The 144179-nt window shown below is 36.9% G+C and overlaps 1 protein-coding gene and 2 long non-coding RNA genes across 6 annotated transcripts in view; 1 reads left to right on the top strand and 2 right to left on the bottom strand.

Annotated features, from left to right (window-relative positions):
* The window catches only part of LOC121735441, a 17181-nt gene extending 9609 nt beyond the window's left edge, over positions 1 to 7572 (bottom strand). Inside the window, exon 1 of the long non-coding RNA XR_006036855.1 lies at positions 7558 to 7572. This is a non-coding gene — a long non-coding RNA (uncharacterized LOC121735441). The remainder of the gene's footprint in view (positions 1 to 7557) is intronic.
* A 14342-nt stretch (positions 7573 to 21914) lies between these two features.
* On the top strand, positions 21915 to 45535 carry LOC121735440. The gene is made up of 3 exons (XR_006036854.1): positions 21915 to 21927; positions 22252 to 22261; positions 45401 to 45535. It is a non-coding gene; the product is annotated as an uncharacterized LOC121735440 (long non-coding RNA).
* Positions 45536 to 50624: 5089 nt separating this feature from the next.
* Positions 50625 to 142043, bottom strand: LOC121735436 (potassium voltage-gated channel protein Shaw). Of its 4 annotated transcripts, none has more exons than XM_042126273.1 (10): positions 141881 to 142043; positions 80395 to 80529; positions 79771 to 79981; positions 71196 to 71313; positions 64517 to 64711; positions 62213 to 62893; positions 55248 to 55383; positions 54457 to 54582; positions 52803 to 52885; positions 51585 to 51715 (listed from the first exon to the last, which is right to left on the bottom strand). In XM_042126273.1, the coding sequence occupies exons 3-9, from the start codon at positions 79977 to 79979 to the stop codon at positions 52803 to 52805; spliced, it is 1548 nt and encodes a 515-aa protein (XP_041982207.1). In that variant the 5' UTR covers positions 79980 to 79981; positions 80395 to 80529; positions 141881 to 142043; the 3' UTR covers positions 51585 to 51715. The 4 variants fall into 4 exon arrangements, 2 of the variants coding, with proteins under 2 accessions (XP_041982205.1, XP_041982207.1); XR_006036852.1 differs by lacking the exon at positions 52803 to 52885 and adding an exon at positions 53234 to 53441 and having other exon boundaries at positions 51661 to 51715; XR_006036851.1 differs by lacking the exon at positions 51585 to 51715 and adding an exon at positions 53234 to 53441.
* Between the last annotated feature and the right edge of the window lie 2136 nt (positions 142044 to 144179).

Genomic DNA, 144179 nt, shown 5'->3' with positions numbered 1-144179 from the left:
ATGGCTAAATCTGCGGTTGGGCGCTTAGAAAAGATATGGAAGAATAAGAACAATCTATCGTAGCACAAAAATAACACTAATGCGTTCCCTAATCTTTTCAATATTTTTATATGCCTCCAAGACATGGACACTAAAAGCACGTACTCGAGCTAAGATTGACGCTTTTGAAATGTGGTGCTGGCGTAAAATGCTCGGCATCCCTTGGACCGCACACCGGACCAACACGTCTATACTTCAGCAACTCAAAATTACCACCCGCCTGTCCACGCTTTGTCTACAACGATCACTTGCCTTTTTTGGCCACATAGCCCGCCGGGAGCCTAATAATCTTGAGAGTCTCATACTAGCTGGGCAATTAGAGGGGAAAAGAGGCAGAGGCAGAGTGGCTACACGATGGACAGACGCGATTGTCAAGGCTGCTGACTGCACGTTCCAGGAGGCATTTCATCAGGCCAAAAATAGAGACAAGTGGAGAGCCCTATCCCAAAAACCAAATTTTGGTGGTCACGTCCCTCAGCCATGAGGATACGACTAGGAAGAAGAAGATACAATAAACAATACAAAAAACGATCGAAACGATCACAGCACAGAACGCAACGTCGCGTCGTGTTTGCTTACGCGCGCGCGTTAACCAACTACTTACGAAAAAATTTATTATTATTGTGAACTTGTATTATAATCAAATACCGTCCCCTTTTTGTACAAAACAAATAAACAGAAATAATAGGTACTATTATAGATAATAACCATAATTTAAATTTACAAACAAAGTATATATATTGTTGTGTAATTTTTGTGTAGTTGTGTAATTTTTTGAGATTTTGGACTGTTTTATCTTATTTTTGATAGGTACGTTAATAATTTTTTAAACGTTTTTATTTTTCTTTTCGACGCCTAAAGGGCCTTTTTTTGAGACTTTGTACTGATAGGTATGTCTGATATGTGATTCTTCAGGTTAATATTTTTCTAAGCATTTTTGTTTTATTTTTTTAACGCCTAAACGGCTACTAACGAATTTCAATTTGTTAAATTTTATCAACTTGTCACGTGGGCAGAGCCACGATTGAAAACTAGTATTGCTTACATACACAAGTTAACTATAGTCAATGTCACAGTAAATTAGCCTCTCAACTGGTCGTTCTTAAAATTGTTAATTTCTTAAATTACTTTTATGTTCCTATTTCGGTGTATTTGATTTGTCCGACACTTTGATAATTATGACTATGGGTTTATTATTGTACCTACTTGATTTTAAACAATAAAACTTAAAAATACCTACTACCGAAACAATTGTTTTATTTTGTGTTCATACTTAAGTTCAGAAGAAACACGCTCACATAAATAAAATGATCATATTTATCATAATTATTCTTAATATTTTTTAGTTAGCCTAGCGGACTTACCTAATTATAATTTAAAATTTAATTAATCTATGTAATATAGGGATAACTTGTTTTTAATGTCTGATAAGTACTCCAAGTTATAGAAATAAGTATTTCATTTTAATCGACTTCATAAAGAGGGATGATTCTCTATTTATACATACATATCGTCACTCCTGTCCCTCATTGGGGTAGACAGAGACCACATCACGCAATGAATTTATTGGGATCTATTATATAGGTACCTATGTATGTATCGATATAACATATAAGGTTAGGAGGAAGCAACAAACTCAACAGTTTATGGCGTACATAAAAAAATAATATACGGTACCGATATAATCTCAAATATAGTAAAGAGTCATTTAATTAGTAGAATGCATGGAATTAATATAGTACAATATACGGTATCAATATAACCATACATTTAAATGGATGTAGGAAAAACGATTAAATGCATGGAACGAATACAAAAATATACAATGTGTCACATGATTTCCATCGAGAACGGAAGCAAAAAACCAGCGAGAATTATTTGAAATTGAATATCTAATTTTCGTACGTAAACAAAATTTCTCGTCGACAATAGAATTCACATGACAGCAATGTAACTATATTCGCACGAATAACAATTAAAAAGTCATTGGAAATGGTAGACGCCATAGGGTTCGACTTTGAAAAGACGCAACAAGTCTTCGGCGATTTAAATATATATATATATATATATATATATATATATATATATATATATATATATATATATATATATATAAATTATAGTATGGATTCAATTCAATGTCAATAAAATAATATTAAGAAGTGTACAAATAGCGTGTAATATCAACTCAATACTAATTATTTTATAAGAGAAAAAACTTGACTATTGAATAAGTTCAGAAAATACAGTAGTCTGTACTGTTTTTGGTGAAAATTTGGCATAGACATAGGGAAAGAAAATATTAAACTTTTTATCATGGTAAAATGTACGATTACCACGTGGCACTGTTTTACGTAGACGTAGTCGGTCGCAAATTCTAGTCATTTAACTATACACCATACAGACTACGCAGTAATGTAATCCATTAGACTGAGGCTAGCTCGGCTTTGAGATCCAAGCACATCTTGATATTTATCAAAGAATATATTAAGTAGATTGCTATCATTGCTATCCATCAAACACATTAATAAACATTGAATACGATTCTCAAACGCTGCTTGTTGCTAAGGCTAACAGGATGAAAGATAGATTAAATAGAGATAATTTTTATTTTTATTTTTTTGAGTCGGTTAAATAGCATTATGAATTAAGGACGCATTGTAAATTTATTGTTTCTTACTTTTATATTTTCACTGTATATCGGTTGAGAAAGCTTTGGTAAAACTTAAAACCTTATAATATTGTAGTTGAAATCTGAAACCGTAAGAGCGTAGACATGCGGTTAAAGTTAGGGATAAGTGACTGCTAAAATTATGAACTTTAGACACAGAATAAATAGCACAGAGTAGATATTCTCTGAAAGAGTTATGACTATTTTCACCAATCGCCTCATAGGTGCCATTAAGGGTACATAATATTACTATTATCCTTTAAGATTTCGACGACCTCTGTGGTTCAGTTGGTAGGCTTTTGTAGCTCCAGCCGGGTTTGAATCCCGCCGAGGCCAGGGAACAAAAAGTTTTCAAGGTTCCTGGGTCATGGATGCGTATTAAATATGTGTATGATATAATAAAAATCTTGAATATATGTATAGTATAGAAGTATTATATATATTTCCGTTGTCTGGTACCCGTAACACTAGTCCTTCAGGTACTTAGCACGGGGTAGGACTGACGTGGTGTGAAGTGTCCATAGATATTAATTTTGTGTGTCATAGATTATGTCCTTCGGACGTAATAAATTTCGTGCAAAATATGTAATTTTATCAAAAACTTGTTTGTTTTAGAAGATACAGTCATGATCCAGACCGCTAGGACGTTGGAGGCGTTTTGGTTAAAACAGGTATATTATAAACATAATGTTTATTACATTGAGTAAATAACTCTACTGCAGACTATTGCTTACCTAACGACTTTTATTTTTACTATGATTTTGACGTTATATTGGATTGATTGTTACTCCTAGGTATCTCGAATCATGCCTATAATGTGCCTTTTTGGTAGATGCACGACAATGACGCATATTGTCGTGCATCTACCAAAATGGCACAGTATAGTAATAATAATAGCTCCCACGCCGGTTTCGATGACGGTGGCCGGTTTCATTGAAACCAGGCCAGCTACGCAGGAGTAATTCTATAGTGTCCAAGTGTGTGCGTAGTACACAAGAGCACTCTCTATTCCTTTAGTCTCATAACCTAGTGGGACGGACGACCGACACGACTGGCGAGAGATCAGGCGCAGGACCGACTTTTTACATGCCCATCCGACGCATGGATCATCTTACTTGTCAGACAATCAGGTGATCAGCCTGCATTGTCCTAACCAAACTTGGAAATATGTACGGTATGTAACATGTTTCTAACGCGGGAATCGAACCCACGATATCCGAGTCAAGAGTCATACATGTTTCAAGCAACCTTCTTCACGCTAACTAGAGATCGCCCAATGGTCGAAATTCGACCTTTATGTCAACGACATTAGGACTACTACCTATATTTAATATATTTTGTAAAAAAATTTTGACTTTATCATATTTTTTTCAACTCTTGTCTCTGGGACTCAGCAGATCTAAGATTGGCCTTGTAAGCATTGTCTAATAGTATCTAAGAATCAATTACAAAAAACTATAATCCATTTTCAATTTGTCACCTTGTTGTCAACAGACTTCATTCAACCTTATGGTTTTTTTTACATTTTTTTATTCTTTATTTATATAAAGAATAAAATTTGTATGTATAGGCTTGTCACTCAAAAATCTGTCATTTTTCCTAGTGTGTGTGTGTTGTAGTGTGTGTAACGTTTTATTTGTTAAAAAATGTATGATAAAAGCATAATTTCAAAATAATATTAGATCGATGCACTCTTTCACCATATAAACTATACCTGTGCAAAATTTCATTCACCTACGTTTCCCCATTTTTCGTTAAAAGGGATACAAAGTTTTTGGCTCACGTATTAATATATAGATAGCCTATAGCACCTTAAGTTCGAACCGCAGCGTGTCAACACGATCCAATTATTACGACACGTAACATTATCCGACACGCCACATTATCCGACACGGGACAATTATCCGACAAGATCTGTCCCGTCCCACATAATCTGGGACAGACCGTCCCGCTGTCCCACGTAATCCCGATAGCGGTAAACTACCCAAATACAAAATGGCGACAATTAGTAGATGACAGATAATAATGATTAATTAATAGTTTGTTAAGCTTCAGTCTTCACGATCATTGTGACAGGGCAGATGATATAATTCTTATGAAATGCAGCTTTCTGTCTCTTCCTTGTTACTTACAGGTTGAGGTTTATTTCCCGGAATATTGCTAAAAAATAATAATATATTAAATTTTTATTTTCACAAAGTAACGCCTGATTCTATTTCCTTGTTTTCTAGTGACTTACAATGTGATAATAAATATTCAAAGTTAAGAAATAAAAAAATACAACAGACGAATATTATATTTTCCTCCTTTATTGAAGTCATTTGAAGAGGAAAAAGTTGCTGCAGTGAGCGAGGTTTTGATGATGATTTATGGCTAAGAACCACCTCACACACAGACATACAAACACGTAAAACTTGTATCATCCCACTTTTTTCATCGGGGGTTAAAAAATAAAATCTGCATTACTGAAAAACACATAAAAAGAATTTCGAGAACGGAACGATAAATATTTTATTTCACCACTCCATGGCATTTATAAAACTACCCGCATTCGACTAATAAAATTTACAATTTTCAACAAATCGCCTGCATCTCGCCGCGTCGATTGAAAACGAGCTCTATTTGGATAACATTAAGGTAGATAATCATCTGAAATAAGGCTACGTCCATACATATTTCAGCGCTTGTAAAATCAACACCGCAAGCTTGCGGTGAAATGTCTTTCGCTGAGCACGTGAGAGCGTTTCTTGAAACGCGGGCTCCTTGACTATAACTCAGTTTTTCTGAGTACTGCGGGATCCTCGACTATAACTGAGTCTTTCGAGTACTACGTATCTAAATTAAAACATAATTACTTACAGTCAGTCCAGTAAGAGTACACGCTAAACTTTTTCTAAACGTTATCACGATCGAATATAGGTATTTTATCTCGTATTCTCACAAACAACTGTTTAAATCCATACTAATATTTTAAATGCGAAAGTGTGTGTCTGTTACCTCTTCATGCCCAAACCGCTGAACCTCAGAACAGGAAACTTCTAAAATCTGTGCGCTGAACCGATTATGCTGAAATTTGGTATGGAGATACTTTGAGTCTTGGGAAAGTGTACGGTACCCGTGCGATAAATTAGCGCAACGGTTTTGCGGGCGTCATCTGGTATTAATTATTATTATAAATTCAAGAGCGCATTTGTCTTTACGACTGTACCTCTGTACCTCTTCACGCTTGACTGATTTTGATGAAATTTTATATAACTTTGAGACAGGACATAGGAAAGTTTGGAAAAAATGTACGGTTACCGGGTGACAAACGAATTTCGACGCAACGGGATTGCTGGCGTTATCTAGCAAGCAATAGCTAGGCGCCAAGCAAAGTCACACGTTTTCCTAGTCCGTAATGCATTTCAAGTCATGCTCAATCATCAAATCGTACGTGACGAGCCTGAGCTATAACCAGGTGGAAAATCCTCGGAAAATATTGTTATGGAAATGACGACTTTCCCACTGTCAGGTAAAGGCTTTTGAATTCTATACTCAATGGAAGAAAATTTTCATGTCGTACTTTGAGAAAAGCGAAAAATGTTTTACAACAAATTCATACTTCCATACATACTAATATTGAAAATGTGAAGATTCAAGAGTATTTGTCTATGCGTCACTTTACGTGTAACGCGCTGAACAGATTTTGACGAAACTTGACTAGGGATATCATGAAAATTGATATAAAAAGGCGCGAAAAATGTCGTAGGATTAATTTTATTCCGGAAAAATGTACAATTCGTGCTTAGAAATAAATGAGTTTTGTATGAAAAAAGTTCAAAAGGAGACATCTAGTTATTTGTAAATTAAACAGTAAAAGAATTATATGTGATAATAATATTATGAACACCGTGTGAAATAACGAGGCGAGAGAGAACATTACGTAAATTAAAACGTTTCGAATAAATAAAATAAAATTTCCTAACAACTTTACTATTTTTAGGACAAATTATAAGAAATTAGAACAGTTATAATATGACGCTTTGTGCAAACGGGCCACAAGGGAATGCAACTGCTCGTAGGAGTTTGCTAAATCTTTGCAAATCGCATTCGGCATGAGGCTTCCATGGACAGTAATAATATACATTTTGTGTAGGTCTAATTTCAGGTAAGTAAAAAATATAAGTTTGACTACAAGTCTTACATTCTACTTGCTTGTCTCTACATAATTATGTTTCGTCATATTTAGAGGCAAATGAAAATTAACGTTGATAGAGAATAATATTATTATGATGAGGTTGAATAAATTATTATAATATTTTATAATTTATTCAATTTGGGTACACCCAAATATGTAATCATGTAGTATATGAAGGTTTGTCTCCAAGTTGGACCACGACAAAATATCCATAATGAAGCTGTCTTCATAAGCGCGCACATTCGACGTCAATTGACGATTTGTTGAATTGATGGACAATCATATATGAATAAGATTCTTACGCATAAAAGGAAAACGTGGAAATGGCCTTCTTACATTTAAATGACTAGTAATTACTTATACTATTCAGAATGAGACTTTTATTACATGTCTATCATAAGAACGCGTTTCAATCTGTCGCCAGCCACCAGTCGCGACCACAAACCGCTCGTCTGCACATCCCATTTTCAATGGTCAGTGTAAATGTTTAACATCCCTCCCGGGACCGCCACCGGTGGCCGACGCCTAGTTTCGGGAAATATTCATTTGTTACACTTTATATTCATTTAAATTCCAAATTACTTGTTATATTGCTTGAACTCATATTATGTTATGGCGTGAATCTTGAATTATTATCATTACGAAAGTCTGTCTGTTATGTAATCATTACTAAGCTAAATAAAAAGCTAGCTAGTTTAAATAAATACTAATATTATAAATGCGAAAGTATGTCTGTCTGTTTGTCCGTTTCTTCTTCAAGCCCAAACTGGTGAGCCGATTTTGCTGGAATTTGGTATGGAGATACTTTGAGGTCCCGGAAAGGACATAGGATACTTTTATCCCGAGAAAATGTACGGTTTCGCACGCAATAAACAAATTTTCGCGCAACGGAGTTGTGGGCGTCATCTATGTAGTATATAATATTGTAGGGTTGCCAACATAAATTAAAGAAACTGGTTTGAAGTTTCAAAAACCAGGACAATTTCGCACAAAACCAGGACACAAGACTCGCAATAGTAGAATTATCTAGTGACAAAAAAAGGTTTAAGAAATTAAAATAATAATGTCTTTTAATCAATAAAATAATATAGGTAGTTAAACGTGGGAGAGCCATGCTTCGGCACGAATGGGCCGGCTCGACCGGAGAAATACCACGACCTCAGAGAAAACCGGCGTGAAACAGCGCTTGCGCTGTGTTTCGCCGAGTGAGTGAGTTTACCGGAGGCCCAATCCCCTACCCTATTCCCTTCCCTTCCCTCCCTTATTCCGTTCCCTTTCCATCCCTACCTTCCCCTATTACCCTATTCCCTCTTAATAGGCCGGCAACGCACCTGCAGCTCTTCTGATGCTGCGAGTGTCCATGGGCGACGGAAGTTGCTTTCCATCAGGTGACCCGTTTGCTCGTTTGCCCCCTTATTGCATAAAAAAAAAAATTGGATGATTTGTAGTGAACCTAACTACCTAAATTTGTAGTGCTATCTAAAAACTATCCAGGACGTCCGACACTATGAAAACTAGGACATTGCCTGGGAATACAGGATGGTTGGCAAGACTATAATATTGGCATGTTATAGCTTTGGGTCCCGGTTATCATAATTCTTCTTTGGCCTCAGTACCCTCGATATAGTCACTCACTCTACGAAACTCAATGTTCTGAACTTGACATTGGAGATAGAGTGAGTGCTCTACAAAACAATGTTCTGAAAAATTCATTCATAGGCAGTTAGCGAACCAACGTAGTTTGGTCGGGTAATGTCAAGTCCTTTACATATTCTCACCAAAGAGAATAATCACTAAGTGTAATCTCACCAAAGAACGTAGGTCCATCTATTCTATTCATAATTAACTTCTCTAACGATATTTACACTCCGTTTTTATGTAGAGCCGTCTTTTTTTTTTTATGAAATAAGGGGGCAAACGAGCAAACGGGTCACCTGATGGAAAGCAACTTCCGTCGCCCATGGACACTCGCAGCATCAGAAGAGCTGCAGGTGCGTTGCCGGCCTTTGAAGAGGGAATAGGGTAATAGGGAAGGGTAGGGATGGGAAGGGAAGGGAATAGGGGAGGGTAGGAAAGGGAATAGGGTAGGGGATTGGGCCTCCGATAAACTCACTCACTCGGCGAAACACAGCGCAAGCGCTGTTTCACGCCGGTTTTCTGTGAGAACGTGGTATTTCTCCGGTCGAGCCGGCCCATTCGTGCCGAAGCATGGCTCTCCCACGTATAAAATGTCTATCCATAATTCATCCCTTGTGCTTGAAAGCTTAAAGTTTTAAATACTTTCGAGTTATAAACACTTTCAAAGTTTAAACTTTAAAGTATTAAATTACTTTCGAGTTGTACACATACACAATAGCGTCCAAATGAGACGAACTAGATTTAAATGTAAAATCTGGCAAGTTTTATCTGGAGATCTGCATAGGAATAATCAGACTTGCACTATATTGACGCTGCAGCGCTGAGAAGTTAATTAAACTGGAACAAACTTCTGCTTTCCTAGTCACCTTGGAGTTTACGCGAAAATAAATCTTAAGTGCGGGGAATAAAGGTGCTGAGGTGTATTAACTAAAGTTTACCTCCAACGCCATCAGCTCAACTTTGAGTCACACAAATTGCGTTAACGCGAAGATTTCAAACCAAGATAAGATTATTAGTTTATCTTCCAACGTTTGTGCGGTGAAAACTTTTCTAATATTATGGTCTTTGTATGCGCCATGATGGACAATATAAGTTTGAAGTAGTTATATAATTAAGGCCTTTGTGAAAATATCATACAAAAACAATTTTTTAATTATTTTTGCTTTACAATGGTACGGACTACGGAACCCTTCATGTCCGAACCGACTCGCACTTGGCCGATTTTTATAATATACGCGTTTGCGAACCGAGGCTTTTTCGTCTATAATTGCCCATGATCGGTGTATGTTTATAGAATCTACAGCTGCAAGGATTCCTAAACTAAGGTGGCAGCAATATAATTTATTTGTGTATGTTTAATTGTGTGTTGCTAGTTGCTACCACTGCTACTAACTTAGGAGTGAAATATTTTACACGATAAAAAATACCTAATCAGGGAAATCGCAGACGGCACACTTTTTGTGTGATCGAGTCTGCGGCGCACATACAGTTTGCATGGCCGCGCCATGCAAGCTGTATGTGCGGCTCTATCACACAAAAAGTATGCCGTCTGCGATTTCCCTCATAATTATTTATTAATATCCTTATCTGTTGATTGTATCCATCAAACTTGGCCTGCAGTTTCGGAGACAATTCAATGCAAATAAACCCTTAACCTACATAATATTTATATTCAAAGAAATCTACACTAGCACAAATTCGAATCCGTCAATGTATCTCTCTTTATAACATGAAGATACATCAAGTGTCAACATAAACCTATAAATAACAGTAACATTCCTCACGAGATAAAATCACGAAGTTTTCCTGTCGTGTGACACTCCGATAACGTGCTCGATAGAGTTATGCTCATATTTCTGTATGTCAAAAGGGTCGCGAAACTTGTGTAGTCTATTTTTGTAGGTCGAGTGTTGAGGTCATCGTGCCCGGAACTATGCAAGGAGTGGAGCATCATGGGGTTTTAGTGGATAAATAGCAGCCAGCAGGGGAGTCCCACATACGGCATATCCCCGGCCGAGGTCTAGTGTTTTAGCCTTTAGGTCGTAATGTCTTCAATCTTATTCAACATCTCTTCTCGTCTCAACTAATTGAAGATTTCCTTCTCAACATAAGTACAGAATATATATATTTAGAAAGAATATATATATAGAAAATCCATTGTTAATATAATATTATTCTTGTAGGTGATTAATATAAAGCCAAAACTTTACTAAAATTTTATAAATCAACAAAACCTATTTTTTACTTCTATCTACAGAAGTTTATTTAAGTAATACGAAATTCCTTTTAATCGAAGAGGCTTCAAAGTAATAAAGGTAAAGTTCGTCGCAGTACAATATAGTACGGACTACGGGGTATATTGGCTCGAGCCGGCTCCTGGACGCAATCTCAAAGAACATTTATGCATTACGTGCAAGCCTTGCAAGGATGTATAGAGTGGATTATAATTAGATACGCCAGCAAAATATGTTAATATAGTTTTGAACTTGTGGCGGTACCCACAATTCGCCTAACATTCCTGCATCGAGCTATCGAAGTTTTCTGAGCGCGTCGCTATATATATGACAGCTGAATCCGGCCTGACCGAGCACAACACCTCGCTCGGTTGGAAGATCTTCCTTGGTACAAAACAAAGTCACTTTCTTCTGTAATACAGGATGTAACAAAAGTTAGGGTGAAGCCAAAGTTAACGAGCGTAAATTTGTGAGCCGCAGAATTTCGGTCGCGTAAATATCTTTTCATATAAATCATGACTCACAAAATTACGCTCGTGTGAATCAAACAGGACTTTTGTATGAAACTGAATGCAGCAGAATTTCTGCCAGCCGAAATTCTGCGACTCATAACTCACAAATTACGCTCGTTTGGCTTCACCCTTAGGGTGTATAATGTGTATGTCCCTTAAGTATAAAGTTGCAGTGTTGAAAGACTTTCTTTTGACTTCTATATTTTTCTGAGAAATGCCCCGACGCCGGACGATGGACACCCGACGAATACGTAGGCTTGCACGTGGTGTTTCACTTTTGGCACTAAACCCAGTTAATACTGGGTACTATTTAGTACATAATGTTTGCTCGGTTCACGTATGCTCCTGCTTTTAAAATGACCAATTCCTGGAACAAGTACACCCTTCGAAGCAGGATTCTCCCGTTTTCATCTACGTTGCAACATGCAGCTGCATATTTATGACGGCCACTGGAGCCATTATCTAGCGGTCAAATGTTAAGGTTACCTTTTTATACTGTACTAGCTGTTTGACCGAGCTTTGCTCGGTATCCGATGAAAATGACATTTTTTAGAAATAATTCCTAGCTAGATCGATTTATCGCCCCCGAAACCCCCTATATACTAAATTTCATGAAAATCGTAGAAGCCGATTCCGAGATTCCAATTATATTATATATATATATATATATATATATATATATATATATATATATATATATATATATATATATATATATATATACAAGAATTGCTCGTTTAAAGATATAAGATTCCATTGCGCTGGTGCAGTGTAGAGCGTCCGTGGCCTAATGGGTAGAGTGGTTTCCCTTTGGTTCGCATTTGTAAAGGGTGCAGGTTCGGTCCCGGGTGGAGGCGTGTACCAATGAGACATTTTCTGATCTCAAGTACATAATTATACGGACGCTCGTACGGTGAAGGAAAACGTCGTAAGGAAACCCGCACATAGTTGATCCCAGACGTATTGACTACTTCTTTCCTCTGGACTAGGCCGACTATGTAGCGAGAATGCCGTATGCGCTTGGGCAACCATACGGACATTTGAATCTTGTTCCAGGCACTACAGTATTTGAGGAGTGGTTACCTCGCTCTGAAAATACTGTATAAATCATCCACAACGGATGTAAAGGCCTAGTTTTGGTGCAGTGCAAGTTTTAATTAGTTCGCAACACTTCCTGAGCACTGCCAACATGCGCGCTATCTGTACCTTCCTACCCCTATACTCATCTAATGTCAGCGACGTGGGTGATCCATCAGTTCGCTGCCAATTACTCCGCCTGATAGAATATTTAAACACCACCTTTATTACTCCACGGATATAACACTAAATAGGAATTCATCAGGCTTTAGTGATTTCTCAAGCTATATCTGGTTGGTTGAGAATCCTTAAACTTAATGTACAGTACAAAATTCTTAAGAATTGATTAGCTCCCAGATATTCGAAGTAAAGTTAGAAAATTTTTCAGATTAGACATTATAGATGGCGATTGTGACGATGTAAAATGACGACTGTAAAATGCAATAAACTAAAAGTCTTGACATGTCTTGACATGACATCCACGCGTAAGTGTATATTTTATTGTGTTACTGTTTGTCTGTCTATTACAACTTCATGCCATAAGCTATTTAATGAAGAAGACATTGAGCTACTTTAAAACTTTTTATCGTTGTACAAAACGCCCGCCTCGCCCGATATACGAATTTCAGCGCGGCCCAACTTACAAGCATAGTTTAATATCGCTCATAAAAAAGTGGCAGCTAATATGAACATGTTTAGAATACACGAGGCAGCTATGTGGTGAAATGACATTAATTTGGTATTTTCATAGACGGAAATTCCTTCCTCGATCAACGAAATTATTACATCGTTTGACGGCGTTTTTGCTTTCGCCATGTAAAGTATTTTACGTAAACTAGATTGGCTAAAATATCTAGTTTTTTTAATAAAGCAAGAAAAGCCGTGGCGTGTTGTGGACTTATAAAACCGCAATATAAAATAGTGTTAGATACAGTAAGAGGAGTCCACACCGCCCTTTTTTCCATACAAACGTTGTCCCCTGTTTCCTCCCTGGATAATGCTAGTAGAGTTATAATTTTTTTCCTGAATATCTACGACCACTAATACAATGTCCCTATGTTTTCTTTTTTTTCATAATTTAATTATTAAATAAGATATGAACGATCAGAAAACAGATTTGGCTAGATTATACAAAAAAAGCAAAACATAGGAACACAGCTCAAGCCTTTTTTTAATCTTTAATGAAAAAAGTACTTAGATCGGTTAAGTTTTGGAGAAGGAATCAGGGGACAACGAATCGTTGATTTTCTGGATTTTCTGCAGTTGTCTCTATCGCGTTCTGCGGTAGAGGCTCGAGGTAAGGGAGACAGCTATAGATATTACACGTACTTTTTTTTCATTTCTCTAGCCCCTGGTGTATCCTCTTAAGAACTGGACTAGTCCTACAGAGAAAAATAAGCATGCAGACCAGATCCGCGCGTGGGCAATAACACGCATGATAGAAAAAGGTGATACTTCAAATTCTCCTCACAAATTGGCAAACACTACTCGTGGCAAGTTATTGCCATAATCTAGAACTAAGTTGCCAAAACACAGCGCACGTACTCAGATAATCTGTTTGGATACTTTGACACTTTTAAAATTGTCCTAAAGGCTAAAACCAACCTAAAACACTGAAAACTAGTTTAAAAGTTTGGAGCGCTGCACGACCTTTGACATTTCAATCTAAATGTAGCCAGCTCGTATGCTATCCATACTAAGATTATAAATTTTAGACGTGGGAGAGCCATGCTTCGGCACGAATGGGCCGGCTCGATCGGAGAAATATCACGTTCTCACAGAAAACAGGCGTGAAACAGCGCTTGTGCTGTGTTTTGCCAAGTGAGTGAATTTACCGGAAGCCCAATCCCCTACTCTATCCCCTTCCCTATCCTCCCCTATTCCCTCTTAAAGAGCCGGCAACGCACCTGCAGCTCTTCTGATGCTCCGAGTGTCCATGGGTGACGGAAGTTGATTTCCATCAGGTGACCTGTTTGCTCGTTTGCCCCCTTATTTCATTAAAAAAAAACGAAAGTGTGTCTGTCTGTTTGTTTGTTAGGTTTTCACGCTCAAACCGCTAAATCGATTTTGATGAAATTTAGTATGGAGATACCTTGAATCCCGGGAAATTACTATGTAGTAACTTTTTATCATGGAAAAATGTTCTGTTTCTTCGAGATAAACAAATTTTGGTGCAACGTTGTCCAGTTTGTGATAAAGGACCCTTTTTCTTCCTTGGACCATGATACATAACCAAGATTGTGAAACTGGTTTCGAAGCTATTTTCGAAGACCTCAAATACATAATTCTCTCTCTCTCTCAAAAATACAATAGGAAATGTAACATTGAAGTATATTTTTTTTAAGTATTTTACAGGTTTTTTCGTGAAAATTTTCGTGTGTTTTGCCCATAACTACATAATAATGGGTGTGCATTTAATATTCAAAGGGCGTCGTAAAAATTCATCGCGGGTTATGGCGTATGTTGAGTGATATTTAGGCTGTTATGATAGCTAGGGAGATAATAATTGTATTACTGAAAATATTTGGTAAATATTATGGGACAAATGATTTCATTGTTTGTTTGGATATCATCCATATTAAAGAGATGAACCGTGAACTATCTATACTATACTTAGCTAAACTTAACTCCTAATTTTCTAACTATAATAAATAAAACTTGCCAATACTTAAACGAATAATACAAGTCAAAAATTTGGCAATTCGGTTCAGCCGTTCTCTAGATTTAGCGATACTACCATCTTTTCTTTATATATAAAACTCAAAGGTGACTGACTGACATGGTGATCTATCAACGCACAGCCCAAACCACTGGACGGATCGGGCTGAAATTTTGCATGCAGGTAGATGTTATGACGTAGGCATGCGCTAAGAAAGGATTTTGATAAATTTCAACCCCTAGGGGTTAAAATAGGGGATGAAAGTTTGTATATAATAATACTTCTTAACGCGAGCGAAGCCGCGGGCAAAAGCTTGTTATTATATAAATTCATTTTTATCGATAAAGACTAAAAAAGATGTCTATGTCTTTTTGTTATTCAAGCTTTCAACTGTATTTAGCTTTGTAAGTTTTTTTCAAACTCATAAGCAAAATAATAAGAAACAAAGGTACACTTTCCATTAGACGCTCGCTGCTCGTTGGACAAAGGCTCTCGTACTAATTACTTCAATTAACTAAGTTCATTTAGGGCCGTCTCAAAGCTTTGAGTGTTGTATCAAACGCGCCATTTTTCTAATTAAAATTTAATGTATTATGCTTACTTATGTTATTACAATGTAAAAGGTTTTACGCGACTTTACGCTTTGAAAAACTTGTATCGTATTTCTTTTTTCATAAGATTTTTTTTATTTTTTAACATCTCTCCCTCTTCTACAGGGTGTAACTGAGTGATAATACTTTAGGGTGTGTATGTGTTCCTTGTAGAGAGTTCACTGTGAAAGTAAAAGCGCTGAAAGACCCAATTTTTTTTCACTTTTGTATGGGAAAACTCGTGACGCTTGTCCATACAAATCATTAAAAAAAATTAGTCTTTCAGCACTGCTACTTTCACGGTGAACTCTTTTTAAGGGACACAAACACACCCTAAAGTATTATCACTCAGTATTGTTACACCTTGTATAGAGTCTGGTTATAATGTCAATCTCACAACATATGTTACAAAAACTTTGCTGCTTGTTAATGAAACAATATAAATTACTAAGGTTCACTCGGCGTAACTGGGCGGAAGCGGTCATTGACTCCCTGTCAAAACTTGTCATTTTCTATATAAACCGCGATTGACAATAAGGTGTCAGATGTTGTCAATCGCGGCTTTGTATAGAAAATGGCAAGTTTTTGACAGGGAGTCAATGACCGCTACCGCCAAGTTACGCCGAGTGATCTTTAGATGACCCGGCATTCTTTGTATCACTTCTGTCCTCATAAACCTTCCCTGGATTTCCACGAATATTTCAACACTAAAATTAGCCAAATCGGTTTAGCCGTCTTCGAGTTTATTGAGACTAACATAATTTAAAACCCATATAAATTTAGATAGAACTTTTTTACTTAATTTTTTTTTATGAAATAAGGGGACAAACGAGCAAACGTGTTTCACGCCGGTTTTCTGTGAGAACGAGGTATTCCTCCGGTCGAGCCGGCCCATTCGTGCCGAAGCATGGCTCACCGCGTCCTATTATTTCATGCGATTTCAAACATAATATTATCATATTATGTAGATGGCTGTTTACAAGTGCTACGAGTACTCGCGTGGAAAGCGTGGGACCGTACGTTTTTCCGCAATAAACAAGAGCCTGTGAACGAAGTTATTTACTTTTAAAATCTTTTATTTAACTTGCTCAGCCCCCGTAGACAAGTGGCAAAACGCTAACGCTAGCGCTAACGCTAACGCTACAAAATGTATGGATTTGACATTAGTATTCGCTAGCGAAGCGATGACTTATGTCAAATCGCATACATTTTATAGCGCTAGCGTTAGCGTTAGCGTTTTGCCACTTGTCTACAGGCCCTGTACATAATATGTATGTATGTAAGTTCGGGTAAAATTTTTGTAATCAATTTTGAAATAGATATATTTTCTATGAAGCTTTCCAAGAAGTCACGTTTGCAAGCTTTGACGTTTATTCCAGGACTGTAACGCATTTACTGCGCAAACTCCTGTAACTCGACTTACTTGGAACCTTTAAAAGGTTTCGCGTTGGTTTTATTTTAAGTGCTTGGGGTCGTATTAATGTATTTTGAAAATTGCAGGCTGTAGGCAGCTTAGGTAACTGAAATTATTTTTAAGTCTTTGTTTTAAAAGCCTGTTTGTGGTGATATAAAAATAAGACTGTTAAAAAGATTAAACATAATATTCGGATGCTGTTAAGCATTAATTATTGTGTACCAATCCACATAAAATTACGTATTGCGTTATGAATGCAGTTATGTTCTATAGATGAGTAAGGACAAGACTGCATTTTAAAAAAAAGTTGGTGTTTAATAGCGACCATTTCATATCCTACAAGAATGGTCCAAACATTCTCCGGTTGCGTCAATCAGAACTAACTAACAATGCCATAATATTTTAATGGGTCTTGACTTTCCCATATTCACCCTCCTGCCAATGTAGTATCCAAGTGACAGCTATCCCTGCCTTCATTTTGAATGACAGATCTTTGCAAAAAAACTCCTGTATGTGTAGTGTGTACAGGGTAAAATAAGGTATAGTAATCCGAAACGGAGTGACCTCCGTTTCGGATTAAAAGCTGTTGTAAAAAAATATTTTTCTTAGTAAAAGTCACTTGACCAACAAAGTTTCTATGGAGAATCAAATTTACTTACTATACCTTATTTGAAACACCCTGTATAATAATAATATTTATTTATTTATTATTCGGAACAACAACAGTCATCATTCTTATATCACTAACACTTGTATAGCTAATATTATTCTTTAAACTATTACATAAGCATATTATAAAGCTATACTAACAATAGGAAATAGGGCCAATAACAGTTGTTCACCTATTACAAACTTATAAAGATAATATTAAAATCTTAATATTACAATCTGAGTAGTACAAGTTTTACCTTTATATGTCAATATACTTCAATAAAGTATTGTATAATACGAAAATAATCCACGATGATCAGCTATGTTATAAGCAATAACTTTCTTCAATAACGTTTTATTTTCTACAGACAAAAGAAACGAACGTCGGTAGAATTCGTATGAATGGGGTTCATAACAATAACCGTACTTATTGTCAGCGAGGTGATGATGGATTAGCTATCGATCGCATTTGTTTTATAGAGTGTTTTTATTTGCTACATGTTTTCAACAACAGCGGTGCTAAAATGGTCACATTTAGTAATTGCTCTCAATCAATTCAGCAAATGAATTGTCAAAACTGACTGACTGAATTACTAGACACGAATTGCAAGCAGACTTGCATTTTTCGATTAAAAAAATGAATCATATTCATAATATGATTCTCCAAAGCGACCATTTTATCGCAAAAACGCGCAAAATCGAAACTCGTGAGAACCGCACATTTTTCCGGATTAAAAAGTAGTAGTTCAATGTGTGTGCCAAATTACATCAAAATCGGTCGTATATTTTGTTTGTTCTTTCACAATTCATAATTCTTTATTCACAAGAATGCAGTACAAAGATCGTATTAGAGTCATAACAAAAGATTCTATACATTCTACCATAACAATGGTGTGTGAATTTAAATACATACAAATACAATAAAGTGTAATATGTACCTATGTATGTTTTTATGTTTGTGTTTGGATATCTCTGGAATTACCATTCCGATTTCAGTAATTCTTTTTTTCTTTTACTAGGTATTGTTCAACTTAGAGAATAGTGCAAGTTTCATCAAAATCGGTTCAGTAGTTTTGGAGACAGGGAGTTTTAATTATCAATTACGTACATTTTTGAAGTCGGTTTTATCTTTTTAAAATACAGTTATTCAATAAAAGACTAGATTCAACAAAAGTCTTAAGAATTTTAGGAAGTCGAAAGTTGGTTTCGTTGAACGGTTAAATTTAGACGGTCTAGTGGTAGGCAAAGAAACGTACGCTAAGTAAAGTTGAGCCTTTAGTAATTTGAATGAATATGTTCAGGTTCGGTACCTTTGGAACCAGAACCTGGTGCAAATTCTTACTTTTTGGTAGCATTTGCCTCGAATCACTATATGTTTCCATACAAATTTCAAGGAGGCCCCTCGATTCCTCATGGATCCCATCATCAGATCACCACTTTTGTGAACATGGTACTAAATTGGGATGAAACTCTATACCTTAACAAAAAAAAAAAATATGAATATAGGTCAACAAAACGGCGAAGTTATTGGTTGAACATACAAAAAAAAGATATACAGACGAACATTATAATAAAATTATAATATAACCTCCTCATTTTTGGAAGTCGGTTAAAAATAGAACATACAAATTGCAGCAGTGCAACGAATACGTCGTACAAAAAGTCGGCTGGAAATTGTATGAAATTTCAATCATGCCCGATTATTATCGGTCCCACAAAAAGTGGGACGTGTACCCTTACGCTTAATTCACACTGGGGCAGAGTCGTCGTCGAAAAGCGCGACGCATCATAGCATATTCACCTTTATTGTTCTATTATTTGAGTACAAATTTCTGCTACGAAAAATATATTATTACGCTAGCGCGCATCGCTTCGACTCTGTCCCAGTGTGAGTTGGGCTTTGTCCTAAAAAGTGATCGAGTAAATTCAGTTAACACTCTTTTAAACGAAACCGTAACATCCAAAATGCATTTCGCACTAAAAATATACCCTCAAACCATTAAAAAAATAAAAACAGTAGTTAACTGGCTTTGTCAGTGACGAAAATCGCTTTACAGTGCCGCTGAACCGTGACAAACTTATTGACTTTCAATTACTAGATGAACCTTTTCTACAGTTGTTGCGGTATTTTTAACTTTTAAGTGACTCCTAAAAAGTTGGATGTGTTTTTTGTTGCGCTTAAATATAAATATTTTGAGGTGGCCAAGTGAGACGAAAGGTAGTTGAAATGTACGGCATTAAGTAGCTTTATGAATATACCTTAAAAATACTCCGTTTAAGTAAGTAAAAAAAAAAAAAAAAAAAAAATATATATATATATATATATATATATATATATATATATATATATATATATATATATATATATATATATATATATATATATATATATATATATATATATATATATATATATATATATATATATATATATATATATATATATATATTTGCGCAACAAAAAACACATCCAACTTTTTAGGAGTCACTTAAAAATACCGCAACAACTGTAGAAAAGGTTACTTACTTAAACGGAGTATTTTTAAGGTATATTCATAAAGCTACTTAATGCCTTACATTTCAACTAGCTTTCCTCTCATTTGGCCAGTATAGTATAGTATAATAGGGGAGGGTAAGTAAGGGAATAGGGTAGGGGATTGGGCCTCCGGTAAGGTCACTCACTCGGCGAAACACAGCGCAAGCGCTGTTTCACGCCGGTTTTCTGTGAGAACGTGGTATTTCTCCGGTCGAGCCGGCCCATTCGTGCCGAAGCATGGCTTTCCCACGTATAAAATAAGGAAGACTTGTAATTTGCCACCTGTGAGCGAGCTGATGATAACAAACTATTGCTAATAACATTTTTAATTACAACAGTTTTAAACAAATAAAAACTAAATCAAAATCTGCCTACCTGTTTAGATACTACGATGTCACCAACAGCCACACACAAACAGACAGATAGATAGATACGTCAAACTTATAACACCCCTCTTTTTTCGTACGTGGCTAAAAAAAAGCTTGTACACCAGTATTTAACCTGTGCTGAGCCATTGAGTATTTGGAGTAAAACCTCGCTCGCGCCGTAGCTTAAAGGTTCACCAATTTATTAATTTGAATCCAATACCCGACTCGTTTCCGGATATATCCGGCGTCCGGCCAAACACGAACGACACTGTTTTCACTTTACTAGGATTAAAACTATATTGAATAACGGATCAGATTATGATGGGATTATAAAATAATATAACGCCTATTCATCATACTGCATACATTATTACTTATTAGAATTTCTTTAAAAGTACTTACTGGGCATATAAAATATAAATATATATGAATTTGATGTTCAAAGAAAGAAAAAAACATAATATATAAACACGTTAATGTACATTCATTGACCACACAAAAAAAAAAAATAGCGGGAAGCTACGAAACCCTATATTGCGCGTGGCCCGACACACACTTGTCTTGGTTTTTCAAGGATGTAATAGCTAGCTATAACGTTTCCGTTTGAAACTGTACTTTCCTAAAGAAAAGGGTTGAGAATCTGATAATGAAAATATATAATTCATCAGCGTATAGTCGTCCACTGCTGGACAGTAGGCCTCTCTCAATGAACGCTAAGATGAACGATCTCCTGCTACTCGCATCCAACATGGGCCTGCAACTAAACGGAGATCGTCGTCGTCGTCGTCGAAAATATATGATAATGATAAATTATTGTCTCAATGAAAGTGATGTAAGGTATCACAAAATTATTAAGATAGGTACCTAATGTACCATTAGACTTATGAGTCATAAGGTACATTAGGTATCTTAGTTATGACACAGAATAAAATAAAATAAAATTAAACATAGGGTAATCCAAACATTTAATTACCATAAATCTATTTGATTGTTACATACGTAATAACGTATATATTTTGATGTTATAATTAATAAAGATGTCACGAGTATTCGGCACCTATATTCGGTATTCGGTCGAACAAATACCTACTATTCGGCTGATTACCAAATCATCTAAAAACACGTTATATTACTCAAAATTATGTTATTTCTTTCCAAATTATAGCACTTTAGTAAATAAATAGATCTGTGGTAAGTGATGGATAAAGACAAGCTATTCAGCATTTTTTGGTAGCAAACGATTACGCTTTTCATCGCAAAATATGTTACCAGCCTCAGAAAATAACCTCTCACTATACACGCTACTTCCAGGAAAAGGCAGATAAACTTTGGCCGAAAGGTTTGGGTATTATTTTTCGTTTGTCGGCTGCCGCGCCAACGCAACGAGGAAAATAGGTTGCAAGTCGCGGTAGCTGGATTAAGACAAGTGTCTTAATCCAGCTACCGCGCCCCCGAAAAGTATGTATTTCGTGCCGAATATTCGGACTTCGGCCGACAGCGTGGCCGAATATTCGGTATTCGGCCAATTTACTATTCATGGCATCCCTAATTATAATACATTGTAGGGCGCTAACGCATTTCCGTTATCAACGGGCCGCAAACGTAATTTAGACCCGGGATACACGGTTTAGCCGTAAATCAACGCCCACCACGTACACGTACATCCACGTGTCCGTAGTTTATAGCACCAACTACGTCAGCACGGTGATCGAGAAACATTCATTTATACAAGGTGTAACAAAACTAAGTGATAATTACTTTAGGCTTTGTATGTGCCCCTTATAATATAGAGCTAACTGTGAAAGTAGCAGCGCTGAACGACAAAAATTTTGTTCACTTTTGCATGGGCAAGCGTCCCAGCGTCACGAGTTTCCCTATACAAAAGTGAATGTAATCGGCCAAGTGGAGTCGGACTCGCGCACGAAGAGTTCCGTACCGTTATAGAGCAAAAATAGGCCAAAAATTGTGTTTTTTGTATGGAAGCCCACCTTAAACTTTTAATTTTATTTTAATATTAATAACTAAAGTACACATAATATAATTAAGACTTTTATGAAACACAACACGACGCTCTACAAAGATTTTACCACCACCACGTTAAATGAAGGCAGGAACTCATTTATCGTAGGGAATCGCAAATTTTTCCTTTAAAACTATTATAATAAAAGTGTGTTTGCCGACGTAGATAGACCAAAAAGTTGAAAAATTAATTGTTGGCTTCGTGACGTCCTTTCCTCGTTATCAATATTTTGTTTACATCAAAGGAGAGCGTGCGGTTTAATATTGATAATGGAATTCAGACATGACAGCCACTCCCGTATGGATTAAAACCACAGACATATACTGAGGTGGATGAGACAACGAGAGAAATAGTTTTTTAAAGCATAGGAATACGAATGGAAGAGTGGTCATTTTGATATACACACCAATGCGTACTTTAATATCATACTAGGACTTGTTTAATCCGTTGCCGCAGCAGGACATAAAAACTTCGTTGCCCTAGCATAATAATATGACGGCCAATATTTGAGCTGTCCAATGAATTAAATACTTACCGTCGATGATTAAAAATATTCAACGTAGGTACAAAAAGGACTGAGGAGGCTTTTTTGGTGAATTTTGATTTTCACGTTCACTACTTTCTCCACAAAATCACATTCCGAAAATATTTAATTTAAATCAAAATGACGGAAGCATCAATGTAAAGTAATGCCCAGTTCTAGGGACTTTATTCTTTTACTCATTCGGTTTAGAGATTTTCTCATTAAGACATTTTTCGTCACTTATATGAGAACCATAAAATATAACAACATTTTCAAATATCGACAGTGCGGGTAGATAAAAAAAAAAACATAATAATTAAGAAGCGAATGTCTATGCTAAACATCTTGGGTGGTGGTCCAAGTACAAAACGCTATCACTAGTTATATTTGAATTATTATAATAAGGTTAAGAATTTAGTTGTTTGTCGTTAACCAGTTTGTCGTACTCATTGGTTGATTGATTGTCGTTAACCAATCAAAAACAGCCGTAAGTTGTAATGTTAGTTTTTATTTCAGCTATATGGAAAACAATACTTGATAGTTGATACTATGATAAGAGGGCGTGAGTATAAAACAGCTATCTGAAGTGATACTTTTCAATATGGCGGCTTTAAGATTTTGGCCACGCGCCAAAATAACCTTTTAGCTCCACTCTACCTGACAATAAACACTTGTAAAGTGACACGAAAGAAATGTTACTGTACATTTCTTTCGTGTCACTTTACAAGCAGTCTTCCACCGTGCCTTTTCCGTATATGTGATTGATTGTACTGTACACTACTAAAACACAATTTTTCGTGCACTTTTTCCACTATGTTAAGATATAACTATAGATTGTGCCTTTTTCGCTTTACTTTCTGCCAGGCACAGTTATACTGTCGCCAGTAATATTTCCGGACCAATATGACCTGAAAACTTTCAAGAGAGTGGGGGTATTTCTTCTTAAAAGGCCGGCCACTCACTTGAAACTCTTCTGATGTTGCGAGTGTTCATGGGCGACGACAGTTGCTTTCCATCAGGTTTTGCATATTTGCCCCCAAATTTTAATAAAAAATACAAGGCAAAATATGCGTCATCTGCATAAAAGTGTCCGTGGTTAAAACTTCAGTTAAAACACATTTGCCGGCTAATGAAAAATTCCGGCTGGATTACAGATCAATCAAACTGTTATGAATGTTGCCAATTGTTTTTGCCCATTAAAACATTAATATTGCCATTTCCATGGCCCAAAAATTTGACAATATTCGGTAATTAAAAAGTCGGGGGCAGAAAAACCACACGAAAAGTAAAAGGTTAAATGAAAGATACCTTGGTTCAGTGGACTTTGGTTATTAACTCGGAATTCATTCGTTTAGTTCTTGTGTTGGAAAAATGACGATTGCAAGTTTGATTGACACAATGCAGGCTGATCGCCTGACCGTCGGAAAAGAAAAACCACTCTATTACTCTTACTCAACAGTCAACACCAACTTTGACTGATACGGTATCTTACTCGCAAGATAGTCTTTATAATTATATTAGTTTGATATCAAGAGCATGTAGTACCTGCTTGTCGAGATTTAACCACAATTATTAAAAAAACAGCCTCTTAAGTACCAATTAGATAGTACAATTGAGTGGCGAGCTTCGTTTATTAATACCTACGTTCGCACTTAATTGATATTCCACACATAAGTACGATACGTTCTATTAATTAAAACAGCATCTCAAGATCTTGGCCATAATTCGCAGTAAGAGCGATTTTAGAGCGTCTAAGTAATTTTTTTTTTTATGAAATAAGGGGGCAAGCGAGCAAACGGGTCACCTGATGGAAAGCAACTTCCGTCGCCCATGGACACTCGCAGCATCAGAAGAGCTGCAGGTGCGTTGCCGGCCTTTTAAGAGGGAATAGGGTAATAGAGGAGGACAGGGATGGGAAGGGAAAGGAATAGGGGAGGGTAGGGAAGGGAATAGGGTAGGAGATTGGGCCTCCGGTAAACTCACTCATTCGGCGAAACACAGCGCAAGCGCTGTTTCACGCCGGTTTTCTGTGAGAACGTGGTATTTCTCCGGTCGAGCCGGCCCATTCGTGCCGAAGCCGAAGCTCTTCCACGTCTAATAATGCAAATAATGCAAATAAGCTGCACTCAAACTCCCTAATCCCAGTAAAAACCATGGGTCCCATTTCTCGGAAACACATAAATAACTCCCTATTTTCACCTTAAAAAAGATATAAACAAGGCATGCCGGATCATGCGGAATCCCGGGAAGCTCGACTCCTCTTATTGGAAATTCCGTAGCTACGTGTCACGAAATTGAGATTGCACTAGAGAGTAGAGAGGTTAGATTCAAATGGACTTAAGTGATTTTGAGGGTTTTATTCTATTAGTTTAGAAAAAATAACAGCTATACATAAATTTGTAATAAAAAATTAAAGGACGTCTTTTAATTACGTGAAGTATTTAGGAGATCAGTCTTCCAGCCAAATTTTACAAAAACGAACGAACTTTGAGACGAACATTTACTTAACAGTAACTAAAATGAAGAGTTTGATAAGTCTCATACACTGTCTGTTAATTTCTTCATTTAATTACAATCAAGTAATTAGTATTCGTCTCAGGTTGTGGCAGTAATTAACTTAGCGCTCAGGATGCGTTCTGTCTATTTCCAACCATTTTTAGGGTTCCGTAGTCAACAAGGAACCCTTATAGATTCGGTCTGTCCATCCGTCTGTCTGTCAGCGGTTTTGCTCAGACTATACGTTTTAAATATACATTCATTGACCATACCGAAATTTTCAAAACTTGCGGTACTATGGAAAATATTGCGCGTGGCCCGACACGCACTTGGCCGGTTTTTGATATTATTTAACTTAACAATATCTTCAACTTAAACTGTGCCTATGTAGTTTATATGCAAATCTAAATTACATTATAGCTAAGTAAACATTACATGTTTTTGAGTGCCGATGTTAGCACAATGTTTCTTTGTATTTATTCACAGAATAACACTAGTTATTTACCTAATATACAGTTTTATATCACACTGTAATTAAATGTTAACGACAGAATAAGGCAGAAGGCCTGGGCTTAATCGCATAATACCTTATGTAGGTAGTTTCATGTGCGTTTTACGACCAATCAGCATCAGCTATTTAGAATATGGTGAAATATTGTTTTGTTTATCATGCGACCACTTTGTTTTATCACAGGTTGTGATAAAACAAAGTGATAGTATTTTTGAATGTGTGTGTGTCCCTTACACTGTGCTGAGCTGTGCTGAAAGACTTGAAAGAGTTACTTTTTCAAATTATTGTTTAGCAAATTATAGAGTAAAATAAAAGCTTTTAAAAATTATAAACGTTGGCGCATGTTGAATAGAAACATAGCTAAGTAAAAAGTAACCCTTTTAGAGCTGCTTTCACAGTTAACTCTAAATAAGATACATACACGCCCTAAAGTATTATCACTTAGTTTCGTTACACCTTGTAAGTATTTAGAGCAAGAAGTTTTGAAGGCTCTTATGAATAATAAATAGTGAGTGGTACTCGTTTACTGCAGCCAAACTGTACAATTATAGTGCTGTAGAGCTTAGTTTAATGAAGGTTTATATAAATTGTAGTTACATTCTCAAGAATCTCAAATGCGAGGTCCAAGCGACTTGAGAAGTGAGACAATGAACAACCTTAACATGTTAGTAGATATTATGCCGTTTTGTAAGGACCCTTCATATTGAGACGATTATTATGTGAGCTATTAGTGTCTATTTCTAAACACACTATGCCGACATTCCGTCGCGTTATATTGTATGCGTTTAACATTCCTGACGTAATCATGCGGAATTTCCGCCGCGTAACTTCGGCATGGTGTGTTTAGAGTTTGTTTAGACACTTAGTAGGCTCGTACTTAGCTACTTCTTACTACATTAGTGTTATAAATTCGAATGTGTTTCTGCCTGTGTTGAAAGAAGACATAACAAGATGTTGGACGTGGGTGAGCCATGCTTAGGCACGAATGGGCCGGCTCGACCGGAGAAATACCACGGGCTCACAGAAAACCGGCGTGAAACAGCGCTTGCCCTGTGTTTCGCCGAGTGAGTGAGTTTACCGGAGGCCCAATCCCCTACCCTATTCCCGTCCCTACCCTCCCCTATTCCCTTCCCTCCCCTATTTCCTTACCTTTCCTACCCTCCCCTATTCCCTGCAGCTCTTCTGATGCTACGAGTGTCCATGGGCGACGGAAGTTGCTTTTCATCAGGTCATACCAAATTAATTCAAAAAAATTTTAAACGTTATTTCGATGACCAGTTTAAACTTATTAAAAAAAAGGTTAAATAATTGATTTTGTGTCCACCACCACCTAATTACCCCAGTGTGAACTCTCCCTTACAACATAATGCGATTAGTTTTAGGTTAAGTGATTAAGTCTGGAAATAGTTTTACTTGTCTCGCGAATTGTTAAAGTTTAACTAATAATTTTCTTGCTAACTCCTTAAAGCTTTGAAATACTTAATTGTTTGTTATAATATTTTCAATCCAGCATCGAATTAAAAGGCAACAAATTATTATTCAAGCTATAAATAAATGTATAAAAGGCATTAAAAGGTAATGCTGATTGACTGAAAGGTTAACGCTCAGGCCAAACCACATAACATGCCCACCCGACGCATGGATCAATAATAATTATTTTCTTCTCAGACAATCAGAGAGACCGCACATTAGAGACACGACAGTTTTTAGACAGACTATCGCATAATAAAAAGTACTAGACGCGCACATTTGAAACAAAACGTTTACGAACGCACACAGAATTAATTAAATAACAATAACATAACTTTGATATAATGAAGAGTTTGATAGAAATTAGTTTATATTTTATGTCATAACTCATAACCTTCATTTAATTAAAATTAAATAATGATTATTATATTTCTATGAATACGGCCGTTGGAGCTAGCCAAGAGAGACAGAATGAAGGCCTTACTTATCATTCTTTAGTCGTACATTCAAATTTTATTTCAACACAATCCTCGCTATTTAGATATTGTGTGCTTTTAATTTAGTCCGGAGGTTTTTAATTACACACATACATACAACAATGGTATCTTTTGGAAGCGAAAACACATCCGCAACTATTCAAGTCGCGTTTTGTTCTATTTAAAATGCTGTACATTACTTTAAGCAGCTTAAAATTGCGAATGTGCTTAAAATAGAACACATTTGCAAGCTAGATTTTAATACTAACATTCTGAACCTATCCTGTCCTCGTTCCCAAAAACTCTCCCATTTAGTAGAATCAGTCAGTCTTCATCTTTTGCCACTCTCCGCTACTCATCATAACATTACTGGAGATGATACCTGGCTTGATTTGATCCTTACCTCCAATCCATCCTTAGTTCAAGCCCACGGTCAACATCCCGCTCCTGGTTTTTCCCACCATGACCTAATCTTTATCACCTATAACCTTAAACCGTCAAAACCATCGCCAAGAATTATTTTTAAGCGTTGTTATGGGAGGATCGATATGGAACAATTAAGAATCGACGCGTCTAAAATCGATTGGGAACCATTGTACAATGCGCCTACCATCGATAGGAAAGTTTTGATCTTCAACGACATCTTGAAAAAACTGTACGATTCTCATGCTCCTCTAAAGAAAGTCAAGCTCAAACATCCGCCAGCTCCTTGGTTGACTTCAGAAATTCGAGAAGTGATGATGAGGCGTAGGGACTGTGCATATAGGAAGTTTAAAAGAAATCGATCGATGTCCAATTGGGACAACTTTAAGTCAGTCAGGAATCGTTGTAACCAGATGATACGTAATGCTAAACGCCGCCATATTTTCGAAAACGTAGCTTCCCTATCCCCTCCTAATATTTGGAAATTCCTTAGAACTATTTTTGTTGGAAAGTCGCAAGAACTTTTGGAACTACCCAGTTCCATTAGCCTTGACGATTTAAACCTCCATTTTTCCTTCACAGTTACACTGAATGATCATACAAAATTCCAGACCATTAGTTACCTAAACGGTTTATCTCGTCCTAATTTAGACCCCTTTCAGTTTTCTCCAGTTGCTTTAGACGAGATCGACAAGACCATCAAGTCCATAGTATCTAAAGCAGTAGGTTGTGATGACATTAGTCGTCGCATGATCACGACCATCCAAGACGAACTTCTGCCAGCCATCTCCCACATTATAAATTACTTCCCTATTTCCTCAGAATTCCCAAATCTATGGCGAAAAGCATTTGTACGCCCACTTCCAAAAATCCCCAATCCAACTGATCCTTCACATTTTCGTCCTATCTCCATTCTTACCTTCCTATCAAAGGTTCTCGAAGCTTGTGTCCATAAGCAGCTGTCCTGGTTTGTGTTCAGAAATAATTTGCTTTCCCCACTTCAATCGGGATTCAGACCTGGACATAGCACAACCTCTGCTCTGTTAAAAGTAACAGGTGATATAAGAACTGGTTTTGAGAACTCTTTGATTACCATATTAGTGCTGGTAGACTACTCTAACGTATTTAATCATGTCAATCATGACATCCCACTGGCAGCACTCTCTGGACTTCCGATTTCGTCTGAAGTACTTACTTGTATTTCCTCCTATCTTCGTGGTCGTCAGCAGTCGGTACGTACGGAGAGCTCATCATCCGAGTGGTGCAATCTCGACGCTGGCGTTCCACAAGGCGGTATTTTATCTCCCCTACTTTTCTGTATTTTCATAAATCTACTCACTAAAAGACTTCATATTGCGTATCATCTATATGCGAACGACCTACAACTCTATATCCAGGCAGGATTAGATCAGTTATCAGCAGCCATCGCAGAATTAAACGAGGTTTTAAAGGCAATAAAAGACTGGTGTGATAACTTTGGATTATCAGTAAATCCCGCAAAATGTCAGACAATGGTGTTGGGTAGTTCAAGATGCTTGTGTAAAGTGGACACAGGCGCTCTTCCACCTGTTATCTACAATGGTTCTGTAATTGCTTTTAGTACAAGCGTAAAAGATCTTGGTTTACATATCGATTCCTCTCTGACTTGGCAATCCCATGTTTCTAATGTGTCCAGCAAAGTCACTAACATACTACGATCCTTCTACCGGCTCAAAAATTTTCTTCCCTTCCCTTATCTTCCCTTATCTTTCCTATAATTGACTATGGTGACGTGTGCTATTTAGATCTTGCTCCAAGCTACACTGGTTACCAGTACGCCAGCGCCGCTCTGTGCGGGCACTGTGTGTGGTCTATATTCACAGCTGCATCATCCCCATACTCTATCTCGCCCCTCACTTTCAATACCGTTGCAGCAGGCACGATAAAAACCTCCGATCCACTTCAAATCAGCTTTTAAGTTGCCCTTCCCACAAGTCAAGTTCCGTCCACTCTTCTTTTAATATCCAGGCTATTCTCCTCTGGAACGCTCTTCCTCCGGAAATCAGGATGTCAAAAACCAGAGAAACTTTTAAGCGCAGGGTACGTGAGTTTTACTTGTTACAGTACAGTTGGCAGACTCTTAGTTTTCATAATTTATGGCATAAATTAATAATATTTATAATTTTTTTTGCATCATCATTGATCAACTATATATTATTATTATATACCTATTATAAATAATATATTATATTGTATGGTTATTGGTTTTATTTATATATAATTTTATGTGTGATAATATGTATATTATAAGTAAGTATAGTATAATATTATACAATATATATTTTATAATTATAATATATATATTTTTTTTCTCTGTCTTTTATCCTCTTTCAAATCGACTGGCACCTATACAACTTTGTCCTTGTATCGCCCAAAGGTTGACTGGTAGATAATGCCATACGGCATTAAGTCCACCTTTGTATATATGTGCATAAAGTTTTTAAAATAAATAAAATAAATAAATAATACTATAAATACGAAAGTGTGTCTGTCTGTCTGATACCTCATCACGCACAAACCGCTGAACCAATTTTGGTATGGGGATAAGTACTTTTTATGCCGAAAAAATATAAATAATTTTCTGCTGTTAAAGTTTACATTAGAAATCATTATTTTATAAGTTATTAAATGGCTTCTTTCCTTTCTCGACCAGAATATTAAGAGATTCGTATGAAAGGGGAAGTTCAGTTCCTTTATAGGGATCAGCCCTTAGGTCCTTTCTTCGAAAGGTTTCTAAGGGCTACTTTGTTACACAAACGGTCTTTATACTTGGGTTTAATATCGACGATCAAATATACACAATATCGTTTTCATTTGTTCACCATCTTGGAAAGGAGAATGAATAAAGTGGTCCATATTTCCAACACTAACGAGACCCTTAGTGACTTATTGTCCAATAGACTAACTTTCATTTACCTCTAGTCTGTCATATAGCTTATTCTAATTATAATAGTAATTGTAGCAATACATAAATGTTATTAGAATCGTAGAAAATCAAGTTTAAGGGAAACCTAACGGCTCGCAACCCGTGTCGGTCGCGGTGTCGCCGGGCGGTTTGACAGATATTAATATGACGGCAGATTTTAATCGACAGACTAGAGGTTAAGAGACAAATTAACCCATTGATCGTGGAATAACAAGACACAATAGCTTATCTTTTGTTATCGCGGCCGGATGCGGCCGCTTAGGTCTTCATGAATTAAAAATAAGCTGTCAGTAAAAAGTTATGACCATATGAAAAATATTTTTTTGAGTGAAAATTATATTGAGATTGGTATTCATCTATTTCAGTGAAAACCTAATTAATAGGAAATGCCAACCAACATGAGAATAACATAGATTGAGTAGTTAAAAAGTGCAATGGATCATATTAATACTAATTTATGAAATAAAATGGTAGAAAACTTTTTCATTCCGTCATAACTTTTTACTTACATCCTGTAAGTAAAAAGTTATGACGGAATGAAAATGAAATTTTTGGTTGCGTCCAGTTATAATGATTCCGTATTTAGCAGACCATTACGTAAGTGTTATTGGTTGTGGACATTTGCACCAATGATCAAATCAGTACATTTTTATTACATCTACAATATTTTTCATACAAAATGGTAAAAACAATTTTCATTTTTTCATTAAAAAATAATAACTTTTCACTGACAGGGTATTTTCGATTGCGGTCTGGTTATAATGATTCAGTATTTAGTTGACAATTTTACTATATAGGTCTCGTAAGTGGTGGAAATTTGGACCAGACTCCATACATTTTAAAACATACTCCTTTGAAATTTCGTAAGATTTTAGTCGTACTATCGTAGTATATTGTTTCGTTGTTAGTAAAATAATTATAATACAACTAGATGACGCCCGCAACTCCGTTGCTCCAAAATTCATTTATCGCACGGGAACCGTACATATTTCCGGGCATTGGGCATGTGATCTCTACTCTAGTCGGTGATCGAGAGTAAAGGAACAGAGAGAGGAGAGAGAGTGTACTGAGCACACTCTTGGGCACTATAAAATCACTCCTGCTAGTCCGGTTTCTCTTGATATTGGCTACCGCTACGGGCTCGCTAGGGTGTTTTATTTTAGATGACCGTTAACCATCACAAGGATGAATTTACTGCCTTTGCATTATATGCTGTTAGATTATATTTTTTATATAAAATAAGGGGGCAAACGAGAAAACGGGTCACCTGATGGAAAGCAACTACCGTCGCTCGTGGACTTCGCAACGTAAAGCTGCAAAGCTGCAGGTGCGTACCCAGCCGTTTAAGAGGGAATAGGCTCTCTTCTTGAAGGTTTGCATATTACTTATAAAAATGTCGAAAACCCTTATATTTTGAAAGGGCTATGAGGGTTGTATTTAAATACAACTTTCAGCGCCATTGGTTGAGTCAATGAGCCGTGAAGGGTACAAAAATGATATGGAATTTTGCATAATATAAATATGAGGAAAATTTGAAGAGTTTGTGAAAAAGTAAATAGATTAAATAAAATAAGAAGAAGAAAAGTAAAGGAAACCCCAAATTTTTTTCCGTGAGCGGAGCTGCTGATGGTACTCGCGATCGTATCAGCTTTCAAACAAAAAGTAGATCAAAATCTATCCATCCGTTTGGATACTACTGACTATGCCACGGACAGTCAGACAGACTAACAGACATGTCGCACTTATAACTCCTCTATATTTTTCGTGTCAGGGCCTTTTGGCTAAAACAACGTCTTTACTTTCAAAGACATAACTGATTTACATATGACAGTAAGCAATAGTAAATTGATATTTAGATCATAAATTGCAACACAGTATAGTTTGAGTATGATCACGTGATAATTTCTGTCCTTGTTAACCCAAATCCCAAACCAAACTCCCATTTGAAGTCTATCGTAAAAACTAACGTCCCTAAAAGGGTTCTGGAGTCCCTGCGGGCGCGTCGGCCGATACTTATTAATTTAACAAAATGCCGGAGCATTTATTTTTGGCGAAACATTTTAGCGTGATTAATATCGATCTGGCTGTGTGCATAGGCTTTTTGGCATGTTTTTAAATCTATTATAAAAATATATTATGTCTGATATGTTACACAGCAATTCGTTTATAGTACGGGAACCGTACACGTTTCTCTTGTGAATAACTTATGTTTTTTCTCGAGATGCAAACTATTATCTTCATACCAGAATTAATAGCGAACCTAACAGGCATATCCATTTTCGCGTTTATACCTAAATACTACAGTGTTCAAATTCGTTGTGTATATAATCATCGAGCGGAAACCGAACATCTTTCTACGACAAGGAAAGTCCCAAGTTCTTTAGGTAATGTTAAGCGAATGTTAACGTACCTCGAACTCCTCTGAAAAGATTCTGGATCCACCAAGAGATCAGTAAGCTCATATTTTGACCTTAACATGAACTTTCGAAATTACTTTTCCCGTAGACTTGGCGCGAAACTTGTCTGTCAACTGTCAGACGGCGTATGACAGCCCGGCTGACACTTGACAGGCCGTAATCTGTCATTTCACTCCCGTCAAATTGCCAGCGACGCGACGCTGAAAATATGTTGCGGTAAAAATGAAACAGATGAATTCCATCGCGTTTTGTGATTGGTGAGAGTCAAATAGGATTACTACTGCAATGTTTTTACGCTAGACGGCAGCATCAAAACTTAGATCAAAATAGACAAATTTTTTGTCGACGAATGTATATATTGTGATTTTTTAATTTATTGGGAGCTGGAAACGAGTCCTTTGCTCAACTCTGTATATATTGTGAAATAAACGAGTGTTTGCAGTTATGTTACAAAAATATACCAGAACTATTGTTTTACTTTTTTATTTTATTTTATTAAAAATAGTTTTGGTATATTTTTCCTATAGGTAGTAGTAGTACTTAGTAGTTTTTAGTAGTGGTAGTAGTAGTTTAGTTAGTAGTTTTTCCTATAGGTAGTATATTTTACCTATACTTAGGTAAAACAATAGTTCTGGTATATTTTTGTAGATAGATGCTACGCAATGTATTGCTCATTTACATAAGAATATAAATTAAACAATGTTTATCCTGAAAAATTATCTCTGCCAACACGTAAAACCCCCATCCATCTGGGCCAAAATTAAACCCCAAGAATAAATACTCCTTCATATAAAATTCATGAAAACGTCTGTCCAAAAATAGTACTCGAAAGTGCCTATCGACAGGGCTTAAACTTCGGTGAATATCTTTTAATTTATATCTTTGGTTGTTTGGTTTGGAAGTTGGTGTAATTATTTTATTAATAATTTGTCTGGTAAGAGGTGGATTGAATAATAAATGTTTTGATTGATTTTACAACGAGGAGTATGAAATTGATAATGTCAAAGTTTGATTTTAAAATATAACTTTTATAGATTTAGGGCCAGTTTCACCACTTCCTGATAAGTGCCGGATAGGCTATCCACAACTTATCTGACAAATTCTCCATACTCTATGTGTATGTCAAGTGTCAAGTAAAGAATTATGTACGGTATATAAGCTTTACTAATAATAATTGCTTCCCGCAAAGAGCAGAAAACAATTTTTCTGTGATAATAATCATCTATGCCCTTCCCAGGGACTTAAAAATCTCCATCTACACTACTATTATAAGAGGAAAGATTTGATTGTTTGTTTGTCTTGAATAGGCTCCGAAACTACTAGACCGATTTGAAAGATTCTTTTACCATTGGAATCCTACATTAATTCTGCTGAACATAGGATAAATTTTATTTTGGAAAAAAATAGGGTTCCGTAAGATATTTGGGATTTTCGGACGCAAGGTGTAAAAAATCAACCAGAAATGTTACTTTTTTCGCGTACGCTGCCTAAACTATAAAAGATAGAACCATAAAATGTTCTAAGTAATTGTAGATCTTTTAAATATCTACAAAAAAGTCCGCGACACACTATACCTATCTATGTTGAGTGAGGCACAAAACTATTTTTTTATTAAAAAATCTTGAAATGTTTTTGGACTACATTTAAATGCCTTTATTTTACTCATGACATTAATTCTTATCAAAATAAATTATTTCATTTCTAAGTACAGTTAATGTAGATAATATTTGGTCTGTGAATGATTAAAATTGGACGTTTGGTTTTAATGTTATGGCGAAAATAAAATATTACGATTTCTGCTGCACGTTGCGAATTGGGCGTCGTCAAGGCGCGCCGCGCGGGTGTGCTCGCCCGGAGAGTCCACGTAAATATTAATTATTATTACCTCGATCATGGGAATCGCAGACACAATAGATTTATAATATAATAGTTATGCGACGCCGGGTGCCGCTTCATTGATGGGATAATATTATAGTGCTTCATTAATTCATTTCGTTTAGTGTAAACCATTTTTATGTTCTGCTTAACATAAAGATTGAGTAAGAAATAAAGATTGAAAAAAAAATATTTAAAAATCAATGTCCACCCGTGCGAAGCCGGGGCGGGCCGCTAGTAATATTGTATATCTAATTAATCCATACTAATATTACAAAAACGGAAGTGCGTCTGTTTATCTGTCTGTTACTTTTTCACGCCCAAACCACTGAACCGATTTTGCTGGGTATGGAGATGCTTAGAGGCTCGGAATAGGACATAAGATACTTTGTGTCCTGGAAAAATGTACGGTTCCCACGCGATAAACGAATATTGGCGCAACGGAGTTGCGGGCGTCATCTAGTAATGAATAATTGTGTAGGAAATGAAATTCAATGTTTTAAATATCGCATCGCGTCGTCACATAAAGGTGGTAAGTACAAAAAAAACTGACCCTTATGCTAAGTACTCACATGCGGTGTTGCTCGATAGTTTTACTCCAAATTGAGTAATAATTACTGTGTGGACCGCAAAACTCACAGCTCGAAGGCTCGCATCGAGCCGGCTCGATGGAATTAAATGTATCGATTTAGAATAAAACCATCGAGCAATGGTGAATGTGTGGACGAAAGCCCGAGCCGCGGGTTTTGCTCGACGTTATTGGCTCGATCGAGCAAAACCGTATGTGAGTACTTAGCATTACTGTGACCAAACAGAACCTCTGCTCTATTCCTAGATCTGAATTTAATCTTAAGGACAGTACAGAATAAGGGCGAGTTGCACCAGAGGCGTGGTTATAGTTACAGTTATGGGCAAAGTTGCGGTTATAGTTAAGGCTAACTTAACTTTGACCACAGAATTTGACAGATGTCTGTTGCTGTTGGGGTAATGGTCTGACAAGGCTTTAAATGAACGTGGGCGGGGGCGCTGCTGGTAAACGAGAACTGTCAAAAATGGCGTTTTTGTATGATAACAGCGTTAGTTCCTTTTTTCGCCACGTTCATTTAATGCCTTGTCGAGCTCTATGGTTATCGTTAAATATGGCGTCCATTATTACTTTAAATAAAGATTTGACATTTTGCATTGTAGTTAAAGTTATAGTTACGTATAGTGAGTTGGTGCAACCCACCCTAAGATGTTTATATATAGTTGTTGTCACGACAACGTGTAGTGTTCGTCTGTCTGTCATAAACGTGATGCAGCCTGTAGGGCTGGCACTGACACGAAAATATTTAACTTTAATATATCCAGTTTTTTTAAGTTTATTGTTTCAATAATTATAATTAGTAAGTCAATACCACTAAATATTTTATACTGTAGTATGCATAGTACTCAAAGTACTATTTACTATTACATAAATTGATTTGTAGGCCGATGGGGATCTACGTTATTTGATTTTGTTATTGTCAAACCAGCCCCGCCCACGTTCATTTAAAGCCTTGTCGGCGACAAGGCTTTAAATGAACGTGGGCGGGGGCGCCTGGTAAAGGAGAACTATCAAAACTGGCGTTTTTGTATGATGACAGCGTTAGTTCCTTTTTTCGTTACGTCCATTTAAATCCTTTTCGCGCTCTACATTGACTTGACATAACCTTATTAAAACACGCATCCATCTGCCTACGAATCATTTTCTTTGGTGAAAAGTAAGTTGTGAGCTTCACTTACTTCCAAATTATTTATTTCAGAATCCATACTAATATTATAAATGCGAAAGTATTCTGTCTGTCGGTCTATTACCTTTTCACGCCCAAACCGCTAAACCGATTTAGCAGAAATTTCGTATGGAGATACTTTGAGTGCCGGGAAAGGACATAGAACACTTTTCATTCCGTAAAAGTGTACGGTTCCCGCGTGATAAATGAATTTCGACGGGTGTCACCTAGTAATTTATAAAATATGTTGGGTGACAGCCCTAGCCACGATATTATATTTTTATATGAACCGTAAAGTGTACTTAATTTTATACTTGACGTTGGGTAATAAACCAAAATTGTTGTGCCAAGTTATTTTCGCTAGAAAAGTCCATGGCTTAGCGAGTGTGTGTGTTAGTGTGTGTATGTGTGATTCTGCTATTTTATCCAACATTTATACAGTTTCTCTCCAGTCTCCAGGGTTCAGTGGTTTAGCGCCGCCTTTTGACTCGGAGGTCATGTGTTCGGTTCCTAAAATTGATAACATTTTTCAGTTTGTAGCTAAAATAAACCATAGCCTAGGTCATAACTTGGCATTTTATTCGAATTTTTGTCGGTCGCAATCGCTTGCGGCAAAGACCGGAAGTCACCTTAAAGTCTAAAGGATTTTTTTACGACCCTATACCATCCCACTGCTGGGAAAAGGTCTCCCCTAAGGTCTTCCATCTGTCTCGTCCCAACGTTTCCAACGGCCAGGCCAGCCTTGTAGGCATCCAGTTCATCTCGCCATCTTTTTGGAGTCCGTCCGTCCTCTGGTACCCAGTACCTACTCTGTGGTGAGTGGTGACCTTTGCCCAACGGTCAGGATGCATGCGACTGGTATGACCCACCCAGTCCCACTTTAATTTTGTAGCTTTCATGTCGACGTCTTTGACACCGATTTTAACAGAAGATTTTACATTTAACTTAAAATCTTTTGGTTTCATAAACCTAAAATCTTTTGAGCCTTTTAGCTGTCCGGCCAATGAATGCACTTAGTTTGAATGCTTTCAAGCATTATTTCTACAAAGTTTAAGGTTTAATTTAGCTGAAAAACACAGCAATGTTTAATATTTCTTCAAAACAAAAGATAGTAATGAAACAGGCCCTAAATATTATATTGTTATAAATTAAAGTTAAAGTCTTTAACTTTAATTTATAACAATATATAATATTTAGGGCCTGTTTCACCACTTCCTGATAGGTACCGGATAGGCTATCCACCACTTAACATGACAGATAGAGTATGGAGAATCTGTCAAAAAAGTTGTGGATAGCCTATCCGGCACTTTATCAGGAAGTGGTGAAACAGCTAGGCCCTAAATATGTTAAATTAACACACACGGTCACAATTTACGCTGTAACTTCGCAAAAGGATTTTGATAGATTTTTTTTCGAACTTAAAAAAATATATTTACTTAGATATCACACAAAGTCAGCTTGCCATTGTTATATATTTACACAACTTATTCGAGACAGGCGACTCGAATAAGTTGTGTAAATATATTTATAGGCTCTTCGAGCGGTATTAGCTATACTTGTTAAACTAATATGTATTCTGTGGCTATACTGATTCAATGGCTGTGGAATAATATTACATTCGTCATCCATGTTTGTGGGCATATATTAGTTATGTGCTGTAACAAAGCTCTACAATGGCAAACGAGCAAACGGGTCACCAGATGGTAAGCAACTACCTCGGAATCGGCTCCAACGATTTTCATGAAATTTAGTATATAGGGGGTTTTGGGGGCGATAAATCGATCTAGCTAAGAATAATTTTTAGAAACTGTCTTTTTATTCGTATCATATCGAATACCGAGCAAAGCTCGGTCAAATAGCTAGTGTATTTTATAAGTCAGGAACGTATTTATCGTCCTATTGCGTGCGGCATTGCATACAAAATACTAATTCCATCAAAATCGCAGCTGCCTATAAGATAGGCTTTATGGGCCATTCTCGGCGATAGGCCATTATTTTCAGTGGTTCAGATGGCCCATTACATCTGCGCCATTGCGTTGGAAAAACTTTTATGCGTGATATGAAAATAATAGCGAATAAATTGGAATATTGCAATCGTACGTCCGATTACATTTCAGCAAATTAACTTTTTGTGCAGAAGTTTAACTTTCACCCCAAAAATTTAATTATGTACTTCAAGATAGGTTACTTCAAGTATACTTACCCGACTACGAGACAACTTTAAAAGGATTATTTTTAGGATTAATAATATGAACCTATGTAGAAACATATTAATAATGAATTATATTTCATTTACACGCTTAAAAGTCTTAAGAGGAGTCCACACCGCCCTTTTTTCCATACAAACGTTGTCCCCTGTTTCCTCCCTGGATAATGATAGTAGAGTTATAATTTTTTTCCTGAATATCTACGGCCACTAATACAATGTCACTATGTTTTCTTTTTTTTTATAATTTAATTATTAAATAAGATATGAACGTTCAAAAACCCCAAAAATTGGCCAGATTTTCCGCTGTGTTCAAACGTCCAGAAAACAGATTTGGCTAGATTATACAAAAAAAGCAAAACATAGGAACACAGCTCAAGCCTTTTTTAAATCTTTAATGAAAAAAGTACTTAAATCGGTTAAGTTTTGGAGAAGGAATCAGGGGACAACGAATCGTTGATTTTCTGGATTTTCTGCAGTTGTCTCTATCGCGTTCTGCGGTATAGGCTTGAGGTAAGGGAGACAGCTATAGATATTACACGAACTTTTTTTCATTTTTCTAGCCCCTGGTGTATCCTCTTAAGATTAAAAAAATACAGGTCGAAGTGATAATCTCCATTTTTGAAGTCGGTTAATATAATCAAATCGGCAATATTCAATTTATCATTTATCATTCTGCAAACACCACGTTACCGTCCGTAATTGTTGACTTCCGTACCCGCACGTGGTTTGTCCCCGTATGATCACACGTTTAGTGATCGAGGGTCGTGAGCAAATAACCGCTGATATAACCACTAAATTAGTGGTCGGGTGCTGAGTTAATAACCATTGTTCAATGTTTTGCTCAGATTAAAAAAAACGTGCATCCCACGAGTGTCAGCAGGATTGAAAACGAAACAGCAAAGCAGATGCACATTTATAATGCGGTAGAAAGAGAGAGGGATATATAACTTCCTTTCTTACGCCACGCTTTCGGTCTGCAATCCTTCCGTCTCAAGAATTTTCGATTTCTGACTTGACGCTTGTACTCATCCCAAAAAAAGTTCGCAACCTTCTTATTGGCAATTTCACTCCAAAAATTACTATTATTTTCGTGCACCTTTCTGTAAATGATAAATATTCAAATCCATTACTTCTGTTAAGTTATGGATTTGAGTATGTATCATTATTAACATGAATTGTCAGTATTTAATAACTACGGGAAAAACAAGTAATAGACCACAAATACCTATGCATAAATTCTGCACGTACGCAACACATCCTAACCCCATTACTTCGCGTCAACTGCCCGTTGGGGGTGCACCCCCTTTAACCCCCCTCTCTCCCCTCTGACCCACCCACCTACCCCTCTGGGGGGTCATATCAGTAGAGATTCCCCGATTATAACTTAATACACTCGCGTTTCTTTCACCTTTGCGACCTGTTTCCTGTCGCTTTGATGTCGAATGTTAGTCAATAAAAATATAGGGCGTAAGTTGCGAGGTATAATAAAAGGACGTAAAACATACTGTATATTCATCTTCTAAAGATGTTACAATAGTTATTTCTTTTAGAAACGGATCTTGCATGGGTTAATGCATTACATATTATCGTTTTCTTGCTTAACAGATGTTGAGAAACTTACCTCCGGGCGGAAAACGTCCCACTCCCATCCCACTGCGCTTACGCCTCCGTCGATGAGAAAAATAGTATACGCACCATGGGCAGTAAAAAAGAAAGCCTCAGATCACAATATGTTTGTTGACCTCGGCTTCGCGTCGGCCAACAATTACATGTGATCTGAGACATTTCTTATTTTCCTGCCCTAGGTGCGTTATGTACTATAATAAAGTTTTTTCGAAGTATTTTCAGTCAAACTCTTCATTAAATTAAAATTAAGTAATGATCAAAATGTCTTCATGTGTGGCCATTAGATATCTTAGTAACCATTTTAATAACGACGAAACGATCAATTGCCGTAGGCCGTAGCGACAAGACAAAACGTATTGAAAATGAACCTGAAAAACTTGCTAATCGCCAAGCACTTATGTACCAACCAAAACTAAATTTCCAAGTCCCTCGTCTGACCTCCAACCCAGGTATCAGTGATTAATATACTTAGGAGTATTTAAGGCGTTTTCAGAGCTTACCCCGGCTGAGGGTAAGGGTGGCCATTAATCTTCCAACCTGTTACACTGTGGGTGGCAGGCTATACGCGTTGCGTTGTCGGATAAGAGCCTGTCCACACGGCGCGTTGCATCAGCGTTGCGACGACGTAGCGCTGCCGTTGCGTTGTTTTACATACAAATATCCAAGGTGTTCACACGGCGCGCTGCGTCGGACAAATTACGGACAGCAGCCCCCGAGACGAAGCGCGAGGGGGTGTTAAGACTGCTTCGTAATAACGCTGTGATGACGCAGCGCCCGTGTGGCCGGCTATGCGTCAAACGGCAGCGCTGCGTGGCCGCAACGCTGACGCAACGCACCGTGTGGACTGGCTCTTACGCAAACTGTACATCTGAGTTGCAACAACGCGATAACACAATACAAGATGGTGACAAAGCAGCGCGTTATTCAGCTTGTAATAATTTTACCTTCTATCCGTTGTCCGTCCGTCAAAGGGATGACATAAGGTATCGATGTAAACGTCGGAGCGTCGGTCGTCAAATGCTCAGACGCAATCATAAAGTAAATATACCTAGCGGAATAGAGCAACAATCTCGAGCTGTCAAACGTAACCGAAATTGGTTTTCATCTGTGTGTAAAAATATGTGTACGTATACACTTACACAAGCATGATTGAACATGATTATGATAAATTGTCAACGTGCGGCACGTGCCAACTGGACGTCAAAAAATGAGTGCTGCTGTCATGTATCACACGTCTCTTTTTACCACGCAGTGTTACTGATAGTGACGTCTCTCTTGCTCAGGCCTTTGTTTCTCTATTCTGATAGGTATATTAACTTGCTCAGAAACTTTGCTGGAATGCCGCACGGCCTCTACTTTTAATAGTTTTCTCACACCGCCTCTATCAGAGCTCAATGACATAAAAGTTAAGACACCATTTGTTTCAAGTTTGTTAAAAAGCTAATTTTAAAATTATCAATTTCCACAATTATTGTTGCCTTATCACCGTAATCCACTCGCTTTGTTTCTTCACTATTAATCCGTAAAATTACGCTTCCGACAAAGTATTATTTATGTAAGTAGCTCAACTGCAACGCCCGTGATACTTAAAATGACAAAAAAATTAAAATAAATGGAAAAACGTACCGTCAACACATCCTTAATTATTTACCTTGCGGTGTCAAGTAACAGTGTGGCCTGACCTTTACACACGAGGTCGCCGACGCGTGAAAACAATCCTTTCATCTCCCCGGGGCCCGGCTTCTTTACCTTCGTCTGGTGTTTTAGTTGATTGCGTTAAAATAGGTTCTTTTGTTCTTGATGAAAATAGTATTTGCTAAAGATTATTTTCTTGCAATTCTATGTCCCCATAAAAAATGCAGTTTTGGTTCTTTGTATAAACAGTATTTGCTAAAGAGCATTTTAAAGAACTCTTGCAAATAATGATCCTTTTTAAAAATGCATTAAAATTTGAGGGTCCGCAGTCTTGGTCTGTCATTCTGTGACAACAAATATTTTTAATTAGCAAGAGGTTTTGATTACTTTAGGTCGCAAATTCCGCAGAGCTTGAAGACGAAAGTCTTCGATCAATGCGTGCCTCCCGTTATGACCTACGGGGCGGAAACCTGGCCTTTTACAGCAGGGCTAGCTCGTAAGTTTTCCGTTGCTCAGCGTGCTATGGAGCGCGCTATGCTCGGAGTTTCTTTGGCGGATACGAAATGAAACAATTCGTCAAAGAGCTAGGGTCACCGACATAGTGCAGAGAATCAGTACGCTGAAGTGGAACTGGGTTGGTCACGTAGCTCGAAGAACAGACGATCGCTGGAGTCTTAACTTACTCTAGAATGGATACCAAGGCTGGGTAAACGGGGTGTAGGTCGACCTTCAACTAGGTGGGATGTTGATTTCCGTTTAGTTGCGGGCCCATGTTGAATGCGAGCAGCAGGAGATCGGTCATCTTGGCGTTCATTGAGAGAGGCCTATGTCCAGCAGTGGAAGAATATAGCCTGTTTTTATTGAATTGATTCAATTACTTTGATCTCCATCAACTTCATTATAAAATCTTTACAATTATTTTAATGCTATTTCATACATTGTTTGATCTAGTTCATTTCCTATTAAAGTTTAAATTGTAGAAGTGACAACAAAACAGAAAAGCAGTCATACGTTTTCGTCGTATAGTACAAATGAGAGTGAGAATAATATGTTCTTCCTTTCCTATGCCGCACTGGTCTACTGACTGCCTAAGGAATTTTTGATCAGCTCACATGTCCTGACTTAAGATTTACCACCACAAAAAAGTGTACCTTAAAGGAGTGAGCACACTGAGACGGGTCGTGCCGGGGCTCAGCTCGGATTTTTGCTCGGCGGATTTCCATCAATGCGACACGGCCCGACAAGACCCGCTGCGCCCCGGCAACAGTGTGCTATAGCAAGCGGCGCGCGGATGTGATGTGATGCGGCCCGGCAAGCCGCGGCTCAAAATCCGTCAATGCGTTGCGCGCCGACCCGCCCCGGTACGCCCCGGCACAGTGAGCGTTAAAATCCGTCAATGCGATGCGACCCGACCTGGCAATAGTGTGCTATAGCGCATTATACGTGGGAGAGCCATGCTTCGGCACGAATGGGCCGGCTCGACCGGAGAAAAACCACGTTCTCACAGAAAACCGGCGTGAAACAGCGCTTGCGCTGTTTCACGCCGAGTGAGTGAGTTTACCGGAGGCCCAATCCCCTACCCTATTCCCTTCCCTACCCTCCCCTATTCCCTTCCCTTCCCATCCCTACCCTCCTCTATTACCCTATTCCCTCTTAAAAGGCCGGCAACGCACCTGCAGCTCTTCTGATGCTGCGAGTGTCCATGGGCGACGGAAGTTGCTTTCCATCAGGTGACCCGTTTGCTCGTTTGCCCTCTTATTTCATAAAAAAAAAATTACGCTGCGCTGCGCCCTGACCCGCCCCGGCACGCCCCGGCACGCGCCGACAAAATGAGCGCGAACCTTAAAAAGTATTTATCTCGAAAAGGCCACAACATTAGTCGGCTAAGAGTCTAGTTTTCTACCTAAAACACTTTGACCTTTTAAAATAAACTGTGGGGATGAACTTTTTTAATTTTGTGTGTTGACACTGGCCTTAAAATAAACGGCGTTCGAAATTTAAATGCCATTTAAACTCTGTTGTGCGGAGATAAAAGCAGTAACATTATTTATTTTTATTTTTAGAATGGGTATTACTAAAAGCGTTTTTATGAAATATCTGCTTAGGACAGGCTACGACTTATAATAAAGAGATACGGTACAATACCTCATGTTATGTTAATATGGCCCAAATCGATATTTATGTAAATTACTAAAGTAAATTTTGGGGGGTATTACAGATAATGTTATAAGGTTTTAGGTAAAAGAAAAAAAAATGGTATTTTTAAATATTTATTGAACAATATCTCAAATAAATGTCGTACTGTTCGAAATTGTTATATTACAATGTATAGACAAGCCCTGTTCGTTTAAGCATTATTTGGAACCTCAGAATAATAATAAAATAGAAATGGTTTACAATGGCTTTGCCATTTTCATCTCTATAGCACAGTAATAAGGTTTATGTGTATGTTAGTATGTTTTATATAAGAGTAGAGAACCATTTCTACTTTATTATTATTTCTGCGTAGAACTAACGTGTAGCGTGCTTAAAGCCTCCATACGCGGGCCTATACAAGGCCGATCGGCCCGGTCGGCATACAGTCCGAGCTGAGTCTGAGCCGGAGTCATGTTTTAGGCCGCGTTTCCACTGACGCGGAGCGGAGCGGAGAGGAGCTTAGCGGTGCCGAATTGACCAATCACCATGCTCGAAATCTTCGCTCCGCTTCGCTGTCATTCCGCTGGAATAGCATGATTGGCCTATTTTGAAAATATTGCAGTTTTATGTCTTGTTGTATTTAAATCATTTCTCTTTGCTCATTTAGCTCGCTACACGTGGTGACATATTTCTTAAGACATTATAGATGTTCCCTAAACATATCACGAATTCAACATAAGGTTGGTTACAAATGATGGTTACAATGTTCATATTCAATTTACGGTTTGTGAGGTTTTGAGCGGAGTATAATATCTATTCAACTGTGTTATTAATTGGTTCTTCGATGGCCAATCAAAAGCGCTCGTCAACACCCCAGAAACCGTACATCAGAAATACAAATAAAATTTCAAGTCAACAACATATTCATTAAACTTTTAAGGAATAACATAAAGTGAAATTATTTTATTAAACCTTTAAGGTATATAAATTAGTAACAACTTTTTATTATAAAGTATTAACAAAAGAATCTGCTAAAATACATATTAAGTTTATGACAAGCGACCATGAATTTTGTGTCCGGTTTATGAGTTTTTTTGAAAGAAGTTTATCTTTTCAACAACGTAATTAAAATATTGTTGTTAAATCGATAAGCCTTTGTTAAAAAAAAAAAACCACAAACCTGGGATGTAAACTCAAAAGTTTACATGATCGTTGCCAATTTGTGAAATTAACCGAAAAATCTAAAGGTAAAAAAAATGTTCAATATTAACTATTATTATTATTGCAAAATGTGGTACTTAAGAAATAATAGGAAGATTGAGTTAGCAATTAATTTAAAATACAATACCTAAATGGTCCGCATAGTAATTTAAGTCCGAATGTACGATTCAAACTAGATTTAGGTCTTGCCTAGGCAAAATACACTATAGTGGTAAGGGTCAGTACACACTGCAACGTTGCATTTTGAATAAGCCATTCAAAATTGTAACTGATAGACAAACACCGCACAAGTCTGTCACTTTAATGTCTAGTAAATAAAGCTCAGTTTCGAATGGCCTCAACTCGTTGCACTGTGACTGGCCCTTAGGGCGTGTCCACATCTCGACGTCGTCACGACGTCGTCAACGTGGAACGGTGCGGTAACGTAGCAAAGTACGTTGACGTGACGTGTAAATTTACGTCAAACTAGGCCTTTACATCCGTTGTGGATGATTTATACAGTGTTTTTCAGAGCGAAGTAACCACTCCTCAAATACTGTAGTGCCTGGGACAAGATTTTTTAAATGTCCGTATGGTTGCCCAAGCGCATACGGCATTCTCGCATCATTTTCGGCCTAGTCCAGAGGAAAGAACTAGTCAATACGTCTGGGACCAACTATGTGCGGGTTTCCTCACGATGTTTTCCTTCACCGTAGGAGCGTCCGTATTATGTACTTGAGATCAGAAAATGTCTCATAGGTACACGCCTCCACCCGGGTTCGAACCTGCACCCTCTAGGAGTGTGAACTGAAGGTCTACCCATTAGGCCACGGACGCTCACTAAATTTACGTCAACGTAACGTAAAAATGCACGTCTTTTTTCTTCTCTTAGTAAAAGCAGAATACAGTATTGTGCGATCCACATCTAGATCAGAAGTGAAGAATGTAGCAGTTTTACAAGGCATGGCGACGTATAATGTTGCTATATCGTGATGTGCATTTTACGTTACGTCAACGTAACTTTGCACGTCACGTTAACGTACCGTGCCACGTTACCGCGCCGTTGTACGTTGACGACGTCATGACGTGGAGATGCGGATACGCCCTTCATATCTAGATTTTTCTAAAATCTAGTGTCAATCGTACATCGTTGCAAAATTATTAACATAGAGTCAGGCAAAGGTAAGACACGACAATGCAAAAAATTACAAATATTTCCTCACTAGTTGGTACGATGAAACCTTAGGTATACTTGGTGCTCTATTAAAATTATTGCGTTGAAGCCTCAATAACAAAACTATACTAGTTACAACGAAAGCTATCATACACTAGTTTAGTAATGGGTCAATATACTTAGTTATATAGTTATATTGTATTTGATTTAAAAAGCGATACACTGCTTTCCTTATTGAAACCGGAGCAGTCGAATGACCGCATTTTCGTTTTTAATTTTGTAACTGATGCATCAAATTCGTTTTACTTTCGGAACATAAATCTAAGCGGTTTATGTTCCGCATATTGCAGTGGACGCGACACGGCGCGGTCAAATATTCTTTCTATGGAATCATATTATGAGACAATTCGCATTAGTGTCTTTTCAGACCGCAACGTGACGAGGCGAGGCGCGGCACGGTATAAATTTGTATTGATTTGACAGATTTCAATTGCGTCAGACGTCTTGCGAATCTGTCAAATCCATACGAATTTAGAAATGCATCTACGCGTCACGTTGCGGTCTGAATTGACCCTTACGCGGTAGCGAAACACGACACAATATAGAATATGCAGTGTCGCGTCGCTGTAGCAATTAATGGTCTCACTTTTTAAGGAAAAACATTATAAAAAAGGTTACCGTTTGCTTAAACATTCAAATTGCTTGTTTTAAAATAATCTCAGCGTAAGCTTTTTAAGTGTCAACAAAGCACAGAAAGCTACGTAAAGTTCCAAGGTAATTCCAAAATATTGAAACTCCTTCTTCAAACAATAGTGCAGTTCGAATTGGTGCGTGTTTGTTCATCCATCTTAATTTTTTATTTGTCCTTCTATTTTTATATAATGTGTTACGAAATATACGCCTGACCACGTGGTGTGGTTGTCGTGTGGCTGTGGTACGTGTGGGTTGTCCCTTAGGAATTTTTTGTCATGGCACGTGTTTTGACACAAGTTTAACATATTTTTGTCATCCCAAAAAAGTGCGGAATGCCGCTAAAGATTTCAATTCAAAATTAAGATGGGATTCCAAACAGTATAAGAACCAAGTTGCTTCCAAATCAAATTTCAATATAGAGATATTACGAAGCATTTCTGTTTTCTAATATTTTGGCAACGGGCAGACTCTGCATTTATTTGAATAATATTTTGTCGTTTCTTATTAAATTTGGAAATACTTTTTCAGTATAATAATGGATATTTTACTATGTAACTTTAGGCTTGCAGATTTGGTTGTTTAATAAAATCAAATTTCCATCAAAGATCTTAGGAATTTTATTAGTTTTATTAAAAACGTATAGTGCTAGCGATGGCATCAAAAGTATACAAAAAGCTATTATAGACCGATATAGCACTTTAAATACTTATTTTTAACTATAAGTTACCATCAAAGGAAAGCAGTGTATGGTATTTAACAGACTTTAATATTTCGATAATACACTACGTGTAATCCATCACTAAAGTCGATATTTATCGAGTTAGTGATGTAAAAACTGTTGAACAGTGATTTCGATCGCCTTCCGTGACTTAGTTCAGTCACGACATCAAATAAATATAGAACAGGGTTACTTTATAATATTAACCTAAGTTTTGGACAGGTCCTTAGAATAAAAGCATTATAGATAGCTTAGCTCGATGTGCGCGTGATATCAGTATGCGATGTAGAGATCTCATTATTATTTCACACAAAAACTGTGCTTATTCTCTTATTTTAGTGCAATATGTAGCTTCGTTCCTATTTTAATCCAGTTCCAAATAGCATTATCTTAATATGCGTCAAACAAATGTCATGAGTTCTAAAGTTGAACAATCGGAACGTGTTTGACTTTGGTTGGATATTTCACGAGAAAACTGATAGTTAATTGATAGAATTGGTTCGTTACTTGAGAGTTATACCATTTTGTAATTTGATAGAAAAGGGATTTCATCGAATAAGGAACAAGGCTGCAATTAATTGGGTTGTACAAAGCCGCAAGAGTCTAGTCAATACGTTGTCTTTATCGCTTCTTTTTAGAATCGCCTATCAAAATGTTCATTTAAGATGAGTCAAATGTTGACTTTATATTATCGAACGCAAATGTCAATTCCATACATTACAAAAAGAGGCGACAAATAAAACGTCTTGGCTAGGGGCTTTGTTTACATACACGCCAACACCTCATGCACACAGAGCTATATACTTACATTATTTGGCCTGTGCCAGTGATTTGTGCCAGATCTTTTAGTCTAGAATAACTAAAATAAACCTAAAGTTGTGCTTCCACACGTGGTACTGGCACGGCAAGTAGGCCACCTTAACATTTGTTACTATCTACTTATGTTATTATGTACACGTATAAAAATAACACCGAGAAAAGTGCTGATGATATGTAATCGTGTGATGATGTATTTACATTAAATGTGCTTATATTGGATTAATATGTTAGCGGTAAAGATACGAGCCTAGGAGCCAGTGAAGTGCACTTCACCAAAGTTAGATCTCTAGATTTTCAGCAGTCCAAAATCTAGGTTTAACTAATAAGCCTCTTTATCTTCTCGAGACTATCACGAGATTTCAGAAGAAATCTCGAGTATTACATAATATCACCATATTATCTCCTCAATTTTTATTTTATAACTTTATATAAAGGCCCTCATATGTGGAGAGGCTGATAAAACCGTTTGGACTGGTCGCAGGCAGATCTGACCGGACTAGTTTATACGCACGGAAATGCACAATCCATTTCAGGTCGGCTTGAGTCATATAAAACTTTAGGTAAGTACCCCATAAGTTTTATTTGGGACAAACATTTTTTTTTTCGTATTACTCCTTCTCCACTGGCTGAGAAGCTCATTGGTTATGAGGGATATAATGATTTTTACTATAATAATAATATGTAGATTTATAAGTATTATGTATGTCCTTAATTTCGATGGGTTTGAAATATTTCTGTTACTTTTCATTAGTATAACATTCGATTATTTTCCAATACATTGCTCGTTACATTCGTTATTTTTATTGTATGGCTGATATACATAAATATAGAATTACGTAAACGAACTGACATGAAACAGTAAAGAAAAATATAAATTAAACAATTAAATACAATATTTTTCTAGTGTTAAGTAAGAGTAACAATAAAATTGAAACAACGAGTGTGTGGATTGCACTAAAATCAATAGAAATAGTTGTTAAAAGTCAAATGAAAGCAGAAAATAAAGTCATTGGCACTATTACCATTTCGATTCTAATTACACAATCGTTTCTCTGTAGACAAAGAGAAATTGTATCTGAAGGTATTCAACGGTACTTGGAATTTTAGTTGCCAGGTCTTTTACGACTGGTAATTGCTGACAGATGAAAATTTCTGGCCTTTGCACTGCAGAATTCAACTTTGTCAAATCTACCCTCAATTCTAATTTAACATCACATCTTTGTATAGGTACAGTTGGTAATATATTTGATAGTAGAATTGAAATTTAGCGAATTGTAATTGTTATAAAATTAAAATGTAAAAGAAATAAAAAAAGAGATCATACAGAAATGTAAAGATTGAAGAAAACTGTGATGATGTAAGAGAAGAGAGGTTGTTAGATAAATATTTACACGTTGCAAAAATGTTAACTCGAAACATTTTAACTACGCCTTAAAACTATCACGGCCTTGTACTTAGTATAAACGATACACAAATCGCCATTCCCTTCCACAAAGACAGCCATTTTGATTTTCATAAGCAAATTTTAGAATATCAGTTACATCATTATAAAAAAGATACAAAAATCAATAAACGTAACGCAAGGTTCGATCGTGCTCTAAATATAATATTATAATACAATCTTAACAATATTGGTCATGGTAAGTTCAATGCATAACGTTAGGTCGAAGCTGACGATTTGCGTTTCTCTACTTTGCTCTCCTTCAGTTTGCTTTCATCTAGAGATTCAATCTTATGGTCTCTTAGTAATGGTGTTCTCGCGTCCACTTTATCGTCTTTATCGTTAAACTTATCGTAATTAGATTTAACTTCACTTTCTACTTCCTGTCGGCTCGCTGTTTTGTCTTCGGACTTCTCCCTGTGGTACGCCATGTTGTCGAAGCATTGCGATGGGACGATGTTGACTGACTTCATGAGGGGCAGGGCTATGGCTAGAGCCGGGCTCATGTCGCGAGGGCTCGGGGACAGCCGGGTGGTGACGGATAAGTCCATTCCCGGCATTAAGCTTGCGACTGTGGATGGACGTGATGATTAGATGTGGAATATAACGTGAAGGATTAAATATTAGGTTCGTTTGCAAAAATATTAGATTAGTGCTTTTAATTTGTTATATAGATAAGAGATACGATAGGTATATGATACATAATAATTGTTTCAATTGTAAAGCTAAGTACTCACATACGGTTTTGCTCGATAGTTTTAGTACAAATCAAGCAATAACCACCTTGTGGACCGCAAAACTGACAGCTCGAAGGCTCGCTTTGAGCCGGCTCGATGGAATTAAATATGTCAAATATGGCATTTCCTTCGATTCGGAGTAAAACTATCGAGCAAAACCGTATGAGAGTACTGAGCATATAGGGTTATTTTTAATTAAAAGCATAGCTGAGGCTTAAAACGATTAGTTCTGCAAATGAACCTAAGAATTATTGATTTTAATTACACTAATTAGATACATAAATATAAAATACCACAAAACACAACACCGACAGGGCACATCACGTACAACACTAGAAATAGCAGTTCAATACAATACTCTGTAACCTGTGATACTGATGTAAATGAGCTTCTATGATACAAATCGTAATTAAATACTTGTAACACTTAATTATATATTAGAATATTCCAGAGAGATAGCGACAGAACTGGAAATTCTTTCAAATATTCTCATTCACATTTTTACTCATTAACCTACATTAAACATTTGCAAATGAGGCTTAATAAAGGCCGCTTCAGAGAGCCGGATTAAAAAAGATAATTTTTTGGAAGTAATCCAGTGAATGAATTCGTTAAATAACATTATAAGTGCTGAATTAATTATTGTCTGCTGGAAAAACATTTCGCACTAACCGATTATTTGCGGGCCGGAATTCATTAAATCTTAATGGAGAACGATTTTAATCATGAAGCTCAATTTGTTAGTGTAAATGCAGCGGGATGTATAAATTTGTACTTTGATTAAATTTAAATACATGTACTTTAACTGTATGAAGCCTTAAAAGGTTACTGATGAAGGCGATAATCAAAACATATCGATAAATAATATTAGTATAGTTAGTAAAGAAACAATAATTATTGAAGTACAAATGAATACAGTACTCATAGTTGTACCACTGTGTTGACTGTTGCCTGGCGTACTGGAGGTGTGGAATTGAGCAATGCGAATGTACGCAGGTGGTTACCTGAAATTTTACCTTCTGTATGTATGTAAAGACGGCACAAAATACACTGCATTATACCTGTCGTTCAGCAGTTTTATATTCATTGGTTTCAGATGCATATTATCGTTTAACTTTTAATTAAATGAAGTAATTACTAAATACAAATTGGACTTCGGTCCAACGCTTGAACATATCAGACCTTAGGGGTGGTCTAGCCATAGCTTAGAAGTGGAATAGTGTAAAATCATGTGACTTCTGAAACTGATGAATATAAAAATTATAGTATTGATAAGGCAAGATATACTAAAACAGCAAAACTACAACTACAAAACGTAGTAACATGAGGTGTAAATGCCCAAAAGGTCCAACCTTTGGCTAGTTTCGACGAGTCTGTGGGACCTAGTTGACTCGTGCTGCTGATGCCTTGTGCATGTGAGAATGATCTTGTTAGTGTGTTAGTTCCGTTTGTGCTATGTGAGCCCAGTCCTTGTTTGCTTTTAAAGCATATTAAGGTTTTTTCTTTTGCAGTTATTTGGTGTTGTTTGAATCATAGCCTCAAGCTCGCTACGATCACCATCTGTGAACGATTACATTGCGTAAGCATAATATGATTTGCAAATTTTACAATTCAGAACAACTTCAGCGCTATTTACAATACCCGCTATAATACAAGATGTTAGTGTAAACACCGTTATCCTTGAAACCATCAAACGAGCCCGTCAAAATGAACAACTTTTTCTATGAGAAAAATGCTGGGAACTCAAAAAAATCTATCTTCATATCCATACAAATTGCCGATCCGGGCATCTGTATGGGTATGAAGACGGCATTTTTTTTTTGAGTTCCCAGCATTGTTGTTACAGAAAAAGTTGTTCATTTTGACGGGCTCATTTGATGGTTTCAAGGATAACGGTGTTTGCACTAGCACACTGTATATTAAAGCATTTCAGTGAATCGATTGAAAGCCGATTTTTTATCTATAAGCAATTAGATCTTTAAAGTGATGAAGCTTTATAAGAATCAATCGAGTCTATAGAAACTATTTTGTACTACTTTTTCATAGTTTCTTGTTAAGGTAAGTATTTACAATATTATATACAATTGTATGTTTAAGATGAAGTTATAATATTTAATTTCACGAGTATTAATAAAAGGTATTAATTTTTATTCCTCGTAGTTAAAACGCTCTGAAATTATTCTGACACTAATGTTTATTCATCGTGATTCTACTGTTTGATCATATTTGAATGTAATTAGTATTCACAATTGATAATTCATTTCATCAAGAAGCCATTGTTTGAATATTTGCCAAGCTTTGTTTGAATATTTAAATAATTACATTTACTAATTACATCCAAATCAACTCATTTATTAATTTTGTTATTATCTGTTAGTGTGATTTTGTTTTATTTTAGTTTATGATTTTGTATTATTTTGCTTTTTTTGCCAATGAATGCCAATCTACGTTCAATTTTAACATCTACGTTGAATTTTGACTATTGTGGTATTGTGCCAATCTCTGAAACTTAATCATTGAATTATTCAATTAACAGCTTTGGTTTTTATGTGGATGACCTTATCATCAGACTTACCCATGTTAGGTCCCATCATGTCTTTCGGATGGTTGGTTTTAATGGCGTTCATTCTTCGGTTCACAGCCTGAGGGCCCATGCCTGGTGGCATAGGGCCTACTGGAGCCCCGGGCACTCCTGGTGCTCCTAAATAGAAAAAAGTGTTATAATTTTCTCATACTTCTTATGAGTAGAAAATGTTATTTACCTTCTATGCATGACGGTTGAGGAACTTAAATTTGTAAACAAAATGTTTAGTGTAAAATGTGTAAGTTTTGAAATTGCGGACTAATCACTTAAATTTAAGACCGCATTTATGAGCTTATAAAAATTTTATACAAAATGCAGATGCTCCTTCCACTGCGGAGGTCTTCACATGCGAGTATCTTGTTAATGCTAAGTACTCACATACGGTTTTGCTCGATCAAGCTAATAACGTCGAGCAAAACCCGCGGCTCGGGCTTTCGTCCCCAAATTCATTGCTCGATAATTTTATTCTAAGGCTCTTTGCAGACGACGGGACGGGGCAGGCCGGTCAATTTCGCCGCGTACACCCGTCGATGTCTGCGGCTGCCCGCGCCGTTTACACAAAGCACACGCCGTCTGCGTTACTGCATGTTGCAAACTATTTTGTGTGATCCACGACGGGCAGCCGTGGACATGCGCTACCAGTGTACGCCGGGCACCAGCGGCGCGGTCTTTTTGCCCGCCATGTGCGTTGGTGGTAATATAGGTCCACACTATACTTATTATTCGATTTGGAGTAAAACTATCGAGCAAAATCGTATGTGAGTACTTAGTGTAAGACTTACGTAGTGGAGGCCTAGTGGGCTCCACGTTGATGACTCTTCGGCGCTTCTTGGGCAGCTTCGCCCGCGCCTGCGTGTGCGAGTAGTACATCGCGAAGTTGGACACGATGACCGGCACGGGCAGCGCTATCGTCAGCACCTGTAGGTGAATTCAATTGTGATATGGTGTTGATGTAGTCTTTTTCTAATAAAACTATAGAGTGGTGTCTTCATAAAATGTCAAACCAATGTGAAATGCGTTTTGATAAGGGTGTTTGATATTCTATTTGCTAGTTGCCACCAGAAGCCGCTATGTAGCCTCAGGGTCTATCGTGTCAAATAGGCATATTATCGTGACACATGACAGCTATAATGCTAAGTACTCACATACGGTTTTGCTCGATAGTTTTACTCGAAATCGAGCAAAAACCACCATGTAGACCGCAAAACTCACAGCTCGAAGGCTCGCATCGAGCCAGTTTGTAGGCTCGAATCGAGCCGGCTTGACAAATTTTTTGACACTAGTTTTTATTATTCGTAGCTAATTTCCTTCGAACTGGAGTAAAACTATCGAGCAATGCTGAATGTGTGGACGAAAGCCCGAGCCGCGGGTTTTACTCTACGTAATTGCTCGATCGAGCAAAACCGTATGTGAGTACTTACACTATCGTGACATATTATGACATCAGTTTGACACGGTAGATCCTAAGGATACAAGAGGCACCTGGTGGCAAATAAAATATCAGGCAACCTTATTTTTATATCAGGAAAATCAGTTACGTACGAAAGTTATGGTTTACATGGTAAGGTACATTAGTTTTTGAACTATATTGTACAAATGTAAAATAGAGTATTCTAATCAAAAGTACAATATTATGAATCACTTGAGTAAAATATTTGAAGTAATACTACTACTACTACTACTACTACTACTACGATGGCTCAGCGACCCAAAGTGGATCTTGGCCTCCGACACGAGTTTGCGCCACTTGTCGCGGTCTTGCGCAGTTTCTTGCCACTCTGTGACTTGAAGATCGCGCAGGTCCGACTCCACGACATCTAGCCACCGGTACCGTGGACGGCCGACAGGTCGTCGTCCAGTCGGACGCCCAAGAAACGCCATTTTAGTGGCACGATCCTCCCCCATTCTTGCAACATGACCGAGCCATCGGAGTCGCTGGGCTTTTGTTACGCCAATAATATTGGGCTCAGCCATGAGGTCTTCAACTTCGGCGTTGGTTCGGATTCTAGTTCCTCCGTCTCCTGTCTTCACCGGGCCCAAGATCTTGCGGAGGATTTTTCTTTCGGCTACCAGTAATTTATTCTCTTCATCGAGTGTGAGCGTCCAGGTCTCGCATCCGTACATAAGTATTGGCCTTATTACAGACTTGTAAATGGCGATCTTACTTTTCCTACTTAGGAGATTGGACACTAAAACTCCATGAAGTGCCGCGCTGCATCGTAAGGTGTTTTGGATGCGGGTGTTTATTTCCTCCTGTCTCGTGTTGGTGTCGGTAATGGTGCAGCCTAAGTATTTAAATTTGTCCGTCCCTTTATAAGAAATCCCTCTCACATTCAGGTCTTCTCGTTTTGTGCGCGTGTTTTTATAGCGTTTAATGTGGAGGTATTCTGTTTTCTCGCGGTTTATACTTAGGCCTACCTTAAGGGCTTCGTTTTCTAAGACTTCGGCCGCGCTGGCCACTTCCTCTGGAGTTTCACCCAGTAATGCCAGGTCGTCGGCATACCCTATCAACCTATGCTTCCCATTCAGTTGTAGCCCTAAATCTAGTGCAATCACTTCTTTGAGGACATATTCCAGAACTAAATTGAAAAGCACAGGTGACAGCGCATCTCCTTGTTTAAGTCCTGTGACCACCACGAACTCGTCCGTAAGCTCTTTAGCAACCCTCACTCTCATTTTGCTTTCCATTTGAAGTAATATTCGAGTAAAATATTTTTTTACTCAGTGTGTAACCAAAATAAGTGATAATACTTTAAGGTGTGTACGTGTTCCTTGTAAAGAGTTCACTGTGAAAGTAGCAGCTCTGAAAGACGAAATTTTTTTTGTCACTTTTGTATGGGCAAGGGCCCGAGCGTCACGAGTTTCCCCATACAAAAGTGAAAAAAAATTTTGGTCTTCTAGCGCTGCTACTTTCACGGTGAACTCTATACAAGGAATACGTACACATCCTAAAGTATTATCACTTATTTTAGTTACACCCTGTATGATCTTATTTTGATTAACGCATTAAATCGTGGTACCTCAACAATAGCAACAGATAATAGTAACAAAATCTCCCCAGGGCACACATTGTTGCGGCTCTGAAGGAAAAAAAAAAACTTCGATGTAAACAAAAATATAAAATTAAAACGAAACAAACACTAATAAAGACAACAAACATAATATAAAGTTGTAATCATATACCCTCATCAGCATTATAATGGGAGTTGCACAGTACTATTAAATTTGAATTATGTTTTCTCTTTTACTGCAACTATAAACGTATTTTGTTTATGCTTTATTTTTATATCTTGTCTTTATTTACTCTTTTATCTGAATCTATTCTGGCTTAATCAATTTGCGGGAAGAAAAATAGGGCGAGAAAACTAATAACCCGCCATGTTGGGCGCACGACGCCAAATTAGATTCCGTTATTAGCTATTAGAAATACGTTGTCCCCCGTGATTCACGGCTTATAAGGCAGCAAGATATTAACTTAATTAAATATCAAACGATGTACACTATACAACGTCTTAAGATGTTCATTGGAAACCATTTTATTATGGAATCAAATTGAAAAAGAGGCTGTTTTCGTGCTTAGTAAAAACTTACAACTTAAATTGTTAAGAGACTGGTGTCTTACACTTACATCCTTGAAAAGGAAAATGCAGAAATATCTACCCTATAAGGTATTCTGCAGCATGAACCAAAAAATAAATGATTGCTTCAAAACATAAAGAAAACCAAGTTAAAAATTCTGACGGATAGAATATAGTGTTACGGTACGGCATCAGGTGCGCAAGTACATACTCGAACCTTCTAAAAAGGTCCAATGTTTGTTTACGTGTTTACCCTTTATTTGTTAGCGTGTTTGAATTTAGACCTTATGACTGAGTCCATAAGGTCTAAATTAAATTCAACTTACTGCACTTATCGCAAGGACGGCAGTTTTATTGTGGTACATGCCCGAGCCGCCTAGAAATTTCCCACGGTTGTTTACTTGTTTACGTGAATCGGGAAATTTCTGGAATTCGTCTCGCCATATAAAAAGAGCCGCAGGCAATCCCGGCAAGTCAGTTCCTTTCGAGCTATCATCGAGGCGATTTCGGAGTGATCAATAGTGAGTGAACCAGTGAAACCTGCGACTTGGCTACGACCTAGGACAGTGATAGTGCTTAGTGATTGGACCCAGTGATTTGTGTTTGGACTTAGTGCTAAGTGTTGTGACCTAGTGTTTAGTGCAGTGTTAATAAAGTCTTCAAGAGAGTCACCAGGTCTTTCTCTCCAAATCCTCGAACCCTAGCACGTAACAACTGGTGTCAGAAGTGCGATTTGGAGATGCCATTGACTCCGAGAGAGGACTTCAAGGGGAGTGTCAGGACAAGGGCGCAGCGAGCTGCTGCCATTGACTCCGAGAGAGTAGTTGCGGAGGCCACACCCACTGGGGACCAAGCTCCGCCCACTGAGGGACAGGCCCCACCTACTGGCCCCGCCCACATGGCTCCGCCCACTGGCCACGCCCACCAGGATCCGCCCACTTTGGATGAAGTCACGCCCACTGGCTCCGCCCACCAGGCCACGCCCACTCAGGCCACGCCCACTGGCCCCGCCCACCAGGCCCCACCCGTAGCTCCTACAGCCCCCCAAGTGGCCCTTCATTTAGAAAGTTTAATTGAATTAATGGAGCTGCAAAGGGCTGAAATCAGAGCGATTCGAGAGGCACAAGACCGCAAGTTCGGCGCTTTGCAGGAGTCACAAGACCGCAAGCTCGGCGCTTTGCAGGAGTCACAAGACCGCAAGCTCGGCGCTTTGCAGGAGTCTCAGGAGCAACAAAAGGACCTCCAAGAGAAAGCGCTTCTGGCCATAAAGGATGTTAGTGACACGGTGACTAAGCTTCGTAAAGATGTCGACGTAATGAAAGAACGAGTTACTGGGTTAGAGACGGTTGTGGAAAATTTGAAAACCGGATTCACAGAACTACAGAAGAGAGTAGTGCGCCTAGAAACTACGGGAGTTGCGGTGTCTAGTGGAGTCACTGGTGTGGCGCAAGGACCAAGAGTAAAGGTGCCACCGTACGACGGCACTACTTCTTGGAACGCTTATCGTCGGCAATTTCAGACTGTTGCTACCGCAAACGGATGGACGGAGGAGCAATGCTTGACCGCTCTCACTGTTGCACTCAGAGGGCAAGCTGTGTCGGTTCTGGAGGCACTGCCACATACGGGAAATGGTTTCCAAGACCTGATGGAGGCACTGGAATCCAGATACGGGGAGCGACACCTGGAGCACGTGTTCCGTGCCCAACTGCGTGACAGAGTCCAACGTTCAGGAGAAGGACTTCAACAATGGGCGTTGGAAATTGAAAAACTCGTCAGGAAGGCATATCCAGGAGCCGAAACCAAGATGGTCGACACAAATATTGTTCAAGGATTTGTCGACGGAATCAAAGACTTGGAGGTCAGGGCTGCAGTAAGACTTGGTCACCATACCTCGCTAAAGGAAGCATTAGCGCATGCTTTGGAAGTCGAGGCTGTGCGCCATGACATACGGCAGACCCATAAGATCCACAAGGTCTCTGAAGAAGTCAAGGAAGTTAAGGCTCCTACGAGGAAAAGATTTGAAGCCATGTGTTATAGGTGTGGTGAGAGGGGCCATCTTCAGCTAAACTGCCCGCAAAAGAAGACCCAGATGGCAAGGATGAAAAGGATTGAGGAACAAATGGAGGAGTTAAAGAAGCAAGCAGTTTCGTCACCTACCCGGGATCATGGGAAACGAATAGAATCCAGAACTAAGTGGCGAGTACTGGATGACGCGGAGAAGGCCCCGGTAACTGTTACCTCCCAGGCACGGAGCGGAACAAAGAGAACAAGTAATTTGGGGCACATGGAGAATGAAGCTATGAGAAAGGCTCAAGAAAAAGATGACGACCTTCGGCACATCATCACATGGAAGAAACGGGGTGACATAAAACCAATCTGGAGTGAGGTTGCACCCACTGGCGCTGTCACTAAGGCGTACTGGGAGCAATGGGACAGTCTGATACTTCAGGACGGACTACTCTACCGGAAATGGCAGAAGGCTAACGGCAGAGAGTTCTATTTTCAGATAATTGTCCCAAGGGCAAGAGTACCAGATGTTCTCCGCGAGATACATGAGGGCGTATCAGGGAGTCATCTAGGCGTCAAGAGGATGCTAAGGAAAGTGCGAGAACGATTCTTCTGGTTGCATTGGAGAGATGATGTGCAGGATTGGTGCCACAGATGTATTACTTGCGCTGCTGTAAAGGGACCACAGACCAGGAGTAGTCGTAGGAACAGCGTGGCGCGTTACCATGGCAGTAACAATGATGCTCGGGACGAGCATCTCTAAGAGGGGAGTAGTGTTACGGTACGGCATCAGGTGCGCAAGTACATACTCGAACCTTCTAAAAAGGTCCAATGTTTGTTTACGTGTTTACCCTTTATTTGTTAGCGTGTTTGAATTTAGACCTTATGACTGAGTCCATAAGGTCTAAATTAAATTCAACTTACTGCACTTATCGCAAGGACGGCAGTTTTATTGTGGTACATGCCCGAGCCGCCTAGAAATTTCCCACGGTTGTTTACTTGTTTACGTGAATCGGGAAATTTCTGGAATTCGTCTCGCCATATAAAAAGAGCCGCAGGCAATCCCGGCAAGTCAGTTCCTTTCGAGCTATCATCGAGGCGATTTCGGAGTGATCAATAGTGAGTGAACCAGTGAAACCTGCGACTTGGCTACGACCTAGGACAGTGATAGTGCTTAGTGATTGGACCCAGTGATTTGTGTTTGGACTTAGTGCTAAGTGTTGTGACCTAGTGTTTAGTGCAGTGTTAATAAAGTCTTCAAGAGAGTCACCAGGTCTTTCTCTCCAAATCCTCGAACCCTAGCACGTAACAATAGTATAGAATAGGTTGGTGTAAATGAAATTGGTCGAAGCCACAAAAAAGAACTAGCGTGTCATTAAACGTTATGGTCAATATCTTTCCAGGCAAATTAGAATTTGAATCCCTTTGATATTTCCAAGCAAACAAGTGAGGTAATTTTCTCTAAAGATGCTCACTTTCAGACTTTACATTTGCGGGGAATCCTATTTGCAATATGGCGGTTTTGTTCTAATATATTAGAATGAAAGTGGATGCTGAATATTTAACGTTACATCTTTCCTTGTGTATCGTTTTTGAGACTAAGCACAGAATATGTCTATATGTATTTTACTTGTTAGGTTTTATTTATCTACAATATGCTGCCTGTAACTTTGTTCGAACAAAGAAAACCGTTATACTTTGTCTTTCCCGGAACTCAAAGTATTTTATCAAAATTTGGATTAGAGGCATAAGCATAAAAGGATAATAGACTAACATAATATTATACATTTGCATTTATAATCTTTTCCTTGCTTAATATATATCTGCTAAGTACATGGCAATTTTTGTATTTAGAACGAGTAATTCCACCCTCATTACGCGCTCATACTGCGTTCTAATTTGACTCGGCAAGCAGCTTCCTTGTTAGCGCTTTGCAAAGATTGATTGACGAGCGACAAACACACAAAAGCCAAATGAGTTTTAGTCCTAACAATGCCTGTAATAAGCCCTTTATTAAACTGTCAAACGCAGCAAGCTAGACTTGTTAGATAGTGCTAATGCTACTGTTATTAAGGAGTCTTTAGCCCTAGCAATATGTTGTAATGATGACAATGATTACTTAGCTAAAAGATAGTTTCAAAACAATAACATCAGATACTTACACCAGCCAAAGCACAGAGCGCGCCCACGAACATACCCACGTATGTCTTGGGCGCCATGTCTCCGTAACCCACGGTCGTCATGGTGACCAGCGCCCACCACAACCCCAGGGGGATGCTGTTGAAGTCGTTGTGGGGGTTTGTCTGGATCCTCTCCGCGTAGTACACGAGACTAGCGAATATCACGATACCTAGCACTAGAAAAAACACTAGCAGCGTCAGCTCTTTGGCGGACGCTCGGAAAGTCTGAATCAGGATCTTCAGGCCCGACGAGTGTCGGGTCAATTTGAACAGTCTCATGATCCTGATGATGGAGAAGAACTCCAGGATGTCGGCGTTCTCGACGTGCGACGCGTACTTCTGGAGGGTGAGGTCGATGTAGAAGCTCATGGTGGCAATGTAGTCGATGATGTTGACGGAGGACTTGACGAACTCGCATTTGTTGGGCGACGAGATGAACCGGACGAGGATCTCTAGCGTGAACCAAGCGTTGCAAACGCACTCGATGTAGAAGAACGCGACGTGGGCGTTGGTTTGCACCTTGTCTAACGCCCAGCTCTGCGTCTGGTTCGCGGTGGTGACGGTGTAGTTCTTGATGACCGGGACCCGCATGTCCGGGTGCGTCTTCAAGCAGAACGATATGATGGACACGCAGATGAAAAACACCGAGATGACGCCGATTATCTGAAACAAAGAAATGATGTAAGCATATGTATCAATAATAATTTGGAAGATTTACATTTCTTTCAATTGTTTTATGATTTATCTTGACCTGTAAACATCGTTGCAGAAACGAGGGGTATAGGAACAACGTGTTTAAATTCATTAGAAGCTGTCGAAAACGTAGTTAAAATCGATAACGTTGATATAATCATTATAAGTGAATTTAAAGCAATTAAAATAATGTAAAATATAATGTAAATCTTACAAAATTGCAAGATAAGAAAAGACAAAGAATCGTAAACAACAAAGGATCTCACTTCTGTAGAGACTTTTGTTACAAGTAGACATCAAATAAAAAAATACGTAGATTTTTATGAAAAGACGTAGACTCTTAACGTAGTAACATAAACGTAACATCTTCAAGACGGAGAGAGATAAAAACAAAACAAAATAAGAAAGGAGCCGTATCGCGTGCGATCTTAACTTTTATTTAACTCAATAAAAATATCATAAGCGAAATTATTCACAAAACCGACACCACACGGAGAAAACAGCGTGGCACTAGAGCTTATATTAATTGTATTAACATAAATTTGAATCAAAAAGGTAAGTTGCTCCGCGCTAGCGACAAATTGGATATCTTTAAATGTATTAACTCGTATATTATGAGATTTTTTTTAAATTAAATAAGGAGGCAAACGAGCAAACGGGTCACCTGATGGAAAGCAACTTCCGTCGCTCATGGACACTCGCAGCATCAGGAGAGCTGCAGGTGCGTTGCCGGCCTTATAAGAGGGAATAGGGTAATAGGGGAGGGTAGGGAAGGGAATATGGTAGAGGATTGAGCCTCCGGTAAACTCACTCACTCGGCGAAACACTCTTCAACAACAGCGCTTGCGTTAAGCGCTGTTTCACGCCGGTTTTCTGTGAGAACGTGATATTTCTCCGGTCGAGCGGCCCATTCGTGCCGAAGCATAGCTCTCCTACGTGTGTTTCTTTGTGGAATAGCAAAACAAACCTTTATCTTAGATTAAAATAAGAAGGCTAAGTTTTAGCAAATATTACAGTTATAAACGATAGAGTAATAAAATAACGTAGTTTTTATTTATTTTTGTTAATGTAAGCTTGACTAGTATGGTTGAGGAGACAATTTTTGTGCTCCTTATCATATTTGACTAACGAGCGCCAACCAACCGACACATAAAACATCCTGCGGATTCGCCGTCTAAAAGATCTCGGTTCTGTCTAATACAGGATGACTCCCACGACCGTCTGGGTATCATAAGGGACCTTTACGGAAATAAGGGAGTATTCGGGCAACCTAGTGTAGGTATTCCCCTCGGCGCCTGGAATGACTAAGCTGAGTGGCCTAACCTAGGCTCTGATTCAAATTGCGTAATTTGACTGTAAGCCGGTGGTAGGCAACGTAGTTTCTTCGTTCGACTTTCAAAAAGTGTATCATGAGACCCATTTTGAATAAAAAGATTTTTTTTATGACTTGGATTCGGAAACTTCATCGCGCATCCAATAAACGCTTGCCACGCTTGGCAATGACCAATGACCGTACGGTACAGTTACTGAATCTGTGTCAAACGGGAATCGTGAATCGCTCTGCTAACCAACCTCTCGGGATCATCATCATACCTTAGCAGCATTCGAGCTGTACGGCTCGTCGAACAGCGACCACATCTGCGGCTTGAGCTGCTGCCACCAGGACACGGTGCCGTTGTAGTAGTCCTCCTCGAAGCCGAACTTCCGCGCCACCTCCTCGTCAGACGGCTTCTCCGTGTCCAGGTCCAGCCGGTCCAGCACCGCCAGGGTCTCCTGCGTGTCGCGATGCTGCGGGACAAGGATATATATTTATTTATTTTGTGATTAAGTTAAGATTTTTTATATTTTTTTGGTACTTTCTCAGCACTAGGCAGCTGCCTAGTGCATGTCTCTTGCATGTCGCGATGCTGGGGGACATAGTAAATTTATATTCAACGAACTTTTGCCCGCGGCTTCGCTCGCGTTAAGAAGTATTATTATATTAAAATTTTCATCCCCAACTTGAACCCCTTGGGTTTGGAATTTATCAAAATCCTTTCTTAGCGGATGCCTACGTCATAACATCTACCTGCATGCCAAATTTCAGCCCGATCCGTCTAGTGGTTTGGGCTGTGCGTTGATAGATCACTATGTCAATCAGTCAGTCAGTCACCTTTGAGGTTTATATATATAGATTCACAATTTTGTAAGAAGTATTTTTTTCTACTCTGATCTACTTTGGAGTTTGTTTTATTTTTTGTCGCTTCTATGTATCTCGCTGTTTCAGCACGGCCAGAGACTGTTGTTATTACGATGCTGCAGGAAAACGATGTTTATTTACTTCACCATCTGATATTTTCTAATTAATTTTTTTCGGTTCATCATCAGATGAAGAAAAAAAGAGAGATTTGACCTGTTATAAACTATAATGACAAATGCGTGAGTTCCAGCCCCTCTTTTCACCAGATTCCTAAAATCGGGTGATTCCAGGAACCCGGTGAAAAAACGCCGTTTCGTATCTTAATTAGCTGTTGCTCGTTACGTCAAAAAACAAAACTGATGGGTGAGGTATTGACCCTTAATTCCGAAATATATTATCCCGAAAAGATATATTGAGGCATTTGCTTTATTTATTTCAAAACAGCATTTACAAAGTTAAAAAGGCTAAACGTTAAAAATTGTTTATGGAAATAGGAATCACTCGCAAAACTGCCTTAAAATTCAGATGCATATATTCATACTCTTTTTTCAAGTACAATCAAAACAAAAGACGTTACATTAGACAGTAATTACAATAAAGACAGTATGAATAATATAACAGTATGGTAATGCCGGCATTAGCATATTCTGAGCCGAAGCAGGCATATTAAAATTTAGGTGCCCTAAAATTCTACCGCCTACGGCGTAGCGCTACGGAATAGATGGCTCCGGTGTAGAGGGCTACGGCGTAGAGGAGCTACGGCGTAGAGGGGCTACGGCATAGAGGGGCTACGTCGTGGCGCTACGGCGTACAGGGCTCCGGCGTGGCGCTACGGCGTAGACGGCTACGGAGCAATTACGGTAAACGGTTAAATTAAAACGATTAATTATCTATATATATAAAAATGGATTTTCAATTGTGTTAGTCGCGCTAAAACTCGAAAACGGCTGAACGGATTGGGCTGATTTTGGTCCTAAAATATTCGTAGAAGTCCAGGGAAGGTATTTCTGTCTATAATGCTGCTACTGATATATTATTATGCTTGTAGTAGTCAAGTCAAATTTATGTTACTATAATTATAGCTGTTTACAATATAATGTTTTTTCTACTAATCTGTAATAATGGTGTTGTTTTACTACTCGGAAAATACTACTAAGTATAATAAGATTTGTGGGTGCGATACCTACAGTCCTAAAATATTTACTAGCATTTTAAACATTAATGAAAAACACTATTGCGAATTTTATTCAAAACGCCTCCAAAAAACGATTCCTTCGTCGTTTTTGTAAAATCACTTAATTGAGTTTGTATCAAATACCATCTGCCGGCGTTGGACTTAGTAAAATCAGACCATATTTTATATGATATTATATTTAAATAATTTATATTTCCGTCATATCACTTGACAAAAAATATAAATATTCCAACATAAATTCCCCAATACACTGCTGGTTTCTTTACATCTCATATTCTGTGTCTCGTCAAACCCAGCGACGTAACCGCACACGCCGAAATTCGACGAAAATTTAATTTTCCTTCTCGGCGAGAGGTTTTTCCTTATTCATGAGTCTGCTTATTATACTTATGATATATTTTGTTTGTAATACAACGATATGTTTATATTATTCTATGTTTGTGACGGTATATCATTTTAAGTGTCTACATGCGTAATATCATTTGATATAAATCTTGGAACGAAATGAGCTTATCTAAGGATTGTGCGTAGTCGTACGCCGTACTGTAAATATTTACACTAATATGGAGGTAATAATTTTTTAAGTTTAAAAAAAATTGTTACTATTAAACCTTTAACGGCCGTTCCCAATATTTGATCTATCTCTGGTTTTGCCCTACTAGAGATAGTAATAGCTCACAATTGATATAAAATATATGTCTCTAATGTGTAATGTGAGCTATTCCTATCTCTAGTAGGGCCAAACCAGAGATAGATCAAATATTGGGAACCGCCATAAGTCAACTTTATTAAGTTAAGTTGAAAATATTTATAAAAATATATTTCTTACTCAATATACCCAGTGCAATAATCTTGCTTTTTGAATGTGGGTTTTCTTACACAAATTTTGGTCATTTCTAGAGTATTCCAAAAAAAAACCTTTTCAAAACATATTTAAACACAGTATTAATAAATGTTTAAAATATATACTCTATAAAAATATAATACTTTGGCCTGTTTTGGAAAACTACTCTACTCTTCTTTTCAAACACTCATCCATACCATAAAGGTTGACATATACTATAGGTACAATAAATAATATTTATAGAGACAGTAATACATGTCTGGGGAATATATTTGTGTTAAGCTCCTTAAGATGAGGCCACTTATCTTGAACGGTGTTCCATGAAATGTACTTACGGCGGGGCTAAAATGGTCACATTTAGCAATAATTCCTCTCAATCAATTTAGCAAATGATTTGTCAAAACTGTCAAACTGACGAATGTCAAATTAGTAAGAATTACTAGACATGAATTGCTAGCAGAGTGACCATTTTGCGACATAATATGATTCTCCAAAGCGACCATTTTAGCCCCGCTAATATTTTTTGGATATTGCTTATTTGAATTGTCACCATTTTTGTCAGTATATACTTTATTGCAATAGCAAATAATATAAATAATAATTTATTCAACTTTTATATAGAATGTAGATTACCACATAACGCCAGCAACTCGTTTATTTCTCGGGAACCGTACTCATATCAGGGATAAAAGGTATCTAAATCCTTTCCCGGGATTCAAATTATCTCCATACCAAAATTTCAGCAAAATCGATGCAGTGGTTTGGGCGTGAAGAGGTGACAAACAGGTACCTACAGCTATTTATGTTATTAGTATGGATTTAATCTTTAGGTTTAGTTCACATGCAACATGACGATTCTATGTTCCATGCACATACACAGATCTTGATCTATGTCTGTGCTTACATGTTAAAAATATAATATATTATGCTACGAATAATAAAAACTAAGGAATCGTAACTCCCATCAGTTACCGTTTTAAAGGTGAATGCCCAAAAATGTATGGACCGAGTACTTTAAAAACGATCGTAACTAATAGACTTTTCTTATAGGAATCTATATGATATTCAGGACGACGCGATGCTACAAACGATAGTGTGGCGATTAGTACGTAGTAAAAACATTTTTAATACAGATGTACAGTGTTGTAATTATGTATTTATGAATTTAATGTTTAAAATATTATATTTATCACTTTTATATCTGACGGTATAGAATGTTAGTTCGGTATAGAAAACAATCTGTATACAATATGTACTGTTTTTTAGAATTATTAAGTAAGTACACGATATCGGTTATATGATAGTTTTTTTTTATAAAATAAGAGCGCAAACGAGCAAACGGGTCACCTGATGGAAAGCAACTATACTGTTGCCCATGGACACTCGCAACATTAGAAGAGCTGCAAGTACGTTGCCGGCCTTTGAAGGTTTGCAGGTCGTATTGAAAATATAGTGACAGTTTATTTCAAAGTTTTACAGTGCGCAGCAGAAAATTACGCAAAAAACGCACGGTGGAAGACTGCCACTCATCAAAGTGATGAGGATGGTAAGTATATTTTTTGCGTGGGGCGATGGCGAAAAGTTGCAGGTGGTATGATTCCGAACAATTCCTCAGAGCACTCCCCGTGATACAACCGATAGAGGATGCAGAGTGAAGCCACTTGTGATTTAGTTTATTCTTAAAATATATTATATTTGACATACTTTTTTAGAGTTCCGTACCCAAAGGGTAAAAACGGGACACTATTACAGAGACTTCGATGTCTGTCCGTCTGTGTGTCTACAGGCTCTTACTCAAGAACCGCTATAGCTAGACTTCTGAAATCTTCACAGATTTTGTATATCTGATGCCGCTGTAACAACAGATACTAAAAACTAAATAAAATTAAGATTCAAGGGAGGCTCCCATACAACAAACGTGATTTTTTGCCCTCTTTGGCTCTTAATCTATAATGGCTATATTATGTAGACACATGATTTTTTACGAAATCCTCAATTATGTGTGTACTTTAATATTTAATAGCAAAATTAAAATAAAATAAAATAAATAATTAAGGGGTGCTCCCATATAAATTACAATTTTTCCCTACTTTCGCTCTATAACGGTACGGAACCCTTCGTACGCGAGTCCGACTCGCACTTGGCCGATTTTTTTCTATTTAATTGTACATTATTGTCTATCAACATCGCTTTCACGAGAAAGATCACAAAAACAAAGGAAATAACTAGTTGATTCGCAGTAGATACCACACTGTGTATCTCAGATTTATTTTTTCAAATTGTCGGTTTCGGTTATGGTTTAGAAAAAAATGAATTGCATATTTTCAATCTACTATTTATGCTCTACTTTGCTGTACATAAATTATTTTAATCGACTATGGGTTTTTTTTGGGCATAGTCCTTTGGTTCCTTTTGATCTGTCATGTAACGTCAGCCTAGTACCGCTCAAGGTCATCTAAATATTGCAAATGTATTGAAATGTGTACCTAACACCACCCCTTCACACGGCGCGTGGCTCGAGCGGGCGCGGCGCGGCTCGTGGTAGCACGCGCCGTGAGAACGCAACCACGCCACCACTTCCTTAGGGCGCGTGGCTCGAGCTGGCGCGTGATATTAAACGCGCCTGCTCGAGCCAGCCCGAGCCACACCTTCACACGGCGCGTGGCTCGAGCGGGCGCGGCGCGGCTCGTGGTAGCACGCGCCGTGAGAACGCAACCACGCCACCACTTCCTTAGGGCGCGTGGCTCGAGCTGGCGCGTGATATTAAACGCGCCTGCTCGAGCCAGCCCGAGCCACCCCTTCACACGGCGCGTGGCTCGAGCGGGCGCGGCGCGGCTTGCGATAATCCGCGCCGTGAGAAGGCACCATAAGGTACACTTTTTGACAAGACGTATTGTGCAGCATGTTTTTTGACGGAGTTACTTTTCCTTAGTTTTTATTATTCGTAGATATTAAGCCATTTAAAGAGATAGAAGAAAAAGCCCAATACCGGAGATCCTTAGATTTTTTAGACAGTATACAATTTAAAAATAGGGAGACAAGAAAAACAGAATTGAACAATTATTTAAATATTTAATATTACTTATGTGACTATAAATCAGTATTCACAAAATTAACATACAATATAGATTTGGATTTATCAACTACTAGTGTTTGTGCAAACAATCCCGGGAAATGTTAATTTTGTTTGTTGTTTTTATGAAACACATAGGCGGTAAACATGTTTAAATTAATGTTATTATGTACTTCGTAAATATAACAACACATGCAGTGATTGCATGCGTGGTCGCGAAATATTTATTCTTACCGGATCGCATCGTAAAACAGGTTGAAAAAAAAACTGCTATTAAACTCCATAAGGTCAATTTCGATGCATTTCTAAATTTGTATGTATTTCAATTGCGCGAGACGTCATGCAAGTAAAATTAATGCAATTCAATGTAAAATTAGAAATATATCTACGCGTCGCGATGCGATCTGAATTGCCCCTTACTAATACAAAAGAGAACTTGTACAGTGATCCTCTCCAAAGTACACGTTTGGGAAAGTAAAAAAAATATTTTATTTTATTTTTTTGTTTATTTATTCTCAGTGTATATCTTTTTATTAGTAGTGGTATGTCAATTGGAATCAGTGTCGCGGTGCAAGTGTGTCGAGAGCTCTCGGTAATGAATGTCGATAATGAAGCTCGCGAGCCTCGTTAAAAATGGATTTTATTGAAATATTGTGGCAAACTGTGTTAAGTGCTGTAGCCATGTTTGATTATTTGTGGCGAAAATCACAAGGGTGCACAAATTAATGAAATGAAAGTTTGTAGTCCACGCACAACTTTATGATTGCTAGGCGAAACTGAAGAAATCAATATTGTAATGTGTATTGTACACTGTACAGTGTACACATTACACATGAGTATGTTAAAGTACAAATCAATAGGCGTGATAGTTTTTCCGTAAAGTGTACCACAAAATGTACAGGTTGTGGGATATACTAGGGCTCGCTTCGCTTGCCCTGATTATTACCATGAAGAAATGCAATAAAGTATGACGTCACACACCTGTGTATACGTCATCCAGCAGCAGGGCTCCACCTGGTTGGCGTCCAGGCCCCAGAACTCCAGCTCCTCCTCGAACAGCGGCCCGCAGACATCCGTGGGGTAGTGCAGCTTGCCCGTCCTGGGGATAGAGGAAAATGGATCTTATTCTGAAAATGATACGATTGAAAATGGAATAAAGATATGTTAGGTAGGAACTCATTTCTTAGGAACAATGGAAATTTAGATATGATATTGAATGTACTGTCACTTCTTGGTGGAAATTCATCTTCAATTAAATAATTATACACCTTCCTTGCACTTATTCCACTTTATTTATACAATAAAGTGGAATAAGTGCTAGGAAGGTGTATAATTATTTAATTTTGAAAATTTAATAAGGTTGAAATTCATTTAGCAGTCCGACTAAATCTGTTCAGTAGACAGGAGAGTGGAATAATTATCAGGCAATTTTGTTAACAGAAAAATGATAATTTTTTACACCGTTTTTAGTAACTGTGAGTGTGTTTTCAGTATTTTATAGCAAAGTAACTAAACCTAAAAGAATAATACAAAACATTCTTAAACAAAGACCATACAAAAGCTTACGAAAAAGAAATTTCTTCTTTTAACCTCACGAAGAGTTTCATTTAATCATGTCCAGTTGGCTGATAAAGTTGTTATAGAAAAGCACTCAGTTGTCTGGTAAGTGTCTAAACAACAGCTGCGAATTTGGCCCGGAGTCTAGACTCAATGTAGTTACAGAACTCCGAGTTAGAAATACTAAAATTAGATACTTTTAGTATACTGTATTGGATATACTTACCGCCATACTCAGGGACATTTAATTATGATTAACCTTCAATTTAATGAAGACTTTGACAGATAATGTATGGGGCTTATGTCAAAATTTTGAATTAATTACATTTTTAAGTAATGAATGTTCCACTCTGAGTGCGGCAGTTACACTATGAATTTCAATTTGAATGTCTTGCTCTAGACAAGGTCTCAGGCGCGGTCCGAGGGGGGGGGGTCACAGGGGACACGACCCCCCCCTCCCAAAATCTATATATATAAAACTCAAAGGTGACTGACTGATTGACATAGTGATCTATCAACGCACAGCCCAAACCACTGGACGGATCGGGCTGAAATTTGGCATGCAGGTAGATGTTATAATGTAGGCATCCGCTAAGAAAGGATTTTGATAAATTCCAACCCCAAGGGGTTCAAATAGGGGATGAAAGTTTGTATATAATAATACTTCTTAACGCGAGCGAAGCCGCGGGCAAAAGCTCGTCTAAGATAAAATTGAAAAATCTTGCTAAGTAATAAAAGGAAATTTCTAGCTATCCCCTAACTACCACTTCGTCCGACCTTAGCTGCTGTGAACCCAAAACCGTGCGAGGGCGCAGATAAAAAAAAATAGTGTAGCGACTACTGAGTGACCCCCCCCCCCCCCCCCAATTTCAGGCTGCGACCGCGCCTGCAAGGTCTGGGCAATTTATTTATTTATTGTACTTAACTGAGAAGTAATATAAATATTTGTAATACTTTTGTATCAAAAATCTTTACCCCAATGATATTTTCAAACTCAAAAACAAGAAGGTGTTTTAAAACATTTAAAATCCAGAAACCAAAAAAGTGATTATTCTTTGTAAGTCGGATTATGCAAGTCAATTTTTATCGGTCCGGTCGGGACCAAATAAGGACCATATGAACGACAGTAGTTCACTATAAATCGTACAGTATATTATGAAGATCACGTTCTACTACTCGTAAATCATGACTAGAAAAACACCATAGCTGCGCCGTGAGAAATGAACAGAAAAACTCTATTTTTGGAGTTCTGTTGGTTTTGCTAATCGAACTAACTGCCTATCAACTGCCCGCTATTTTTTAGTACTGAAAAACCGGCTAAATGCGCGTCGAAATCGCATACGAACCGTTTCATACAATAGCAGTTAAAATTACGTTAGTTAAGCCTACAAGTGAACGAATCTGTTAGGCAGGTTATCTATTTCATACACATGATAATTAACCCAGGGTTAACTTAACCTTTCAAGTACTCGTTAAAGAAGCTCCTTAGCTGTTAAAATATTCGTCCACTTCGTAGAACCTTATTTAAATCGTCTCGCCCTCTGGACTTCCTGGCCTGCCCTAAACTTCGACCTTACACCCTTTTCAGCTCGAAATAATTAATAGAAGGGTTTCCACTTTCCATCAAAGGTTTAAAAGCTATCGCATTGAAAGGCGAGAGACTGAATAAAAAAATAATTACTGAAAAAGCTCAACTTTTAAGGGGCACTTTAGAGTCCTTAGATTGAATATCCAAGTAATTAAATAACTGTCTTTTATGCTTCCATTGTCAAATGGTAAAAAATTGAACCTTTTAAATTCGTCATACCCACAGATTTTAGAAGTAATACCCGTCCGTCTGCCCGTTCGTATGTCACAGCATTATATTTCGTAACAGCGTTTGTCATATCAAAATGTATAGAGAAAAACGAAAAACAATAAACTTTCTTATACCAATAATAACAAAATATTGTTTTACTTAGCCAATACAATTGGTTATTGTGTTCTTAATAAAAAGCGTTCAAGACTAAAATAGTATATTACTTGATCATAAAACAATTTCCGATGATCATACGCCTGAATAATTGAAGAACATAATAATTCTAATAATATTGTTATTTATTTTGTGGTTTTGTAGTAACTTATAACAATTATTACTTTTTACGTTCAATCATTTAGTAGAATCAAGGTATGTAGTACCTACCTGCTGAGGGCTTATATTCAATGTTTCCAAAAGTAAAAACTATAACCCGACTACGAAAAATTACGGTGCGTCCTCTGTGATACCATATTATGTCACGACATACAATTTCCGAGTGATCCATCCTCAGACCGTGTGTCCGGCCGTAGTCACTTTACGCTAATTTTAAATTCAAACATGATCAATTTAGGCACTGCCTTCGAACAAACAAGCATGACCTGTAGCAAAAAAAACCCAAACTCATCAGTCGTATCTTTTGTAATCTGCAAAAAGTACGGACAGCTAAATAAATGAAGCCGATAAGGGCACATACATCAACAAGTGTGGCTCGGGCGTTGATGAATCACGTTATTGATAACCATGCGCCGAACTGGCGAACTTTGTGTGATACATCACTGTGTATTCATGGGTTTATTATTCTTAGGACTGATCCCCTTTTTAACCCTAGACATGAAGAGGGGTGTTATAAGTTTGACTTGTCTATCTATCTGTCCAATATCCATCTGTCTGTCTATACAGCATGACTGGTGAGACATGATCAATACTTAAGGAGAGTACTCGGTACTCGATTCTCATTATAATTATGTAATAAAATTTGTTACTTAATTTTGACCAAATTTCCTTTAAATAAATGAATCATGGACACTTAGTAAATTACTATACCACCGGCGCGGCGGCGGCGTGCGCCCCGCACCCCCTCCCTTATTGGGTAAATAATTATTTGACTTTAAGCTACATTTACCCAGTGATCACTTCATATTATTATTTTTTTTTCAACTAATATAATAGCCAAATATCAAGTCCTCGTGTCTCACCAGTCATGCTGTATAATCTGTGTGTGCGTATCCGTGGCATTGTAGCATCCAAACGAGTGGACCGATTTTGATCTAGTCTTTTTCGTTTAAGCGCTGGCATGATCAAGAGCGAGCTTGGCAATGGTTCATCATCATTAGCTCTAGTGCTGGAAAATTTGAACTTCTCAATTTCATGTTAATTGTAGCCTGTAGGTCAACTTCTTGTGATTTGATGGGTTCAATATTATTTTGTATTCGATTCTTAACACTTAGTAGAGTGTTGAATCGGAAGTTGTTTTCAAATTTCGTTATTACCGCACTACATCAGAAGGGCTATGTTTTTTGCGTATAAACTGTACAATGAAACGTGTAGATTTAATTTGATAACATCATTATAGCGCGTGTTTTTAGTCAAACAATGTTGAATTGAATTTACTAATCTTATTTTCGATCGCATTCCATTACAACAGATAAGGTTAAAGTACACCTGTGTTATTAAAGTACACCTGTATATTTGACGTATTTACAGTTAATTATAATGTTTTTAAAAAGTTCTTACTTTTTGGGCTCATAATATTCGTTCAGAGAGGTTCAGACTTCAGAGTGACATTTTATTTCTTTTCCAGACTTTTTATTAGCATACGACAAACAAGGGAAAATTATAATTATCGTAGCAACTACCAACGATATTTTATTGCTAAAAACACGACGGAGTTGAAACATGAAACTAACACAATACAACTGGGAGTCCTGGGAATAAAGGAGCGTACACACTAGACGTAGAGGGAAATTGTGGGAAAAGTAGGAATAAAAATGTCAACCTTGGTCGAATGTATAAAAGATGCAATAAACTATTATACGAATGCCAATCAGAGTTATTTAGTAAAATTAGATAGTTTTGACCGCAAACTTATATAAAATCAATGAAAAATGTAAATTTACGAAAAGTATTGCAAAGTTGCGGTTAACGTAGCACTATTTTTGAAGTGAAAATTTCTTTAGCGGCGTTGAGCACTTTTGTGGGATGGGTAAAAACTGTGAAACTCGCGTCAGATTCTCGTGCTGATCGAAAAACCGTAAGACGGTTGGAGAGTAGTGTTGTAACATCGAAATCGATTAATCGAACAATCGATTGTGTTTTTTCGATTGTCGATATTTTTTAATCGATTTTGATGGTTTCGATTAATTAAAAAAATCGATTTTTTTAAAATCTATTTTCATAAAAAAATGGGTTAAAAATTTAATCGATTGTAAGGGTTTCGATTAATTAAAAAATATATTTTTTTAAATCGATTTTCATAAAAAATGAGTTATAAAATTTTTAAGGGTTTCGATTAATTAAAAAAAACGTTTTTTTTAAAAATTGTAAGGATTTCGATTAATTGAAAAAAAACGATTTTTTAAAAATTGATTTTCATAAAAAGTGGGTTAAAAAAATGCACAACGTTTTCACTTCTGTCGGCACTCCCGGAGTGCAACCCGTATTTTTTTCATTTGTAATGTAAATATAATATTATTATTTTCACTAAATAGAGCGTGATTCATCATTACTGATTTATTGAAATATTTTAAACTATATACGGTTCAGTTAATAAAATGTAAATATATCTACGCGAACTTTGGAGCAAGCAAAATATTAAACTTGTCAATATAATATTACTAGATGGCGCTCGCAACTCCGTTGCGCCAAAATTCGTTAATCGCGCGGGAACCGTACATTTTTCTGGGATAAAAAGTATCCTATGTTCTTTCCCGGGACTCAAAGCATCTCCATACCCAGAAAATCGGTTCAGCGGTTTGGGCGTGAAGAGGTAACAGACAGACACACTTTCGCATTAAAAATATTAGTATGGATACAGTACTATTACAGTGGTTTTCACCCAGGACATCGTCACCTAGTAAGCACGTAGTCGGTTGTATTGACAGCGGCACGATAATTTGTATGTTTTGTGAATTCCCCTCGTTTCGGACACTTTCAGCGGCGAAATACAATTTGGCATTCATATTTTGTCGCATTGTTGCCTGGTTAATCGTTTCGCAAACGATTGTGGTGATAGCTCAAATGTTTTTGTACATTTTGGTGTGTCAAAAGGTTTTATTACTTAATGCTCAATACAATAAAATGGAGCGTGTATACAGAGTACACGAGCCAGAAGTGAGACTTCTGTCCAAAATTGTGACGGCGTCGAAACTTAATAGAAATATTATTTTGACCCTCTTATTTCATGACACGACCAAGAACATGAACAGATACTAGTCTGTGAAGTGTCTGAAATATTTTAGTAATAATACCGTAAGTACACTCTACTGATACACCTAGTTAGTATCTAGTGTAATTGCCAATCTGATGAAAACTAAATTCTAAACTAACAATTCTAAGCTAAATTAAAATGAAGAGACTGGGCACAGAATTCCATACATTACTTGGACATTTTGTATGAAGTTTTGTGAATCCAAATAAAGAATTGAGAAACTTTACGTTAATAAAAATGATTAGTGAGCAAGGGCCGTTAACAGCATGCCATAACGGAAAATAAAATGAAATTATGTCGTATAGTAACGTTTTTAGGGTTCTGTAGTCAACAAGGAACCCTTATAGTTTCGGTCTGTCCGTCCGTCTGTCCGTCTGTCTGTCTGTCGGTCCGCGGTTTTGCTCAGAGACTATAGGAACTACAAAGCTCTAATTTGGCATGAATGTACATATTAATGATGCTGACAAAACGATATAATAATATGAAATCTAAAAAATATATATTTTTTTATGGTACCTTCCCTACACATCAAGCGGGGATGATTTTTTTTTGCGTAGTCGCGCGTCGCGAGTTACAAATATCGTCACCTTGGGGAAGAAAGGTGGTAAAAACCAAAACCCGACTTTACAGGAGAAGCAAAAAACAAAAATTTTAAAAATAAATCAGCTGTAAATTTTTTGTTTTCTAATATTATTTAGCCCAATTATGTGACATATATTATTTTTTTATGGCCCTTCGAATGATAAACCTTATTTTAATGTCCATTGCTTACTTTAGAAGTAAACGTGGAGTTACGACCCAATTTTTTCGTAAAAATGGTTTATACGCCCCATGGTTTTTTAAGATATTTCATACATATGAGTCGTAACTAAATGAACTTTTCTGTTGTTGGGCGTAAAAACCACGACTACAAAATAGAGAGAGTCGTACAATCAGTAAAAAGGAACGTCGAGAGTCGTAACTGCCATAACTTTACCTACTTCACTATAAGTTTGGGTAACAAAAACCATCTTGCGTAGGTGAAATAAATTTAATTACATCAAATTTATCCAGTTTTATTTAAAAAGCGATGTTTATTAGTGTTTATTGGTAAGTAACTATAGAATTTCCAAATTAAAGTGTAGAAAAATTGAAAATTTCTTTGTTAAAAAAAGTGAATACACATCAAGCTCACCAGTGAGTGAGACACAATAGAATAGATTTCCAACAATAGATTTCCAAGAATCCACTATCACGATACATCATCGGGCATATGTATCTAGCTATACGTAAAATCTAAATTTTTTTGGATTTCAAATCATTTTTTCGGTCCTAAAGCCTCCATTTATGCAAAAAACGTCAATTTTCAAATTATAAGTTACACATATTTTCATCCACTAGTGTGTTCAATTTTACGAGTACATATTTTGTTAGATACTCTAATGATTCTAAACACATAAAGCCTTCACACATCCAAGTATTCTTTGTTTCACAAAAACATTGTGTTGAACTTCAATCAATCATTCTCATATTGATTAATGGCAAACAAAGTTTTGAATGATAGTGAGAATTATGAGAATAAACGACCTGACCGCAGTAGATATAATGTTGGAATATTAATGGTGGGAAAAGCTGTTGTGACTTGTGAGCGATGACTCGCTATAAGTTAAAGTTTTATGATAATTATGTAATAGGAACTGAGGGAAAAAAACTATATTGAAAAGAAAAACATGGCGTTGGTTTTTTTATTTATTTATTTCTTGTCCGCCTACATACCGGCTTGTTGTTATCTTTTAACTTTATATACCATTAAATATTCAATGGCGTTGGTTCTATCACTGTTGAAATAAACCAAATAATAATAATAATATCTATGGACGCTTCACACCACGTCAGTCTGGCCCCGTGCTAAGTACCTAAAAGACTTTTGTTACAGGTACCAGACAACGGAAATATATTTAATACTTTTATACTATATACATATATTTAAGATTTTTATTATATCATACACATATTTAATACACATCCAGACCCGGGAACATTGAAAACTTTTTGTTCCGTCGGCGGGATTCGAACCCGCGACCCCCGGCTTCAAATCAAATCAAATCAAATCAAATGTCTTTATTGCCAGAATGTTGTTGATATAAAGGGCTTGAGCTACCAACGCGCTCACCACTGAGCCACAGAGGTCGTAAAAAAAAATCATTTTTAATATGCATTAAAATAAGATGACAAAACAAACATAATATCATCACTCGTCGAAAATGTCTCGGTAAATAAAATTGTGGCCCAGACACGTTTTTAAATGGCTTTGACCCCCTACTCATTACCACCACAGCAACTAAGTAAGCCGAAAGCTGTAGCTTCGACAACAGCAACCAAAAACAATAACCATTAAATAATATTATGATCTCATGAGCTAAAATTGACTCAGATAATGAAATTAATTAGAAGAAGAAAACCTTACAGAGATGTTCTTCTTATATCTCAAGCAAAGCTGTGAATGTCCCAAACTTGCAATGACCAAGAACTACAAAACTTTAGGGGAGGCGCAACTGGATTTTATAACATGCTTAAACTAATAATAAATTTGTGAATTATGCCGCCAACGCCAACGCCAAAGTACGTCTGTCTGGAATTTGATGTACCAGATTGACTCCAATTATTGTAGTTGTGTTTAAAACTTTCTATGCTAGGGAGCATAGAAAGTTACATCAATGATTTGAGAACTAACGCTTAAGTTTTTTTTTGTAATCACAAATTACAAAATGAAAGTTCTGATTTCGCTCGATTACCTGTAGTAGTTGAGCACCTGCGCGAAGACCCCGGGATGCCTGTCGAAGAAGTACTCGTTGAGGACGGGGTCGTAGTTGGCCAGCGCCTCCGTCAGCCGCGAGAGCCGCGTCGCCGGGATCTTCTTCAGCGTCGCCTTGTACGTCTCGTGGCGGATCCCACCCACATTCAGAACCACGCGGTTCTCTGCGTCCATGTTTAGGAGATTCATTTCTGTGGAGATTATCATTAGCATTACTTAAAGCTGGCCAGTGATCATCACAATCTTTTCGATCACACAAACAACAAATGAAATGGTATAAAGTAGATTCTAAAAAAGAAAATTTATAACACTTTTCTAGAAATCGTCATCAGCTTATTTCATTTACTTTTACTTCTCTTTATCGAAACGATTGTTTGAAAATAAGTGGCTATTCATTAGCGTTATATCAGTTACAAACTCGCATAATGTCGCCATCAGAATTGAAATATTGTGTAAGGGGAATTTATGTACATCGAGTAGAATTAAGTACTTTTATTCACTCATCAACCTTATCGTCTTCATCATCCTTACCACTACTAGCATAATTTTTACTACCACCGCCACCATCCTACCATCACCATTATCACCATCATCATCAACTCACTCGCAAGTTATCTCCTCTCCGGCGACGTCACACTACGGAGACCGGCTCTGGCCGCGGCGCCACATAATCTCTATATAGTCGCCCTCTAGCGCGGAGAACTGGCCGAGAGAGGGCATCGCTGGGGGACGCAACACCCTGAAAAGAAGAGTTATGTTAGGACATGCTTTAGCACCCAAAAGTTCTAAATCACCTAGACAATCATAGTGCCCGCTTTCTTACTAGGATAGTTTTAACAAACTATATAATATAATTATTATACTACTACTTTTGTAGTATGCGAGTAAATCTTCAATTAAAGGGTGTGATTCAACTTAGACTTTTCTGTGTTACCTAATGCCTATGAAAACGTATCCCCCAAGCAAAAAAACAATTTGTATGTAGTATTTTTTGTTTTTGAGTGTAGTATTTTTTAAAATCTTTTTTATTTACTTAGATAATATACAGTGCTGATTGTCCAATCTTCGATATAAAGAGTAGTTAATTTACTAATATTTATAGAAAGGTTCGTTGGTTTTTTGGACCGTAATCAATGGATTGGTTTTGATAGAATTGGGCACAAAAATTATTACTTTTACTTCTCTTTATCAGAGAAAAATGTACGGCTCGCATTGATCTATTTGAAAGATACACCTGAATATGACTGCATTATATACAATACAAACCATATTATTATCAAAGTTATACCTATGACCTACTTTTATAAAAAGAGATTTATATACTAAAGGTAAGCAAACGCGAAACCTATCTACATTTTACGAGCGACCCAGCCCACGCCTATACATTCCGCCAAAAGATTACTTCAATGAGGTATTTTATCTAAACTGTAGAACAAAACATTCGACCTTTGTGGATAAATATATACCAAACGAGTCTAGACCGTAGATATAAGAAGAATAGATATGACGAATCCACATTTGTTCTAGGTATAAACGCCAAAGTACGTCTGTCTACATTATTCTGCCTCTTTACATATAAGCGACAAAGTAATAAATCAAGGGACACCCGAATAGAACGAAGTTATATTTTATTATGTTCGAAAAACCTGTATACATAATATTATACACTCAAAAAAATTATTAAAAAAATCGCCATCTATTGACGCCCAGGAATACTAACAACGCGTCGCTGTTTATTCCCAAAAAACGCCATCTAGTTGACGCAAAGGAATACTATAAATGCCATCTGCCCCTATCATGCAGGTGCATGCACTAAAAAAGTGTCGAGGTCAAATATCGTTCTGTCTAGCCTACTTTACGCCAAACGCGCGATAAGAACTTCGTTCTAATAGATACTTCGAAACTTGAAAACTACGAACTAGACACTACGAAAAAACGAGCGTAATTTGCGAGTTGTGAGTCGCAGAATTTCGGCTGGCAGAAATTTTTCTGCGTTCAGTTTCATACAAAAGTCCTGTTTGATTCACACAAGCGTATTTTTGTGAGTCATGATTTGTATGAAAAGATATTTACGCGACCGAAATTCTGCGACTCACAACTCACAAATTACGCTCGTTTGGCTTCACCCTAATAATATCTGATCGTTTATTTGGTCTATGGTCATACCCATGTCACATTGAGCAGAATCGAATATCTCGGCTCAAAAGCTGTGTAACGTATTAATCGCAAAACCCAAAATAAAGGGTTCCCCGATAAGAGGTTTTGGCTGTCGGAATGGGCGAGAAAAGGGGAAATAAAATGAAAATCCATTCCCAGTAAATACTGAAGCGCTAAAACGTTCGAAGCTTTATTGATTCGGTTAAAAATTTCCTGAATTTTATACCACTTTTGATAGTTCAAAGAAAGACATGTAGCTTCATAAAAATAAAAAAGCCTGCCTAGTCCATAGTAGGTTATAGGTACCCAATAGGCATAACAATATTTTTTTTCTTGTTGGTAAGTGAAGGACCATTCAAAAATAGGAATATCGGTGAAAAAAATGACTTAAAAACTCTCCAAAATATCCATACAAAATGTTACCTACCTGTGACGTCACGTTTAGGTAGTTTGTTCGATAGCTATGTTAAATATTGCGTTTATGAAAGTGGTTTCATATATTTTTTTAATAAATTGCATAACTTATCGAATGGTATACAAAAATTAAGGCATTTTTATTAAAAAAATCGACTTGACTATCCAACTTTGAAGGCAACAAAAAAATACATAGGTTATGAAGCTGAAATTTTGGAAATACTTATATTTTATCGCTATGTCTTTATTTTATTTAAAAAAAATCTGCTAATCTTTGACCTTGTCGTCATCCCTATTGTGTGCACAGTATGCAATAGAATTTCTTACTTTTTTATTCTTATATATAAAATTCTCGTGTCACAATGTTAGTTACCGTACTCCTCCGAAACGGCTGTATTGATTTTTACCAAATTTTATATGCATATTCAGTAGGTCTGAGAATCGGCTACTGGGTACTTTTTATATTGATAAGTGCATTTGTTGAATAAATAATAGTAAATTATTACAACTCGAGAGTCGAGACTGACCATTATTTGCGGGATAGCGATGGACGTTGCCATGGTGACATACTTAGTTAATCACTTCAATAAAATAATATGGGCGAAATAATTAATATAGCAAAACAACGTTTGCCGAGACAGCTAGTAACTTATACAATTTGGTGAGAGATACTGCCCACCTGACACATGGTCCATGTATAATTTTCTTGTTAGACAATCAGGCTGCATTATACTTTTTAACGTTGGAGTCCTCCTTTTCGATGGCGTCTACGTAAAAATTTGTAACCCAATTTTTTACTTTTTTTCCCAATTAAAGTGTTCATTACAAGGAACACAGTCATAAGTACAAGGAAAAGTCGCACCCCTGTAAAATTGTGTTTTTGGCATTACGACCTCTTCGCTGTTTTTAACCCGGTTAAAAATAACGAGACTAAGACCCAGTTTAATCAAGCAATGTTAAATAAATAACGGCTTGTTAAATCAGTTAACGGCCTGTTAGAGCTATCGAGCGTTCCACCATACGCTAATGTCATGTCAAATCGCCTAACACGGTGTTAAATTTTAATTCCTGCTGGGGAGGTCCGTTAAATTTTTAAAGACAATACCCAATATCAATAAAAGAACCTGTTTTGACTTTTGAGTGTTGCCGCCATGTTTCGCCACATCCTTACATATTATTTATTATTTTTCATGTTATGCATAATTATTTATTTTTATTTTGTCAAAAATTCAGCCCTCGGATTTTCTTTGACATTGCAAATATACTGACTTGTATCAAAATTACCAAGCCGAAATAAGTAAATAAAAGTTTGTATCATGATTCATGTTTTCAGCTTTGACGGATCATAATTATTAACCTGGTAAATTAAAAAGAACTATTGTAGTGTAACAAATGTATGCGATCAGTTATATTTTAATTTGGTCGCATTATCTACCAGTTGACGTATTATACGAATAAGGTGAAAATGACACATTGCAGCCAACACGTCGTATTAAACTTGTACATTGCCTTATAACAAGAACGAACGAATTGAATGTTATTCACTCGTTGTTCACTTAACGTTGCATTTACTAATCCGCTGTTAAATTTTTACTGTGGGACATAAGTATTTTAACAGTCTGTTTAATTTTTCAAGGTCCGTTAAGTAATGCCTTGTTAGGATTTAACAAACAGAGGTTGGTGAAATTGGGTCTAAATGAAATAGTCCTCATCTGCAGAGCAAAATCCGACAAACGTAAATTAATCCTGGAATTATATTAATTCTTGGCGGCGCAGCGTAATTTGTTTAACGTGGAACCTGGATGAGCTGCTAATGACCGTGAGCTGCAATTAGTATATTAGATTACACCTAGCTGTCTAGATTGCTAGGAATGCGTAGTTATGTAACATCAGAGAAGTTCATTCATATTAGATGGCGGACCTACGTTGTTTGGTCGAGTTATGTCAAACCCAACCGACAGAATCAACATTGAATGTTAAAAGCCGACCAAATGACGTTGGTCTGTCAACTGCCTAGGAATCAATTTCTTCGATGATAACTCAGAGGAATTGATCCATTTTTTATTAGGTGACAATCGAGCAAACGGGTCACTTGATAGAAAGCAACTACCGTCACCCATGGACACCCGCAGCATCAGAAGAGCTGCAGGTGCGTTGCCGGCCTTTTAAGAGGGAATTGGGTAATAGGGGAGGGTAATAGGGGAGGGATGGGAAGGGAAGGGAATAGGGGAGGGTAGGGAAGGGAATAGGGTAGGGGATTGGGCCTCCGGTAAACTCATTCACTCGGCGAAACACAGCGCAAGCGCTGTTTCACGCCGGTTTTCTGTGAGGCAGATTTCATTCATAGGCAGATGGCGGACCTACGTAGTTTACGGCCGTTCTCAATATTTGATCTATCTCTGGTTTTGCCCTACTAGAGATAGGAATAGCTCACAATTGACATAAAATATATGTCTCTAATGTCTAATGTGAGTTATTCCTATCTCTAGTAGGGCCAAACCAGAGATAGATCAAATATTGGGAACCGCCGTTAGTCGAGTTATGTCAAACCCAACCGACAGATCACATTAGCTATATCGACACTATGCAATTCCATCTTCAATTTTCGTCACCATCTTTTTATTCAACTTTCGTTTGGCATATTCAATAATGGAATGCGTCAAAATCCACCCGCGTTGGAAAGAAAAGTGTCACAGCGTCGCGGGCATGCCTCACGTGCGATATTTATATGCGCTATAACGCATGCCCTTGATGAACAAAAAAAGGCACAGTGTGGACAAAGCTATTGAATGTTAAAAGCCGACCAAATGACGTTGGTCTGTCAACTGCCTAGGAATAAATTTCTTCGATGATAACTCAGAGAAATTGATCCATTTTTTTATTAGATGGCAAACGAGCAAACGGGTCACTTGATGGAAAGTAACTACCGTCACCCATGGATACTAACATCAGAATAGTTGCAGGTACGTTGCCAGCTTTTTAAGAGGGAATACGGTCTCTTCTTTAAGGTTTGCAGGTTGTATTAGTCTGGAAATACTGCTGGCTAATGCATAACCAGCTAGCACATAATAATATAATAGTGTCTTTTAATAATAGTGTTTTTTTGTTGAGTTTTTTGGTCGAGTTGTAATGTCAATATTAGTCGTGATCTGTCATTTGTGCTTGACATAATTCGATCTTATTACGATCTCCCATCTGCCTAATCGGACGAAATCTTTTAGAAATTCTCTCAAGAGATAAGAATCATCAATCAATAGACCTATAATAATAATATTGAACAATATTTTATTTCACAATTTATTTCACAGTTCAATTTCAATCTTGAAAGGCGGGCACGTTGAAAATGAACCCTAGACGGTATTGCACCACTATTTGTCTATAATTTTCGTCATCTTCTTTCATTCAACTGTCGTTTCAATGATGCATTCAATAATTGAAAACGTCAAGGAACGCAACGCCAATATTGTCATTTTTATTTTTTGGATACGGTCAGAGGGCATGCGTCGCGGGCATGCCTCACGTTCGCCGTTGACTGCGCTATAACGCATGCCCTTGACGAACACAAAAAGGCACAGAGTGGACAAAGCTAATACGTGATATTGCTAAAATAAAATTGATCGTTTAGGGGCCCGCTTAAAATTAACAAGGATAGTTTTATTTTGCATGCAAATTACTAATGCAATAATAATATGTGTTGCAAAAGGCCAAAAGGTTAAGGAAAGATCGCCTAAAGTTACAGTTAATGTAAAATGGTCAGTCCCACATTGAAAGCACATTATAAGCCTGATAAGAAAAACTTTATCTTGGTCTTATTGAGTAAGCAGCCAAGTGGCTCATTTTTAATCCAGTAAATGTAATCTCCATAAATTTTTAATCTACCCTGAGTGTATAAATAGTGTATAATAAAATAATTTAATATTGAAAACGTGGGAAGAATATTGATAGGTTTATTAGAATCTCAACAGTCTTTTATGGACTTTGATTTTATGTGAATTTGCTATTATTATAGTCAGAATACTGGATTTAATATGTTTTAGAAATAATGTAGACTTATTAAGTGATTGAGAATATCTTTCATACAAGGCGTAGTTACCGCCGTATATGCCGTATCAATTATACGAGGCCCCCGGGCCCAATGCCCCAACGTGAGTAAAATTATTAATAACTCATTATTTTTTTTTTGTTAAAAAGGGCAACCATACCGTAGGGCCCCTAACATTTTTTATACGCACGCTACGCTTCTGCTTATACATGACATACATTTGACGGTATAAAACTATCCCATTGTGGCCCCTGTTGGATCGATTCATGTGAACACGAGGAGGGGGATTAAATGATTAAAGGCCTGTTTCATTACTTCCTGATAAGTGCCGGATATCCACAACTTTACTTGACAGATAGAGTATGGAGCATATGTTGTGGATAGCCTATCTAGCACCTTATCAGGAAGTGGTGAAGCAGGCCCTCTACCTAGACGTAATGCTATTGTAGACAGTTTCGCGTTCAAAGTAGCTATATCATATACTATCATGGTTATACAATATCATGACCCAAATTCGTCATAGAAGCCGCTACAAAGTGTATTTTAAACTTTTCCTCAGAATCTTGTTCGATAAGCTTCACGTTTCACCAAGTTTATACATTTACAATAAGTGCCATCAGAGCGGGGATGGTAGAAATAATGAAGTGGCGTCCTTGGCCCGGCAAATTGTGTGGATGACGGGATGTTTGTTCCCTGGATATGGCTGAGGATTATGGTGAAATAAGTGGTTATACCAGTTGATGAATGAGGAGGACAAATTTTAAAACTGCCGCAGTGAGTTATTAAATTCGCATAGTCTAGTTGGCCTAGGATCCCACCATAGAAGGACCTTCACCGAGCTGGTTAATGGATAAAAAGTATTTTATATTCAATTACGTATGTCAACGAATTTATTGCAAGTGGGTTGCCTAAAAAAATTTAGTCCAGAATAAAATAAAAAAACAACAAACAACAATAGTGACCCAACCGCAACGCGTTTGATAAATTTCGATTGCGTGAGATGTCATGCGAATCTGTCAATTCAATACAAATTTAGAAATGCATCTGCGTGTTGCTTTGCGGTCTGAATTGACCCATTGTTGTTTTTTGTCGGGTTGACTTTACGTGCGAATAACGCACATTTCTAACGAGCTAGAGCCAAAACTGTAACTAAACTAATCTCAGTCAAATATATCAAATACCAGGCATATCTAGAACAACTCAATCTTCGTCCAACCCCTTTCAAAGGTTTATGAATTTTGACGGCGGTGCGGGGAGGAGAGAGGGGAGGGGGAGAAACAGCTGTTTACTGCACGCTACCACCATCCTATATTTTACCAGTTATTTTGTGTTTAACTTGGTGTGTTATTTAGTTTAGCAAAAGTATAGTGAGGGGTAATGTAATAAGTTGTTTATGGAAATGTAGAATATATTATTATGCTATACAATTACTATAAATTATAGAGAGTAATATTTTTTAACGTTGTGACTTTGTAGAGGGTATTTGGATCTACTCAACAGATTCTAAAATTCTTTCAACAATGAAAAGGTTAATCTGTGATTGTCATAGGCTTTGAAAAGTTGGAAATTTTCAATAGCAATTGCTAGTACAGATTATTACTCTATTGTCAGGTTTTTCCAAGTTAAGTAGGTATTTTATGGTTCATTATTTATACCACGTTCATACATAGAAAATTAGTAATTACATTAAAACTGGATAACGGAAATTCAACTATATTTAAATTTATTATTTCCATACCAAATTCATTTTAAATAGTTCAGGAGCTTAAACATTACAACGAGACAGACAAACACACTTCTTCATACAAGGATTTAACAATATTATACGACATTTCTATAATCGATACCATTCTCCAGAGTAGATAAATTCGTTCACGTCAGCAATTTAATCGAAGTTTCTTTTCCTTTTTTACGTATTTCGTCGGGAAAAAGTTGGTGTATTCCCGTATCGCCGAGAAATATCTCCCAATTTAAGTCTAACTTATGCCGCGCCCAGAGACAATATCCCGTTGTTACCCTACCTTAGGGTGGGAGCATACTGTACACATTTTTGTGTCCATCTACATAAATTACTACACCCGTTGTTACCCCACATTAGAGTGGAAGTAAACTGTACACATTTTTGTGTCCATCTACATAAATTACTTTACAAATTAAGGGGGAGGGGTTGGTCATTAAAAATATAATTGAAACTAACGTTATTCAAAACTGCGTGACATCGGAGTTAGATTATGTTAGGTTATCTTAATTTTGTGTGACTGGTGCGTGGCCCCTTTATACATTTTTTAACAAAAAAGTCTGCATTCCGGGGCTGCTGGTAGAAATTAAACGCGTTTTCAAGATCGGGGGAAATAACTTCTTTTCTCCTTTTCTCGGTTTAGATTTAGTCTCACGAATTATCGCATTAGGGCTCGTGTCCTGAGTAATTTTAACATATTTTATCCACGCCAAAAAAGTACACAATGCATCTAAAGAAGTTTCTATACAAAAAAGTAATGAGAAGGCAACAACGATGATTTATGGTTGAAACAGTCTCGATCATGGCAGCTTTTAAACATGAATTATGATCGATTCATCTGTGTAATAAGTTACAAAAGATAGGTAACAAACTTATAACAACCTAGGCAACAACGGAGCGTCACCATTAACCATCACCATAATTTTTATACTCTGTGCTACAATTTATATGCAGAAATGGAATGAAAAAAAAGGTTAAGTATATCGTTTTGTATCGCATCAGTGTGCACCTTTGTATTAGCTCCGTGGTGTGCACACACCTTTACCCAACACCTCTGTTACCGCGCCGAAATTGGTGGCGTAAATCTCTCGTGTAACTTGTTTTATGTAGCTGCACATTCTATTATCTACCTTCCTTTACAGCCGTGGCGCAAAACCCCATCGGAATTCTTTGTGGTTAATTTCCATCCATCCATCTACATTTTTCAACCACATTCCATCCATCCATTTATATTTTTATGTATAGGTAAATGCATGGAAATTGATTGTCTGATAGCTTTAATAGCAACTTAGAACACTAAAGGCCTTTTTAACACTTCCTTATAAGTTCCAAATAGGCTATCCACAACTTATTTACTCCATACTCTATCTGTCAGATTAGTTATTGATAGCCTATCAGGCACTTATCAGGAAGTGGTGAAACAGGCCCCTAATAACAAAGCCGCTAGAATAGACTTTATTCTATGTAAATGGCGACAGATTGACAAAGAAAATCTGTCAGTTTGTCCCATTTCTACTGATCATGCTGTAGACTGACCAGTTTAAGCGCGACCCTCGTAGCACACTTTTAGTATGCTACGAAGGTTGCGATTAAACTGGTTAGCTTATTATAAGCCTTCAGTAGGTCGATTCTGTTAAATAATCTCACAATAACAAAGTTCAGATATAGTTAGGTGCTGTATTTTACACTGTTTTCTTTAAAGAAAAATATTGATATTTATAAAACTTTTAAACGTAATGGTTGGAGCAGAGGGGGCTACTGGATATAGTAAATGATGCGACCAAAATCCAACATGTATATGTCATATCAACATGTTGAAAGAAACGTTGTCAAACGTCAAACAAAACTTTTTGTTTACTGTCTATGCTGGTGCTGTCTCGTGAAAATATTGCAGTAATTACATCCTATTTTCAAGTTACGAGCGAATTGAAGTGATGAATTATACCCACTCTCACTTATACCATCTAATAACGAAAAAAACATAATCAAAATTGGCTTATGTACAACACTATGTACTATCAGAGAAGTTGATTCCTATGCAAATCGGGGACCTAAGTAGTTTGGTTGCGTTACGCCAAACCCAGCTGACAGATCACAATTAACATTGAATTGACACATTCGACCAAATAACGTTGGTCTGTCAATTGCATAGGAATCAACTTCCTCGATGGTACCTATATAATAATAATATCTATGGACGCTGCACACCACGTCAGTCTGGCCCCGTCCTAAGTACCTGCAGGGATTGTGTTACGGGTACCAGACAATGGAAATATATTTAATACTTTTATATTATACCTAATATTATATTTAAGATTTTAATTATATCATATTTAAAACACAATATCCAAGACCCAGGAACATTGAAAACTTTTTGTTCCGTCGACGGGATTCAAACCCGCGACCCCCGGCTAGCGCTACCAACGCGCCACCAACTAAGCCACAGAGGTCATCATATTTAAAACATGTATATTTATAATTCATAATAAGTAAGAAAGAGGGACTATACTTTACTCTATGTTTTCTTTAGAAGCTTGAAACTTAGTTATTAACTTTTTTAAACATAAACTTAAACAATACGATGTATCTCCTAACTCCTTACAATGTCTAGCCATAATATATCTAGGATATAAATAGAGCTAAGAAAGAAACAGCAGACCTTAAATGATGCTGCGTCACTATCTTAAAATATAAAAAAAGTTTGAATCGGGCTAAAACGTCCCTGTTATCTCTTTTAAAATATAAACATACTGAGCTAGATTTCTACACAATGTCTAGCTATAAACCTAGGCGAGCTATTCAAGCTGCCATCATACAAAATCCTGTACAAGACGGCTGTAGGAAATATCAAGTATCAAGACGCGTTCCCGATCTAAAGTGCCGTTTCTCTGAACGCCGGTGGAATAAACGTGGAATATCCTTGAACACGACGTATCAGATGTAGACGTCGCATTATTTTGTATGACATAAATCTCATTGAAACAAACTTGAAATAGAATATGTTTCTCCATTAAAATATTTAACGTAAATACCGACCTTAAAATAGTAATATAGGTAAGGTTTTTTTCTTTTCTATAATAATTATAACGTCTTGTTATACCTCACCATTACCATTATTTTAAACGATTACAATCTGCAGACGCACGTATAAACTAACAGTTACAAAGTAGTAACGGCTTTGGCAGAATAATTACGACCATATGGCCGATTGGTCCTGGATTAAGGTGACGCCTTGATAATTTGGCTGTAGCGATATCGTTTTTCTCAGCAATGACTAAAGTTAAGAAATTAAAGTTCATTGCAAGTATTCATCATGTCTTTGTCTTTGAATTACCCATAGCATAACACGATTAGTCAACTTTTATAACTCAGAATAATCAATCAAAAACATACCCACAGCTTAACGTATAACCTCCTCGTTTTTGGAAGTCGGTTAAAAAGACCTCTGTAAAAAAAGGGATTCTAATTTTGCCAACAGAGGAGAGGGATTTAAGCTTCCAAAATTTGTACATAGATTGGTTCAAGCATACACTTTAATTTGCCCATAGCTTATAAAAAATATATTATTTTATGGTTTTAAAAATTACGCGATGAATACCATTTTGTCGCTTAAGCCCTTTCTATTTCTTGCTGTTCTCATAGAAAACAAGCAATCTAAAACATATTCAACACGGTTTTTTACTTTAACGCGGCGTCACCTAAATGAAAGTCATAGGTAAAATTAAAAAATGATACAACATTTTTTTAGTGTAATGCTTTGAATATGTATAATTGTAATAGCTTGTAGATACAGTGATATTACTTAAGATTTTGTATGTGTTCCTTATATTATAAAGTTCGCTATATGAAAGTGTAAGTGAAAGAGTTACTTCTTTTTCTACATGAGCAAATTCATGACGTTAAGGCATTTATCGGAAATAAATCAAAAGTAACTCGTTCAGTGTTACTACTTATACAATGAACTCTGTACAAGCATAGACGCCTCCGTGGTCCAGTGGTCTAGAGCGCGGCTCTTGACTCGGAGGACTTGGGTTTGATTCCCGCGTTGGAAACATGTTATTTCCAAGTTTGTTTGGGACAATGCAGGCTGATCACCTGATTGTCTGACAAGTAAGATGATGCATGCGTCGGATGGGCATGGAAAAAGTCGCTGCGCCTGATCTCTAGCCAGTCGTGTCGGTGTCGGTTCTATTCCTTTACTCTCATAACCCAGTGCGTCCCACTGGGTTATGACAGTAAAGGAATAGAGAGTGCTCTTGTGTAGGTACTGCGCACACAAGAGCACTCTCTATAAAATTACTCCTGCGTACCAGTTCAATGCGTTGTGCAATGAAACCGGCCACTATCACCAAAACCGGCGTGGGGGTATTATATCTCTACAAGCAACACATATTGTATTAATACTAACGTATTACCGCTTTGTTTGGTATACAAATAGAATTCTGCGACATCCCTATGATAGTACATCGACGCCCGCAGATGTCAGACTACTGAAGCGTGCAACTCAGAGTATCTTGACCCATTTCCCTGTAAACTGTCTTTTCTCGCTTATTGAGATAACGTGTTGTATGCAGCTGTGTCGTATTTTATAACATTTTTCTCACTCTATTTGAATATATAGAAAAATACTTTGGCCGTATTATTAAAATGGGACCTACAATACTTTGAAGCATGTAGTTTTAGATAGGGTAAAAGTATGAACCTTTGAAGCCTGCTAAGATTGGCCATAGAAAATAAATATTATAAATGCGAAAGTGTGTCTGTCTGTCTGTCTGTTACCTCTTCAGGCCACAACGGCTGAACTGATTTCTCTGAAATTTGGCATGGAGATACTCTGAGTCCCGGGAAAGTACATAGGATTTTGTTCCAAAAAAATGTACGGTTCCCACGCGATAAACGAGTTTTGGCGCAACGGTGTTGCGGGCGTCATCTAGTAGAAAATATTTATGTGTACAGTTATGTGACGGTACCCACAATTAGAGCCATAATCCTGCATCGCGCTATCGGAGTTTCTGAGGACGGAACAACGTCTGAAATGACGTCAGCGGGCTTTGGTCTAACTGAGCATGCTATCTCGCTCGTTCGGAATATCTTTTGAGGCGTCTCTAAATCTCCACTGTGACATATATTTTATAGAGGAGATCTGTTATTTTGTCTCTAAATCTGTCAGTAATCTTTTACATTTCTACTGTAGTAACCCTCATTTGTAGCTAAAACAATGTAACCTTCGATAAAATCTTTAGCTGAGCCAACAAATAGTTTGCGTTAGAGCCCAATAATTGGCTCGTATTGGCTAATGTCGACGGTTCGACGTTTGGCTCCGCAATTCCGAAGTGGTAATTATTCACAAGTACCCCCTTATACCCTAGCGCTCGGGGGGGACCAATAAAAAGAAATCACCCTCGATTCTGCTCGTGTAATTTCGGCCTTTCGTATCTTCGGAGTTTGGGTAACAGGTAATGTACATTAATGTATATTATGTTACGCTCAAAGACGGAAAACGCTCAATGACCTGAAAAATTGCTCACAAGTCACAACGCGTTGTGGTCACAGTGAAAAAAACAGTAATAATAGTAGTACAGATAGTATGGAACTGTAGATATTTTATAAATAATTATGATAAACACGTTATGCAGTGATTAAGTAAAAAAAAATGTAGTAGGTACGCGTAGTAATTCAAATAATATAATCTTCCATACTTGTAGAGGATTAATCAATCAAGAAAAACGAATGATAGTACATCAGCCACGACACGAATTTCGCTTTTTGTGATCTTTTTGTGATTGCGAACGCGTCGTGGCCGTTTTCACTAGAGTTTATTAAATTAGTTTATTTAATTTTACTATACTGCCAAGACACACATCCTTGTGGAGAGGTAAAATAATTAGTACTACTACTACTTCTCACACCAACTGCCGGGATGTTATAAAAATAACAGCTATAAAGTGTGTCCTCGAAATTTACCCCATCACTAGAACGAACGTGAACTGACCGCCTCCGCCCGTCGTGTGCTTTGCGTAAGGGGCGAGGGCAGAGGCAGACATCGACAGGCAGACGCGGTCTTTATTGCTTCGAGGATAAAAAGCCCGCCCCGCCCCGTCGTGTGCAAAGTGTGTTTTTGTATTATAGCGACTGAGCCACTCGTTCGCGCGGACGCATTTAATCAAGTTTTATATTACATTTTATAAATGTCACTTTACCGACTGAGATTATAAATCAGATATTATTGTATAGTCGGAATTCTATACTAATATGATTAAATAACTGAAGTTCAACTATTATAGCGAACACAATACAAACATTCTCTTACATTCTCCCAATCGCATTCCTGGAATGGTTGTGTCATCGATGTACCATATTCGGCGATGTCACATTTTTTGAAAAACTAGCGTAAAGAGGTAACAGACAGACAGACAGAAAGACATACTTTCGTATAAGTATATAATATTAATATAGAAATATGGATTTAAGATTTTTAGTTTTGATGTGTTCAACAAACTGCGTTGCATGGCATATTACGTCTATCAAAATGAGGTTTTGATCCACGGATTTCTTAAATTATTTTTATCTACAACGCTTTGATGGTGCTTTTAACCAATATTTTTTAATGTTCTCACCGAAAAAAATTAAATGTATCTACAGAAATACCAGAAAATTTTACAGATACTGTTCAAAACTATAAAAAACGTGATTTCAATGCGCTGTACGTGGCTTTACTACAGTTTACATTGCTAAATATCTTAAGGATCAGTCCGGTTTTGCGGCTAGTTCAATCTAAACAAACGTATAATATAATTTCTTAAGTATAGACACGTGACGTCCTTGGCTTATAGATATGTTATGTCAATGGCAGCAGTCACAACATATTGAGCGTTGCGTCTTAACCTTGGTTTGTTTGTTTTTTAATGGCTGTCATGGTTACGGCTGTATATGTTTTTACAGTTTTGATAGTCTGTAGACAGTAGTATTAAGTGGTAGTAACAAGGTGTAAAACAATATCGGTCTTACCACAAAAGTTTTAATCATCTATTGAACAGTTGTTTTGAGACCATCATGTACTGTTTTTTTTCTAATCTACTGTTCAACAGGTGTTTAAATCTTTTGTAGTAAGACCGTAACACATTTACTATGTGCTAAGCTAGTGCTCAGTGAATAAATAAGTATTTAAGCTGCGTTCCAGAGTTTAAAAAAAATGAAAGAGGCTTTGAGAAAAATATTTTTTTGAAGAAAATGTGCAGATAATATTTTTATCAAAATCACTTCTCCAGAATTTTTGCCCTAAACTGTATTAAAAATATTAAGTTATAAAATAATTTATTACAACCTAATAAAATATAAACTACTTCCAAAACCATTTAAACGGAATCTGACGCCACTATAGTACCTTTAATTATATCATAATTTAAAGAAAATTGCGGTAAGACTTTAAAATAATTAATCAATTTAATGAATTTAATTAACTTCATCAGCTAAGTCCCGTAAACTCAGTATTAAAACACAAAAGGTTTTTAATAGAGGCTTTGGACACAATGGTATAAAAATTAAATTTTAAGGCTTTAAATTAAAAAGTCCTTTCCGTCGTAATCAAGGATACTTTGTAAGAGATTATTATGAAATTTTTGTTTTTAACTTTTTTCGTTTTTTTTATTCGAAGAGTAAATTCGCTATATGTCCGTATCGAGTTAGACTAGATTTTCGGTAATTTTATTTATTTTGTGAATTAGGAACAAACTGTTGCCGCTATAAAATTTAATAGTTCTTATAAAAATCCCATACAAAACGAACTCTTTTTCCAGTCCGATTCGCGCTTGGGCGTTTTGGTCATATACGGAATTTAATGCCACTTTAGATAAAATAATAATATTTTAGATATTGTGTTGTTGTTACTCGATAAATTGGGCAACCAGTCAATCGATTGGCTGAGCAACCGCTTTTCTGAATGGAAGTATTAGAATTTAGCCCGACCAAACTTTTGTGTTCGAAAACGTAACACATCACATTACTAATAGTTTAAATAAAAAAAAAAACAATTTGCACTCGAGAAGTGCCAGGAAAAGTTAAAACGAAACTGTAGAGCAGGCACACATTTTGGTGGTGCAAAGTACTACTTAGTTGATTTTAAGACTTCAATATTAAGGAAAACCTTAACACAGGTCAAAACAAAATAAGCAGCTTCTTAAGATCGTTAATTTGGGCCGCTCTTAGGAATCCATTACTTCAGTCGAAACTTTCTCTTTGTACTCGATACAAGTTTTGTACTTCCAATTCAACTGAGTTTAGGCTTAGGGTGAAGCCAAACGAGCGTATATGAGTTGTGGGTCGCAGAATTTCGGCTGGCAGAAATTCTGCTGCTTTCAGTTCATACAAAAGTCCTGTTTGATTCACACGAGCGTTTGTGAGTCATGATTTGTATGAAAAGATATTTACGCGACCGAAATTCTGCGACTCACAAGTCACAACTCACATACGCTCGTTTGGCTTCATCCTTAATGTATCAAAAGCGTGACGGATATGTCTATCTCACTCATACATTTTTTCTCTTTCTACGTAATGTTTTTTAAAACTTTTGCACTCCAGCAGCCCTAGCATGGCCACAGTAGAAATGCAAAGGTACAGAAACACTGCGGAGATAAACTAAAGGTACCGTTCCGACTAACCGCGACCGACAAAAATTTAATTAAAATGCCAGTTTATGACATAGACTAAAGTTAGCATTTTATTTGAATTTTTGTCGGTCGGGGTTAGCCGCGGTAAAGATCGGAACGGTACCTTCAGTAATTTATCCTCGCAGTGTTTCTATACTTTCGTATTTCTACTGTGGCCATGGCTAGGGCTGCTGGAGTATTGGCAGAAGTGAAAAGAATATAATATTAAATGTTTACGGTGCGCTAAAAAAAAAGTTTTGTTATTAATTCCTCTCCTGTGCCGCGCCGGCGGCCTAGACCAATCTGAAATTCATACGACGCGACGGTAGAAGAAATCTTACGAATTTAGGATTAGATCACGTGTTATTTGCTCATTCTAAATAAAATATGCACAAAACCGCTGAAGAAGTTTCCCCTTCCATAAATACTGAACCTAATATTTTTTTAGTACATTAGAAGTATTAGAATGTAAGTACATCTGATTCTCATAAAACTTCACAAAGCTGTTCGTACGGAATCAATAGTATTTCCATTCCAAACGCTCGGAGTTTGGAGTTGGATGTTTGGAGTTGATTGTTTGGAGTTGGAACACTGAATCCGTTTTATCTGGTGAAGTTCGATTGTGTGAAGTTTCAAACCTCTGATAACGTATGCATAATCTATTACTTTTGTATGAGGATTTTATATAACGCCTATTCGTTTGAATATTATAAAAAAGACCAAAAAAATCACGTTTGTTGTATGGGAGCCCCCTTAAATATTAATGTTATTTTTCAATATTTGTTGTTATAGCGGCAACAGATATACACAATCAGTGAAAATTTTAGAAGTTTAGCTATAGATTTTCTTGAGATACAGCCTGGAGACAGACAGACGGACAGACAGACGTCGAAGTATTAGCGTCCCGTTTTTACCATTTGAATACGGAACCCGAAAAAGTAACATTTATCCTTCCCTGTTATTTATATCGATCCAGTAGCTCGTGTGATTAGTTCGTTTACATCAAACCTCTTCAGCTAATATAATAATAATAATAATATCTGTAGACGCTTCACACCACGCCAGTCTGGACCCGTACTAACAACCTGAAGGACTTGTGTTACGGTTACCAGACAACGGAAATATAATATACATATATTTAAGATTTTTATATGATACACATATTTAATATACATCCATGACCCAGGAACTTAGAAAACTTTTTGTTCCCTCGGCGGCATTAGAACCCGCGACCCCCCGCTTGAGCTACCAACTGAGCCACAGAGGTCGTCAATAGCAGTAAGAGAGTGTGCCTAGCGATACACAATAATAGAAGTGAGAAAAGCGTTATTTCCGCTATCCAGCAGAAACAGACCAGACGCGGTATAAATCATTGCCGTGATAAACCCGCCGTATCATACAACACTGGGATGAAAATATCTCACAATTTTAATTCAACGTTAATGCAATTCCGTTCCTTACTCGATATAGAGTGAATCTATAAGGAATCACTAGCTGTAAAATATCTTATCTTATATCTATAAACGAGCAATTCTTGTATATATTATAATAGTATATAATTGGAATCTCGGAATCGGCTCCAACGATTTTCATGAGTATATAGGGGGTTTCGGGGGCGATAAATTGATCTAGCTAGGAATCATTTTCAGAAAATGTCATTTTATTCGTGTTTTATCGAATACCAAGCAAAGCTCGGTAAAACAGCTAGTAATAACTAATAAGTGAAACGACTGATTTTAAAAATTTTAGCCGCTTGAGCTTAAACATTACATCAATTCGCATATTTAGGTAGCTGTTTTAATATTATGTACTTAACCGAGATTTCAACAAACTATATTGAAGCCATTCATTTTACAGAATTGGCATTCTAATAAATAAAAATAACAATAATAAATTTATTCATAGGCAGGTGGCCAACGTTATTTGGTCTTTTTATGTCAAAACAAAGATAATATTTTAATATTGTTTCTGAAATATCTGCTGAGCTGGACAAAACCCGACCGAATAAGGTATTCATCTAAGTATGAACAAATTATTTCTCTGATAGTGCATAACGTTTTAATAATATAGAAACTTTCAAGAGCACTTTGATTTCTAGGCTTGTAATAAAATTGAGATATTTAGAAAAAGTTTCGCAAATAAAATATCCAAAAGGACACTTTTATAAAAACCTAAAAAGTCCGTTACAAGAGAAACCCAAAATTTATTGGTCCCGAATAAATAACGCACATATTGCTCAATGTTTACAAAAAACCCGCCGATCTGTTCCCAAACACTATAACAAGCAATATCGCCGAAAATCCAAAGGGTTCACTATTTTTTCCACAACAAACGCAAAAATATAACCTACTCCAACGTATTAGAGTTTCTTCTGCCTAAGCAGCGGATTTTTTAGGTTATTTTGCCCGTGCCAAATAAGAAATCCACCTTATTTATGACGAAATAGAGTCGCTATTCCGTCCGCACCTGGAAACATCCCAATGTATGTACCTTTTTTTTCTCATTCAATTCCGTAACTAGAAGTTGATTTATCAATTGGTCGGTAAGTGAGTTATGTTGGAGGTACCGTCCTATCTGATCACAAAAACTTTCGTACGAAATTACAGAAAATCCACCGCTTACATAAAAAATTGCCCATATTATACGTAGAGGTCAGGATTGGACTGATCGCAGACCGATCTGACCGGACTCGTACACACACGGGAATACACAAAAAGAGGTCGATCGGCCTTCTCCCCTATAGCAGTAGGTCAAAAGAATATAAATAAATAAATAAATAAAAATAAAAATAATTTATTATCAGACAAAAAAGTCCATGTTTGAAAATGTTTTGTTACAATCTAATTATATTAATAACAATCTATTTAGAATAACAATTATAATGCAGCTCATTTTGCTTCCCTGACATATAGCTCAGTGAGTCTGCGAAGCAGTGCAGAGTCAATTCTCTCCGCTATCATCTTCAGGACAATTTTCCGGCTATGGTGAAAAAAAAAAACTTTATGAAAATGTCCTTAATAAAATTTTGGATTTTATTTTCGAGTTTGTCGCATTTGATCGAGACCAACACAACAGACCTGCACAAGGACAGTGTCGTGGCTGCATGGATGCAAAATTTTGCTAGCAGTTAAACTAGGTCTTTATATCCGTTATGGATGATTCATACAGCATTTTTCAGAGCGAAGTAACCACTCCTCAAATACTGTAGTGCCTGGGTCAAGATTTTGAAATGTTCGTATGATTGCCCAGGCGCATACGGCATTCTCGCATCATAGTCGGCCTAGTCCAGAGAGAAGAACTAGTCAATACGTCTGGGACCAACTATGTGCGGGTTTCCTCACGATGTTTTCCTTCACCGTACGAGCGTCCGTATTATATGTACTTGAGATCAGGAAATGTCTCATAGGTACACGTCTCCACCCGGGTTCGAACCTTCACCCTCTACGCCACACTAGGCCACAGACGCTCTGCTAGTTAGCAGTTGTTAGCACTCACAATAAAAGCAATGATAGTTTTCACTTTAGCCACATACCAAGATAAGTAACATTGTCTAAACACACTTGGCCGAAAATATGCGGCTGAAGTTCGGCATGTTTACGCCTGCAATGTATTTACTACTGATGACACACCATGCCGAAATTACGCCGCGTTATATTGTATGCGTAGCGCATTGCAAGCGTAATCATGCCGAACTTCGGTCGCGTATTTTCGGCCTAGTGTGTTTGTCTAAAGGATCTGCTTACAAGAAGGTAATGTAAATCTACGATTGCTTATAATAAATAAATAAAATAAAATAAACTTTATTCTGCCACCTTTAAATGCTACACGTAAACATTACACAACATATATTATATAAACAATCGAAAAAAAAATATTTGACGTAACAGCTAAAACATTCACTAAAGATTAATGAAGATAAACACTGAAAAAACAATGATAAATAATCATGATTGACTTTCCATTTAGTTGTAAATTAGTAATTACCAAAACATTCGGTACAACACATACAAACTTAAACTAATACAAGTTTGGAACGGATTAAGCTCCGCTGAAAGTTTAATAAGCTCCCGTCCCGCTAAGCTTATGTCATTAATAAGCCTAGGCACGTGGACTTTGGTGAGCTTTTGTAATAGATGCTCGAAGTTATAAGTTTTCCGCCCAAATTAGCGGTAGAGAACCTAGGTCATAATATAATTAATATACAGTAGAGTAACTCAGCCCTTTGGAATACAACTCGCACAACATAAGGATAAGTTTTGTTTCTTAAAACCGTCTTAGAAACCATCGAATCTTGTATAGGGGAGAGAGACTCTCGTCTCGTCCACAGAGGAAATTCGTGGCACCAACCCCAACCATATCATTCAATTTATGAGCAGCGTTGGGTTGGAGATGATACTCTAGTGCGAAGGAGTCACAATAGATCATCATACCACGTTCTCACAGAAAACCGGCGTGAAACAGCGCTTGCGCTGTGTTTCACCGAGTGAGTGAGTTTACCGGAGGCCCAATCCCCTATCCTATTCCCTTCCCTTCCCTACCCTCCCCTATTACCCTATTCCCTCTTAAAAGGCCGGCAACGCACCTGCAGCTCCTCTGATGCTGCGAGTGTCCATGGGCGACGGAAGGTGCTTTCCATCAGGTGACCCTTTTGCTCGTTTGCCCCCTTATTTCATAAAAAAAAATGTTTTTATTACTTCATTATTTTGATCCAAAATCTCAATGTGATTTTGAGGCGAATCTCAAGATATATCTTACCTTAGGGGAAAGGAGGGTTAAAAAAGTCTTACGCAATTTATGGACGGCCCCTCATTTTACATTACAGCAAGATTACACAGCAGTTCCGTAGTAATGGCTGTTTAGGGCGTCTCCAGACGGCGAAGCGGTGATAAGTAATTGTAATATCGCCAGATAAGAGCAGATGCTTCCACTAAGATAAGGCTATAATGGATATTTTATACTTTTATAAAAAGAAATCTAGAATTTATACTGAATAACGGATATTATTTAACGTGTTTAAATTTGTAAAATTAACCTTAATTTATAAAAAAAAATATTGTAAATGAAGAAAAATGCCTACGTTATGCTGTCACTTTGCTGAATTATTATATACTGTAGTCAGAGTAGACAGAATGATAGAGTTTGCCGACTTAGAACTGATGTTGAAATTTTTAAATTTGACGTATTATGACGAAAATCGTCGCTAGGGTTGTTAACTTGTTACCTAAAAATTTAAAACTATGACATATTCGCTGGACGTGTTCCTCTTTGGTCGTATTGTTGTTTGTGTTTTGGCACATGCGATTAAAATTGTCAGACTCCAATTTTGAAATCTTTATTTTAAATATTGAAAAATAAATTATATCAGCCAGCGCGAGGCACATTCCGTTCATAATCCTAGTGAAACCCGACGAATTTGACAGATATTGAAACCTGTCCGTTTCTTTGCAGTCGAACTACTGGTAGTTATGTCTATTGTGCTGTAGTTTTGACGTTACTGACCAATGATAATAAATAAGTTGCTCAGAGAGACACTTTGAAACTAAAACAGTTAACTAAACCGGTTTCTAATAATCAATTTAGTTAACTGCAAGTTAGGACTTAGTTAATATTGAACTCAATTTGAGTTAAATACGTCTCTTTAACTGAAATAGTTATAATAATGTTACTTAGATAGTTATTATTTTTAGTTATGATTATTTAGGATACCCCTACAGAAGCAAAGTTTTAAAGCCTTCGAATCTTGTACAAGACCATGTGGGCGCCCCGGCTGTTTTCAAATTTTATATCACAAATGTCCTCAAAATTATACCAATTAGATTCTTTGTTATAAACCGATAGCGAAATTTTATAATGAGTTTATTTTTAAAATAATCTCTCGAAGATCCTATTTTATCAGAAGATTTCCATGTATTAGACCTTCGCAGAAGTGTTCGAGTTTTAATTTAATTTCGTTAATTATTATCAAAGCCTAGCCTAGCCACGAAACAAGTCACAAAAATATATTAAATACCATTTTTAAATATTGTAACTCGTTTCATGGTTTAGATTTAATAAATAATTTGCACTCTACTTATGTAGTTTTTTTTAAATAGAGTCTAAAAGTTATTTTTAGACTATGCTGACTTGAATTACAGCATTTCATTCATCATATTGTAATAGCATTCTCAGTACTTATAGAATTGAAGTCGTTGGTATTCATTATTAATACTAATATTATGATCACGTTTCCTAATAATATAGATAAATTTATCTTTAAGCAGTTGATATAGTAACCTAACCTCTCTAAAAGCTCTCAACATCACATTGTTTTCGTCAGATGAGTATTAATATTCCTGACAATTTTTATCCTGTATTACATTTTCCTTACATTATAATATTCTTAACGGAAAGAGCATAATAAGATTCTAGTATAATATCGGGTGATAATACTTAAAAAGGGCTCTGAAATGCAAAGACATTTATTTTCCTTATATTAGTGGGCTTTTCAGATGATGCCTGGCTTTAAGATTGATAATACGTCTATTTACTGTTAATATTACGCTATGCTACTATTATTAGATACTGTAGAAAAATACTATCTACTACTATCAATAAGCTTATGGTTTAGTTTGTTTAAACTCGCTAATACCTGAACTACTGGACTGATTTATATGTAACTAGATGACACGCGCAACGGACGATTATCGCACGGGAACAGTGCATTTTTCGGGATAAAAGTATCCTATGTCCTTTTCAGGGACTCAAAGTAGAAAGAATACCAAATTTCAGCAAAATCGGTTCAGCGGTTTGGTTCAGAAGAGCTGCAGGTGCGTTGCCGGCCTTTTAAGAGGGAATAGGGTAATAGGGGAGGGTAGGGAAGGGAAAAGGGTAGGGGATTGGGCCTCCGGTAAACTCACTCACTCAGCGAAACGCAGCGCAAGCGCTGTTTCACGCCGGTTTTCTGTGAGCCCGTGGTATTTCTCTGGTCGAGCCGGCCCATTCGTGCCAAAGCGTGGCTCTTCCACGTCCCGATTACACCTTATCCTTATGTACCAAGTACCAATTTTATGAAAGAAATGGTTCTGATTCTAATTCTAAAGTAGTGGGACAAAGAGTGGGACAAAAAGTGGGACAAAAAGTGGGATTGATAGAGTTCTTAAAGTAGAAACTTTTCGTAAAAAGTTTCTTCTTTAAAAACTCTATCAATGTAAACCAGTAAATTTTACACTTCAAGTTTTGCAGTGCTCTTGTTAGTTCCAAATAAAAGACATTGGACGATCAACCACCTGATGATCCCAGTCGAGCACCTCTTAATATCAGATAAACGATTTGGGCGACTGCCAAAATCACTCCGAGCAAAATGAGACACTTTTCCTAATAGTGATTAGTTTCATAGTCATTCAAGATTAAGGAAAAGACTGAGTAAATTCGACTATAATAGAAAGATTTACGAATACTTAATCTATTTTTAAGGTTAAGCACTTCTTAATTTTCATAATGTCCATAGCAGAATCCGAAATGTACTGTATTCCCTTTTGTCTAGACTCTAGGGTAAGGTGGAGTAATAAAAAGTTATCCATACTAATTTTAACAAATGCGAAAGTGTGTCTGTCCGTTACTTTTGCATACTCTTATCAATAAAACCAATTTTGCTGAAATTTGATATGGTCTAAGTCCCCAGGAAAGGACATAGGATACATTTAATCCCGGAAAATGTGCGGTTCGCACTGTAAATGAATTTTCGGCCAACTCCGTTGCGAGCGTTATAATAATTATAGTTAGATATAATATAAACGCAAGACATTATAATAATTAATAAGGCATCTAATAAAATTTATTCAACATGAAAATGGCGCGCAAACGTGCGGCAAATTAGTCTGGCGAGTGGCCAGGATTTTATGGACTTTTATGTGATGTCGCTGTATTTATGGCCATTATTGTATTAGTAGTGGCCGTAATATAAAAATATTATCATTATTTTTATATTATGGTCAATGGTGTTTTGTTACTTATGTTACAGTGTAGTGAATTAAGTTTTAACAACCTTAGCTATTATTATCTATATAATCTTATATATAAAAATGGATTTGCAAATGTGTTAGTCGCGCTAAAACTCGAAAATGGCTGAACGGATTGGGCTGATTTTAGTCTTAAAATATTCGTAGAAGTCCAGGGAAGGTTTTAAAGTGACACGAAGTTAACCGGGACAGCTTGTATTATGAAATGAAATGAAATGAAATAGTTTATTAAATCAAGTTACATAAGACTCATTTGTTAGTAAAGGCTTATAAATTATGTTAGTAAAATTATCTTTATAAGTTTAAATAAATAATAATACCTATTTTGAGTACATTGTGCATCACCTCTGCTCCATACCGTTTTACCATTATATAAAAATGGATTTTCAATTGTGTTAGTAACGCTAAAACTCGAAAACGGGTGAACGGATTGGGCTGATTTTAGTCTTAAAATATTCGTAGAGGTCCAGGGAAGGTTTCAAAGTGACACGAAGTTCGCCGGGATAGCTAGTAATTATTAATAATAATTATAGTACGCTTTTTGTTTTCAGAAGAAATCTATTTTTTTATTAAAGCCTTTGTCTGCGTTGTGCTATTTTCTTGGGATGGGCAAGACCTGATCAAGAATTCGTCAGACGGAAGGAGAGTAGACCACCAGGGCGGAGTAGGAAAGAAATTATTAATACGCTAAAAAAATTTATGACTGCTTCCACTGTTTGATTTGTACCCCAACAGACTGCAACCAGTTGTTGGTTTTTTTCATAAAATCCGCGATTGTCACAATGAAATTAGATCGATCAGGTTTACTGACTGACTTGACTGACTGCAATCTTAACTAGCCAAAGCCAAAATCTTTTCGTTTTCGCTTCGTTATAGAATCGCCGATTAAAATGTATGGAATTGACATGTAAGCGTTCGTTAATATGACGTTGATGTTTGATCGGCGAATATATATATCCATACATTTTGATCAGCGAAAAAGTTTCGGCCAGGTCTAAATATATGCATAGTTAATTTTAGTTTATTTTAATGAATTTCAGTTAATTATATTGCCGAGGCTTATCCTCGAGGACGGAGTGCTTTTGGCGTTTTTATTTAAAAATCTCTCTTCATCCCGGCTTAACGTAATAACGCTGTTTCTATCGCGCGGAGTTTTTGTTATGTAAGCTGAGGATATTACATTTATTATCTAAAAAACCGGCCAAGTGCGTGTCGGGCCACGCGCAATATAGGGTTCCGTAGTACCACTAGTTTATGATAATTTCTGTATGGTCAAACATCTTCTCAGTTACGTTCAAAGGAATTTGAACGAAAAGTTCCTTTATACTTCGCCGAATACCTTTTTTTTTAGTTGATCGACTATAACTCAAAAACTTATGAAGTCTTCTTAGCCGTGATAGTTTTCCTTTTAAATTCAGCATATTTCCTACTCCCGTGAATTTTTTCACATTTCCAGAAACAACCGTTTAGCTGCTAGAAGGGGGGACAATGAACTAATGATTTTTTCCAGTTTAAAACTTAATATTTCACAAACAGATCGCTAAATCAGAAAATGATTTATGAATACTCATAATATTTTTCAAAATCTATCTAACGACACCCCACACGATGGGGGGGACGCGAAAAAAATATTCATCCCCGCTTGATGTATAGGGAAGGAACCATAAAAAAATTAAGATTTCATGTACCATTTAATCGGCATCATTTATCTCTCTCGCAGCATCAGAAGAGCTGCAGGTGCGTTGCCGGCCTTTTAGAGGGAATAGGGTAATAGGGGAGGGTAGGGATGGGAAGGGAAGGGAATAGGGTAGGGAGACTATAGGACTCACAAAGCTGTAATTTGGCATGAATTCACATATTATACGTGGGATAGCCATGCAATCCCCTACCCTATTCCCTTCCCTACCCTCTCCAATTCCCTTCCCATCCCTACCCTCCCCTATTACCCTATTCCCTCTTAAAAGGCCGGCAACGCACCTGCGAGTGTCCATGGGCGACGGAAGTTGCTTTCCATCAGGTGACCCGTTTGCTCGTTTGCCCCCTTATTTCATAAAAAAAAGATTATTTTTCGTTTGTATTGATGTTAGCTATCCATTTTTTTTTAATATTCGTGAACGCGAAAAAACACATTTAGCGGCCAGGCTCCGTACAAAAATCTTCATACCCCTTTGGCAACGCCACACCGACCGTTTGAATTCGGTGACCGCCCCCAAAGCTTGCGAAAAAAGCTATGAAATAGCTAAGAAAGTAACTCAAACAACAAACAAACAAACTAAAAAAAGTAAATGACCACTTTTTGAGTTACGGCGTTTACATTTAGGGGATACGCGAAAGGGCGAAACAACGAAAGAGCAGTTTTTGATAAAGCTATGAAAGTGATGATTTACGCCGCTAATTAAACCGTTTACCGACTATTAATATTCTCGAGGTGAGTTGTTAAACTTAGATTAAAATCTAACAGGCAATACAAAGGCGGGGGCGAGTTAAACCGATTTGCGACTTAATACCCCATGAATAAAGTTTATTTCGCCGGGGAGCTGATCGGATTATATTTGATAGAATTTTCTAGATAGCTCCTGAAGCCGTATTGGCTTAGATCAGTGGTATTCAACCTTATTTTATACGGACCACCGGCACGTTTTGGTCTTGGTGTTGCAGGGCGCAACCGACATTTTTAGGGTTTCGTACCCAAAGGGTAAAACGAGACCCTATTACTAAGACTTCGATGTCTGTCTGTCCGTCTGTCTGTCCGTCTCTCTTTCCGTCTGTCTGTTCGTCTGTCTGTCTCCAGGCTGTATCTCAAGAACGGTGATAGCAGAGTTGAACAACAAATACTAAAAACAAAAGAAATCAAATATTTATCTCTCTCTCGGCTCGGCTCTCATACAACAAACGTGATTTTTTGGCCTTTTTTATTTTATATCAATAATAATGGCTACACGTAGGCGCTTAAAATATTCACAAAATATTTAATAGTATATTTTGTTCTTAAATACACCTATTGAAACGGCACTTTCTGCAATCAAACAATTCTTATTCTTCAAAATCAAAATCAAAATATTTTTTATTCAGATTATTTTTTTTAAATATTTCTGAACGTTGATACTAAGGTGCCTACCACCGGTTCGGGAACTAACCCGGCGAGAAGAACCGGCGTAAGAAACTCGCACGGGGCTATCTTTTACTAAAAAGATGGAAAATTACAATTTGAACATATATAGTGCACCAAGGCTTTAAATGAATATGTCAATGTGCGCTGCTGGTAAAGAAGAACTGTCAAAAATGACGTTTTTGTATGAAAATAGCGCTAGTTCCCCCTCTTGCCACGTTCATTCTTATTCTTAATAATTAATAACAAAATTAAAATAAAACAAATATGTGGTATATTTTGTCTATTTTTGTTCTTAAATGGTACGGAACCCTTTGTTCGCGAGGCTGTCTCGCACTTGGCTGATTTTGTAGGGTCAAAACGTTCTTCAAATTTACCGATTTTAAGGTGGACATATTTTCATGACTTTCACGACGACTTTGCACTATTTTGCCGGTGGGCAAAATGATTTAACTTCGATCGGGCCACAGATAAGGTCCCGGCGGGCCGCAGATTGAGTATAGCTGGCTTAGATAAATAAGCCGCAGGAATATGAGGATTGAGGATTGGAGCACGTCGTTTCGTCGGCTTTAGATTACATTCTGCTGAGGTGAATGGTGGATCTTACTTCAGTACTCCGTATGTCAAAAGTAAAAGAGTTTGAGCTGCTTATTAGCTAATGTGCTTTCGTAGCTTCTTTGGGCCTTAATATGGTTACAATTAACTCTGGATCAGAGTTAATCGTAACCATTTATACTGTGTAACCAATGTTATACGGCTGCCCTAAGTGTTTGACAGAAAATGTATGAAATTTATGTCAAAATCTTCATTAGATTAATAGCGTTTTCGGCATCTGGAACTGTCCCGAGGCAGGGCAAGCCGAATGGACACGGAAATAGCCGAACAACCACACAACCGATGATGGTGCAATTCGTAGTTTATGTACTTAATTTGAATTTTGTCTATTTTCGTATCCGTTCAGCCCGCCATGCCTGCTCTGCCCCGGGGCAGTTCTAGATGCCGAAAACGCAATAAAGTAATTATTTAAAATCTCTGAGGGTGGATCAGGCAAGTCATTAATACCTCATGATACCTCTTTGCACGGCCGCAATAGGCGGTAAAAACTGAGACTAATAACTAAAATTATAATTTAACTACATATTATTTTTTAAGCAAAATTTTTCTTTGTATTGAAAAATAAAAAGGTTCTAGCACAACAAAGAACACAAAAAGTAGATTCGCGAAATCTTCCTCCTATTCAAAATTCAAACAATAAGTTAACAAATATTGAACACTCGTAACAAACACAAACTCACTAGAACTCGTCTCGAGTGAAGTGTAATCTTCTCGATAAACACTCCACTGAGCTCCCTTTGATGCCGAGTGAGGGCCTTCTTAATATGTTCTTGTATGTTAGTGGTTGGAAGATATTATATATTTAATACTAGAATAGGCGTGTTCCCCGCAACTTTTTCTCGCATAAATTCTTAAATATCTTAAATATTGTTATTATCTGAAAGACGAAGTGTCTGTATTACTCGTAAATATTATAAAATAACTAGCTGTTGCCCGCGAATTCGTCCGCGTGGACTTTAGTTTATAGTTGTTCCCGTACATCGATTGAGTCGTTTTCGCGCAAATCAGAAAAGTATATTGTGTGGGAACCGCACATTTTTCCGGGACAAAAAACATTCCTTGTCCCAGATTCAAATTAGTATCGCCAATCTCCATGCCAAATTTCATCAAAATAGATTACATAGTTTAGGCGAGAATCATAAAAGTGTATTGTGCGGGAACCATATATTTTCCGGGATAATAAGTATCTTTTGTCCTTTCCCGCGACTGAAAGTATTGCCATACCAAATTTCATCAAAATAGATTGTATATAGTTTAGGCGATAATCATGAAAGTTTATTGTGCGGGAACCGTACATTTTCCGGGACAAAATTAGTATTCCTTTCCCGAGACTATTATCTCCATATCAAATTCCATCAAAATAGATTGAATAGTTTACGCGCAAATCATAAAAGTATATTGTGCAGTAACCGTACATTTTTCCGGGACTAAATGTATACTTTGTTCTTTTTCGGGACTCAAAGTCTTCGCTTCTATTAGTCTTAGCGTGAAAAAAATATAGCCTATAGCCTGTTTTGATAAATGGGCTATCTAACTGTGAAAGAATTTTTCAAATCGGACCAGTAGTTACTGAGATTAGCGCGTTCAAATAAGCCATTACGAATAATTTCTCCCGCTTTTTCCACACTTTCCCCTATTTCTTCGCTCCTATTAGTCTTAGCGCAATAAAATATAGCTTATAGCCTTTCTCGATAAATAGGCTATCCAACACTGAAAGAATTTTTCAAATCGGACCAGTAGTTCCTGAGATTAGCGCGTTCAAATAAACCCTTACAAATAATTTCCCCCCGTTTTTTCCACACTTTCCTCTATTTCTTCGCTCCTATTAGTATTAACCTGATAAAATATGGCCTATAGCCTTCCTCGATAAATGGGCTATCTAACACTGAAATTATTTTTTAAATCGGATCAGTAGTTCCTGTGATTAGGGCGTTCAAACAAACAAACAAACTAACAAACTCTTCCGCTTTATAATATTATTAGTATAGAGAGATTGTGTCGATTTCTTCTAATCGACCTGCTACACTGTCGTATATTTTGATAAAATTATTACAAATAATAGAGGAAATAGTGCAAGAAAAATGTGTATATTTAATTTTTTTTTCCTTAATTTATTTAAGGTCGTTTTCAACATCAAGGTCATTAAACGACCACCTTAAATACAAATAATTTTAGTTCAAATACAATTATACATATTAATCAATTTCAAATATTTTAAAGTACAATTACAACCTTTTCCATTCAAACATTCTTTTAAATTATCAGGAAGATTACTTAATTTCTTGTGTAAATTAAATTCTACACATTCAATGAGTAAATGAGAAACTGATAATTCAGCTCCACACTTGCACTTGTTTACATTTTGTTTGGTAATTAAATGTATATGTGTAATGTTTGTGTGACCAATGCGTAGTCTAGTTATAACTGTTTGGTCATTTCTACAGGCAAATGAAATTGGTGACTTATCAAAGATTGCATCTCTAACATGTAGCAACTTACTTGTATTATTTATTTTCCAATTATGATTCCATAAATTTTTTATTTTATATCTTACATGTTTTCTTAAATCAAATATGGATGAGCTGATGGAATCGCAAATAATACTTTCGTTTGTAGCATTTTTAGCTTCTAAATCTGCTTTATCATTGCCGGATATACCTTGGTGACTTGGTATCCATATTAATTGTAATTTATATTTATCTTCTATGAGACTAATAATTAATAATTTTATTTCTTTTATAACAGGCGTATTGTTAGTATCGTTAACTATTGCCGTCAAACATGACTTTGAATCAGTATAGATTAATAATACTCCCCACACCGGTTTCGGTGACGGTGGCCGGTTTCATTGAAATCAGACCAGGTACGCAGGAGTAATTTTATAGTGCCCAAGTGTGTGCGCAGTACACAAGAGCACTCTCTATTCCTTTACTCTCATAACCCAGTGGGACGGAAGACCGACACGACTGGCGAGAGATCAGGCGCAGGACCGACTTTTTACATGCCCATCCGACGCATGGATCATCTTACTTGTCAGACAATCAGGTGATCAGCCTGCATTGTCCTAACCAAACTTGGAAATAACTTGTTTCCAACGCGGGATTCGAACCCACGACCTCCGGAGTCGAGAGCGACGCTCTAACCACTAGACCACGGAGGCGTTCAAAGTATAGATTATGTATTTTTGGTTAATAGAACTATTTTTAATAATGTTTAAAGCTTTAAGAATGGCCGTTGCTTCACAACTAAATACTGAGAAATAATCCCTTAATCTATATCTATAAATTTCACTATTAAATACTACCGCGCATCCAGATTTTTCATTCATAATCGAACCATCAGTGTAGATCTTAATATAATCAGTATATTTATTATTAAGTTCGTGAAATAGATTTTTGTATATATACTGTGGTGTTTGTTCTTTTTGATATTTTGACATTTCGAGGTTTACTGGCAAGTCGTGCTTATCCCAAGGTTTAAGAGGAGATATAGTTTCCTTATATATTGGTGGGACATCAATATTTAGCTCACTCAAATATTTAACAGCTCTAATACGAAAAGGCTGTATTAATTCGGGCTTAAGTTCATACTGGGAGTCTAATATTGATGACTAGTAATTGTATGTCGGAATGATGGAGAGTAGTAATTGTATGTCGGATTCTGAGGTCTTGATAAAATTTTTATTGAGAACATAATAACTAATTCTTTTCTTCTGAATTCAAGCGGCATGTCTCCTGCTTCGGCTAAAATACTTTTAACTGGACTTGTTTTAAATGCACCGATACTTATTATATATAAGACCTTGATTGTGAATCGCTTCCAATGACTGTAAGGCACGTTTTTGAGCAGAATCATAAATTATAGACCCGTAATCAATTTTTTGTTTGATTATAGATTGATGAGCTTGTAATAAACAATTTCTATCAGCTCCCCATTTTTTAGATGACAGCACTTTTAAAATATTTAATCTTTTGTAACATTCCGATTTTAAGCTATTAATATGATCAATCCATGTCATTTTCTTATCAAATGTTAGTCCCAAAATTTTCAGGTTTTTAACTTCTTTAATTTTAATCCCATTTAATGTTAAATTTATGTTTCTTGTTTTATTCCTCTTTTTGCTTACTATTATAAATTCCGTTTTAGTTTTTGAAAATTTGAATCCTGTTTTCATAGACCATTCTTGTAGTCTATTTAATACATTTTGAAGAAGTTTTATGATTGGTTCGAGAGATCGACCACTACAAGTAATTGTTAGGTCATCCGCAAATAGAAAACCCTTTACCGGTCTAACTAAACAAGAAAGAACATCGTTAATTGCGATCAAAAATAGAACAACACTCAATACAGATCCCTGAGGTAAACCGTTTTCTAAAATTTGGGGATCAGATAAAATTTCATTTAGTCTGACTCTAATTTTCCTGTCGCTAAGAAAGTTTTTGATAAAAGCTAACATGTTTCCTTTTATTCCCATATCATTAAGTAATTTTAATATTCTCTGTTTCCAGACCATTTCATAGGCCTTTTCTATATCTCAAGCTATGATAATAGTATAGTTGTCATTTACAAAATTATCTAATATTTCAGATTCTAAATTAATTAAATGGTCATATGTTGACCGATGCTGTCTAAAACCGTACTGATATTGAGATAAGTAGTTGTTAATTTCTAGATACCACCTTAACCTTTTACTAATAATTTTCTCTAAAATTTTACATAAATTGCATGTCAATGAAATAGGTCTATAGCTTAGTGTTGAAGTAGGTATTTTACCAGGCTTCAGTATAGGAATGACAACAGCTTCCCTCCAATTATCTGGAAACACTTGTTTTGTCCATATATGATTATATATTTGTAATAAATATTGAATTCCACTATTTGGTAAGTGTTTTATTATAGTGTTGGGTTGTGCAAATTCATGTTATACATGAATTTGCACCAAGAACCTACAGTATTTAATCAATTATATAAAATATTAATCCAGCATATAATTTTAGTCGTAGGAAATTGTGCGCCTCCCGTGAGCGAGAAAGAGAGAGAAAATCAATCCTTTTTATTAAACCAAAAAAGTAGGCACTCAATAAAAATGCATGAAATCGTTGTATTTAAATTATTTGTATTGAATGCCCGGATATGCGGAGCGCGGACAAAAGAAGGTCAGCTGGTTATAAAGATACGGATGGATGGATTTCAATTATTCAATGTATTGATATTTTCATGCATGGCTTTACTTAGGATTTGCATACTCAATTTCCCTTCATAATAAAAAAGAAAGTATTCGAAAAACAACAAGAATAGCCAAAACTAACATGTAGAGATTCAGTCATCGAACTATCGCTACCTTCTCGCGCCTAAATCGCAGAACCGATTTAACCATTTAATTTACAAAAATTGACGTGGGAGAGCCATGCTTCGGCACGAATGGGCCGGCTCGACTGGAGAAATACCACGGGCTCACAGAAAACCGGCGTGAAACAGCGCTTGCGCTGTGTTTCACCGAATGAGTGAGTTTACCGGAGGCCCAATCCTCTGCCCTTTTCCCTTCCCTATCCTCTCCTATTTCCTTCCCTACCCTCCCCTATTACCCTATTCCCTCTTAAAAGGCCGGCAACACACCTGCAGCTCCTCGATGCTGCGAATGTCCATGGGCGACGGAAGTTGCTTTCCATATTCAGGTGACCCGTTCGCTCCCTTATTTCATTAAAAAAAAACGCGGAAAAGCAAACGAATTTTGGCGCAAAGGAGTTGCGGGCGTTATCTAGTTTTATAAATTTAATCAATGTAACCATTGGCTGGGATGCGCTGATAATGATAAAAAATCTCGTAAAACTCTTGAACAAAAAATTGTCAAGGGTCACTTACACTCCAAAACAAAGTAATTAAAAGTTGGAAAAACCAATTTAGATACCCGATCTGCTCGCGTCGTGTCGCGTTTTGTCAGATGATAGACATGTACCTGGAAATAGAAAAAGTTGTAAGTTGTAACAAAGGTCTACTGATATCAAGTTATCATTCAGTATTTTAATGATAAACACAAAAGAGAGTGAACGTATCATAAAATAAATAAAATAAATTGTTATCTTTCTGAATAAATTTAAAGGAAATTTTCAGAACGTCTTGCCTACCACCGGTTCAGGAACTAACACGGCGAGACGGACTGGCGTAAGAAACTCGCTCGCCACCTATTTACCAAAAAATTGGAAAATTTGACGTTTTAAAATAAATTGAATAATGTCCAAAAACATAGAACTACCTTTTTTGGAAGTCGGTTAAAGAAAGGAATAGTAAAGTAAATTTGCTATTTATCATAGAATAATAAATATAATAAAATTAGAAAAAAAAACCTTACTAGCTTTACCAAATAGTTTGGTCCTTAACTATAGAATATGGTCCTGATATAAAGAGGCTCAAGAGAGAGTACAAATCTCTAAGTCGCTTTAAGCCACCTATTTATTTCCGAAGTAGTTTAGGCATCAGTCATTGTACCTTCAGATATTAAGCTCCTGAAGGACCCTCAAGATTTATCCAAAAACTAAACATCATTTACTGAAGAGTAATAAATTTTCCCGATTTGTCTTATAATCCTATAAGACAAACTTGTCTTGAGGATAGTTTTGCTGACTTGAAAAGGGCCCCGTGGAGAAAAAGGAAGCAGAATCCAATGCAAGTAATAATATTATTGTTGTCAACTAAGTAAACACCATTTCAACAATATTTTAGAATTTTAAATGTTTATAAAATACTTGGCTCGCCGTGCGGTGTATTTATAAAGTGAAAACTTCTTTAGCAGCATTTTGTACTTTTGGGGGTGGGTAAAAAATGTGAAACTCACATCAAGCCGCCTAACCTGATCGATTATTCATAAGACGAAAGATTACTTACTTATATTCATATTTCCTTCTACCGTTGTCCGTGAGGCAATGTATGCGTGCCGTTTGCTGTTTTGATTTAGCTTTCTACCGGCACTTCCGGAGTGCAATCCATTGTTTATACCAAACCACGAGGGAAGTCACAAAATTTTATTAGAACGAAGTTCCTTATTTCGCGTTCGGCGTAAATCTGAAGACTAGACAGAACGGTATTTGACCTTGATTTGACCTCGATACTTTTGCATTAGTACCTGCATGTTAGACACTTTTTTATTAGTACCTGCAGAGGGCGTTGATAGTAAGTATTCCTGTGCGTCAACTAGATGGCGTTTTTTTTAAATAAACAGCGACGCGTTGTTAGTATTCCTGGGCGTCAATAGATTTCGTTTTTTTTCATATTTTTTTTTGAGTATGTAATGTGTATGTATGCAGGTTTTTTGAACATAAGAAATAACTTCGTTCCATTCGGGTGTCCCTTGACACCTCTCAAGTTCTTAGTATCAAAATTTGCATGAAATTAATCTCTCTCATCACCGAGGGCAAGCACATTCACCATACATACTCTACATCTACATAATATCAAAAACATAACCCTCCCTTCGTCGTCGGGTGATTCCGTATATTCACAGCGGTGGCGGGAATCGATCAGCCCAGGTCACGGACAAAACCTTTCACTTATTAATTTCTGTTTTCTATTCATGAAAATCTCTACTGTAGCGTAGTTAGATATTATCTTTAGTGGCGTGGTTTCTTTAAGGCGTTCCTGGGTTTTTGTCAATCCATACAAATGCGAAAGTGTGCCTGTCTGTCCATCTGTAACCTTTTTATGACAAAACCGCCGAACCGATTTTACAGGGTGAAAAGCCATGGGATAGTTCTTAAACCGGAAAATTTTACGGTTTCTGTTGATATTTGCGTGGAAATAAATGAAACTTCTCTTTGAAAATGCAACGACGTATATTTTAAGTTAAGAAGCATGTGTACAGAGGCGCCAGAGCAGAAAAAAGGGAAGTGTCAGCGGTGACATTGACAATTAAATAAGCGGCAAATATGTAAAACTACAGACTATACGTTGCGTTCCAATTAATATCCTAATAGTTTTCGTGCAATAAACGAATTTGTGCCAAACTTAGTTACAGATAACCTCTTATGTATTATTTAAATGTAGGTGAAATGTGTCGTTCTCGTATCACAATAGCAATTTAACAAGTTGAAACTATTCTGAATACGTTCACGTAAATTTTTAATACTTGCTTAATCAGTGTTTGTACCAGAATATCCGTGCATTTACATAATATGAGTAGCTTTTGTCGCTGTAAAATCGAATTTCCACTGAACTGTAAAGTGTTTAAACACTAAACATACGCTGAAAATATGTGACAAAATTTTCCTACTTCAAACAGCCAAAATGCAAATTTGACGATTTGTCCAGGCATATGGAATATTCCATTTTAACCGACTTAAATAATAGGAGGTTACTCAATTCGACCGTTTATAATATATTATATTTTTTATTCGCGGATAACTTCATCGTTTATCAACCGACTTTAATGATTCTTTTTTTGTCGGAAAGAAGACATTTCAAAGGTTGTTCCATGATGAGGAAATACTGTTTGAAGCCGCATTTAACCGGCTTCATAAAAGGAGGTTATGAATTCGACGCGTATGTATGTAATAATTCCAGAACTGTCCAGTTTTTGTACAAGTATGTTAATCTATAGCAGCTTCTGAACAAATGTGCCAAATTTCAAAAGTGTATGTATGTATGTTTTTATGTTTGTGCACGCATATCTCCGGCAACTAAAACACTGCAAGTCCGATTTAAGTGATTCTTTTTTTGTTGTACTAGGTATTGTTCAACTTAGGGAATACTGCAAGTTTTATCAAAATCGGTTCAGTAATTTTTGAGATAGGAAATTTTAATTCTTAATTGAGTACCGTGTACAATTTTAAGTCGGTTTTATCTTTTTAAATAAGTACTATTACCTATTTGTTAATATTACTTCTTCATTCGAAATCGATGTCTAATCCAGGGCACATAGTCAGATTACAATTATGATTTTATCCTAGAGTCTATTCACGTTGCAGCGTGAGGAGGAGATGCATTTTAGAATGAAGCACTCAAGATTGGCACAGGCAAGACTGTTTATTTATATATATTAGAATTCAATTTATTAATTACTAGCGACCCGCCCCGGTCTCGCACGGGTATAAAATATATAGCCACTGAAAAAATGATTAAAATCGACAGCCTATGATCCTTCACGGGGTCTACTTCTTATCTGTGCCAAATAACTAAAAATTGCTCCAGTAGTTCGCGAGATAAACCCTTTCCAATAATTTCCCCCCGTTTTTCCCACATTCTCCTATTAGTTTTAGCGTGATAAAATATAGCCTATAGCCTTCCTCAAAAAATGGGCTATCTAACACTGAAAGAGTTTTTCAAATCGGACCAGTAGTTCCTGAGATAAGCGCGTTCAAGTTAGCCCTTTCAAATAATTTTCCACATTTTCCTCTATTTCTTCGCTCCTATTAGTCTTAGCGTAATAAAATATAGCCTATAGCCTTCCTCGATAAATGGGCTATCTAACACTGAAAGAATCAGCTAAATCCGTTGCGTAGTTTTAAAGATTAAAGGGAACAAAGGGATATGAGGGAAAAAAAGCGACTTTGTTTTATAATACTCGTAAGTATCGATTATGACGTATCTTCTTGTATAGTGAATAAAGTTCAATTTCGAATGCCTCATTTACATAATATGCATCCCACGTTGCAATGTCTTACAGACATTTCATATTCTCATCGCGTATAGTACGTTAGTAATACTGACAAACTGTTGTTCCTAAACAGTTTATGACAATTAATAGGGTGCCTAGCTCAGCTGTGCCTGTAATGGCCGCCATTATAGTGCTCCAAATACGTGAGATGCTGGGTATTGCATTTAAATGGAGTTTTGGACAAGCATTTTGTTTGCACCATCTAAGAAATTAAAGGTTGTTGGCGGACCTACATGATTTGGTCAGGTTATGTCAAGTCAATGTTGATCGTGATCGTGTCTACTGAGCATAATATTTTATTGATATATTTTCCCAAAAACCAGAGAAATTTATAGATAGGATGGCGGATGTATCTACATCCGCCATCCTATCTATAAATTTCTCTGGTAATCCTTTTGCCACCATGTTGACAAAGCTGATGCATAAGTGACGACGATTATGGGCAATCATAGCCCCTTTATGCATTAGTATTCGCCCATCCAGTTAGCTGGGCGAAAACACAGAGATACTGGATGCTGATACTTTAATAATTTATTCTTTGAAAAGTAAGGATGAGTCCTGTCGAACATTTTGAATAAAATAATTATATTAATCCAGATTAGATCTTAATTATGATTACTTCCTTCTCACGTTAGAAGTTAAAGTCCTTACTCCTTATACAGGATGTAACAAAACAAAGTGATAATATTTAAATAGGATGTGTACGTGTAATTTACATAGTTTACTGTGAAAGATTGATTTTGGCCTCCTTCAATATATGAAATGAAATGAAAATACTTTGTTCTAAAAGTGTTAAAAAAGTTAACACTTTTAGAACGTCTACATGAGGCCTACCATCGGTCATATAAATTCACTAATCAAAAAGCTGAGTCATACGTAAAATTCGAATAACAAATAAGTGTTGTAACATAATCAATAGTTGCATCACGTCTAAAATTGTAACTAGGCCTGGTGTAAATCTTGTTTTATTTAGTTTAAAGTACACTTCAAAGGTGGATAAATAATGGTGAGTTTCATGTAAACAGCGGCTCGGGTAGATAATAAATTCACTAGTCATTCCCAGTACTTATCGGATCATGAGATCATATTGACTTTTATTATTTGAGTGGGATGGAGGTAAAAGGTAAGTACAGTTCTGTACAATGAGTTAATACGCGTTCAGTATTTTATTACAGTCAGTGGCGTAGCTACTACAAGGTGGGGCGGCGCCCCGGGGCCCCCCCGATCTGTAATGCACTATCAGAGAAGTTGATTCATAGGTAGATGGCAGAGGCAGACCTACATAGCTTGGTCGAGTTATGTCAGGCTCAGCCGACAGATCACGACGTATAAAATTTGTCCGACGTTGGTCTGTCAACTGCCTATATGTTTTTTAAGGCAAGGCTTTTTAAGCTAGCTGTTAGCTGTATGTTTTTTAAACAAGCCTCATTTTCTTATTCTTCATAAATTGAGACGTTTAATGTTTTGAAGACTTTTTTGTATGAAGGTTTGTTTATATTATTAAATGTGTTATTCTATACTGTATAAATAAGCAACAATCTCCATCACGATACCACAGAAAAACCACTGTAACCAAACCACCTCGAATTCTATTATCCGGTCCTATCATAACAGATATCCTATCTAAGCAAACAAAGGGCCAACGATCCCTTTTGTTTATTCTATTAAGGGCAGGTCTGAGTTAAATCAATTTTTGGACGAAACTATTTAGATAAGCGATAGGGACGAGGTAATCCAACCTATATTCCCATTGATCGAGTTTTAGCTTATGAATAAACGATGTAAGGATAGGCCATAGCTAAAATTTGTCCAATGCTGGGGCCAACGCGATTTAATCTTCATTTCGCAGGACTTGAAAAAGCTACCACTGCTGTGATGAGAGAAATATTATACTTATTTCCTACGCAAAAGAGGACGAGTTGTAGTTGCTAAGAACATCTAGATTTAAAAACAACTTTTTCTATATCCCTCAACAATAGTCATAATATGACTATGATATTATCATGACAGCGTCTTAGTCATTAAATGGAGCATGTGTCATAATATACTAGAAAAAGTATGGCTGCACTATTAAAAAAAGCAATGCTTGAAGCGACTCATCCTTACTATCGAAATCATGCATAGTAATGTAGATTTGGATAAAGATTTCGTATTGAATGAGTCCTGATTCTTGATGTCACTATTGTGGATTTATGTTTGCAAATAACTTGAGTCATTTCGCGTAAGCTTGTGTAGTCATAAACTTAGTAGAATTTTAATCTTTGGTTAAATCAGTGGTTTCATAGAGTTTATGTTGTAAACATACCTAAATTATATTATAAGTTGCCCGCAACTTATCAAAACTCACATCAGACAGAATATCGCTCAAATAATCGGCCAAGTGCGTATCGGATTCGCGCAAGAAGGGTTCCGTACCGATATAGAGCAAAAATAGACCAAACATTTTTTTATGGAAGCCCCCCTTTATTATTTATTTCATTTTAATTTTATTCTAAAATATTAAAATACACATTTAATTGAGGATTTTGTGAAAATTTCAAGTGTATACATGTTGTCATTGTGGATTAGGAGCCAAAAATACCAAAAAAATTAGGTTTGTCATAATATGAGGGCCCCATATATTAACTTTATTTTGTTTTTAGTATTTGTTGTTATAACGGCAACAGACATCGTCTCCAACGATTTTCATGAAATTTAGTATATAGGGGGTTTCGGGGGTGATAAATCGATCTAGCTAGAAATCGTTTTTAGAAAATGTCATTTTATTAGTGTTTTATCGAATACTGAGCAAAGCTCCGTCAAAACCCGCAAAAACCCGGGGCAAAATCTAAAATTCTTTTGACATGGCAGAATATTTCTCTTACCTCGCCACTCGCCAAAAAGATTTTGCTCTCTCGGAAACGAGCACTGTATACGCACAATACAGGTTTATACAGTAGTGTAACTCAGCCGTGTTCTTGAAATACATGTCATACGAACTCAGAAATAGTTTTCCGCGCGTGTGATACTTTATTGTACTATCAGAGAAGTTGATTCCTAGCTGATTCCTAGGCAGATGGCGGACCTAAGTAATTTGGTTTTTTTTTTATTAAATAAGGGGGCAAACGAGCAAACGGGTCACACTCGCAGCATCAGGAGAGCTGCAGGTGCGTTGCCGACCTTTCAAGAGGGAATAGGGTAATAGGGGAGGGTAGCGATGGGAAGGGAAGAGAATAGGGGAGGGTAGGGAAGGGATAGGGGATTGGGCCTCCGGTAAACTCACTCACTCGGCGAAACACAGCGCAAGCGCTGTTTCACGCCGGTTTTCTGTGAGAACGTGGTATTTCTCCGGTCGAGCCGGCCCATTCGTGCCGAAGCATGGCTCTCCCACGTATATGTGTCAAACCCATCCGACCGATCACAGCCAACATTAAATTGACATAAGCCGACCAAACGACATAGGTCTGTCAACTGCCTAGGAATCAATTTCCTCGATGGTACATACGATTTTAATCTAGTTTTTTATGGTTTGAAATCTGACATGATCGTATTTTAAGCAATAGTTATAACAGCATCATGAAAGCTCATGATGGTGAACGTGAAAAGTGTTTGAAAATTCTAATTGGAAAAATATGTTAAAAAGATTGGAAAAATTTGGTTCACCAATTTGATGAAAGATGACTTCCACCGATATAAAAGTCACTTCAGAAGGAGATATAGAAGTCACCTCAGAAGTTGTTTCAATAATACGATTCCTAATACCTATACGATTTTGTAATAAAACATTTTTTTATTATATTATTATACATCAATCAATCAAATCATTTATTTGTTAAGAATATTGTACAGTAAAGTTACAGGTAAAATTAGCCTACTGTATTATACTGTGATACAAGCGTCGAATTGTGTCATTACCGAGTCAGCCAAAATAGAACCTCTTTGTGATAGTGGTTTCAGTGGTTTAGGTGATAGCGGTAAGTGGTTGGAGAGAGTTTCAGGAAATTAGTTGGTTTTACTCGACAGATGTATATTAATGTTAAAATACTGTTTCAGTAATATGTGTATGGGTTTTTTTTTAGGAAAAACGAGCAAACGGGTCACCTGATAGAAAGCAATTTCGGTCGCCCATGGACATTCGCAGCATCAGAAGAGCTGCAGGTGCGTTGCCGGCCTTTTAAGAGGGAATAGGGTAATAGGGGAGAGGGAAGGGAATAGGGGAGGGTAGGGAAGGGAAAAGGGTAGGGGATTGGGCCTCCGGTAAACTCACTCACTCGGCGAAACACAGCGCAAGCGCTGTTTCACGCCGGTGTTCTGTGTAACTGAGAAAGCGGTGAAACAGGCCCTTAAACGGTAAATTGCGGCAGGCATCCCTGTAGGGGGAGGGCCTTAAATTATCAACGTTTAATTCTAGAAATTATCGCAAAAGCTACAGTTACGTGGTTGATATGTGAATATTTATACCCTAACCCATGACTTATGTCCCAAACCCATTACCCATATCTACCCGTACCCATTAATTACGATATCAGGGTTTCTTGTCCGTTTGTAACGTCTGCTATTTATTGCTCAAATTTGCATGAAATCTTTGCAATGAGAAAAATATATAATTTACACTATTTTCATATTATAATATTTAGTAAAGTTTAGCATACACTTGACAGAACGCATTTCGCAATTTATTGTCCCATTTAATTTATTTTAAATTATATTTGTGGCAAATTTTCATAAAATTTCTGCTACAAAATGTACGTTTATTTCAAAAGGTTATTTTATATAATATAGTTAAAGCATGTTTTCATAGGTTTTCAAAAGAGAGTATAATATTATTATTATGTGAGTGGAGCAAAAAGTACCAGGTAGCATCATAATAATTCATATTGTGTCGCATGTCGTTAGAAAAAATGCGGTGTTTAAATATGCAGGTGAAACTGAGACATGAGAGCTTTGTTCGAAGTCGGAATCCTTACTAATATTCTAACTTTCTTACTATCCTTATTCCTTACTATTTACTAATAATATTGTAAGGGTGGGTTGCACCAGAGGCGTGGTTAAAGTTAAAGTTATGGTTATAGTAAAAGGCTAAATTTAGCTTTAAATTTAACCTTAACTTTGACCGGAGAAATTGACAGATGACAGCTGGTCCAACAAGGTTATAAATGAACGTGGGTGGGGGCGCTACTGGTAAAGGAGAACTGTCAAAAATGGCGTTTTTGTATGATGACAGCGTTGGCGTCCTTTTTTCACCACGTGCATTTAAAACCTCTAAGCTCTATGGTTATGGTTAAATATGGCGTCTTGATGGCGTCCATTTTTAACTTTAACCAAAGATTTGACATTTTGCATTGTAGTTAAAGTTATAGTTAAAGTTACAGTTAAAGTTTGTTGGTGCAACCCAACATAAATGAGAAAGTGTGTCTGTCTGTCTGTTACCTCTTCACGCTCAAAACGCTAAACCGATTTTGCTGAAATATGTACATAAATTAAGTCCGGTCAAGGGCATAGGATACTTTTTATCCCAGAAAAATGTACGATTTTTCCGCCATAAACGCATTCCGGTGCAACTGTCGGTCATCTAGTAATATAAATAAGAACTTACTATGTTATGCACGTACAAACAAAATAATATATTTTATGACTTTTATACAACCAAATTCGTATATGACCCTGATTTGGGTGATAGGGCCCGCTACAAAATTTTACGAGTAGGTAAAAGTGCTCACCTTTGGGTCTATGTAACCAATTTTATACGTAGTTTGTGCGAAAAGTAGGTTGCTTGTAAAGGTTTTATGGATCGGCTACTAGTTTTGTATGTTACTTTTATAGGTATGTTTGGGTTGTAGAATCTATACTAATATAAGGCACTAGAAGATCCGCGCGGCTTCGCCCGCATAAATTAGGAATTTTACGATAACCGTACATTTTCCCGCAAAAATAGCCTATGTCCCTTCACTTGGTCTACTCTACATCTGTGCCATATAACTTAAAAATTCATCCTGTAGTTCGCGAGATAAGCGGCTTCAAATAATTTTCCCGGTTTTTTCCACATTTTTCTCTGTTTCTTCACTGCTTTTGGTCGTAAAGTGATAATTTATAGCCTTCCTCAATAAATGGCCTATCTAACACTGAAATAATTTTTCAAATCGGATCAGTAGTTTCTGAGATTAACGTGTTCAAACAAATTATTCCGCTTTATAATATTAGTAAAGATAAGGGCCCCCCACACAAAACTGCAACAAAACTATATACACACATACTAAAAATGACGTTGCGATGCGATGTGATGCGAATTGCGAATTCGCAGTTTCTTGTGGGAGCCCTAAATGCGAAAGTGTATGTGTCTCTGTGTGTGTCAGACAGACAGACTTCTTGCCGTGGGAGAGCCATGCTTCGGCACGAATGGGCTGACTCGACCGGAGAAATACCACGGGCTCACAGAAAAATTTCGTGATACAGCGCTTGCGCTGTGTTTCGCCGAGTGATTGAGTTTACTGGAGGCCCAATCCCCTACCTTTTTCCCTTCCCTACCCTCTCCTAATTCCTTCCCTACCCTCTCCTATTTCCTTCCCTACCCTCCCCTATTCCCCTCTCTTTTGATGCTGCGAGTGTCCATGGGCAACGGAAGTTGCTTTCTATCAGGTGACCCGTTTGCTCGTTTGTCCCCTCATTTCATAAATAAAGACTGACATACTCTGTCTGTTTGTTAGCTCTTCATGCCCAAACCGCTGGATCGATTTTGTTGGGTATGGAAAATGGAAATACTCCGAGTAATGTTAGGTTTCGCACGAATTTTGACGCAACGGAGTTGCTGGACTCATCTAGTTATAGTGGTAACTGGTAACTGGTAACTGGTAACTGTAAACAAAAACATTTTTATTGACTAAACGGTAAGATAAACAATACATCTTAAAAACAGAAGAACAACAATCTCTTTTTAACAGAAATTCATAAAAATAACAAGGTTTTAATCATAAACTTGTTTAAGATCAGATAAACTAGATCTATAGATCCAGGTCGTTGTAATTTACAGCCTAAATCATTAATCATTGGAGGAAAACATCGGCGTTGTAAAAATAAACTCTCCAATGTATTTTATCTATCATTCGCTGAGTCTATACATATAATCCGTAAACTAACAAACCGGGGTTATTTTTGTGAAGTGATTTGATCGCAATTAACGAGGCCGATTCGGATATGTTTGGATTAAAATTTATTCAACAAAGAAAAAAAATAGATTATCCATATCCATAGTCCATACTTATATTTTAAATGCGAAAGTATGCCTATCTGTTAACTCTTTACACCCAAACCACTGAACCAATTTTGCCGAAAATTGGTATTTCATACTTTGAGTCCCGGAAAAGAACATAGGATACTTTTTATTTCGGAAAAAGCACGGTAAAATAATTTTGGCGCAACGGAGTTGCGGCGTCATCTAACTACTTAAATCTGTCTGTCCGTTACGTTGTAACACATGTATATCAACTCGTAAAGGGATCGGCACCGTATCGCCTCGAGCCGTTCAATATTGTTCGTATGAAACTCCCTACTGCAACGCACACTAAGCGGAACCATAACGTAATAGCCTCGCCTCGGAAGGGGACAGCGATCGGCGAACCGTAAGCGAGGCGTCGCCTAGCCGTAGCCGAGTTGACGTACAGGCGCTACTGATACGCTTAGGTTGACGCCTGGTTGACGGCGAGGCGAAGGCGATACGGTGACGATCCCTTTCCGAGTTGATGTGCGCTGTGACCTTAAATCGCTTATGACTGCACGCATTTCAATTAAGTTTAAAATTCAATGGGGATTTCACTGACTTAATTTGAAGTGAGATAAGTATCATGGCATCTCTTTCATAGAGGTGGGATAGAATAATCTACGATTAATTTGGACATGCTGTTAAGTATTTGTATGTCATCACACAAAAATTTACGTATTGAATTATGACTGCATTCATAACTCAACCCCAAACATTTTTGGGGGTTAATACACAAATGCTTAAAAGCTACCATTTATGCAAATGGATTGAGAATAAGCAATTATCATACTGTCTAGGAAATTGAAAAGTGAAGTCGATAGCAGGTGCGCTAGTGCCCACTTGTAACCCCCACTTCTAACCCCCACTATCCACTAATTACTCCCACTTGTGGATGATCTCTAATTAAATCTAAGAGGTTCTTGTTTGTCAGTTAGGTTCCTTTTATACAGGCTATAATTAGTATGGAACGAGATAGTCTGATTCTGCTATTATAATCAAAGATGCAGCTTCGATATGGTTTCGATGCAAAATATTGTTGATGATGAATTATAGCTAAAAGAAATAATTTTTAAACTGCTACATAACATAAATTTAATTTCGTTAAATTAGTTCCGTATAAAGTTATTTTAAGATGAAAATACTCAGGTAAAAATATTTTGAAAGAAAAATATAATTGAATTAAGTGGCTTGGCAATTTCATTTCTTATTTTTCAAAGCTTTTAAGCGGCTTTCACGTTTCAAGCTTTTTGCTGGAACGGAAATACATTCACAAAACACTATTCATGTGCTTCTTAAAACAAATGCTTTTAACTTGGCCGTAACTACCCCCATTCGAAAGGTTTCTGGTATAACACAATACCACATGCTAGTTTCCAAGTTTTTTGAAGACCTTGTGGTATATAAAAATATTACCCAGCGTTATTAAAAGGTGACTTTCCGATCCTCGCGGCAAGCGACCGCGGCCGACAAAAATTTAATGAAATGCCACTTTACGACATAGGCTTATAGCAGAAGTCACCAATTAGTTTCACTCGGGGTCCATTTTGAGAAACGAAATGACCTTCGCGGTCCACACATTTTGTAAAAAAATATTTATTTACACATCAATGAGAGTTACACATCAAAGTGACAATTTTTTTTGCTTGTTTGGAGTGAAATAATTGGTGTAAGCTATTGACATTAAAGGAGGGGTTCATCGGTAAGTCGAGACCTAAATTTATTTGTAACAAAGTTCATCTTTGAAAATGCTTGGTCCGCAGTCCGCACATAATGGGTCGGCTGGGATATAGGTTACATTTTGCTTTAGGCCACTACAAAGCAGCTTTACAAGATGGCAACGTTGAAAAAATAACAGGCAATATACTAACATAGCAGGATCGACAGCAAAGCCACGGAAACCCTTTGACATAATATTTTCTGGGCGCTGAGACGAGTAGTTCATTCGCGGAAACATCCTTGTAGGAGAGTAAGCGAAGTTATCCGATGAGAGCCGAAGGTACCCGATGATATCCGACTCCAACCGACGTCTACGCTCGAGTAGAATTAGGTTACGCAGTTACAGACTCAGATATAAATACGTCACTATTGTATTACGTTAATCTTAAGTCCATGTTAATAAGAGTTGTTTGAAGTGGTTATAATGATTAATGGGATACTGCAAAGTGCAATGTTTTCATACTAGAGGCAGCACCAGAACAGACAGCAAAGAAAAAGTTTTGTTCATAAAGGTAATATACCTAGCGGAATAGAGAAACAAAGGCCTGAGCAAGAGAGATGTCACTATCAGTAACACTGCGTGGTAAAAAGAGACGTGTGATACATGACAGCAGCACTCTTTTTTTTGTCAAAACAAGTCCAGTCGGCACGTGCCGCATGTTGACAATTTAATCTCATAGAATTCAGTTTCAATCATGCTTGTGTAAGTGTATACGTACACATGTTTTTCACATAAATGAAAACCAATTTTGGTTACGTTTGACAGCTCGAGATTGTTGCTGTATTCCACTAGGTATATTAACTTTTTTTTTTTTTTTTGGTCGGGAAATGATATTACACATCCCCGGTAGCGTTGGGGAAGGACCACCGGGGTATGTGGGACTTGCTACGGCCGAAGAGATGGTAAGTGGCCGCAGCTGTACCCACTAAAACCCGACCGTGTTCCTGCTTTCGCCCAGGACGGAGACGCGAGGGCCTATTACATGTCTTCCGTGACTTCCGTCTGCGCTCGCCTGCTCACCCAAAGCAGGCCCATACTGTTGGGGTTTCTTGTCCCCTAGGCCGAACAGAGGCCCCACATGGGGGGCTAAAAAAAAAAGGTATATTAACTTTATGGTTTTGTTCGACGTTTGGCAACGTTTCTGCCAATATTCTTACATGTCATAATATTTATTTATTTATTTATTTATTCGGTATAGTAACAGACAGCAAAGTAAGTAATACAGTTAACAATAATAAACAAAAGAAGTAACATTTTACCATGCAGTCCAATAAATACTATACACAACATTAAAAAAAAAATCAATAATAATAATAGAAAATGTCAAGTACATACTCTAATAATTACACTAAAATATTTAAATAAGTAATTTAACAATTATTAGAATTGCGACTGTCACAGACACACATGTTTTAATACAAAGGTAGGTACTCAATATACTAAATAACTACAAAACACAAATAATAATAAAAATAAATTCATTGCGACCAAGAACCTTAACATATTGCGACATAGATAAAAATATAATAAAACAAAAAAAAAAAAAAACTCATACATTCCCTAAAATAAGTCAGACTTGAGGATTATACTAATATTAAATAAAATTATTTGTAAGAGATGTCAATAAATTAACATATTAATAACAATAGGAAAATATACAAGTTCATAAATTAATTTAACAATAATAATTCATATTAAAAAAAAAAAGAATTTAAAGTATGTATGTCAATTATTAACTAATTGGCTATATAGATTTAAATAAAGTTGAACTTAAATAATAATCAAATATTAAAAATTTGTTATTTACAATTTATATATTTTTAATTAATTTATTTTTAAAAGATGGTAAGCTACTAAAGAATATGTCATAATCAGAACAAATATTATTGTAAGATGTACATATTCGAACCAAAGGATTATTTTTTGATACATTATTTTTACATAGTGGGATGTCAAAGAGTTGTGGTATACGCACGGACCGAGTAGGTATCTTTATAGAAATATTTTTTAACATTTGCGTGTCTAAGGTAATATGTGACGTGTATCGGATTTTGGTCGGATTATTTTAAACTGTATGTGCAACAGCGCCCTCTGCTACTATATTCCTTATTGTTAAATCTATTATTTCTATACAATATTAATTTTACATAAAAGCTGCCCCGGCAAATAAAATGGATGTTGGCCGTTTCTCAGACCTGCCATAAGCATACACAAAATCATCAAAATCAGTCCTGACGTTTTGGGGGAGTTTGTACAAAGTTGTAAATTGTAAACCACCTAAAAACAAAAAGTTCACGGTTTACGAATGAACAAAGTCAGTTTATAATATTTGGCTAGAACTTTCAAAGGGTTATTGTATGCGGAATCCTTTAATGGGTCGGACGAATCACGAAAGTGGAAGATTTTGGGCAAAATTAGTTCAGCGATCACGCGCTCGATGAAGCAGAATATTCGGTCAAAACATTGTAAAGGAGGTTCTGTTGTTTTGAATAATTGTTACAAAAGACTGGCGATGTGCGACTCCCCACTAACTGTCACTTTGTCTATTGTTCCGTAGAAACCGTTTGTATGGTGACCATGCTACGCCTGCTGCAGTTAAAAACCAAACTAACCATGTACCAATAAGCCACATTCAAGATTTCCGAGAGAGTGCCTACTTAATACCTCCTGCATCTTCTCGGAAATCTCACCACAAATGATTTTACGACTTCATCCGCCTTAGTCACTAATTGCCGGATTAATTACCCAATATTTACCCCCACAGCACCAATTAACCCAAATCTTGACAGTTAAAAAACCAATTCTGTCAATTCTTACAATCTGCGGTCGTTTTATGGCACTGTAAACAAGAGATTACGTTTTTACTGTCGAGATTAACATTACTAGATCGTAAACGATGTTTGCCCACGTGTGGAGGGGTTATGGGATTGATTAAAATAGCCTATGTGCTGTGATGATAAGCTAGTATTATTTTCAGGAAACTAGTCGCGGTTTTGTTGCTTTTGCATCGAGTTTGCATCGTTAAGGGCGCATTTTCATTATTCGCTAACTCGTACGGTATACAGCATACGGGGAGTCTATGCGCCGTACTCAGAGACATTTAATTACAATTAACGTTCAATTTAATGAAGAGTTATTATGGGGCTTATGTCAAAATTTCGAATTAATTACAATTAAGTAATTAATGTTCCACTATGAGTGCGGCGCGGCAGTATAACAACGAACGGCGGATTTTCTATTGGCCATGGCATGCGTTTCAGAAATCTCCCGCACCCCGCATGCGGGCCCTATCGACCAGTGAAAATGCGCCATTCAGGTAGGTACAAGTTGAACAGAGCGACACGCGACAACAGCTGCAGACGACCTGTCTTCGCGACAGTACTGGTTTACTAATAGTTACTTATATTTTTGAACAAATATGTTTAACCTTTGTTTGACCTTCAATGGCGTTAAATTAGCAATAAATTCGACCAACATTCCGTTTCGAACTTTTGGTAAGCTTCTCTTATCAGCTTTCACATAATGAGAACTTGCATTTGACGAACCAGCCATTATAAATAAGATTGAAAGGAAATTTAAAACATACTGCTGAGGTCAATTGGCCGCCGATGATGACGTCAGAGCGAAACTTTAAAAAATTATTGAGAAAAAACTAGCCAATGAATTTCAAAATTATTTAATTTATATTCTTAAAATAAGTACCCTATTTTAACGAAAAAAAAAATATAAAAAGTACATGTGATTTTTTTTGGACAATGCTCATTGGCCGCCGATGATGACGTCAGAGCGAAACTTTAAAAAATTATTGAGAAAAAACTAGCCAATGAATTTCAAAATTATTTAATTTGTATTCTTAAAATACCCTATTTTAACGAAAAAAAAATAAAAAGTATATGACGTGATTTTTTTTGGACAATGCCCATTAAAGTGAGTGTGGCAAAGTTATATATACTTAGCTATTTTTCCATACTGCTGATTAGAGATTTCCAATCAGCAGTATGGTAGACTCACTTTGCCACACTCATTAAACTTGTTTATCTCCGCAATATGACAAAATAGCATTGCCGGTTCAACTTGTTTAAAGTTTATAGTAATTAAATCATCATAGAATAGTTTTTACAAGCCGCAATATGGTGGGACTCGTGAACATTTATTTCCATGTTTTATCCCAACCCTATACATATTTAATATCGCCGCAGCGGGAGTTTTTGCGCGCTGGGGCTTCCGGAGACCTCGAACCGAAACCGAAGCTATCTAAGTCACGTTTTCGCTTTTTTGCCGATCGAACCGATATTTATGGGAGGGATGTTTTTGCTTACTTATTAGTTTTGGACTATTCTTACAATACGTAACTGAATAATATTTTTATCTTTGGGTTCTGAACTGAAAGCGCTTTTTATTATAAGATGGGTTATTTTTAAAATTGTTAAAACTGCGTCAAGACACGTGACCTGATAAGAAATTCGTAAGGCGGAGGGAGAATAGACGTAATGGGTCTGTTGTTGTCATTAAACAAATACAGTTCCCAGTACGATAAAAATTTATTCGAATGTGACAAGGAACTTACTGAAAATATTTATATTGTATAGCATATTATTATAAAACAAACACATTATTTGAAAAATACTTCCTGTTAAACAGCGAAAAGGAAACTGTATTAAACATGAATCGAACGAAATCAATCCTCATTAATTTATTCAACGCAAATGAGTCGAAAACACATTTCCCCCGTAATTTCTGATCCAAAATCAAAATGGCCGAATGTATAGGGCGCACGTTTGCGTGCGCCGCGAATATTAAATATAATTTATATTTCCGAGGCAGTAGCTTTAGTGATTCTGGAGGAAATTCGGTGAACGAAAATGTTCCCAGCTTTTTCGTTAATTACTTTAATGTAGTGTATAATTTTGGTGGAAATATATTTGGGGAGACATTTTATGTAGATGTGGGTTATGGTGATTTTGTTTTGGGAGGAATGCGTATGTGTTGGCTGCTGTATTTGTTTATTAGGGTTCCGTATAAAAGGGTAACTGGACCGGGGACAACGGGATCCTATCACTAAGAATTCGCTGGCTGAATCGTATCCCACGAAGAGCTGCTCTTGTCCAGCTTATTTGAAACGTCAAACAAGCTGCAGTCTTTGGAATCAAGCCGAGAGAGCCTGTTTTTTTTTTTTGTTTCACGCTCGTTTTACCTCACTTATACTTTCTTTCTTTCTTTTAATCCTTACAACTTTACGATCTTATAGGGTCTATCCATTTCCCTAAGTCTCTGGTCCAGACCTTAATGCTAGGTAATATACAAAAAGCTAAAGTACTAGACCACACAGGTCGTTGGACGTTGTCCAAGCTTGGTGCAGCAAACCATTAGTGTTACCTCAGGGACTTATTATTTATAAAGGTAAAGGTTGGTGGACGAAATAATTTTTTGTGTATGATTTTTGCTTCAAGATACCCCGCAACTTTGATGGGCCAATTCTTTTCTCTTGTGGGATATCGTAAATTTTTCGGTTTAAAAACTACACTTCCTTTTTTCGAAACTCCAACAAACTTTGTATAACTTTCATCAAAGGTGGTCCAGCAGTTGAATCGTAAAGAGAGTTTTATAACATTAGGTACTGTAATATGTGGCGACCTCTGTGGCTTAGTTGGTAGCTCAAGCCACGGGATCGAATCCCGCCGACGGAGCAAAAAGTTTCAAAAAGTGCCTGGGTCATGGATGTGTATTAAATATGTGTATAATATACTTACTTAATAAAGATCTTAAATATATGTAAAGTATGAAAATATTAACCCGTACCCGTAACACAAGCCCTTCAGGTACTTACCACTGGGCCAGACTGCCGTGATGTAAAGCGTCCAATGTCCATAGATATTATTATTATATTCTGTTCCCCTTGTCATCGTCCGCGTCACATAATAACGAAGATATTCGAAAGAAACACACTCACAAACTTTTACCTTAAAAATATAAGTATGACTATAATATAACCAACTATTTAATATAACCAACCATAAACCTACTACTGCATTATAATATTATTATCCAGTTTCAGGGTTAAAACGCTTTTAACAGTTAAAATAGCACGGAAAATCGATACTGAGGACAGCGGCCGGGTTCGGTAAAGTTATATTTAACTATCGATTTTTTAACTGCCGGTTAGAAGGTTGTATATCGGCACGAATGGGCCGGCTTGAGGAAACCGAGGTCAAGCCGGCCCATTTTGGCGTCTGGTCCTCATAGTCCCTCTCCATAATATAGGACTACATTTAAACAATCTTTACTAATATTATAAATGTGAAAGTGTGTATGTCTGTCTGTTATCTGCGCCCAAACCGCTGTATCGATTTTGCTGAAATTTGGTATGGACATAATGGAGATACTTTAAGGACGCTATCACAAAAATTATTACAAAAATTAGCAGGTCAGTGCGAATATCGACGTTAAGGACATTAAAATAACATTGAAAATCAGCGCGCCTTGTACAGTGGCGGTTACGACGCTCGCCGCGTTCTTGATAGGGCGAAAATATTGTATGAAGAAATATGAGAGCGTTTCTTATTTTTCTTATAAATGGAAATGTTAATTATTTTTACTTATAATATTTAGCTATTCGTTTTTTGTATTTTTATTTTCCTTAGTTCAGTGTATTTAGCTATAATGGTACCTAATCAAACCCCATTTTTTTAATCTTTTGCGATTATTGTGATGGTGAAAACGTACTTATGTGAAAATTTTGTGTGCGTATATAAAAATTTTATGGTGTAGACGTGGAGATGAATATATTATCTTTCATTTGAAACCAAAATATCCTCGCAGTAAGACTCCTAATTCTTTAAAATGGTACCGGAAAATCGCTGATATTGGTGAAAAAATGTGATAGCGTCCTTAAGTCACCGGAAAGGACATAGCCCATAGGATACTTTTTATGTCGAAAAAATATGCAGTTCCCGCGCTATAAACGAATTTTGGTGCAAGGGAGTGCCGGTCATCGTCTAGTACCGTAACTAATAATTTCATATTGAAAGTAACGCGGAGCAAAACAACACACAATCGCGTCTTTTGAAGTTATAGCAGAGATCGATCGCTGTGACATCCATTAGGGCCAGGCCACAACAATGCGTTGCCGCGCCGCATCGTAAAAATCTACGACGTCGCAGAACGCATCGTGGAACTTTGAGATTCGTCAGCGACATTTCCGATGAAATTTTTGCGTTGTAACAACGTATTGCGATGTGCGATGATGTTTTTGCGATACGACGCCGCAACGCAGTGTTGTGGCCTGGCCCTTACGTCTGAAATTACGACGCATCCTTTTGCAAGCATAATATGTGGTATAACAATGTTTGCCGGATCTGATAGTATAAAATAAATTCAAAACTCTACTTACCAACCTTCGGTTACAAATCTGCTTATCAAATTAATTAATAAACTTATTAACAAGTTCAGAATTAATACAACAGACGACAGGCGATCCATCATCGTAATTACTTCGTTCAGAACTGCTTCAATCAATCAATCAATCTGTCAATGTTAGGTCTAATACTAGATTAATCTAGGTGTCAGTGTCGGGAACATTTATTAGTTTATCTATGTAATGGTACTGTGAAATCTTCACGGGTATATTAAGTCTTTAATCTTGTGTGTTATTCCTAAAATTGTATGTAAAAAAATCGGCCAAGTGCGAGTCGGACGAAGGGTTCCGTACCGTTATAGAGCGAAAGTTGGCAAAAAATTTTATTTTTAAAAGGCGGTCCCCCTTTAATTTTTATTTTATTTTAATGTTATTATTAATTATTAAAGTACTAATTTAATTAAGGATTTTGTGAATCTTCCGAGTGCCTATGTTGCCATTATTGATTACGAGCAAAAATGGCAAAATAATCACGTTTGTTGTATGGCCGCCCCCCTTAAATATTAATTTTATTTTATTTTTAGTATTTGTTATTATAGCGGCAACAGAAATACATAATCTGTGAAAATTTCAGAAGTCTAACTATAGTGGTTCTTGAGATACAGCCTGGAGACAGACAGACGGACAGACATCGAAGTCTCAGTAATAGGGTCCCATTTTTACCATTTAGATACGGGGCCCTAAAAACCCATCCCGGTTTTTTTTAAATACAAACACTTGTAACATAACATCCAACAAGTATAAATAACATGTTACAGAATTTTTATAAGATCCATAAAACGCATAGGTCTGAATATTAACATCTTAACGTATTTTCTTTTTTATTTATTTAACAGGTAAACCGATTTCAACAAGATTTTTTATACTTATTGTGTAAATGGATTTATTACCTACAGAGATATCTAGTGTTTGCAACTATAATACACTCTTATTTTATCCTACCATAATCTAAATGCTTTTCACGTGGTTTGTTTCAAATGCACTATCAACACGTTATCAAGGGAAATGTAGGTCGAAGCGTATTCTAAATAATGTGAGTTGTGTCTAAAGTCTAAACATTATGGCGAAGTTACGCGTAGATATTAGCACAGATTACTAGAACAGCCCTACTAGACAAGTGGCAAGCGATCGTAACCGCTAACAAAATGAATGCGATTTGACATATTAAGTCATCGCTTCGCTAGCGAATACCTACTAAATTGTCAAAGCTATGTCATCATTAATTTTCGTCATCATCTTTTTATTCAACTTTCGGTTGGCATATTCAATAATTGAATGCGTCAAAATCCGCCCGCGTTGGAAAGAAAAGTGTCATAGCGTCGCGGGCATGCCTCACGATGTTGACTGCGTTATAACGCATGCCCTTGATGAACAAAAAAAGGCACAGTGTGGACAAAGCTATACATTTTGTTGGCGAATAGAGTATTCTTTATTGCATGAATACACACTGTATTCATGCACAAGGTCTATTAATATTATAGTTAACATCGAAGAAATTTATTCATAGGCAGATATTGGACCTTTGAAAGGTCAGACAGATAGTGTCAAGTCAAAGTATTCGTGATGTACCGGCCCTAGCGGAATAGAGAAACAAAGGCCTGAGCAAGAGAGATGTCACTATCAGCGAGAGAGATTACTGCGTGGTAAAAAGAGACGTGTGGTACATGACAGCAGAACTCTTTTTTTGACGTCCAGTCGGCACGTGCCGCACGTCGACAATTTAATCTCGTAGAATTCATGTTCAATCATGCTTGTGTAAGTGTATAATTATGTACACACATTTTTTCACACAGATGTTTAACCAATTTCGGTTTCGTTTGACATCTCGAGATTGTTGCTCTATTCCACTAGGTACTTTATGGTACCGGCTGAACTTAACATAACGCGATCAAAATATACCGTAGCTCCGTCAATTAACTGCCTATGAATCAACTCGGTCAAACTGTGCCGAACATGTGCTACCTATACTTCCTATAAGTGGGGTCGAAAATCTTAACCAATATTATCTACTCGACATGTGCTTCCAATAGTTCGTACTTGTTCCCTACATAAATATAGAAAAGAGACCTGAAAGATGGCGCTTGAATATTTTATAGGAAGCAATAAAATTGTCATTAGGACGAGTTCGGAGATCGCCGTGTAAACGTTCGCCCGCGCCTATTAATAATGCACGGTTCTGGAGGGTTAGGACGAGATGCGAATGGAAATTATTAAAAATACATACGACTAATACCCAAATGTCGAGTTTACCCATACCCTAGTATTGTTAATACCGTAAAACAGAGTGGAAATTCAACTATAATTCTTTTTTACTACATGATGACAAAATATTTATCAAATATGTCCCCAATTACACATTTTCCTGTACGCATTTAACTCTTTTTAGTCTTTACTCTGGATGAAATGTCGTCCCAATGGGACGAGTTTATAGATGCTAATTTTTAAATACTAAGTTCTACATATTTTTTATACTATACTTAAGTACTAATTTTTAAAAATGGCAATGCTATTCCTAATTTCCTAGGCATAATAATCATTCAGACTAGAAACTTACAATACTAAAAATCTAAGTTATACTACGAAATGGGTCACTTGTCACCCGTCACCCAAAGTAAAGTCACAAAGAGATTAAACTACTATTTTTATTTGAGTTTTTCATATCGTTACTACAAGTTTTATTATTGTGGTATCTTGATCTATATTTAGATACTAAAAACTAATAATAGAATAGTTTTAAAACGGAAAATAACTATAATTTAAACATGTTTTTGAAAAAAAGGAAATAATTTTAGTTTACTCGTGATAATATAAAACGGGGTGGTGAAAAACTAAATAGAATGAAGAAAAAAAATTGGAGTGTATTTTTATTTATTTCTTTATTTCAACAATTATTTTAATAATAATAATTAGTCAAAATACAACAATACAGGTTTGGTTGTGCGTATAGTATTGTTGTTCATTTCTCATATTTCATTTACTTCTAGCTGAAGGAACAGCATGCTCGTATCCTGTTCATTCAACAGACCATATTAACCTGGTGCACAATTTTGTCAAAATAAAACTGCTTTCGATCATTCTAGCCACCATCAAAATATCGTACCTTCAGTAAGATAAGGGCACAATGGATTAAGAGCATGTTTAGCAATTTAGGCGCTCCCCCTACGGAGATGCCGTAATTTACCGTTTTTAGAGTCTTATTAACTCATAATTTGAAAGCTACAAAATGATAATAAAAAATACAGCTATAATCATCAGCATAATATGAACATTCCTTTCTCTGTTATTAATTTCCTATTTTTGTTTATCATACTCATGATATCAGTTTCCAAAGTAGGTAATACCAATTTATTTAAATTGAAGCATACAGTCAGTATCTCCTTAGTATAATTTACAAATTACGTTTATTTGAAACACACGCCAATAGATCGACAATTTCATTAACTACGAGTACATTATTATTTGCAGTTTCAATTTTTTTTAGGCCAATTTTGAATTAAGATAAGTAAAAAAATAGGATTTAGGTGCGATCTCGGTAACGCGGCAAATGTATGGTCAAGGTCGTTTGCTTAGGGGATGGCCTTAAGGGGGCGACTAACCCTAAAGTGTCGATTTTATAATTCATAAATTATACTAAATATAATTTTATAATTCATAAATTATAATAAACAATTCGGCGCTTATTTTATACTTGAAAATAAGCGCCGAATTGTTTCATTTTCTAAAATTAGATACTACATTATATTTCCGAGAATTCGATCTGAGCAAAAACACGATATCTTAAAATTTTCTCGATAGAAAAAAATCACAAAGATGCATCTAATTTTCACGAATTTTTCATTTATTGCCATAACCGTGCATTGAACTAAGTTAATATTTTAACACATTGTATAAAATTCTATCATTGAGAGATCGACCTAGCGGATTCTTAAAATATTGTATATTTATCGAGTTATTGAGAAAAAACTAATTTGGCGATGAATCCGCGTCGTTTTTTTCACCTGGCTTATGAAAATCGGGCGTGAGTGTGAAGAGAGAAGAACGATGTTTGATTTGTGGGGTTAGTCGCCCTCTTAATGACGAAGGTGCGATATGTAAGAATGAAATAAAGTATTCAACAACTTTTGACTGACTTTTAACATTAAGTGCATTTAAAAGCTTTGAAGTTTTTGCACTAAAAGTGGGGTGAGGGGGTGCTGATTAGGATTGCTCAGTGAAGTGGTAATATTACGAGGTTCAACATAAAATAAGTTTTTTTAATCCCAATAATATCATCACCAAAGCTTCATCGAGCTTTTTCTGCTTTTATGGACAAATAAATTTGACTCCCGTCCATAAAAATGGCTGTGCTTCCAAAAAAACTCGTAATCGTAATATCGTCTGAAACTTTTTTTTTTTATGAAACGAGCAAACGGGTCACCTGATGGAAAGCAACTTCCGTCGCCCATGGACACTCGCAGCATCAGAAGAGCTGCAGGTGCGTTGCCGGCCTTTTTAGAGGGAATAGGGTAATAGGGGAGGGTAGGTATGGGAGGGGAATAGGGGAGGGTAGGGAAGGGAATAGGGTAGGGGATTGGGCTTCCGGTAAACTCACTCACTCGGCGAAAAACAGCGCTAGCGCTGTTTCACACCAGTTTTCTGTGAGAACGTGGTATTTCTCCGTTCGAGCCGGCCCATTCGTGCCGAAGCATGGCTCTCCCACGTTCCCCACTTCCACTTGATGGTTTTAGGGCTACCTAATATTATAACATAAATCATTTTTATTTGTTATTATTATAACAAGTTGTTTACTTTATAATATTATATTTTTGCTCTAATCAGTGATTACCGGAACCCCCGGGTTACAAGACTTTATTTTCGGAATATAGGTATAAAGTCTATAAGAAAAATCAAGCTTATCTACCAGATAACTTTAAAAGTGAAATAATTTTACGTTGTGTCAAATCACAATACAATTAATAAAAGACAGACAAAAGTTTTGATTTAAAGGCTTAGTTAGTAATCATTATTATTTACAGCCTACCGTGTCCCACTGCAGGGCAAGTGCCTTTCTTCCTTCCATAGTTAAAGTTTTTGTGTTGTATTTGCCACAACTTGATAATATTATTTATTTATTACACAATCCATACTTCCATACCGATATTATGAATTAATAAACGAAAGTTTCTGTTTGTCCGTCTGTTACCTTTTCACGTTCAAACCTCTGAACCGTTTTTGCTGGGTATGGAGATTGGAGATATTTTGAGTCTTGGGATATGGGATATTTTTTATCCCGAAAAAAGGCGTACTCTTCGTTTTTAGGGTTTCTCTACCCAAAGGGTAAAAACGGGACCCTATTACTAAGACTTTGTTGTCTGTCCGTCCGTCTGTCTGTTTGTCCATCTGTCTCAAGAAACGCTATAGCTAGACTTCTGAAATTTTCACATATTATGTATATATCTATTGCCGCTTAAATATCTATCCGCGTATATATCTCAAAACAAAATAAAATTAATATTTAAGGGGGGCTCCTATACAACAAACCTGATATTTTCGGCTTTTTTCACTCTATATTAATAATAGCAAGAGGTAGGCACTTGAATTTTTTACAAATTCTTTTGTTATATTATGTACTTTAATATTTAATAGTAATATTAAAATAAAAATATAAGGGGGCTTCCGTAAAAAAAACACATTTTTAGCCCAACGATAATTCTATGTTTTAGCCTATTTTTGCTCTGTATCGGTACGGAACCCTTCGTGCGCGAGTCCAACTCGCACTTGGCCGATTTTTAAGTTTTCCACGATGTGCAATGGAGCTGCGGCCTTGTACTGTATAACATTATACTACGTAAAAACATCCATTTTAGCATTCCCGTAGATTCTGTTCCCGATTAATATTAAATAGCTATTATGGGGCGACGAACCGAGTTCGAACCGCTAAGCCGCCGGCTGAACCAAGTTTAAACGATGCGTAACCACGGTTTTATAAAAAGCAATTATTTTACCAGATCCTAACCACACTAATGCCTAGGTTTTGAGGCTTTTTTAAGGAGCTTTTCAAAAGCTTTGTTTATTGCCTAACATGCTGGTGAATATACTGCCTACTGTTAGTGAATAGATTCACTACTGTCAAATAAAAGTGTATTACTGATAAGCTAGTAGATTCTGGGCGATGTTGAAAGCTTTAAAGGGGAGCAGCTAGGTAGAAAATATTTTAATGACTAACTTCAAAAGGTAAAAGATATTATAACTTTAGTTTGTGATTATAACTTAATGTTTGTATTAATAAATTAATGTTTTGTTATTATCATGTGGTTCAATCAATTATATTTTGATGAAGAGAGAGAGATGAGAGACTAAGAATTAACAGCGTGGGGAAAAGTGTGTTTACTTTTATTAATTATTATTAGGCTTAAGGTATCAGATAGCGGAAATACATTTAATACTTTTACACTATATGTATATATTTTAAGATTTTTATTATATTATACACATAATATTAATTAATACACATCTGTGACCCAGCAACATTGAAAACTTTTTGTTCCATCGGTGAGATTCGAACCCACGACCCCCGGCTTGAACGCTAACCATGCTCTCAACCATTGAGCCACAGAGGTCGTCGTACCTCCTTTGGGTGTTGGTTTTAAATTGACAGTATTGTCTTACCTTAAGCAGACATGCGACAGACCTGCCCGTGACGGGCGTCCCGTAGCGGGCGGCCTGGTAGTCAATTCCCCGCTTTATAGGCATAGCTTTGAGGCGCATATTTAAAATTTCAGAAGGGGCTCTTTTCTGGAATTGTTATGGTGGAACATATTATGTGCAATAAATACATGGTGTAAAATATATTCATATTACTATAATAGTTTCTTTCTGTCCCGTAGATAGGTACATGGGTACTCACTCCGCATCTAAACTACTGAATGGATTAGAATGAAAATTGGCGCACAGTATCAAGATTCAAGGAATTGGTTGTATCCAGCGAGATATGCCTGATACATTTTGCGCCAACTAATCACACAATATTTATCTAAGAATTTTATGTGTATAGCCTATGTAGGTACGTTGTTTAGTCTGTTTATGTCTTGGCGCATTTTTACCAGTGCAAGAAAGAGGGTTAATTTTTTCGAGTGTTTGATGGCTAGACAAAGCTTGTCGCGTTATGAGCTTGAATGTCATTACTCATTAGATTCGTCTAGGTATAAGCGCAGTAAGAGTGACACTGGACTTACCAGTCGGTTTTTTTTTTCGTTTTTAAATATAGTAACCAACTCGAACACAAATAAGTCGTAATTATAATTAATATATTTATCGCGACCATCTAAAAACCGAATGCACATTAAATACTTTAATCGCACGCAATACTGTAATTTATTTTACCTGTATTAGCGATGGGGGTACCACGGTCCACGATACACGACACTGCATAAAATATTCAAAAACAGATCGATCCACAGGAAAGCAACGTTTTAGCACTGGCGTGGGCCGAGTTTGGGCTCACATAGTTGGGCCTGGGCCGAGTTGGCGGGTCGCGCGCGCCCCCGCGGACGAACTACGACTCACTGACGTATGGACTAGCGCGCGCGCATGCGTACGAACAGTAACCCATTCGGAGGTATTCTACCTCGAAGTTCACGTGATAATCGCCCCTATATCTCTACGTTGAAGGTCCTTTAAACTCCTTGCTGTGGTGAAGTGAAAAGTTCGTACATATAGAGCCTATTTTCCGTTGTCCTCCTTACACTTTAACAATGCGTTTTTAATTGAGCAGATGTATAATAGGGTCAAACTAACCTAGGGCTCTTGAAATGAATTGACATCGTTTCAGCTTAAGTTAACTTTGTTTTTACAAGCTTTCGACTTGGGATGATACAGCTGTAATTATTGTCATGACATTATTTATTTCAGTGGTGAGAGTCCAGGACCATCCATAATGACTTCAGTTTAAGTATTATAAAAATAAGGTCTTTGCATCTGTTGTGGATGATTGATACAGTCTTACCTTTGTTATCAAATGACTTCCAAAAAGTTATAATATGTTCAGCTGCGGATATTCTAAAATAAAAATAAAATAATAAAATAAAATATATTTTTATTCAAAATGGGTATCATGATACACTTTTTGAAAGTCGAACGAAGAAACTACGTTGTCTACCACCGGTTCGGGAGCTACCCCGCCGAGAAGAACGGGCGTAAGAAACTCGCACGGGGCCATCTTTTACTAAAAAAATGGAAAATTACAAAGTAATGGCTTACAGCTATGTAACAAAAATAAAAGAAAAGTAAGCTGCATGGAGCCACTGTATTCCCAAGGTGTGTTGTCCTCGATGAAGTCATTGACTTTATAATACGCTTTAGCACACAAACGTTCTTTAGCTGCTTTTATAAATTTGTCTAAAGGTAGATTTTGAACATTTTCTGGGATTTTATTGTACAGGCGTATACATTGGCCTTTAAAGGATTTGCTTACTTTGGCTAAATAAAACGAATAGCTCGCTTCTGCAGCACAAATATTGTATTAATGTCCGCCGCGTTTCACCACAAAAGGATGCTGTGAGACATTATGCTATGAAAGTAGCTAAAGTAAACTAATCGCGCGGTCTCTATATCAGTGATTTCACGAATTTTTTTAACAGCATATGCTGCAGAACTAAGCTTATCTGCCAGTTTTGCAATATGTGGACCCCATTGTAACTTACAATCCAGCGTTATGCCTAGGAATACGGTGGTGTCTACTAAATTCATTTTCTCATCATTTAATAGTACATTGGTTTGTACTTGTCTAACATTTGGCAAGATAATTTTTAAACATTTTGTTTTATTTGAGTTCAAAAGTAAATTATTAGCATTAAACCAATGTACTATTTTTGAGAGAGCACTATTTACCTCGTCATAATTAAATTGTCGCCTCTTCACATTAAAAATTAGTCAAGTGTCATCAGCAAAAAGTACTATCACATGCTTATCTTTAAGAAGATAAGGTAAATCATTTATATAGATGAGAAAAAGAAAAGGGCCTAAAATGGACCCTTGTGGCACACCTAGTTTAATTTTGGTTCCATTAGACCTTATGGAGTTAACTTCCACCCTCTGCGTTCTATTTGTAAGGTAAGATTTTAAAAGTTTAAGTGCCGTGCCCCTTATACCATAATGGTGTAGTTTTCTTAATAGAGTATCATACTCCACACAGTCAAATGCTTTAGAGAGATCGCAGAAAATACCAAGTGCATCCTGCGACCCCTCCCAGCTTCAAAAATACTACACAGAAGACTAATGCCTGCATCTGTTGTTGACCGATCTTTAGTTAAACACAACACAACATTTGAGTTAAAGTGAGCAAGTAATTGATTTAAAATTATTTTCTCAAAGATTTTACTTAAAGTCGGCAATATGGATATTGGTCTATAGTTGGCTGGGTCTGATTTCTTCCCAGCTTTAAATAGAGGCATCACCTTGCTGTGCTTCATTAAGTCTGGAAACACACCATGTTTAATACAATTATTAAAAACTAAGGCTAGGTAAGGAGCAATAATGTCAATTACTGATTTTATAATTTTGTGGACATACCCCAGAGATCAGTGGTACTTTTAATATTAATTGATTTGAAAGTCTTGATAATATCTCTGGAGTCAATATCTTTAAAAATAAAATTGTCATCACATTCCTTGACATGTTCTCT

Source organism: Aricia agestis, chromosome 17 (genome assembly GCF_905147365.1).
Source record: "Aricia agestis chromosome 17, ilAriAges1.1, whole genome shotgun sequence".
NCBI lineage: Eukaryota > Metazoa > Arthropoda > Insecta > Lepidoptera > Lycaenidae > Aricia > Aricia agestis.
The sequence above is the reverse complement of the archived record's forward strand: the minus strand, read 5'-3'. Positions and strand labels throughout refer to the sequence as shown.

Excerpts from the sequence above, each read along its gene's own strand:
- LOC121735436 (XM_042126271.1), bottom strand. The coding sequence starts at position 79,979 with ATGAATCTCCTAAACATGGACGCAGAGAACCGCGTGGTTCTGAATGTG. Across the intron at positions 62,894-64,516 it reads ACAGCTCGAATGCTGCTAAG|ATAATCGGCGTCATCTCGGT; the intron begins GTATGATGATGA and ends TCTTTGTTTCAG. Across the intron at positions 54,583-55,247 it reads GCCCACTAGGCCTCCACTAC|GAGCACCAGGAGTGCCCGGG; the intron begins GTAAGTCTTACA and ends TTTTCTATTTAG.